Source organism: Salvelinus fontinalis, chromosome 17, assembly GCF_029448725.1.
Source record: "Salvelinus fontinalis isolate EN_2023a chromosome 17, ASM2944872v1, whole genome shotgun sequence".
Taxonomy (NCBI): Eukaryota; Metazoa; Chordata; class Actinopteri; order Salmoniformes; family Salmonidae; genus Salvelinus; species Salvelinus fontinalis.
In genome coordinates, this window is record NC_074681.1 from 32774947 (window position 1) to 32919125 (window position 144179).

General features: G+C 42.6%; 3 protein-coding genes across 6 annotated transcripts; 2 read left to right on the forward strand and 1 right to left on the reverse strand.

Moving 5' to 3' along the window:
• The first annotated feature begins 4482 nt into the window (after positions 1-4482).
• LOC129814178 (integrin beta-1-like) lies at positions 4483-35014 on the forward strand. Of its 2 annotated transcripts, none has more exons than XM_055867073.1 (15): positions 4483-4810; positions 18896-18962; positions 19427-19512; positions 20503-20725; positions 21069-21239; positions 21551-21789; positions 24981-25136; positions 25368-25553; positions 25748-25888; positions 26140-26342; positions 26568-26806; positions 27099-27321; positions 28965-29200; positions 29549-29715; positions 33290-35014. In XM_055867073.1, the coding sequence occupies exons 2-15, from the start codon at positions 18896-18898 to the stop codon at positions 33353-33355; spliced, it is 2403 nt and encodes an 800-aa protein (XP_055723048.1). In that variant the 5' UTR covers positions 4483-4810; the 3' UTR covers positions 33356-35014. The 2 variants fall into 2 exon arrangements, with proteins under 2 accessions (XP_055723048.1, XP_055723049.1); XM_055867074.1 differs by lacking the exon at positions 4483-4810 and adding an exon at positions 10724-10812.
• A 313-nt stretch (positions 35015-35327) lies between these two features.
• Positions 35328-77716, forward strand: LOC129814177 (enhancer of polycomb homolog 1-like). 3 transcript variants are annotated; one of them, XM_055867072.1, is made up of 15 exons: positions 35328-35643; positions 39326-39418; positions 58977-59133; positions 62080-62225; positions 64094-64300; positions 64587-64735; positions 65102-65258; positions 67103-67267; positions 68556-68645; positions 68880-69028; positions 69285-69652; positions 74780-74904; positions 75148-75289; positions 75704-76049; positions 76280-77716. In XM_055867072.1, the coding sequence occupies exons 3-15, from the start codon at positions 58998-59000 to the stop codon at positions 76350-76352; spliced, it is 2253 nt and encodes a 750-aa protein (XP_055723047.1). In that variant the 5' UTR covers positions 35328-35643; positions 39326-39418; positions 58977-58997; the 3' UTR covers positions 76353-77716. The 3 variants fall into 3 exon arrangements, with proteins under 3 accessions (XP_055723047.1, XP_055723046.1, XP_055723045.1); XM_055867071.1 differs by lacking the exon at positions 39326-39418; XM_055867070.1 differs by lacking the exons at positions 35328-35643; positions 39326-39418 and adding an exon at positions 41019-41488.
• A 6824-nt stretch (positions 77717-84540) lies between these two features.
• Positions 84541-114468, reverse strand: LOC129814179 (fatty acid CoA ligase Acsl3-like). Its single transcript, XM_055867075.1, has 15 exons — positions 114254-114468; positions 104583-105134; positions 99824-100001; positions 99554-99663; positions 98910-99048; positions 98468-98618; positions 95418-95541; positions 95124-95195; positions 94851-94990; positions 93202-93374; positions 92813-92887; positions 92450-92641; positions 91934-92048; positions 90276-90433; positions 84541-90100 (listed from the first exon to the last, which is right to left on the reverse strand). Exons 2-15 carry the CDS (start codon positions 104943-104945, stop codon positions 89943-89945), a joined length of 2148 nt encoding a protein of 715 aa, XP_055723050.1. The 5' UTR covers positions 104946-105134; positions 114254-114468; the 3' UTR covers positions 84541-89942.
• Positions 114469-144179: the final 29711 nt, after the last annotated feature.

The window sequence follows — 144179 nt, forward strand, 5'->3', positions numbered from 1 at the left end:
TCACCATAGAGCTATAGTTAATATCACCATAGAGCTATAGTTAATATCACCATAGAGCTATAGTTAATATCACCATAGAGCTATAGTTAATATCACCATAGAGCTATACTTAATAAAGGTTTTATTCTTACAGCATTACACAGCAAAGACAGCACAGAATGCTGAATGTACAACAATGTAAGGCTGACCTCAAAACCCAAAACAGGGAACAGGTTGTTCCGGCATTTTCCTGAGAATGTCCTTTTGAACCACACTTCCCACTGCCCACTTGATAGGGCAGGCCTACCAAAATATGTCATAATTGTGCTTCTCTCTGTTAGTGGGTTTGCTGCACTCTGTGTGACCTGACATTCCACCCTGGTTTAGACAACATATGTTTTTAACATAATGAATAACATAACTTGTGCACTGGAACTGAGGACCTAAACACAAAGTACAGATATCCTGATTGTGCATTTTTAAATGACAAAAGACAAACAAATATGACAAGCAACGTTTTTTGGTTGTGACTAATTATTTGGCTGCACAATAACATTATCCTAACATCATCAAATACATTGATTAGAATACAAAGGACTATCATTCTGTGTTAATGTAATGTCTTTCATTTACAGCTAGATTAATGTATCATTACTTATCCATTGATAATTTACTAAGTTAATTGAATTATAATGTATGACTCATACATTAGCACTGATTAAGTTAAACATGTATTAATTATGGGATGGTAATTAGGAGGTACTAGATAAGTGGCTGATGATTTGGGGGAGAGATCCCTGTTGCTACATGTGAGTGTTATTTAGCGACAGGGGGGCTCAAGTATGCTCCACAGCAGCTGTGCAGTCATAGGTTGATGACACAATGTCTAAATGTGTGCAGATCTAGGCTAGTGGCGAGGCCCCCAACATTTTTAGATACCCCTACCTGAGGTAAAACAAAACACAACCATGTTTTACCATATCTCTAAGGTCTCCCATAAATGAAATGAATGGTTGTGTAAAAATATTTGACTGCAAACGTGGTTACATTTATACTGTAGATATTGTGACACACTCACTTAACTCTAACAGTGCAGAATAATGAGCTGTGGGGGGATCAGTTTTAATTTCTACAATTGAGTATAGGCAGTCAACAGATGCATCTTGCATACCAATGAGACCAATTGACTAACTGGAATGCTATCCCACCCAATGGAGGGATAGTTGGTTGTCTGTTTCTGAATGAAAGTCTGTGAAAGGGCTGTCACAGACAGACTTGACTTTAGATCTGTCCAATGCCTAATTGGCCTGTGGGTTTAGTTTATTATGTTGAATGTGGCCAAAAGTCCTTCAGGTCATATTCCATAATTTGGTCGATATTAACTGTGGGTGGTTGGCATTGATTACGGACTGGGGCACGCCCAGCTGGAGAGTGACATAACCTGTGAGGGTTACTTAGAAGTTAGATAGAGTGTAGCTAGGTCATAGACTATGACTAAGAAGCATTGGTTATGAGGGACAGTACAGCCCCACACACATATACATTTGATGAGGATCCCTGGGCTTTGATGGACAGTAAAAGGGTTGCAGAGGAGGTGGAGCAGATCAAGCATGATGCACAAATACCACTATCTCACAGGCAATCCTCATCCACCATAGATGATTACATACAGCAAGTTTTACCATTCTAAGGCGCCTCTTGTTTGCCATAAATGGGACATATGTCCTTGTTGGGATTACTGCAGTTTCCAAGCCCAATGCATGAGTCACCTCAACATGAAAGCTCATACTTCACATGCGAGACCAGTTCAGGTGTCACATGGGCTAGCCAGCCATGGTTGGTAGCGAAATAGGTTGCAAATGAGGTAATGCACGCCAGCAATTTCCAGACGGCATTTTGGCTGTTGAATGGCAGTCCAGTTCCATAGTGTCTCTGTCTCTAGTAATTGCCCGAGGGGAGGACTGACGGTGGAGTGGGCCTATCAAGGACAGTTCTGGATGTCATTGACATTGGAGAAGTGCAATTCCCATGAAATGTGACGGCCCATTTCTTTTATTTTATCAATGCGTCAGGTTGTGTTGGTTCATTATAGTGAACACCTACCTTATGCACTTGTCATGTATGATTGCATCCTCCCCATGCACCATAACTGTCACCAAGTCAACATATACGGCAACTCCAGGGCAGACAGCCAGGATGGTCTGGAAGAAGCAATGTGCCAGCTGAGCCCAACCAGGATAAAAGCGCACTGGAACATCCCAATGTGCATCAAAAATGCAGTGAGCCAGCAGATGGTCATGTTGGATTAAGGCAGATGTATTGGACTAGCAATGAATCAAAACTAACTTCTAAATGATAAGGAGGTGACTTAAGAGCCCAATCCTGGAGAGGCAAGTTGTAAAGCTAGGGAGAGGGTGTCAGAGTTCAGGGTAGGATTCTCGTTCCTTTGGTTTGATCTTTAAAGAGGCTCGTGACTTGGAATACTTGGCGTTGCCATGCCAAGCAGTCTGATGCCTTTTTTATATATCCAGACAAAGGTGTTTGAGTGTATATGGTGGGCATATTGTATTCCTAACATAGCTGAAGTACACACAAATAGTATTGAGTACAGGTCATAAGTACAGTGCACAAATCTTAAAAATGTCTCTCATTCAGCGTATACATATACAGGGGATTAACCCACCATTCTATGTTAAGGTTTCAGCTATATTGGATTTTGGACGCCATATTGTATTTGGGGTCAAATCTAGGGGGGTGGCTAACATAATTGCAAGAGTAGGGGATAAACATTCTGTATAAAATCCACCTTAGACTGGAGAAAATGACAGTATCTGAGCCCACTTGCCTTAGAGCTGATTACAATAGTCACAAGATCAAACAACTGTATGCATTTTTTGTCAGGCAGGACCATACGGGGAGTTTTTCCTAGCCACCGCGCTTCTACATCTGCATTGCTTGCTGTTTGGGGTTTTAGGCTGGGTTTCTGATTAGCACTTTGTGACATCGGTTGATGTGAAAAGGGCTTCATAAATACATTTCATTGATTGATTTGATTGATACAGCAGTGAATTATAGCAGTTTGTCTATTTAACAGCAACCAAAAAGTGAAGTTTACATTCGTCATAAATATTCAGTGTTTATATTTCTGACTATTGTATCTGTGTGCTTACAGGTCTATATATTAAAATATCCTAATGTTGTTTGTTTGTGTATGTAGAGCAGACAACTGACTACTTGCAATTTTGAGATACAATATCTATCAATTGAACCACTTTTGCAGTAAAACAATGTTATATAACCGTCCATTTCATATATGGGATAACTTAGAGATACGGAAACATGGTTGTGCTTTGTTATACGTTGGGTAGGGGTTGTCAAAAACGGAAGCCCTTTTTGAGGATATGTCACTAGGCTTATTGTCACTGTTCTCATTTGACTATGCACACACACTCATTCCAGGAACACATCATATATTTTATAATAATGTTTAAAAGAGGTATAAATAAATTAAACCTATATTACGCAGAGCCCTACTCAGTGTCAGTGATATGTCTTGTCTTGTTTTTCAGTTTACACCACCTAGAAAATACATTGTAACTCTTTTATAATATATTATAATATATTTCACTTAGCAGACCCATTTATTCAAAGCGAGTGACTTACAGTCATGCGTGCATACATTTTTTACGAAAAAAGGGAGCAAACTTCTTTAGCAGACTCAAAGTAAGACAGCATAAATTATGTTGTCTTACAAACAAACAATGCTCTGCCAAGTAAACAAGAGGGTCACTAAAGCTTCCTGTTTGGTCACTGATCACATAAACAACCCAATAGTGGTTTCACTAAACTACAGTGTCTCTCAGGAGGAGTTTACTGTTGTTTTTCACTGAGCAAAATTAAATTTTTGTAGTTTAATTAAAGACAAGCATCTCCCAAAAAAATGTGTTTGAGAGTATAGTCTCACGTTTGATCTCCAGAATGTCTGCTCTCTTTCTGCGGTAAGAGCGTTGAATCATCACTTAGTAACAGCAGTTATCAGTAGGTAGGACCGGAAGCCTTCCAGACAAGTTATAACGTGTGTGTCATATATTAAACCATCCTTATCTGAGTAAATACAACTTTGTATCTAAACAATTTACAGTGTGTGTGTGTGGACATGTTTAACTTTACTTGTGAGGACCTGAACTCCCCACAAGAATAGTCAATTATAATTTTTTTTACCAACTGGGGACATTTTGCCGGAAAAAGGCTAGTCCTAGGGTGTTTACTTTTAGGGTTAAGGATAGGTTTTGGGGTTAGGGCTAGGTTAATGGTTAGGTTTAGGTTTAGGGTTGGGTTAGGGTAAGTAGGAATTTGAATGGCAATCAATTGTGTGTCCCTACAAGGTTAGTAAAACCAGACTGCGTGTGTGTATGAAGTGATCAGGGTCAGTAATGTTATTTAGGAATAGAAGGGTTCACAGGTCTGCTCCATTGCCCTCCAAGTAGAGTCGGTATTTCCTGTGTGGGCGGTCCTAGATAAGAAGAAATGACTGTAAATCGTCGTCCACTTTGTTGAAGGAAAAAATATTTCGCCCTAGACTGAGGATCTATTGTAACGTGTTCGGGCTAGCTGCCCCTAGTAAAATAATTTACATCCTGCTTTTCCTCGACTTTTTTGTATTTTGAACGGGGCAAGCATAATTTTAAACGGATAAGGCACATCACTGACACTTTGCGGTATTTCCTTCCGTGAATAACAGTTTTTTTCTCTCGAAAAAGCGCACGGGATACTTTTTTTCTCAGTAAATGCTGCTCTGAAATTATAAACAAAGACAAAAACACGAGTCAAGGTAAGATTCTATACTTTATTTTCTCAAATGATTGTCCAGCATATCTGGTTAGGCTATGCCAAGATTGTATAGGCTACTGAAATGTTCAAGGGATTCGACAAAGCGTATGATGAGGAATGAGTTGGGGAACTTTGGGTGGGGATAGCGGCGGCCGGATGGGGCGACGAAAAACCGAATGGCTATGTGAATTCACTCGTGTCAAATTGGCTTACATCGGCATTTTTTTGTGTTTATCTGTAGCCTGCCAAGGTAAATTACTACATTGTACAGTTTTAGGCCTTTGTCATTACATTTTGACGCATTTTGGTTGATAGGCATTGTATTTGTTTGTCCCCCATTGTCCTCCACTGTCTGGAGGGAATGTAGAAGACAAGATATCAGAGCAGGCCTTCCTTCCTACCATAGTTGAAATTTGAAGCTGACATTTTACGTTAGTCTACTATAAAATGTAGCGCCCTATGCCATGATGTAACTCAACGTTTTTTGAAGTGGATATATATCGTGTCAAGAGTTGTTACAGACAACATTGTAACATTTTTGCCTCCATTGTCCAAAGGGGATTGGTTGGAAGGCCTGGGCTCTTGGCCATCGAGTGTCTCTCCCTGGGGTAACGTTAGTCTAAAATGGACCATGTCAATCAATATGTGGTAGCCTGTGTACTGTATAATTCTAATGTCATTGCACATATCCTTAAACGGTAGTTTGTATCAAATAACTATACTTTTATTTGGGAGTGTCTCACAGCAGCCTTTGATATAGAGAATCTTCAAATGGTAACTCGGTCAGTTTCAACAAAAAATACCTGTGTGTGTGTAAACTGTGGTTCACCATTTAGCATTGATTCAATCCAGAGGTGTGTTGTTGTGAGTGGTTAGCTAGTATTTTGTCATGTTTCAAATGTCATTCTATTCCCTATTCAGTGCATTACTTTTGGCCAAGGCCTATGGGGTAGTAGAGGACTACATAAGGAATAGGGTGCCATTTAGGTCATGTGTACTACACTCATAATGTAGTTAAGTTGACTGTGTGCATTGAGACTGGCAAGATAGGTCCTGCCTTTTATAATCACTTCCTGTAAGAACAGTGTAGCCAGAGGCTGCGTTCTTCAGCAAAGAAGGCGAAAGTGCAGAATGATTTGTTAAACTGTGTAAAGTCTTCCGCATGCTTCGGTTCGGCTGGCGCCTTAGGTGAACCAAACGAGTGTGCTCGCATACTCCCTTAGAAGACCTTAGCTTGACAAATTAGAAAAAGGTGTCAATGGTACCGTTTGTCCATCTTGAGACACTGTAGCAAGTACACACTTCTTCAAAATAGTCAGAATTAATATAAGATATTTAATTACATATTTCTTAAGTTGACGTTTTTAGTCTACGATCTTAGTCACGCAATTTTATATATAACTATTTCTCAAGTGAAAACATTTGCATCAAAATTATTAATCTCTTGAATGACAACAAACACTTGATTGAAGAATTCCTGCTGTTGACCAATTACCAACAAAGGGGCGTAGACTTCGGGAACAGACTTTCGGCTTGCCTCGAGAGAAAAAAATGCGTGTTCACGAACAGCCGAAAAACCCCGTGCCGAAGACCAAAACGGACAAAAATGCTACAAAATGTCATCAGAATATTTGCACTAATTGTTCCGAACCGTTTCGGATAGGAAGCATGCAGACGCCTTAAGCATTGACACCAATCCAAATTGCAATTTGCTGTCTGACTGAGCCATTCTTGTCAACTTCTTATTTTAAGGATTAAAGTGTTTTCTTTTAATGGCCTTAGTCAGAATAATTTGGGTGAAATTAGTCTTTGATTAGGAGATCCTGTCTGATATCATAGACCTAGAACGTTTAATGACAGCATTACTGTCTCAAGGGCAGGAATCAAGGAGTGAACCCCCCTCTTGCGTTTTATCTTGCGCCTGCACACACACACACACACAGTGGTAATTACAGGCTCAGAGTCACTTCAGATGCTTCATAATAGCACACAGACCACAGGGTAGAAGTGGTGTTGGGCTGACCCAATGAGTCACTTCCCTTCCCTATATAATACAATATATGCCATTTAGCAGAAGCTTTATCCAAAGTGACTTAGTCATATGTTCATACATTGCCTTCTGTTAGTTACATTGTTAGGACTTAAAGGGATAGTTCAGGATTTTTGCAATAACGCCCTTTATCTTACTTAAATCAGATGAACTCATTGTTAGCTAATTTTCCCCCAGCATCGGACACCCCCAACATCGGACACTCTCTAGAGGTTGGAGGATTAAATCACCTCGAGCTCAACATTTAAATGGCCTGGAAAGTAATGGTACTTTTTGCGACTAAAGACACCCTTCAAGCTAGCTGACCACAGTTTATGTAAGTTAAGTTAGGTTTTGAGAGTTAAAAAAAAAAGTTATATATACACATTTTTGTGGGACATGCTGTATATTGTAAAATTAGGCTGTGCGACAGACCATGCATAATTTAATATCCAGCCTTTTACCTAAATTATTAATACTCATTTATGTTAGTATTAAACTGGTATCTACTTTCTCAAAACATAAGATTAATCTGTAAAACAAATAATGAGACATTTATTTGGTTACAACACTGATGTTGGCGAAGAACCATTTTTAAGAGGCTACAGGAGGGCGCACCGGGCTACGCAATGAAAAGTTGACAGGCAAGCAAATTTTTTTTATCGGAAGGCTAGTCAACTATCTTGTAAACACTTTGGAGATGAGGTTGGTCTCTTTTTTTGAACAATACGAAACGGATATATCTTGTAATTTAACAAAATAGTAAGGGACCGCATGCCGATATACGGGACATATTTTTTTGCTAAACTGCTTATCAAAAAGTTAACAGTAGTAGTATTTACACTGAAATGTCAAACATGCTATTTGCTAACTCGTTAGCTAACTATTTTACAACACAAATCACAAAACATTGATGACTTGATCACAAGATAACACTGTTGAAGGTAATGTATTTCTTAAACGCTGTTGAATATACCCATAATACGGGGTGCTACGCTACCATTTTTCTGCCTAACTTTGTTCATACTGGATGTAGAGGTAGTTTTGTAAACCAATGCTAACTAGGTATTAGCGCATTGGCTGGAAGTCTACAAGAACAGCTGGCATTCTAGCTGTTCCCATAGACTTCCAGACTTCCAAGTGTTAATCTGATTCTGGGAAAGAAAAATTCATCCTTCATTGCCAAATTCCCAAACGATCCCTTCAACAGCAACAATAGCATCGGGCTAGGTTTGTGTCCCAACTGGCATCCTATTCCCTCAATAGTACACTACTTAAAAAGTAGTGCAATTTGGTCTCTGGTCAAAAGTAGTGCACTATAAGGGAGTAGGGTACCATTTGGGACGCTCGACTAGGTGTGTCTGAATAAAATCATACTGTAGTAGGCTATATGACTGATCTGTCATGGGGTCAAACGTCTTAGAGTAGGAGTGCTAGGATCAGCTCCCCCTGTCCATTGTTATTCATTGTGATTTTAAAATTCTAGACTGATCTTAAGTCAGCACACCTATTGTGAGATTCTTGATACATACGACCCCCTGAGTTGTCCGACTGATTCAACGGCATGTTGTTCAGGCTTGCTAGTCAGATATGAGTCACATTGCAGGCTCAAATGAGTAGACCGCTCAAGCCTGGCAGTGTCAACTAAAATGAATAGGCCTAGCCCTAGACCCCTCATGGGGGAAGTTTGCATTAGTCATTTTATGTGTTTTTAACTTATGTGTTCTGGAACATGACTAAGTTGGAATGTGTTCTCTGGGTACGATCTGAGATCACGATGAAGACCAACCCCCACCTCCTTTTCTGAGAGGAGTTACACATGTTTGTTGTAGGTAATATATTTATGTGGCAGGTAGCCTAGCGGTTTGAGCGTTGGGCCACTAACTGAAAGATTGCTAAATCAAATCCCCGAGTGGACAAGGTATAAATCTGTCGTTCTGCCCCTGAACAAGGCAGTTAACCCACTGTTCCTAGGCTGTCATTGTATATAAGAATTTGTTCTTAACTGACTTGCCTAGTTAAACAAAGGTTAAATAAAATATATTATAATTGTTGAGACACTATCGAGTGTCTCAGAGTAAGAGTGATGATCTAGGATCAGTTTTGTCTTTTAGATCACAATGAATAGCTTTCATGGACGGGGGGCTGGTCCCTGATCAGCACTCCTACTCTGAGACGCTAGATACATTATGGCTCAGATCATGTCAAGAAGGCAGCTCTTGTTCACACCATTGAGTAGGCTACTGGCTTGTCGACGCCCCCAGTGAAAACACAACATCAAAAAATTCATTGGATTAAGCCGGAATTCCTCTGTTTAGGTTGCGTTTCCTCAGTATTCCCCTGTACAACCCAATGCTCTTCCTGATCCATCCACACAGTGCTGTTAAGGGAGAGCAGCATACACAGCAGTTGAATTAAAGGTGCAATATGCAGAAATAACTCAGCCTTTTCCTGGTTGCAAAAATTCTAATAGTTTGCTTAAATTCAGTTTGTGACAAAACAAGCAATGCAAAGTGTAGAGAATCATTATACCATCTAAACAGCTGTGAAATATATTTTCAATGACCCAAAATGTTGTCATTTCAGCTGTTTGAAGCTGGTGTATTAAAATCGGAACTGAAGAACGGAAAGCATAGAAATAGCGCACATAGAACACATCTGCCGCTTCTTATACTTGCTTTTGATGACATTGACAGATCTATAACTCAGATTTCTATGTGCATTTGGTCAGGTCACCCAAAAAGTTACATACTGCAGCTTCAAGGAAATGTATTAATTTGCTGCTATGAGAGCTAATGCACAGAGGGTGAGAAAGAGAGAAGGGGTGGGGGGTGGGGGGGGGGGTGAGAGAACTGTGACTTACGCCAGCAGGTGGGAGTTGACAAGGAGAGTGGGGATTGAGTGTCTGTTCACCTTATTGAGGGACAACCATACCGCTAACCTAGAACAAACAACGCAAACATATTTTGTGGGGTTATCATTCATACCCCACCATTCACTCATTGAATGTGTTGATAATATTTTGATTCAAATGCACGCGCAAATGTATTTTACACGTTAATCGACATGAGTACCATGGAAATGTGCTTATTTTGTACCCGTCCCTAATTGTGTGCAGCCAAAAGTGGTCTGTCGACAATTGTGGTTTCATGTGGTTAACCAGCGAGGTGAGTGAGGCTGAGAGATGCATGCGCCGTACTGGTGTGGTCTGTCTCTTTCTATATCACCGGATGCAGCTCAAACAGTTCATAGCTAGTTTAGCGACAAGATGAAACCTTCCATAAACACAACCAACTGACTCAGTGGATAGGTGTTAGGTCTTGTACTGTCTCCCCCTCTCTAAACAGGATTGTGTTAATCATTACAAATGACTGCAATATGTTCCATTTTTTAGCGGCCCCTTGAGCAAACATTAGGCCTAGGTTTGATGTTTGCTCAAAATCTTGCATATATTGGTGAGGTAATGACATACATCTTAACCTATGCATCTTCTTTACTTTAGCATCCATAATGCAATTAACTTTTTCTAAACAATTACATGTCTCTATACAATTTTGGAGTGCAGGCAGTTTGTGGAATTTTGTACAGCAGACTAGCAGAGATGTTGACACATTCTGCATTGAGACAAGTACACACGTGGCGACCTGCGTGTGTGTGCCTGAAGCTTCCATGATGCGGCCATTATGCTGGAAACCTACAGACTGTTTTTAGATTCAAAACCAGGCCATTCTTACACATAACTCAGCAGACTCTGAAAGTGACCCAGTCAAGTAAGCAGTGGGAAAGAGTTTTATGGAGATATTCTCACTCATTTTCTACTGTCTGTTTTGCATAGGAATGTCAAGAATGTCACTCCCAAGGCTGGTGAGTGGGTGGAGCCTTTAGGCTTACATGCATAAGGGACAGATTCTCTTCACAGGGCAACTAGATGTGTCTGCAATGGAACGTTTGATGAATTTACACCACAGAGCGAGGTAATATTTCTGCCCCCGAGGCATGCTTGTTTCATTCAGCCTGTAGATTAAACCACCCTGTCTTCAATATGGCCTGTCTGCATCCAATGACCGGCAGCAGACTGTAACAACGGTTTAGGGGATTGGGTTACCTCTAGTGTTCTCCCAAGGTACCGTTTAAGACCTATAGAAAACAATTTGTTTGGTCAGTGGTAGACTGTGGTAATATAATGTAGTTATTTCTTGAGTTCGGTTTGCATTGCAGTGACTGAGATGTGGTTGTCTTCCCTACCTCAGTTCAGTCTAAGTCGCTCTGGATAAGAGTGTCTGCTAAATGGCCTTAGGTCTTCATCACCTTATATTTTTCACTGACAGTCAGTAGCCTAAAGCAGAGTTTACCAAACTAAGTCCTGGTGCCCCCCCCTGTGTGCACGTTTTGGTATTTGCCCTAGTACTACACAGCTGATTCAAATAATCAAAGCTTGAAGAGTTGGTTATTTGAATCAGCTGTGTAGTACCAGGACAAAACAAAAATGTGCGTGGGGTGGGGGCTGAAGGATAGTTCTGCCGACTGCAACAGTTAGACTGCTCTCTCTCTGTTGAACCTGACCATACAAAGCCATGATTCGCCAGAGTTTATTCATACCAATATAAATATTATCCTCTTAAACATGCCATGACAGACAGACTCTGTTCAGTTGCAACGCAACAGATTCCGAAACGTCACCATAAAAACCCTGAAATTCCTTGAGGTTTATACTGGTTTTTTCATTATATCTGTAGTTTGAGCAAAGAGTCTCATCACATTTCCCCCTGTTGTCATCTCTTAAAGTAGACCTGTGTTATTTCATCCCTACACAGATCACTGATTGTATCCCATGACTGATATACTGCTTTTAGAAAATGGATATTCCCTTTCCCATGATCTAGTCCTCAGCCAAGATGAGTCATGGTTTCCCATGCTAAGAGAATGGATTTTCCTGACCGTTGACTGGGGCTGCATGCACTACTTTCGAACCGGAGCCCTATAGGTCCTGTTCAAAAGTTGTGCACTATATATGGAATAGGGTGACCTTTGGGATGCACCCTGGGAAAGGCTTACCACCACAGCAGACCAGCTGCACACCCTTAGAAAGTAGGCTCTGGATGCAGTTTTACAAATCAGATTGGATACTGTTCGATTGTGTGTATTTTGATGTAGCCAAAGACATCTGGTGACTCTTGGGCCTAGATTAAATTCCCTCTCAAACTTAACTGACATCCAGGTGGTTTAGACGCACTCACACACAAAATTCCAGAAAATGATGCTCAATTGGAAGAATTGTCTCTTTTAGCTGTGTTAGTCAGGATTCACAGTACCAGTTCTTCCATGTTAGGCAATCCGGTGTCGATTTTAAGGCGTCCGCATGCTTCCATGCCAAAACAGTTCAGAAGAGTTTGTGCATATATTATGACATTTTGTGACGTGTTCTTTTTGCACATTGGTTTGGGTGTTTCGGCTGTCCGGGCACACATGGAGGCAAGCTGAAGTCGGTAGCCGAAGTCTACGCTCCTTTGTCGATAATTGGTCAACAGTAGGGATTCTTCAACAGTCTGTCATTCAACCAGAGACGACTCATTTTCAAGCACATTTTTTATAAATAGTTCAAACATGTTAGTTAGATGTAAAATTGCACGACTAAGATCTCTGCAAAAACGTCAAAACGAATGACAGATTTCTTGAGTTATCTTATATTAATTCTGACAATTTTGAGGAAGTTTATAGTGGCTACGGCGTCTCACAATGGACAAACCGTACTATTGCCGCTTTCTTGTTTTTTCAAGTGAAGGTCTTTTTAAGGGAGTATGCAAGCACGCTTGTTCGGTTCACCCTAGCAGAGTTCGGCTATGTGCCAGCCAAACTGACCAATGCTGATGCCTTTAGCCTAGGCTACCAGTGTTTTTTCTGGATAAAAAGGGGGCTTAGCTGCTGGGTGTGGCAGGGGGCATTGCGAAGGGCGTAGTCAGCCCATGTGATGGCTGGATTTTAGTGGCCCCATCTTGGTGGCGTAGGTACCAATTTTTTTATTTTTTAAATTTAAGACAATTTCCTGCAATTATACTAATTTCTCCAAGGAACTGAGAGAAAAAGTAACAGTTTTGAAACATTGGCCCTGGCCAAAAGTAGTGCACTATATAGGGAATAGGGTGCCGTTTGGGATGTCGCTTAGATCAGTCAACCCCCTACAATTTGGTGCTCTGTAGAGGACGATACCCTGAGCTGTAAACAAAGATCCGGTCCAGGAATGTTGGGGTGGATGGTTAGATTGCTGCTATTTGTGTTGTATCATGTTCAACTGGATCGTACTCGTAACTAATGCACAACAAACGAAAATGTGAGTTTCTTATTGGACAAGTTCAGGTAGTCCTTCCATGTTTCAGTCCATTTTCTTCCGTTTAGTGTCTACTAGTGAATATGACCCTGGTGTCTCTCTGTAGATGTAGGCTCTTGTACCTTTTTATACCTTTTCACATCTTGGTGTGACTGCTAAAATCATTTGACAAGATTTCCAGGCAGCCTATGTAGAGATTACATAAAAAATCTGCCATTTCCAGCTACAATAGTCATTTACATCATTAACAATGTCTACACTGTATTTCTGATCAATTTGATGTTATTTTAATGGACCAAAAAATTGCTTTTCTTTCAAAAACAAGGACATTTCTATTTGACCCCAAACTTTTGAACAGTAGTGTATGTAAATAGATACGTTTTTGAAATATATATTTTTTTTATATAAATTAGCAACATTTTCTAAAAATGGCTTTTGCCTTGTCATTATAGGGTATTTTGTGTAGATTGAGGGGGGGGGAAACGATTGAATCAATTTTAGAATAAGGCTGTAATGTAACAATGTGGAAAAAGTCGAGGGGTCTGAATATTTTCTGAAGGCACTGTAGGCTAGGCTGTGTTCACGTACGCAAATGCCTGAGGTAGTTTGTGCATTCTTGTCTACAACTACATGTGGAATCTGTTCCAGAGACACAACTCACTCAGATACTGCCCAAGCTGATGATTTTGTCAAAAAAAGAAATACAGTACTGGGTGTACTTTTGAGATATTTCAGTGATATTTGTGAAGTGGGTAATGCTACAGTATAAGATACCCAATAAGGCTATTTCTGCTCTCTGACTCTTTAACCAAGTATTGTTGGCAAGGCGGACTCTCTCCGTCATTCTTTGTGTCTTTTACCGGGCTGAGAGAGGGAGAGAACATGAGAGAGAGAGAGAGAGAGAGAAGGGGCTGACTTCATAAGTGAGAAGAGAACTGGGCAGGATCCAGGCCGTCAGAGGAAATGTGTCACTGGGAGAGCAAGCGAGGAGGAGGGGGACTTTGGGGAGGCATGTAGCTGCCGGACCATATATGGGAGTAGAAGACTCACACCTCTCCATTCTCTGCTCTGTGTTAGGAAGCAGTGGTCTTGTCAAGAAATGTGTTCCAAATGCCACCCTATTCGCTATATAGTGCAATACTTTTGACTATAGTCCTATGGGGCCTTGTCAAAAGTAGGGCACTATATAGGGTGCCATTTGGGATCCTGGGGCCTCATTTTATAAATGTGTGTACACGCGTGATTTCATGCAAAGTTGTCATTTATAAAAACTGAACTTGACATGAAAATGTGCTCACCTTCCTACGAACTTGAGACCATGCGTACGCACAGTTTCTAGTGGATGAAGTATTGCATTTAGGGATGCACAATATCGGAATCGGCCGATATTAGCTAAAAATGCCAACATCGGTATCAGCTGATGTCTAGTTTAACGCAGACCCTAAAAACCGATGTCAAAGCTACCGTTCGTTCCTGTATTAAGGAACTTAATATAATATGTCAATAAAATAATTTTAGCCTCAAATATGTAATGAAACATGTTAAATTTGGTTTAAATAATGCAAATCAAAGTGTTGGAGAAGAAAGTAAAAGTACAATATGTGCCATGTAAAAAAAGCTTACGTTTAAGTTCCTTGCTCAGAACATGAGAACATATGAAAGCTGGTGGTTCCTTTTAACATGAGTCTTCAATATTCCCAGGTAAGAAATTTTAGGTTGTAGTTATTATAGGAATTATAGGACTAATTCTCTCTATACGATTTGTTTTTCATATACCTTTGACTATTGGGTGTTCTTATAGGCACTTTAGTATTGCCAGTGTAACAGTATAGCTTCCGTCCCTCTCCTCGCCCCTACCTAGGCTCGAACCAGGAACACATCGACAACAGCCATTGCTCCACAAAAGCCTTACAGAGCAAGGGGAACAACTACTTCAAGGTCTCAGAGCGAGTGACGTCACCGATTGAAACGCTATCAGCACGCACCCCGCTAACTAGCTAGCAATTTCACATCGGTTACACCAGCCTAATCTCGGGAGTTGATAGGCTTGAAGTCATAAACAGCTCAATGCTTGAAGCACAGAGAAGAGCTGCTGTCAAACGCACAAAAGTGCCTGCTGCTGCCTACCTCTGCTCAATCTATCAAATCATAATCTATCAAATCATGCTCTATCAAATCATAGACTTAATTATAACATAATAACACACAGAAATACGAGCCTTAGGTCATTAATATGGTCAAATCCGGAAACTATCATTTTGAAAATAAAACTTTTATTCTTTCAGTGAAATACGGAACCGTTCCGTATTTTATGTAATAGGTGGCATCCATAAGTCTAAATATTCCTGTTACATTGCACAACCTTCAATGTTATGTCATAATTATGTAAAATTCTGTCAAATTAGTTTGCAATGAGCCAGGCGGCCCAAACTGCTGCATATACCCTGACTCTGCATGCGATGAACGCAAGAGAAGTGACACAATTTCCCTAGTTTAATATTGCCTGCTAACCTGGATTTCTTTTAACTAAATATGCAGGTTTAAAAAAAAATATACTTCTGTGTATTGATTTTAAGAAAGGCATTGATGTTTATGGTTAGGTACATTCGTGCAACAATTATGCTTTTTTCTCAAATGCGCGTTGTCATTCCCCGTTTGGCGCCGTTGGTCTTCACACAGTTTGCAACGAGCCAGGCGGCCCAAACTGCTGCATATAGCGTGACTCTGTTGCACAGAACGCAAGAGAAGTGACACAATTTCCCCAGTCAAAAGAAATTCATGTTAGCAGGCAATATTAACTAAATATGCAGGTTTAATAAATATATACTTGTGTATCGATTTTAAGAAAGGCGTTGATGTTTATGGTTAGGTACACATTGGTGCAACGACAGTGCTTTTTTCGCGAATACGCTTGTTAACTAACCGTTTGGCGAAGTAGACTATGATTCAATGATAAATTAACAGGCACCGCATCGATTATATGCAACGCAGGACAAGCTAGATAACTACACATGGTTGTTGATATTACTAGTTTAACGAGTGATTGTTAAGATTGATTGTTTTTTATAAGATACGTTAAATGCTAGCTAGCACCTTCCCTTGGCTCCTGGCTGCACTCGCCTATCAGGTAGTCAGCCTGCCACGCAGTCTCCTCGTGGAGTGCAATGTAATCGGCCATGATTGGTGTCCAATAATGCCGATTACCGATTGTTATGAAAACTTGAAATCGGCCCTAATTAATCGGCCATGCCGATTGTAATTGGGCGACCTCTAGTGTGTATGTGAGACCTTTATTTAACTAGGCAGGTTAGTTAAGAACAAATTCTTATTTACAATGACGGTCCAGATGGCGCTGGGCAAATTGTGCGCTGCCCTATGGGACTCCCAATCACGTCCGGATGTGATACAGCCTGGATTCGAACCTGGGACTGTAGTGACTCCTCTTGCACTGAGATGCAGTGCCTTAGACCGCTGTGTGTGTGTGTGTGTTAACTATTTAACTGTACTAGAATGCTTGAAAGGCCACAAGAATTTTACATATCGGTATTGGGTTTTTTGGCAAGGAATATATCGGGTATTATGACAAAAATGGCATATCGGTGCATCTGTAATTGCATTGCAAGTAGATATGATGGACATGCTTATTCATAACAATAAACAGGTTCATAACGAGATGTAATCATTTGCATTTAGTGGGAATAGAGAATCAATTTAATGGCATGTTAAAATAATTAGAAATAGGCCTCTATTTCCAAAGCTATTTAATTTCCATGATCAATTCCTCGCCTTTTTATGTGATAGTTTCATTCTCATGAGTTAGCATATGCCTACAACAAGAATACCGTTCTTCCCATCTCTTGTATAATTGGATCCACTTTACAGTGGTAAATAGGTAAGCTAGTTCATGTATTTCGCTCTATGCCATCCGATCCGCGGCGCAGTTTATTAACGTGGAACAGACGGTTGTAGGTTACTTCTGTAGCTTAAGTCTGAATATTGTAATTTCTAATTTATCGAGTAGACTATTGCATTTTTACACACAATATTTTCATAACCATTGCAGAATGACTTCTTCGCCTTTTCTGACCACGATGGGTTCATATTCCCAAAGTAATCATAGTCTACAACAAATCACCATGCGCATCTCTCATTTATTGGGCCCTATTAGATACACTATTTTAAGTATTTAGCTCTATGCATCAGAAAAGAAGTGCGGTTAATATAGCATACAGGTGAACAGACAGTTGATATTTTATATTGAAGTGTGCATGGCTACCACTGTGAGTAGACATTGTTTTAGAATTCGCAGCACAGCATAGGTTGGAGAAAAAGTAAATGATAAACATTAGGCCCTATTAAATTCAAACGGTCTTTTTACAGGTCCACAGCTATTTGCAGTTGTTGTCTTTCATAAACGTTTTGTCAAGCCTAGCAAATGCCTACAGCAAATGTTTAACATTCTGCCATCACCTCCAAAGACATTTGATCAAGTTCGTTATTGCTATTACCTTTGGCAAACTGCCTCTGCCTAATTCGAATACTTCCAAAGTGTACAGCAAATAAGGGCGTTACTGACACCACAAAATAGTTTTTTAATGCTCGTTATAACACTCGCACAGTTTCAGGGCGGGTCTGATTTACAACAGGAAACACGCGCATGTATGGCGTGCACCAAGTTTAGAAATCTCTATTTTTGTTTGTGTGCAGTTTTTTTTTTTTTGAAATGGCGCACGCAGATATTTGCTGTGAAATTTAGGCAATGCTTATGAATAAGGCCCCAGATCTTCTCTGTATAGGGGTTAGCCCAATATGAATGTTGGCCACCATGTCTCCAAGGTGTTGTCACAAAAATGATAAAGAATTCAGCTGATGATTTTTTTTTTCTTTTTTTCTCCATAATAATTTTTTGTTGGGTTTTCTGTTCGGTGACAATGGTTGTAGTTGTTGGTAGTGTTCTGAGTCCTGCATTAGTTTCCTATTTATGTTAAACGTGATTAAGCTGCAGCAGCTCGAACAATGTCTTCCTTCAAGTGCTGATGAACACACTTAAAGCAAGGACTTTGACTCCTGTCCTCTGTGTTTCTCTGGGGTGTGTAGGTCCTTATCTGAAGATAACCGGACTAGGTATTCCCGTCCCTGACTACCTTCGGCGTGCTTTAACAGCAGCCATCTATCCCTACATGAAAGGAACTAGCTTTGTTCGTGTTGTGCTGAATGCATTGCACACTTCTCAAAACACCCTCATGATATAGGCTTAACCAAAAGTTAGATTTGGTCACATACAGGAAACGTATCTAGATGTTCTCACCGTGCAACACGTGCTCACATTTAAAACCCTCCATTTAAATGCTTTACCGCAGCTTCATAACCACTGACATGCATATTCTACACTGCAACTTATAAAGAGGTCCTTTTGTAGGGCTGGGAAGATGCCAGTATCGCGATACTTGTTTAGTATCTTGGCAAGGAAACAAAACACAAAGCATATTTAACTTCTTTAGGAAAACAAACATTATGTCATCCAGAGACGCATATATTTATTTTCCAAGCTATAGCACACAGTTTTAAATACAGCAGGTTTTTAAAACCAAGGAGTCTTTTTATACCTATATTGCGATATGTTTTCCGTTACAGCCCTTTGTGGCTTCTTGCTTTTAGAATATGATATGTGCTTCACTCAATCCATGTCCAGTAGATTGAATTAATCCACTGTCTGTTTTGTCTCCTTTCAGATGGATCTGAAGCTACTTTCTATAGCAACATTATTAGGAATCCTATGTTTCTGCAGTGCACAGCAAGGTAAGGTCATTTGAGTCACACACAAGACACACAATGTTCTACATCTTGCTGTTTTGTCTGCTCTTTTGACTTTGTTGCTCTTTAATGCATGTTCTTCAGATCACGATAGTGTGGCAGTTAATTTTAGGATTGCATTATGGTTTGAGGAGACCGCTTGTCCTAATGGGAGGATGTTGTGTATTCAAAAAATAGTCTACAGCTGCCTGGCTTCAGCAGCATGGGTTTCAATGGAATAAATTGGAAGAAATGAAATAGCATGTTGAGCCAGCTAGAGGGGCAGCTTTAAAGTACAACATTTCTGCATCCCAAATGAACCCTATTTACAATGTAGTGCACTACTTTTTTGACCATAGTAGTGCACTAGATGGTAAATCGGGTGCCGTTTATGACGCAAACTTTCTGAGTGCTGCCTCTTGGCAAATAGTTGTGGCTGTTTCTTACAAAGTGTTACTTCTTCCTTTCAGAGGGCAGTGATTGCATCAAGGCGAATGCACAATCATGTGGGGAATGCATCCAGGTCGCAGAGAAATGTGGATGGTGTACAGATGCTGTAAGTGTGTCTTTTGTTGAAGTTGTTTGAGTGCACACGCTCACAGGGGCAGAATGTTTTGACTTATCGAACTAGAAGAAGTTACCGCAACAGTGTTTGTATTTAGAGGTTAACAATGGCAGGGGGGGGGGGGGGTGCAGGCAACTCAGAGTATTGTAATGCAGAGCCGTAGTGAGTCACGTTGCAGAACATAACTCACCCCGACGCTTCCTGTCAGATCTCGTCTGTGGTTGTGTCCCAAATGGCACCCTATTAGTGCACTACTTTTGACCTGAGCCTTATGGGGCCTTGTCAAATGTAGTGCACTATATAGGGAATAGGGTGCCATGTGGGATGCATGCCTGTTCTTTATCAAAGGTCAACAATGCAGGCTGCTGAAGACCTGTTTACCAATCTCAATGAGCAACACCAAATGTCAGGTACCTTGTTCAACACTGATGAAACAGAAGCAAAAACTGACATATATTCAGCAATAATGCCCATTATAAAATTATGTGTAATGGTTTGATTCAGAAAAATACCCATTTTAAGGATGACGCCAGACATTCAGTACTATTTTTATTCAGACTTGGCACATTGTCTATGGCAAACCACTGCAGTGCCTTGTGAGAAATCATGTGCATCCAATCTAAACCTTGTCTGTTCCTGACGGAGAATGGCCTATTTTGTGTCCCAAATTCGCCCTATTCCCTACATAGTGCACTACTTTAGACCAGAGTCCTATGGGCCATGGTCAAAAGTAGTGTACTATATAGGGTGCCATTAGGGATGCAGAGAAGGTGTTCGTTCAGATAGCTTGCACATGCAGGGTAACGTTAAATAGCTAGAGGACAGAACTCATTCAAATCCAAACCTCCAGGGCACTTCTTGACAGGCATACCGTGTACTTCTGTATCTATGATAACTATTGTGAAAAGTCAATAAATAAATAAAGTTTGGGTTATTTGTCATCTCTAATGACGACGTGTTTTGTTTTCTTTCTTTGTGCAGGACTTCCTGAAGCAGGGGGAGTCTAAGTCAGCCCGCTGTGATGAGCTGAAGTCCCTGATCACGAAGGGCTGCAGTAAGGCCAAGATCGAGAACCCCCGGGGCAGTATCTCCATTGACAAGGACAAGCCCGTCACCAACCGCAAGAAGGACGTGGCTGAGAAGCTGAAGCCTGACCAGATCACTCAGATCCAGCCCCAGAAACTCAGCCTCAACCTCCGATCCGGTAAAGACTTAAATCTGATCCTATATCAGCACAGGTCTGGAGTTATCTTGTAGGTCATAATGAATAAGATTAGATGGACATGATCCTAGATCAGCACTCCTACTCTAATAAGAGGTTTTGTGAGTACCGGCCCTGCCTCCTGACCTGGCCGGCCATGTAGCTATATGATACCATCTAGCAGGACATGCTAGAATATTAAATATTTCTTGAACTTTCCATTAACATGCAGTCATTGATGGCTATATCTAAATTGTCAGTCAGAATCCTGTTGCTGTTTGTATTGTCCGGAATAATGAAGTCATCATGTTCTCTGAATCTGTTCCATTCTATTTCCACCATGCAGGTGAGGCCCAGACGTTTAAGCTGAAGTTCAAGCGGGCAGAGGACTACCCCATCGACCTCTACTACTTAATGGACCTCTCCTTCTCCATGAAAGACGATTTGGAGAATGTCAAGAACCTCGGGACTGACCTGATGCGTGAGATGCAGGAGATCACGTCAGACTTCAGGATTGGTAAGACCCATTCAACTTTAAAACGTTAAAATTAAAACAACTCTTCGACCGTCTATAAAAGGTCTTCTTTATACAGATAGGTAGTTACTTGCTGGGCATCTCTGCCTGTCTGTAGGCCAGCTACAGGGTTATCAGCCGGGGAACACCACTCCTCAATGTTTCTCTCCTGCCTCCTCCTGCCGCTAGCCTGTCTTTGGATGTTAGATCTTGATTTCCCGACTCCTGTCCTTCCTCCTTAGCTACAGCCAGATGCTACCCATTTCTGCCTGCTCTGCCAGCTCTTTCTAAACCTTGACTGTTTTCCTAACCAGGTTTCGGCTCATTTGTGGAGAAGACTGTGATGCCCTACATCAGCACCACCCCAGCCAGGCTGTTGAACCCCTGCACGGGCAATGAGAACTGTACCAGCCCCTTCAGCTATAAGAACGTGCTCAAGTTGACCGAGAATGGGCAGCAGTTCAACAGCCTGGTCAGCAAGCAGCAGATCTCTGGAAACCTGGACTCCCCTGAGGGAGGCTTCGATGCCATCATGCAGGTGGCCGTCTGTGGGGTGAGTGACCTGGCCTGGGCTAAGTGTGCTAGTCTCCGTTAAGGGCCTGTATTCATAAAGTGCAGAGTAGTACTACTGATCTAGGATCAATCAGTAGTACTACCGATCAAGTTAAATAAGATTACGTGGACAGGGGGGACCTGATCCTGGATCAGCACTTCTAATAGAAGACTCTTTATACCAGCTCAAAAGTACAGAAATGTTCCAAATCGGCTAGAATGGTTAATGATTGAAATAATACCAGCCAGTGGAAAGTAGGGCTGTACCCAAAAAACTAAAAAGTTGTCTGTTCAATCGGTTGATTGAAAATTTGAACATATATTTCTCCATATATAGACACATCCTATGCGTTTTAATCAAATCAACTATAGGCACTGAGCTTGACTGATGCTTTAAGCGAACTGTTTGATCAAGTAATTAAGACACACAAATGACTAGCGGGAGTCCGACCGCAATTGATTTGATTGTGCTGGGCCTGGCTCAGACTTGCTGCGCTGTGTTAAAACAAAACTGTGAGTGACTGTGACTAGCACCCATTATTTCTCTCTCCTCCCTGCTGTAGCGACCACCACAGAACACCAACAGTGTGTATCACACTGCCCGTGTTGCTGAAGCTGCAACATAATTGCAGCCATTTTTGACTGAAAAGTTGTTACTCAAATCCCTCATTTTGTTTAGAAAAAACATTCCCTATTCCCTCAACTCTTGCTCTCTTCACGTGACACATGTATGCATCACATGCATGTGACCAATAGGGCCTGACCTATAGGATATCATAATCACATCAATAAATTGGTTATTACAAACTCAAAACACCATAACCCGTGACAGCAAAATGGATGCAGAGGACGTGACAAATAAACTTGAAACTGGGGAATGTTTACTGGTTGCTCAGGAGGTAAAGGGGAAGTCAGATGTGTGGAACGAATTTGACTAGTTGTGGAAAATACTGGAGATCAAGAAAAAGGTGAGGAGCAAGCGCTGCGTGCATTTTATGTGTGCCAAACAGGTGTTAGATTACAATATACGTTTTCTGACTGTAAACAACATGAAATAAATAAGCGCACCAGAGAGTCTGTAACATTTTTTTTGTATAGCCTTTATTACAGCAAAGACAAAACGGTTGCATTCATTTGTGAATTCAATTTCCGAAATGGAACGGTTTAGGCCTATTTATTGTTTACGCTAATTATTCAAATCGTGAATGACTCCTATGCTGTGATAACATGAACTAATACATTATTGATGATACAGTAGTCTATGTACGTATTGAAATATAGGCCTAAGTAAGACTAAACAGGATGTGCTCTTAGGCCTACAGCTCAATGGTGGTTATACAAGGAAACTATACTAAGCCTACTAATGATAACGGCATTACTTATTATAATGATTATTATTATTATAATGATTATTATTATAATAGTAATAATAGAAAGAAGATCAAGGAAAATGAGGGTCATTATTAGAAATACAAATTCTGACAATTTAGAACAGTGTAAACAACACTAAACAAATTATAAATAATACCAGAGAGGCTGGTCTAATGGAAAACAAGTGTAAAGCCTTTATTACAGCATAACAACGATTAAAAACAGCTGTATTTGTGTACTTTTTTTTTTATCTGACATGTTGTGGTTGCCTGGGGCTTGGTGCGCACGGAATCAGTTGGCTATTAATCACACAGGCAACAGAATCAGTCTTATTTCTGTAGATATGATTTATAAAGCCAGGCACATTAAACAGAGGCTATTGATTTATAGACCTAATTAAGTTGGTTCCCCCTCCTCAATTTTCTTAGACAATTAAGGCAAGGGCTGTTTTCGTCTCCTAACTCCGCTGCTGCCTCCCCCGCATTGTTCTCCACACCAATATGCTGGTTAACTTTGCTATTATTCTCATTGCAACATGGTCTAGGAAAAGGCGTCAATTTAACAGTGCACTGTGTTTCAGTACCGCGGACAGCGACCACTATCCAACGCGGGAGAAAGCGCATTTGTTATAAAATATTATTTTGCACCATCGTTTGTACATAATATAACCATATACAATTTCAGTAGCAAATGTCTTACACCGATGGACTGTGCCATCCCCATGGCCACCACACTCCAAAAAGCAAGTTCTGCAGGCTCTAGTTTAGTCTAATCTTGATTATTGTCCAGTCGTGTGGTCCAGTGCTGCAAGGAAAGACCTAGTTAAGCTGCAGCTGGCCCAGACCAGAGCAGCATGTTTTGCTTTTATTTGTAAACAGAGGGCTTATAAATACTATGCATGCCAGTCTCTCTTGGCTAAGAGTTGAGGAGACTGCATCACTTCTTATTTTTATAAGAAACGTTAATGTGTTGAAAATCCCATATTTTTTGCATAGTCAGCTTACACACTTATCCCACCAGACATGCCACCAGGGGTCTTTTCATAGTCCCCAAATCCAGAACAAATTCAAGAAAACGTACAGTATTACATAGAGCCCTTATTGCATGGAACTTCCTTCCATCTCATATTGCTCAGATAAACAGCAAACCTGGTTTCAAAAATCAGATAAAGCAACAACTCGCAGCACAACGCCTCCCCCCTATTGGACCTAGATAGTTTGTGTGGATTGGACCTAGATAGTTTGTGTGGATTGGACCTAGATAGTTTGTGTGGATTGGACCTAGATAGTTTGTGTGGATTGGACCTAGATAGTTTGTGTGGATTGGACCTAGATAGTTTGTGTGGATTGGACCTAGACAGTTTGTGTGGATTGGACCTAGATAGTTTGTGTGGATTGGACCTAGATAGTTTGTGTATGCATTGATATGTAGGCTACGTGTGCCTTTTTAAAAATGTATGTAGTTCTGTCCCTGTCTAATGATGTTCTGTATTATGTGTCATGTTTTGTGTGGACCCCAGGAAGAGTAGCTGCTGCTTTTGCAACAGCTAATGGGGATCCTAATAAAATGCCAAATACCAATGGATCAGTCCATCAGACAGGTGTCTTATACACCATGATTTGTTTATATATTTTTTTGCTACTGTCCGACTAAAAAAAATCTTGGTCGACCAACAGCCCATCGACTAAACAATCGACCAGTCGACTAAATTGGTTTAGCCCTAGTGCAAAGCATTGCAACAAAGAATTTTGATTTATTTTGGAGAATGTATTTTTCGAGAGCTCTAATTGGTTGTATTTGTTTCTGTTCCTCCCCCTGCAGGATGCCATTGGCTGGAGGAACGTCACTCGTCTGCTGGTGTTCTCCACTGACGCTGGGTTCCACTTTGCTGGAGACGGCAAACTGGGCGGCATCGTTCTGCCCAACGATGGAAAGTGTCATCTGGAAAACAACATGTACACCATGAGCCATTACTACGTATGTGTTTCTCTGTATACTCTATACCTTCCAGACATTTTGTATTGCATTTGTTGCATTATAGTGTGCTTATTCTGTGTGCTGACCTCACTAAATGAATTTCCATGTGAACTGACAATAAGCTTATCATATATGGTATAATATGCTGTATGACTGGCTCATGTCTCCGTGGTATGGATCGTTGGATGTTTGTTTTGACATTTTCATCTTGTATTTCTTTTCAATTAACAGGACTATCCCTCCATTGCCCATTTGGTCCAGAAACTGAGCGACAACAACATTCAGACAATTTTTGCAGTTACTGAGGAATTCCAGCCTGTTTACAAAGAACTGAAGAACCTCATCCCCAAGTCTGCAGTAGGAACCCTGTCCTCCAACTCCAGCAACGTCATCAAGCTCATTATCGATTCTTACAATGTGAGTTTAACCCCCACGCTTTGACACCAGCTTTGACTTGGAATGGCTTTGATGTGAAGCTAATAGTTACTGTGCAGAAAATCAATACCTGGGATCTGTCCCAAAAGGCACCCTATTCCCAAATAGTGTACTACTTTTTACCAGTTTTTTTAAAAATATATTGACACATTTGGTTAACATTCTGTGTTTGGTAGTCTCTTTCATCTGAAGTCATTCTGGAGAACAACAAGGTGCCTGAAGGTGTGTCCATAAAATACAAGTCCATCTGCAAGAATGGTGTGGTTGGTACGGGAGAGAACGGAAGAAAATGCTCTAACATCTCCATTGGAGACGAGGTAAGTGAGAGCGAGCGCTGTCTTTCCTTGTTGGTCTGGTCTCTATTGAAATAGGGGTGGAGAATTTACATTTGTCAATGTAATACATCTATAAAAAAAAAATTGTAAACCATCCAAGACATTTTAGGAGTTTACTTTTGGAAAAACGAGAGGGAATATATTTGACCTTTACTCAACGTTTCAGCTCAGAGGTCTTTCTCAAGACCAGTCTCCAGGAGTTTACTAATACCTTCTATCATCCTATCTCCTAGGTGTCCTTTGACATTACCATCGAGTCCCAGAAGTGTCCATCTCAAGGCAAGTCAGAGACCATTAGGATCAAGCCGCTGGGTTTCAATGAGGATGTGGAGATCGTCCTCAACTTCATCTGCGAATGTGAATGTTCCAAAGGCGGAGAACCTCTCAGCAAGATCTGCCACAATGGCAACGGGACCTTTGAGTGTGGAGCCTGCAGGTAGGCACAACATAAAACCCTGGTTTGGGTTCTGATTTTCAGGTGTGAATTACCATAATGTTCTTCTGAAACTATACGGGTCATATTCACTAGGATCCAAATGGAAGAAAAAGGACCAAAAGGGACTACGTTAACTCATCCAATAAGAAATGCTTTTTTTTGTTTTCCGCAGTGACATTTTTTGCTTCCATGTGCACTAATGAATACGATCTTGCTTTGGCTCAGGTGCAACGAAGGACGTATCGGCAGACTGTGTGAGTGCAGTACAGACGAGGTGAGGACAGACGACCTGGACGGTAACTGTCGGAAGGACAACGGTACAGACATCTGCAGCAACAACGGAGACTGTGTGTGTGGAACTTGTGAGTGTAAGAAGAGGGAGAACCCCGAGGAACGGTACAGCGGGAAATTCTGCGAGTGTGACAACTTCAACTGTGACCGCTCCAACAACAAACTATGTGGAGGTAGGACCTGTGGCTGGCCCTCTTGGTTTGACTAGATGTATGCAAGTTTTCGTAGACATATTGTATTCATTCAACACTGCTGCATACTGTAACATCTATAGAATAAACTACTGAAAGAACGTGTTTTTAAAATGTACAGCATATCATGGATCCTCCATTTTCTCCACCTATTTCCTCAGCCATGGCCTACTGAAAGAAAATGTTTTAGATTGGATGATTCTTCAAAATGGATGGCTGCGTTGTGTAGGCCCAGCATAGATTCAATCTCTTATTCTCTCCTCCCCTCTACTAGGACATGGGCGTTGTGAGTGCAGGGTGTGTATCTGCGATGCCAACTACACGGGCAGCGCCTGCGACTGTTCCCTGGACACCTCCACCTGCCTGGCAGCCAATAAGCAGATATGTAATGGCCGGGGCACCTGCGAGTGTGGCGTCTGCAAATGCACCAACCCCAAGTTCCAGGGCCCCACCTGTGAGATCTGCCCCACCTGCCCCGGAGTCTGCGCTGAGCACAAGTGAGTCCCCGTTCAGGGTGTTAACCATAGATAACATTGTCTCTTTATCTCACCCACAATGCTGACAGGGAGTTGTGGATTTGTACAGTGTCTTTGAAAAGTATTCATTTGACTTTTTCCACAATTTGTTACATTACAGCCTTATTCTAAAATTGAATAAATAAAAATAATTCCTCATCAATCTACACACAATACACCATAATGACAAAGCAAAAACAGGTTTTTAGAAATAGCTTATTTACATAAGTATTCAGTCCCTTTGCTAGGATACTTGAAATTGAGCTCCGGTGCATCCTGTTTCTACAACTTGATTGGAGTCCACCTGTGGTCAATTCAATTAATTGGACATGATTTGGAAAGGCACAGACCTGTCTATATAATGTCCCACTGTTGACAGTGAATGTCGGAGCAAAAACCAAGCCTTGAAGTCGAAGGAATTGTCCGTAGAGCTCCGATACAGGATTGTGTCAATGCACAGATCTGGGGAAGGGTACCAAAACATTTCTGCAGCATTGAAGGTCCCCAAGAACACAGTGGCCTCCATCATTCTTAATTGGAAGACGTTTGGAACCACCAAGGCTCTCGGGGCAGAAGGGCCTTGGTCAGGGAGGTGACCAAGAACCCGAGTTCCTCTGTGGAGATGGGAAAACGTTACAGAAGGACAACCATCTCTGCAGCACTCCACCAATCAGGCCTTTATGGTAGAGTGGCCAGACAGAAGTCACTTCTCAGTAAAAGGCACATGACAGTCCACTTCGAGTTTGCCAAAAGGCACCTAGACTCTGACCATGAGAAACAAGATTCTCTGGTCTGATGAAACCAAGATTGAACTCTTTGGCCTGAATGCCAAATGTCACGTCTGGAGGAAACCTGGCACCATCCCTACGGTGAAGGATGGTAATGGTAGCATCATGCTATGGGGATGTTTTTCAGCAGCAGGGACTAGGAGACTGGTCAGGATCGAGGCAAAGATGTACAGAGGTCCTTAATGAAAACCTGTTCCAGAGTGCTGAAGACCTCAGACTGGGGCGAAGGTTCACCTTCAAACAGGTCAACGACCCTAAGCACACAGCCAAAACAAAGCAGGAGTGGCTTCGGGACAAGTCTCTAAATGTCCTTGAGTGGCCCAGCCAGAACCCAGACTTGAACCCGATTGACTGAGAGACCTGAAAATATCTGTGCAGCGACGCTCCACTTCCAACCTGACAGAACTTGAGAGGATCTGCAGGGCAGAATGGGACAAACTCCCCAAATACAGATGTGCCAAGCTGTAGCGTCATACCCAAGAAGTAATCACTGCCAAAGGTGATTTAGTAAAGAGTCTGAGTACTTATATATATATATTTTTTTAATCATATTACACAAATCAGCAGAAATAAAAATAAAAATATTTGTCAGTATTGGGTATTGTGTGTGTTTGTAGATTTATGGCCATACATTTTAGAGTAAGGCTGTAACCTAACAATGTGGAAAAAGACAAGGGATCTGAATACTTTCCGAATGTGCCTTTTGTATAACCTGGGGAAAAAACTTGTTTAAGAGGATTTTGTAAAAACAACAACAATGATAAATCTGTTTTTTCTCGTCTTACTACCCATCTGTGTGGCCATAGCCTGACCATGTTGTTGTCCTCGCTCTAAAAGGGAGTGTGTTCAGTGCCGGGCCTTTGAGACTGGAGAGAAGAAGGACACGTGTCAGAGGGACTGCAGCTATTTCAACCTGATCAGAGTGAAGGATCGGGACAAGCTGCCCCAGCCAGCCGACCAGTCCTACCCCCTATCCCACTGTAAGGAGAGGGACGCCAACGACTGCTGGTTCTACTACACCTACGCCGTTAGGAACGACACAATGAGAGAGGTCTACGTGGTCGAGACTCTGGGTGAGTGGATGGCTGGTGCTGCACCACTGAGGAGCAAATATCTATGATCATCCATTTTAGGAATAGCCTGCCCTAATGACTTCATGTCTGTATGGCATTTTACAGCCCGTGTCCCTAATGACACCTTTTAACCAGGGCCCCTATAATCTCTTGTCAAAAGTAGTGCACTACAAAATGACAGTGCACTACGAAGGCAATAGGGTGCCATTTGGGATAGAGCGAAAGTGTAGGCCTATAATTATACATTTTATTTGGCGGACGCCTTTCAAAACACAAGTACATAGTCCATTGTATATGATTAACTGTAAATGCATAATGTTGCCATGTGTGTTCCCTGGTGTGCTACAGAGTGCCCAGCGGGCCCTGACATCATCCCCATCGTGGCTGGCGTGGTGGCGGGCATTGTTCTCATCGGCCTGGCCCTACTGCTCATCTGGAAGCTGCTCATGATCATCCACGACCGCAGAGAGTTCGCCAAGTTCGAGAAGGAGAAGATGAACGCCAAATGGGACACGGTAAGGCATCCTGTTGGATCACACCAGCACAGCCGGCTTTCAAATAAGAATATTAACTTTTATATTAGCGGTGATTTGCTTTCTTTTCACTGTTCAGATATCTGGGGTTGCATTCATAAAGTGTCTCTGAGTAGGTGTGCTGATTTAGGATCAGTTTTGCCTTTAGATCACAATGAATAAGATTGCATGGACAGGGGGGCCTGACTCTAGATCAGCACTCCTATTCAGAGACACTAGATGCATACGGCCCCTGGTCTACTCTTGAAATGTGAGAGGACTTTCTGTCCTAAAATTAACGTGTGTGTATATGTGTGTGTATATACACTGCTCAAAAAAATAAAGGGAACACTTAAACAACACAATGTAACTCCAAGTCAATCACACTTCTGTGAAATCAAACTGTCCACTTAGGAAGCAACACTGATTGACAATACATTTTACATGCTGTTGTGCAAATGGAATCGACAAAAGGTGGAAATTATAGGCAATTAGCAAGACACCCCCCAAAACAGGAGTGATTCTGCAGGTGGTGACCACAGACCACTTCTCAGTTCCTATGCTTCCTGGCTGATGTTTTGGTCACTTTTGAATGCTGGTGGTGCTCTCACTCTAGTGGTAGCATGAGACGGAGTCTACAACCCACACAAGTGGCTCAGGTAGTGCAGTTCATCCAGGATGGCACATCAATGGGAACTGTGGCAAAAAGGTTTGCTGTGTCTGTCAACGTAGTGTCCAGAGCATGCAGACGCTACCAGGAGACAGGCCAGTACATCAGGAGACATGGAGGAGGCCGTAGGAGGGCAACAACCCAGCAGCAGGACCGCTACCTCCGCCTTTGTGCAAGGAGGTGCACTGCCAGCGCCCTGCAAAATGACCTCCAGCAGGCCACAAATGTGCATGTGTCTGCTCAAACGGTCAGAAACAGACTCCATGAGGGTGGTATGAGGGCCCGACGTCCACAGGTGGGGGTTGTGCTTACAGCCCAACACCGTGCAGGACGTTTGGCATTTGCCAGAGAACACCAAGATTGGCAAATTCGCCACTGGCGCCCTGTGCTCTTCACAGATGAAAGCAGGTTCACACTGAGCACATGAGCACATGTGACAGACGTGAAAGAGTCTGGAGACGCCGTGGAGAACGTTCTGCTGCCTGCAACATCCTCCAGCATGACCGGTTTGGCGATGGGTCAGTCATGGTGTGGGGTGGCATTTCTTTGTGGGGCCGCACAGCCCTCCATGTGCTCGCCAGAGGTAGCCTGACTGCCATTAGGTACCGAGATGAGATCATCAGACCCCTTGTGAGACCATATGCTGACACATGCACATTTGTGGCCTGCTGAGGTCATTTTGCAGGGCTCTGGCAGTGCACCTCCTTGCACAAAGGCGGAGGTAGCGGTCCTGCTGCTGGGTTGTTGCCCTCCCACGGCCTCCTCCACGTCTCCTGATGTACTGGCCTGTCTCCTGGTAGCGCCTGCATGCTCTGGACACTACGCTGACAGACACAGCAAACCTTTTTGCCACAGTTCACATTGATGTGCCATCCTGGATGAGCTGCACTACCTGAGCCACTTGTGTGGGTTGTAGACTCCGTCTCATGCTACCACTAGAGTGAGAGCACCGCCAGCATTCAAAAGTGACCAAAACATCATCCAGGAAGCATAGGAACTGAGAAGTGGTCTGTGGTCACCACCTGCAGAATCACTCCTGTTTTGGGGGGTGTTTTGCTAATTGCCTATAATTTCCACCTTTTGTCTATTCCATTTGCACAACAGCATGTGAAATTTATTGTCAATCAGTGTTGCTTCCTAAGTGGACAGTTTGATTTCACAGAAGTGTGATTGACTTGGAGTTACATTGTGTTGTTTAAGTGTTCCCTTTATTTTTTTGAGCAGTGTATATAAATATAGCTTACTGCTTGTGATTTCAGAGCTCATTCATCCAGCATTCCTTTTACGCCTATCTCAAGAGATGCACTTCATTGTCTTGGTTATCTGTGTGAAAACCAACCGTTATATTTGTGCCTTGGTTATCTCTTTGGCTACATCTTCTGTTTTGTGCCAACAATGGCAGCACAGAAACCTGGCTCTGTCACGCTGCTCACCCTTAGACAGACTTCATTCACTGAGGGAGTGGCCTTTCCTCCATGGGCATTTTGCTGGCTAGGTTAGGAGTGCTGCCACTGTCTGTCCACTCATCAGTACTTCATGCCCATAATAGGCAATGAAGCTGAGGGAGAGGGTGCGCTTGGTCACCAACAGAAGAAAGCTCAATCCAACTGCTCAGTGTGCTCAAAGTCATAGCAGCAGTATTTCATGTTTATAGTAGAATGACAGAGCACTTGTGTGCTGAGAGAGTGCACAGCTGAGAGAGAATATAGCCTCTGGTCAAGTCCCAAATGGCTCCATATTACCTAAATAGTGCACTACCTTTGACGAGAGCCCCCGTGGGCCCTGGTCAAAAATAGTGGTACTGGTCAAAAGTAGTGGTAGTGCACTATAAATGGAATAGGGTGCTATTTGGGACTTACCCTCATTCTCAAGAGCATGGCTAATGCTAAACCATTGGGGTTGGATATGTTTGTATTCTGAATGATGGTTAGACCCCTAGTTGGTAAACCTTTTCTGCTTTCTTTGTCCCTCAACCATTACTCCCTCCATCCTGTCATCTTTTACTGCTTACTTTCTTTTCATGCTGTTTCTTGTTCTTCTTTTCTTTGACCCCTGTCTGTCTCATTGTCGACCATAGCAAGAGAATCCTATATACAAGAGCCCTATAAATAAGTTCCAGAATCCAAGCTATGGGCGTAAAGGCGTGGTCCTATAAGTCTACGTTTGTATTGCCTATCTCTCTTTTCCCTTTTCCTGCATGTACTTTACTTTCCCCTTGAAGTGTTTTGTGATTAAGTTTTGCATCTTTTCTTCAGCCTTTTTCACTGATATATTTTCATTCTTAAGAAAAAAACAGATTTAACTTCTTAAAAGCAAAAGCTGTAAAATAACCTTTTTCTCATTTCAGTAGCGAGTTTAAAGTTTCTGGTACTGTCTGAGGCAACCTGAAGAACACATTTGTCTAAGAAATGAATCACTTAATAAAACGGGATATATTTTTTTTAAACTACGGTGTTCTATAGCTCACCAACATCTATCCAATTCACGCTGCCTTATTTTAAATGGGTTAAGGTTTAACATGTATTTAACTGCATGTTGTTGTGTGTGCCATTAACATGCTAGATTATAGGACAGGTGACTGCTTTGTTCTCAAGTCCCTATTGAAATGTTAAAAATCGTATTGTCCAAATGGAGTTCGTGCTGCTCTGGAATTAATTTGAACCAAACAATGTGATATGTGAAATGGTTCTAACCGAATGATTCTCTTTTTGGACTACATTCCAAATGGCACCTATGGGCCCTGGTCAAAAGTAGTGCTATATATATACACATGTGTATATATATGTGTGTGTGTAGTTAAATAAAAGGTTAACGTAAAAAAATTGGGAATAGGCTGCCATTTGGGACAAAGACAATGTATCCATGATTACTCTTTTTTCTCACTCTCTTTTTACTTGTCTTTTGCAGGGTGAGAATCCCATCTACAAGAGTGCTGTAACAACTGTTGTCAATCCAAAATACGAGGGCAAATGATGGAGCATCCTCTCTGTCTTTACAACACTGTATGCAAAATAATATTTGGGGGGGTTTATGTTCACGGTTTGTTTCTGTAGTCACCAAATAATAGCAGTGCATTTTGCCACTATTTCAGTATGTTTTACTAACTTTTTTTCTATGCATCGTTTGAATTGAAAAATTGTACAGTATGTATAAACTTGGGTTTTTACTTTTTTGTGGAACTTGGCGGAATGTTTTTAAACTGATTTTATTTTTGCCACAGGACTGGCAAGGTCATTGAAGGTGTGGTTGTGCCTTTCATAGAACCGTGGAGCCATTCTTTCTGTTTTTGAGGGTGAAATTGGATGTCGATATGGGACAAGATACGTAGCGATAGCTGGCCATTAGGACAGCAGTAAATTGTAATGTGTACAGTTTGTAGGAAATTCTGTGTAAAGCCATATTTTAGTCACAGAAAAGGGCTGGAAGCAAAGGCTGGAAGCAAATGTTAATCAATTTATTCTTCAACCTGAACAATCAATTTAAATGTTTATTTTTTAAAGATATTTGTAAATCTTTATAAATAAAATGACATTAATGTACATTAGTAGTATTATGGGCTCCAGGTTTAAATTGTTTAGTTTTAAAGAACTCAGGTCCCTATTGAACTCTTAATTAATAGTGATGCCAAATATTACAGAACTCACTGGCTTGTTTGCAAACAATATGCCTTATTTTAAGTGTCTTGCTTCAGTTACAGAAATTGAGTTCTGAATGGGGTTCTGAATGGTTTATTACTTGACCTGTATCCTCAGTGTTTTCTTTTTCTTTTTTTACTGTCAAATAATTATCTTCTAATTTAGATGGTTTAATCGAACTCTTCCATTGAATAATGGTGACTACATTTCAGTTATAAAGATCAGTGTTAAGGGAGGGATGTCATTCAGATCTCTGTAGAATTTCAAACATCCCACTTAGTTGTAAGAACACAATCTCCACACTGTTTTTAAAGTGCCTTTTTATTTCATCACATTCACATTTTGCATTACTTTATTTCTGAAATTATTTATTAAAGTTCCCAAACAAATTACCCCAAAATTGTTACATGCTGCATGTGTGTGTTAATTATTGTCATTTGTCCTTGCTTTCTTTTTGTTAGAAAGATCCCACGGAATGTTTGGCTCATTGTGGCCTAGGCCTCTGATCCAGCTTTCAACTCACTGCTCATCTTATGCTACCCACATGTTTTCTACAGTTTAACAGATGTATTTCACCTCTTGTTTTGGCCAATTCATGCATTTTCCAACTCCGGATAAATCTCAGGATAGTGTCTCCTGATCTGAACAACAGAAATACAGCTGCCACTGTTTTCAGATGCTGCACTGCCTAATGAGCATTCGTAGATACTTGAGTCATATGGCATCAACACTGCCACTGTAGCTAGGAGGGGGAAACAAGGCCCTTCCACAGGACACAGTTGGTGCATACAGTGGGTTTGAACATTGGTATCAGGAGTTGGAAGCTCGGCTCCAATATAGGTTGGGAGAATGCCCAATGGTTGAAGTTAGTTTTCTGTTGTGTTAAACGGTCTCCCTTGCAAAAGAGGTCTGACGTTAGTGGGTCTTTCTGGTTAATTTTTTGTTTGTTTTGTGAATAGTTCCATCACAGAATAAAATTCTAATCCCGTAAATGATACATTGTATAATTTGTTTCACTGATTTTAAATCAAGATGTAAGTAGTGTACAGATATTACATCACTCCCAACCTGCAATCAGGCACCAGCAGGCAGCATTATAATAATCATTTCCGTACTGCAATTGAAAGACTGCGTTTCTGCGTCGTTTCAATCTTGTATGTTAGGTGGTCCATTCCCAAGGTAATAGAGGGCTTAGAATACCATGTACAACAGAGAACTTTCTCGTTTTTGAGCGTGAGCTCATCAACCCAGTGTTCTCTACCTCATTGCTCTCTACAGATGATTGGTGCCAGCCACCGACCAATCAGGATGCGTCTTCTATTGCAAAGTTGTTAACCCCCAACAAGAACACTTCTCTTCTAGTTTTGCTAGCTAATCTTCTTGGAAATAACAAGTATAATTATCTGATCTCAATAACGTATTAGTTCGACTGAGAGGCTTTCCGATACGATCAAGAGAAATACGATGCTTTCTTAAAAAGCTGAATGACGTCTTATCAGGAGTATTTTACTGCATGGCGTTTGCAAAACGATAACGTTACACTTAAGCCAGCGTCTGTCCTCGGCTTTTGGGGAATCACCCATGATCATCAGAAATGTTATCACCCTTCCTGGAGTCAATTTTACGGTAAGTTTTTCAGATATCTTTGTAAAACTGTCGTGTGAAAATCGTCTTGTTTGTAGGATAGCTAGCTATCACAATTAAATGCATGGCTGTTAAGTTGGCCAACCACCGATGTCAAGTCAATCAGCATGCTAGGCTACTAGTAACTAGCTACGTTAACGTTACAATCGCGAGCGAGCTCCATTTTTAGCTAGTAGGTTAGCTTTCGTTTTTGGTTTAGGTGTTATAAATTGTCGCTTGCTTTCAAATGTTCTGACTTGCTAAATGTATTATTTATAGTCCAAAGAGTCAGGAAGAAAGCCAGTTAACGTTAAGTTACGTACCAAATTCATGACCGCAACGTGTCATACATAAATCGGGTGTTAACTGTACAATTATTTTGTAAATTAGTTTATAACCACTAACTAATTGTCATGTTCTAGCTAGGCAAGGAAGGCAATATTTGTTAGCCAACACTGCCAACCAACTACCAGTGGTCTACAAAGGAACTGCACATTCATATTTGAAGTGTTGACTAATGCCAAGTTGTTTGGCATGTAGGTAAATAACAGAAATCAGTGGAGTGGCTTGTTCAGACTTAAAGTGACTAGCCCTGGCCTTGATGTCAGTGACAAAACACTAGGCTTGTCCTCAGTGGTGGAAAAAGTACCTGATTCTACTTGAGTGAAAGTAAAGATACCTTTATAGAAAATGACTGAAATAAAAGTGAGTCACCCAGTAAAATATGACTTGAGTAAAAGTCTAAAAGTATTGTTTTAAATATACTTAAGTATCAAAAGTAAATAATTGCTATTAAACAAACCAGATGGCACCATTTTCTTTAATTTATGGATCACCAGGCACACACTCCAACACTCAGACATCATTTACAAACGAAGCGTGTGTGTTTAGTGAGTCCACCAGATCAGAGGCAGTAGGGATGACCAAGGACGTTCTCTTGATTAGTGTGTGAATTGGACCATTTCCCTGTCCTTTTAAGCATTCAAAATGGAACGAGTACTTTTGGGTGTCAGGGAAAAGAGTAAAAAGTACATTTTCTTTTTTACATTCTCAGGAATGTAGTTAAGTAAAAGTTGTCAAATAATAATGCTAAAGTACAGAACCAAAAAACCTACATAAGTAGTACTTTAAAGTATTTTTACTTAAGTACTTGTCCTAGCTTTCAAAAACCGTTCTCCGTATGCAGGGTTTTCAGCGGTTACATTCGCTGTGCGAACTACATTTCCAATGCCGTGTTAACGTTTAGAAACGTCAATTATTGCTTTCACTAGTTTTTGAAATATGCTGATATGCCCCTTATCTTTTATACAGTTGCAGTTTTACACATCCATAAGCTGTGTGCCTCCAGTTGATGAATTACACTTCCTCCCCATTTACGTTTACACATAGGTGTTCAGAGCTAATTAGCACAGGTGGCCGCTATGTCTTCCGTAAACAAACAATGTAACATGGAGATATGACCATGTGGAAACACTAACCCAATAAAGGTGTGTGTAGTAACTTCATTTCTCGCTGATATGAAAGATACATTATTCATGTTTCCAAACCCGTACCGCAAACGATACGTTCAGAACTTAACTCCCCCGACCAGAAGATACTATCGTCAATGGGCACTAAAGCAGTTAGCCTCTGAATGGGGTAGACTTGTCCTGGGCTCCTAATCATGAAGCGTCTCGGACAATGCTGATTTTTAGGATCAGTTTTGCCTTTTAGGTCTTGAGTTAGATTACATGGACAGGGGAGAGAGCAGGGGTGTATTCATTAGTTGGATTCTGTTACAAAACGTTTGGGCCTTTTGCAATGGAAACGGTTTACTTTAGGAACCAGTGGGAGTGTGACCTACCTGCATTTGTCCAATAGAAAGTAGTTTTTGTTGACAATCGCGTAGGGACCTACCTGCATTTAGTTTAAAACGTTTTTTATTGGACAAATGCAGGTACAGTGCATTTGGAAAGTATTCAGACCCCTCAACTTTTTCCACATTTTGTTAGGTTACAGGCTAATTCTAAAGTGGATTTTTTTTTTTATTCCCTCATCTACATACAATACCCCAAAATGACAAAGCAAACCGGGTTTAGAAAATGTTGCACATTTTTTGTTAAAAATTACATTTACACAAGTATTCAGACCCTTTACTCACAACTTTGTTGAAGCACGTTTGGCAGCGATTACAGCATTAAGTCTTCTTGGGTATGATGCTACAAGCTTGGCACACATGTATTTGGGGAGTTTGGCCCATTCTGCTCTGCAGATCCTCAAGCTCTGTCGGGTTGGATGGGGACCGTCGCTGCACAGCTATTTTCAGGTCTCTCCAGAGCTGTTTGATCGGGTTCAAGTCCAGGCTCTGGCTGGGCCACTCCTGTGTGGTCTTGGCTGTTTGCTTAGGGTCATTGTCCTGTTTGAAGGTCAACCTTCGCCCAAGTCTGAGGTCCTGAGCACTCTGGAGCAGGTTTTCATCAAGGATCTCTGTACTTTCCTCTTTCCCTCAATCCTGACTAGTCTCCCAGTCCCTGGTGCTGGAAAACATCCCCACAGCATGATGCTGCCACAACCATGCTTCGCCGTAGGGATGGTATTGGCCAGGTGATGAGCGGTGCCTGGTTTCCTCCAGGCTTGGCATTCAGGCCAAAGAGTTCAATCTTGGTTTCATCAGAACAGAGAATATTGTTTCTCATTATCAGAGTCCTTTAGATGCCTTTTGGCAAACTCAAAGCGGGCTGTCATGTGCCTTTTACTGAGGAGTGGCTTCTGTCTGGCCACTCTACCGTAAAGGCCTGATTGGTGAAGAGCTGCAGAGATGGTGGTTCTTCTGGAAAGTTCTCCCATCTCCACAGAGGAACTCTAGTGCTCGGTCAGAGTGACCATTGGGTTCTTGGTCACCTCCTTGACCAAAGCCCTTTTCCCCCGATTGCTCAGTTTGGCTGGGCAGCTAGCTCTAGGAATAGTCTTGGTGGTTCCAAACTTCTTTCATTTAAGAATGATGGAGGCCACTGTGTTCTTGGGGACATTGAATGCTGCAGAAATGTTTTGGTAACCTTCCCCAGATCTGTGCCTCGACACATTCCTTTCACCTCATGGCTTTATTTTTGCTCTGACACGCACTGTCAACTGAAGGACCTTATATAGACAGGTGTGTCTTTCCAAATCATGTCCAATCAATTGAATTTCCCACAGTTGGAAAATGGAAACAGGATGCACTTGAGCTCAATTTCGAGTCTCTTAGCAAAGGGTCTGAATACTTATGTAAATAAGGTATCTGTTTTATTTAATACATTTACAAAAATGTCTACCTGTTTTCGGTTTGTCATTATGGGGTATTGTGTGTAGATTGAGGAATTTTAACTTATTCCATTTTAGAATAAGGCTGTAATGTTAAAAAAAAAAAAAAAAAAAAAAATGGAGGGGGGGGGGGGGGTATGGGGTGAAGGGGTCTGAACTTTCCAAATGCACTGTAGGTCCCTCCCCGTTTGTTTCATTATGTTTGCCCTTTTTGGTTCCTAGCGTAAACAATGTTTTGCCTCTCTAATCTGAGCAATGAATACACACAAGCACGCCTACTCGGAGGCACTTGATGATTTCAGTTACTCTTTGCAATTGGAACCGCTGTCCCAGTCCTATCAACGCGATGACCCCTTTAATTAAACACTCAAAGGAATGATGAGCTGTTTTTTTTATTCCCACTCAGATCCCAATGATGCTGTCTTTTGTAATGGTTGACGCCAAGTGGAACCTACAACTCTTGGAGCCTGGCTAGACCCGATGTCTGCCATTACTATAGGTAAGCCCAGAGAATGACCTTATAATATGGGCTTTAGTAAAGCACCAGATGCATCTCTGATTGTTATTCATGAGGTATTGGGGTAAGGCACAGAGAGACTAGCATCCTGTCCAGGGGGTGTACTTGTACATTAAGCTGCCTCACACTACAGAAACAGGAGATGGACTCATGTCCTATGGTAGCAAGGCTGATGTAACTCACATGGTACACAGCTAAGGAGAGGTGTGACACTTGTCTGGACAGGAACCTGTTGATGGTGCAATATTCACAATGAAATTGGCTTGAGCTTTGATTGGTTCTCTCAAATGTTTATTATTTTGGGGGGGTTGAGACCTCTATTTGAAAATCCAACAGTTGTATTAGAAGGGGGTAGGGCTTGGGTGCTGTGTGCTCTGTGGGTGTTTGGCACAGGATAACCAATCAGTAAAGCACAGCCCCCATCATTAGAAACACATTGTGCCTACAATATCAAGGAGCCTTTAGACTCTGAAGGTGGGAAGACTTCGAGTTGATGTCAAGCAGAGTAGCCTTATTGACCATTCTGGCTTGGACAAGTATTGCTAACTTAAAGCACCAGAACCCTTTGTTTTGAGGTTCTTATTATTTCCAAATATTTGAAATACACGAGGTTGGTGGCACTTTAATTGGCGAGGACAGGCTTGTGGTAATGGCTGGAGCGGAATGGTATCAAACATGTTTTCCAGCCACCACTGTTGAATTACGATAGGACTTACACACTGGTCAATGGAGGACCACACAGTTCAGGTTGCAGCGGGCAACAGTTCTAGGGTTAATCACACCACAAGAGGGCAACATTTTCAAACTTTTAAAATATTTTCAGAAGCTGTTCAGTTCCCCATACTGGTAGTGACTAGTAAGTCTAGTCAATTAGTATATTTTACTTTTGGTTATTTTCAAATAACACTAGTAGTGTATGACTCAAGGGTTTTATATTTTTGTTTCAACTTTTAAGAGCAGCAAAACAACTTCAAATATTTGGTATCATGCCAGAAGAGCATTGTGATGCAAATGCATCATCATGTATGGTTTGTTAGTTATCATCCATGTCTTCCCATCCCAATATTTAATCAAATTGACTAAATCCCAATATATTTAATCAAATTTACTAACAGCCCCCCCTCAATGTTCAAATCACATGTAAAGGCCTGATGTAAAGGCCAGTGAAGAATAAAAGGTGCATGATAATATACTGTCTAATGTTAGAGACAATAATAATAATAATTCAACTATGGCCTACCAAAAGCCTCCTGCGGGGATGGGGGCCTGGGGGAAAAAAATACCCCATAAATATAGTACAAAACACACAACACTACATAAAGAGAGACCTAATGATAAGGCAATGTAGGCTATTTAGAGTGTAACCAATTAGGGACATTTAGCGAAATATGTTGTAGTGTCAATGCCCCTTCTGTAATTGCATTCCAAATTTAACCTGAAACATATATAATGGTTAGCTACTTACCCAAATTATATAATGGTTAGCTACTTACCCAAATTATGTAAATGTTTTATTTGACTTCTTTAGTTTTGGGGGGCACGTCCCCCACCGTTGCGAACGCGCACGCGCTCGGGACCGTGTGGGAATGGCTGTTCGATGATGGGTGGGTTGGGCTGCTTTGAGCGAACGGAGCGTTAAAGAGTTTTTAATGTCCGCCATGTTGGCCATGGCGTACTGAACCACCGATAGACAGGGAAGCCTCTGAAAAAAAGACCGAAATAGAGCGATCAAGATCCGGGCCTTCCCGGCTCCGTTCGCGACGCCCTAACTTTAGCTTTAATCAGTCGAACCGTAGATGTCAGAATAACCGCACAGAATCATCCATGAAAGCTCAACTCGAAACCGATGTGAATTTAAGGAGATCGGATAGATTTATGTTGCATCTCGAATTTTAAAAAATGAGTAAATTGTCGTTTCGGGCACGGGCGCTGGACGCTTCCAAGCCACTACCCGTCTTCCGATGTGAGGATTTACCCGACCTGCACGAATATGCATCTATTAACCGGGCAGTGCCGCAAATGCCGACGGGGATGGAGAAAGAAGAGGAATCGGTATGTTTTATAGTTCGAAAATTTGCAAATAAACATTTATCCTTATTTTTATATTTTGAGGCGCTCCTCTTTTTTTTCTGCGCATGTTTACACAAAATGGCCGCCAATTTTATTTTAAAAAAAACACGACGAAAATGTGGTGTAGATGCAGTGTTAACAATAAGTGGATACATTTTCCAGTTCACAAATGATTGATTATTTATATATATTATTCAATATTCTGGTTTTAGTTGGTTATTTTCGCTGGAGGAGATTTTCTAAGTACAAAGGAATCACGTGACTCCCATGAATCCGACATTTTGTTGTGTGTCTTTGGGATGTGCCTTATCTGTTGGCGTAATGGCAAAGGACCGGTGCAAGGGGGAGCTAATGATCAGAAATTCTTTATGTGCCTGTGTGAAGACGATACTGGCGGAAAAATTTAAACATTGCATGCCTTGAGTAGGAAAGGTCCGTGTTTTTAGATAAAACAAAGCTAGCTAAGTGTGCACTCAAATTATGTATTGCAATGAAACAGCAGGGAGCAGGTCTCGAACCCGTTATAAACCCAGAGGGTCGTTACAGTATTGTTTATTGACTCGCATACTCTGGTCATGTTGAAGTATTAGCCAACGAATGAGCAATCACTCATTGGTGCACTGTTTTTCTTTACTTTCAATTAACTTATGATTGGGTGATTACAATGTGTATTTGTCTTGCCGCCTAGGCTAATATTTGGCTTTCGCCCCAAGGTTTCATGTGTCTAGAGTGTTGTCTACGCACGTGGCCTTGTTATGGTGTGGACGTTTGTACCTGTCAACATTACATGTCAGTCTCTGTGTTTTGGTAATCAAATCAAAGTTTAGTGGTCGTGTACACAGTTTAACAGATATTATAGCGGGTGCAGAGAAATGTTTGTTAATAGCTCCTAACAGTGCAGCAAAGATGTCAAATAATTATCAAAAACAAGAAATCATGCCTCTTGGGCCATGTCTGTGTTTACAATTCAGTGAAACTTGTATAGCCTGCTTTTTAAAAACATGTTATATTGTATTTATATACATGCCGTGCTTCAGTTGAAACATGGCCCCTTATTTAATGACCGTTGGAATTGTCTGTCAATCCATTTCAATGGTTTAACCTTCTGTTAGCTGAAGAACACGCAGTTCCGTCCTTATATCGAGGCTTGAGTTGAGTTTTGATAACTGGTCAATTTGCTTGCAACGACATTGAGTCACCACCATCAGTCGATTCTTGTACAAATGTTGATTCTTGTAAAAATGTATTCTGTGTCTGTTCTGTACAACTGCAGTCATTCTGCGTGTGCTTAAAATTCATACGTTAAATAAAAACTTTATCGAATACAACCACGGACTTTTTTCTTAATTTGTGTTGCTCAACTCAATTGAATCGGCTAGTGCAATCCGGGAACTCTGGGACACCCACATCCCCTACTCTAATCATTTAAAATGTAAACTTCAATGGTGGTCGTCCCAAGGATTCCAGATAGCACATACCCAATTAAATCTCGCTAAAAGTTGTTGTAATTAAAAGTATTAATTTCACCACCCCGCAGAGTTGTACAGGAGGTTCAGGTAAGCGTTTTCAGAATTGACATTTTAATAAGAATCGGCTGATGGTAACTCAATGTTGCTAGCAAATCCCGCGACCAGTTGTCAAAACTCAACTCCGCCTCAATATAAGAGAACGGAGTTGAGTGTTCCTCAGCTAGCCTTCTGTGTGTGTGAAGCTATAATTAAGGTGCGATGCTCCCCCTCTCCCTGCAGACCTGTTTTCATTAATTGCACATTTTGACTTGAATGTGTTAATTTATTTATGGGAGGCCGGGACATATCTTCTTGACATTTCTCTGTGATACAATGTATCTTATTGCTTTCTGAGGCTTGGTGTCAGCCAGAGGTTCTGTGTGTTAGGCAGCCACCACAGCTGTAGTAAACTAGTGGCATGCAGAGCACAGTAGGAGTCCCAGCAAGGGGGCCCCTTAACAATTAGAGCCCCACAGTGGAGGTGTCATAATACCCATACAACCTAGTGGTCCAACAGTGAAATGGTTCCAATGGCTGCTAGGTTTTACGGGTATTATGACTCATACCGTGTTACTCTTTAAGTCTCCACTCCAGTCAACTGAAATGTACTGTGTTGTCACCATAACAGAATTTGGTTTTTGATACCAGGTTTAGTATCACAATACTTGATACCATCAAGATACCGCAGGAAAAAAAAGGCATGTTATCCATTCACAGAATGGTATTTGATGCATACATAAACTATGCTACTGCTCTGCTCTATTGCTTCTGACAGCCATGTATGCATTAATGAATCACATACAATCAATTTGACTTTGTTTGTCAATCTAACTACATGATGGTAGTAATTTTCTGAATGATAAATCTTTATTGATAAACTGGGTAATTCAAGATGTAGCATAGGCCTAGCCACAATATAGGTGAATGCGTATTCAATATGAGTGTGGGCATGCATTGAGTAATTGAGCTTGTTTTTGCTGATGTTGTCTGTAGAAAAATCGATTTCCATTATTTTTTGGACTTATTTCATTGAAATGATCAACATTTGCATAGGGGGAAAAATGTGCGCTGTCTCTAACCAGTAATGACGTCAAGGCAAGAGGGGTGGGCCCGTCGGATTCAGTAGAGCTAACTAGCTTGTAGTCCTATAACCCGGAAATGTGTTAGATTTAGTTCGTTCAGCCATCATAATGGGGAAAGAATAGGGTTTTGGAATGAATGCCGAAAATAAGGTCTAAAGTTAATACAGGCTTAGGCGATGTTGTACGTTTTGTTCTGAGATAATACCAGTCAGTTAAAAACCTCAAAAGGTTTTAAGGATCCGACCCTTTTTTCAAATTTTCGCCTAAAAATGACACCCATATTTAACTGCCTATAGCTCAGGACCTGAAGCAAGGATATGCAAATTCTTGATACCATTTGAAAGGTAACACTTTGAAGTTTCTGGAAATGTGAAATTAATGTTTGAGAATATAACACATTTGATCTCGTAAAAGATAATACCATCTTCGAAATGCAAGAGAAAGACCATAATATATTATTCCAGCCCAAGCACAATTTAGATTTTGGCCACTAGATGGCAGCAGTGTGTGCAAAGTTTTAGACTAATCCAATGAACCATTGCATCTCTGTTCAACATTTTGTATCAAGACTGCCCAAATGTGCCTAATTGGTTTATTAATACATTTTCAAGTTCATAATTGTGCACTCTCCTCAAACAATAGCATGGTATTCTTTCACTTTAATAGCTACTGTAAATTAGACAGTGCAGTTAAATTATTTTTAATCTAAGCTTTCTGTCCATATCAGATATGTCTATGTCCTGGGATTTTTTGTTGTTGCTTACAACCTCATGCTAATCACATTAGCCTACGTTAGCTCAACCGTCCTGTGGATGGGACACCGATCCCGCAGAGGTTATTAACATGACCTTTTTATGAATTATGACACCTTTGTTTTATAAAAATATATATATATATATATAACACAAATTCTTCAATTCACAAAGTAACATTAGCTGATGAACATTCTCTAATATAAAAACCTACATCTCCTAAGCCCATGTTTGTCACTTATTTTCGGCGGTTATTCAAGAAGGCCATACATTTTCCGCCAAGTCTTTGTCCAACGAACCATGGCGGAGTTGGTGCCTACGAAAAGTCGCCATTACTATTTCTCTCCATAGGTCAGCTTTGCAATCAGCTTCATTTTGTGTTATGGTTTGCATACAGTGCATTCGGAAAGGACTCAGGCACCTTGAAGTTACTGCCTTATTCTGAAATTGATTAAAACGTTTGACTCCCTCATCTACACACACTACCACATAATGACAAAGCAAAAACAGGTTTTTAGACCTTTTTGCAAATTTCTTTAAAAAAAACGGACACATTTACATAAGTATTCAGACCCTTTACTCAGTACTTGAAGCTCGCATCCGCTACAATACCATGGTGCTTGCCTACGGAGCTGTGAGGGGAACGGCACCTCAGTACCTTCAGGCTCTGATCAGGCCCTACACCCAAACAAGGGCACTGCGTTCATCCACCTCTGGCCTGCTCGCCTCCCTACCACTGAGGAAGTACAGTTCCCGCTCAGCCCAGTCAAAACTGTTCGCTGCTCTGGCACCCCAATGGTGGAACAAACTCCCTCACGACGCCAGGACAGCGGAGTCAATCACCACCTTCCGGAGACACCTGAAACCCCACCTTTTCAAGGAATACCTAGGATAGGATAAAGCAATCCTTCTGCCCCCCCCCCCCCCTAAAAGATTTAGATGCACTATTGTAAAGTGGCTGTTCCACTGGATGTCATAAGGTGAATGCACCAATTTGTAAGTCGCTCTGGATAAGAGCGTCTGCTAAATGACTTAAATGTAAATGTAAATGTACTTTGAAGCACCTTTGGCAGCGATTTAAAGCCTAGAGACTTATTGGGTATGACGCTACAAGCTTGGAACACCTGTATTTGTGGAGTTTCTCCCATTCCTCTCTGCAGACCCTCTCAAGCTCTGTCAGGTTGGATGGGGAGCGTTGTTGCACAGCTATTTTCAGGTCGCTCCAGAGATGTTTGTCCGGGCTCTGGGTCATTGTCCTGCTGGAAGGTGAACCTTCACCCCAGTCTGAGGTCCTGAGCGCTCTGGAGCAGGTTTTCATCAAGGTGCTTGGCTGTGCTTGGCTCCGCTCATCTTTCCCTCAATCCTGACTAGTCTCCCAGTCCATGCCGCTGAAAAATATCCCCACAGCATGATGCTGCCATCACCATGCTTCACCGTAGGGATGGTGCCAGGTTTCCTCCAGACATGTTGCTTGGCATTCAGGCCAAAGAGTTCAATCTTGGTTTCACCAGAGCAGAAATGATTGTTTCTCATGGTCAGTCCTTTAGGTGCATTTTAGGCAAAATCCAAGTGGGCTGTCGTGCCTTTTTCTAAGGAATGGCTTCTGTCTGGCTGCTCTGCCAGATTTGGTGGACTGCTGCAGAGATAGTTGTCCTTCTGGAACGTTCTCCCATCTCCACAGAGGAACTCTGTAGCTCTGTCAGTGACCATCGGGTTCTTGTTCCCTCCCTGACCAAGGCCCTTCTCCCCCGATTGCGCAGTTTGGCCAGGCAGTTAACTCTAGGAAGAGTCTTGGTGGTTCCAAACTTCTTCCGTTTTAAGAATGATTGGGGTCACTGTGTTCTTGGGGACCTTCAATACTGCAGAAATGTTTTGGTACCCTTCCCCAGATCTGTGCCTCGACACAATCCTGTCTCGCTCTACGGACAATTCCTTTAACTTCATGGCTTGGTTTTTGCTCTGACATGCACTGTCAACTGTGAGACCTTACAGACGTATGTGCCTTTCCAAATCATGTCCAATCAATTGAATTTCTCACAGGTGGACTTCAATCAATGGACATTGTTTTGCAAACAGTAATTAAGTTTAAACATTTCTACATGCTTTGTTGCTTTATTCAAGTGTATTAATTTACCTGCAGCATGAGTTGGGAGCTAACATGATGCAGCCAAGACTTCCAGTGCAGGCAAGCAATGAGTAAGTGGAGCAGTCATGGTGCATGCTATTATAAGGGGTTGGCTGCACTGATATATATGCTTGATCAGTGAGACATATTTGACAGAAGTCCCGAAAGTAACGTTCTTGTACCTGACAGTTTTTCACATTCTAGTATCTAAGAAGTACTGAAGTTTTTGTTATGCTGTGCAGCACTAGTATTGCGTAAGAGGCACGCAAGATAGGAGTGATTTGTTTATGTAGAATATTGCGCACATTGTCAGAGGAGCTGTCAGGCAAGTGACAGCTTCTCAGTAACTGGCATGGGAAACGAGATGAGCGTGGTATCCACCTTATGTCACTAAGTTATTTTCATGGAGGGTGTTTTGGTTGGGGTGGGGAATGGATGTTCTAGCTTTAATACTATGTCTATGCCTTCTACTTGATTGCACATTAGACTTTTTCAACCTAGCTTCTGAACTTTTGGTAACACTTCTATGCACAGCAGTTGGACAGACCTCTACCATACATGGTTACCTTTTATTTTGGGATGTCTTTGGTTTACCACAGTGGAATTCTCCTGAGTGATGATTAGTGGGTGTAGAACAGCTGGAGGGCAGGGACTCCCTAGTTCTTCCTTCTACAGGTGTGAACTGTGTGTCAGCCCAGACAGCCAGTGTTTGTTGCGTGAACTCACCATCACCGGGTCATTGTCTGAGACAGGGTGCAGAGGGAATTGGTGGGATCTGTTGATTTGTCTGAGTGCCAGTTTTCCTTGGAACACACAGATGTTGGCAGACCACCAGTTTCTTACTGCTTTGACCTCCTTCACCTGGAATGTGTTGTGCAATCGGCTACATGTCCACAATCTCTGCGGTAGTGCTACCGATAACAGGTGTAAAATGGTTTCACCACCACGCATGCATGACTGCTTATGAACTGTTATCCTTTAACCCTTAGCCTACAATTCTGTGGCCCTGTGGAATTCTAATTAACATAATCAACAAAAAAAACATCAATCTGCCTAAGCAAGACTTTTTTGTTGTTGCATGGGCTGCGTCTCAATCCACTGCATTTGCAGATATCGCCCTTCCGCATCTGTGTTGAAGCTAGAGGGGTGTTTGTCAGACCATTAGACATCCCGAAAATTGGTCTTCTCACAAAACATCTGTAGCGTCCGAATGGTTTTGCCTACAAAGTTCTCTGTTTTGCTCTAGGACGCCCTCAAGACTGGTCCTCGGTACCAGTTTAAAAAAAATGTATGGAAGTATATATGGAGATAGTTCAGTGCCTAAAATAAGGGGATAAATACGTAGTTATTAGTTTCCTGATCTGTCTTATATCTCAGAAATAGGACAGACACTTCAGAACAAACTTCCTTTTAGATTTTTTGGGGTCGACTATCTGTTCCATGTAGTGAATCTGTTATTCAATGCATATCTATTGGCTAATAGCATCATAAAACAATTCCAATCCCCCCCCCCCCCCCCCCACTCACACGGCTTAGACTCTAGAGGGTTAAGACAGTCATATACCAATTCTGCCTTCCAAAAGGCAAAGTAAGGATTTTTATTAGTTGATGGAAATGGATTTAAAAGTCATGCTTATGTCTAGATTTAATTTGCATAATTTTGTGGAATTCAATTGGCCTGTGTATTTTCGCTAGTCATCATGTATCTTTATCCAACACAACTATTACATAAATCATACAGAGCCTATTTTCAGCTGGTTGTTTCTGGAGTATAATGTGTTTTTGTAAGCCTATTCATTGCGCAACAATTCTAAGTGCAATCGCGTGAACAGTTTTGGTGCACAATTTAAAAATAGCTCTCTATTTCTTATCTGGTAATTGAAGCGTGCTGCCCATTCATGCGCAGGCAACAAACATGCTATCAGCGCATCACCCACCACTTTATAATGTGAGCTGGAGGCAGTATGCATTTTGAAAACATTCTTAGTTTGTAACTTTAATGTTTTTTTTTCGTATTATGAGGCATGTCTTACCTTGCTTCAAAGTAGCTTATAGGCAAAATCCCACCGTGGAGGCAATTCTTTTATTAACACGTCATAGGTGGCGTGTAAGTTTCACGTTTGGGAGGCTTACAATTTATCCTACCATTCTGCGTGCCAGTTAGGATTTTTATATGCGCATGTTTGTCAATCATTGTCATGTGGTTAATCATGATCTCAATTAAAATTATCATCTGAAAGTTAAGTAAACTAATGCGAGATCACCAGCCTCTGCCATATGGACACACTGTGATCCATTGGCGGCTAAAGAAATGAGAGCATTGAATTCATAGCCTATAGGCCAATGCAGCAGTAGGACAATAACTTCCATTGCTTTTGCACACTGAGGATTTGTGATTATCGAGGGAAGATTTTTCTAATCGCTTACTTTGAGGCACTCTAGTTTTAATATATTATAATTCGCAATAAAAAAAAAGAGATGGGTTAAAAACACTTTTCCACGCAGCAGGCCAGGTACTAACATGCATGCTCCCTCAACATTATCAGGACAGAGAAACCAGCCACATGCTCATTGCTCAAATGGAGCATTCCAAACAAAAGACAAAGAAAAAATTGACATCTTGTAAATTATGGTTATGATGAAATAAACCAAAACTTGTTTCTCACAAGTGTAGCAGGTTGTGAACTCTGTAAACAACGTTTCCACTCCAAGAATGATCACTGAAAATAACTAATACATGCATTAACAGAAATGAATGCGACTAAATTACAAGTATTAACTAGGGATGCACGATATATCGGTGAACATATCGGAATCGGACGATATTAGCTAAAAATGTCAACGTCGGTATTGGCTGATGTCTAGTTTAACGCTGATGTCAAACTGACCTGCATACCTATATAACGTTGGAACATGACTAATGACGCCATGTAAAATTTGGCGCTACACGTGCAACACAGCATTCCTAACCTAGCCCACAACGTCTGCTGTGTTGATCGAGCAGTCAACAAGTCGAGCAGTCATTTGAAAGAGTAAGAACATTTCAGAGAGACAACTCAAAGGCGAAATCCATTAAAGCCAAGATAATGGAATTCATTGCCCTTGACAATCAACCGTTCTGTCGTGGGTGATGTTGGCTTTTGTGACTGGTCGAGCACCGGTACACATTACCAAGTGCGCAATTTTTCAAATGTTGCCCTACCGGAGTTGCACAGTAATAGCGTCACTGCTATTAGCTTCACGACATACATATTATGGAACGCCGTTTGGGTCTTTCTTTCAAAAAAGATACAGTAGCACTGTCAAAGCTGTACGAAGAGTCTGCAAACACTGGCCACAAGCGATGTGTTTACAATACTGCATTGGTAATAAAGCATAATTTGTTCGACCGCAACTTCTGGGGTTGCTAGCTAGCTTTAGCTTGATACCAAGCTAGCACCAATACAACCAGCCTGAAACAATGGCCAGTAGAAACTGCAGTCATTTTCATTATTCTTTCATTATTGATTTAGGAATCCTTGTGAGTAAGTATTAGCTAGGTTGCCACTTGTTGTTCGCCTATTAAAATTGAACATCAGTTCATGAAATTAAATAGCTAGCCAGCTACTTAACCCTGTTGCCCAAAGCTAACGTTATAAGCAGCCAGCTAGCTTCATCTGGCTAGTGAGGCTCGACCGGAACCGGGTTATGTGTTGTGAAGCTAGCCACAATAAGGATTAGGCAAAATAGTGGAATTTGCGGTTTTCCTTCTAAGTAAAAGTATGTCAATGACAGTGTCGCAAATTAATACAAATAGTAGAATTATGCCATACTTTTATTTTGAAGGCTAACCGCAAAGACCATTGTGGCTAATCCCTATTGTGGCTAGCTTCACACAGATGCATCCATCCACCATTAATCAAATAAGAACTGTCTTACAAATTAGGGTTATTTTAGATGATGACACCAGCTATATAGTAAGATAGCTAACTATAGCTACTGAAACAGATGTTGTTTTGTTATGTTTTTGGGGGAGAATGTTGTTTGCATCCATGAGCTAGCTAGATTTTTAACTTTACCAGCATCATAGCAGCGTCATAGCAAGACAACTTTAACAGCGTCTTAGCATACTTATAGATGAATCGTTGTGACATATGAAATACGAGTGATAGTGTAATCAATGTGCGATAACTACGTACATTTTTTTGGAACGCGTTAAATTATGTGACGTGCAGTCATATTCAGGTCCAGATTGGTCAACAAGCTTATTTGACAAGTCAAATTGTGTTATTTGATGTGCATCTTTTTGGACACGCAATGACCCAAAGGGCGTTACATAGAAATCCTGGTTTAGAATGAAACGACTGAACAAATTAACAACGAAACAGCACAGGAAGTAAGTGAAAGAAATAGGTTTTGATTATGTTATGGATATGGGGACGTACGTAAATGCCATCAAAATAATTTTCCGGTAAAATTGGTGTGTGTAGCCTTTATTTAACTAGGAAAGTCGGTTAAGAACAAATTCTTATTTACAATGACGGCCAAACCCGGACGACGTTGGGTCAATTGTGCGCAGCCCTATGGGACTCCGAATCACGGCCGGATGTGATACAGCCTGGATTCAAACCAGGGACTGTAGTGATGCCTCTTGCACTGTGATGCAGTGCCTTAGACCGTGTGTGTTAACCTGTTAGGGGGGCAGCCCGACACCGGTACACTTATGACAACATCCAGCTCAAAGTGCAGGGCGCGAAATTCAAAATATATATTTTTTTAATATTTAACTTTCACACATTAACAAGTCCAAGACACCAGATGAAAGGTGCACATCTTGTGAATCAAGCCAACATGTCCGATTTAAAAAAAATGTTTTACAGGGAAGACAAAATATGTAAATCTATTAGCTAACCACGTTAGCAAAAGACACAACTTTTCTAACTCCATCAGTTTCTTACTCCATCAGGTGCTATCACAAATTCGACCAAATAAAGATATAAATAGCCACTAACCAAGAAACAAATTCATCAGATGACAGTCTGATAACATATTTATTGTATAGCATATGTTTTGTTCGAAAAATTTGCATATTTCATGTATAAACCATAGTTTACATTTTCAGCTACAATCCGAAATTGCACCGAAAGCAGCCATAATATTTACAGACACCAACGTCAAATAGCTAATTACTCATCATAAAACATTTCTGAAAAATACATAGTCTGCAGCAATTGAAAGACAGGCATCTTGTGATTCCAAACAATATTTCCGATTTATTAAATGTTTTACAGCGAAAACAAAATGTATCGCTGTATTAGCGTAGCTACAATAGACAGAAATAATTGGGCGCCCACGGCCAGTTCACATGCACGACAGATATATGAAATAACATCATAAAATGGGTCTTACTTTTGCTGATCTTTCATCAGAATGTTGAAGAAGGTGTCCTCTGTCCAGATGAGTCGTCGTTTGGATTCAGAATGGCAAATTTCCCTCTTCAATTAGCATTGGCACTAGCCGAGTGGCACAAATTTCTCCAACGTAAACACAGTCAGAGGACGGAACACGACAAAACTCCCGAAAAAAGTTTCAATAATCTGATTAAACTATATTGAAAAAACATACATTACGATGATATGGTCACATGTATGAAAAAAAATTAGAGAAAATTAGAGAGATGTTAGCCGTTCGTTACGGCAGCAAAACAGAAGTCAATCCCACTTCCTTCAGAGTACCGGAAGTGGATGGTCACGTCAAAGAAATAGGTTTTTTTCCACCACAGACCAAGAGGAGCACAAAAATTTCTTCTCTCACATCCTCTTTACACCAATAGGAAGGTGTATAGAGTGTAAGTAGACTCCTAAGTGTCAAGACCATGTATAGGCATCAAGTTGAAAAGAGCATCGATTTCTGACATTTCACTTCCTGGTCAGGAAAAGTGCTGCAGAAGGACTTCTGTTTCACTCAGAGAAATAATTCCAACTGTTTTAGAAACTAGAAAGTGTTTTCTATCCAAAAAGAATAATAATATCCATATTGTACGAGCAAGATTTGAGTAGGAGGCCGTTTGAAATGGGCACGATTTCACTGGCTACTCAACACTTTGCCTTGCAGCCATAAGAAGAATACTTAAACGGCCGCAAATATCAGTTATCGGTATCAGGGTTTTTTTTGTAAAGAAAATATTGGATATTGGTATGGGCTAAAAATGTCATATCGGTGCATCACTAGTATTAATGGTACATTTACTACTGCTGACATACAGTATGTCATGGGAATTGATTAGTTTGTTTTTTAATCTAAAGGCTAACACGTCACACAATGAATGCGCAAGAATTGTCAGGAGACAGCTTAGCCATTCTGGAGAGACTTGTCTTTTATATATTCGCCACACACCCCTCCCCTTTTCTCAATATTTTTTATACTGAACAAATATATAAGTGCAACATGTGAAGTGTTGGTTTCATAAACTGAAGTTTTTTAATCTCAAATTATGTTACACAAATTTGTTCATCCCTGTGACTGAACATTTCTCCTTTGCCAAGATAATCCAACTGACAGGTGTGGCATATCAAGAAGCTGATTAAATAGTATGATCATTACATAGGTGCACTTTGCTGGGGACAATAATAGGACACTAAAATGTGCAGTTTTGTCATAACACAATGCCTCAGATGTCTCAAGATTTGAGGGGGTGTGCTATTGGCATGCTGACTGCAGGAATGTCCAACAGAGCTGTTGCCACAGAATTGTTCTCTACCATAAGCTTCCTCCGTCGTTTTAGAGAATTTGGAAGTACTTCCAAACAGCCTCTCAACCGCACACCATGTATAACCACGCCAGCCCAGGACCTCCATATCCGGTTTCTTCACCTGCGGGATCGCCTGAGACCAGCCACCCAGACAGCTGATGGAAAAAAGCCCTTTTGTGGGGATAAACTCATTCTGATTGGCTGGGCCTGGCTCCCAAGTGGGTGGGCCTATCCCCACCCATGGCTGCGCCCCTCCCTAGTCATGTGAAATCCATAGATTAGGGCCTAATTTATTTCACTTGACAGATTTCCTTATGATCTGTAAGACCGTACAAATCGTTGAAATTGCTGAGTTTCATTTTAAGAAAAATTTTCTAAATTCTTCAAGCTCTGTCATTGTTTGTTGATCATTGCTAGACAACCATTTTCAGGTCTTGCCATTAGGCTTGGGCAGTATACCGGGGTATTTGGAAATAGCCATGGGATGGTTTTTCAATACCGTTAACTATTTTAAGTTTTTCAATAGATTTTATATTTGTAGATACTTTTTAAGTAAATGCCTGTAGTCAACTTGTGCAATACGTTAGGAGATAAAGTAGATTGCGTTCTACATTTCACCTGTCACATAATGAAGCTTACCGTAGTTCCCCAGAACAGTTGAGCCCATCACATGTTTGTTTGTAAATGGCACAACTGTAGATAGCGGGTGTAGGTGAGCCCAGCTGTATATTGACAGGTCGTGTTTTATAATGGAAAATGGTAATTTATTTAATTCTTATTCTTTTTTTGCTTCAATAGTGATCAGGGATGTGCAACTATAGTTTTCCTAAACAGAAAATACATAAGTGCAACACATTTGCCAGAAAATAGCTTAATTTTCGTCAGATGACAACAGAAGTGGAACGCTTCAAGTAAATGAGCTTGCAATGAAAAAGCGAGGTCGATGCATGGCCATCATATTTCTGTTTATCATAGAAAGAATGTAGGGGGCTCTGCATGTCACTACAGACACCCTGCTTTGAATCCAGGCTGTATCAAAACCGGCTGTGATTGGGAGTCCCATAGTCCCACAATTGGCCCAGTGTCCGCCGGGTTTGGCCGGTGTAGGCCGTCATTGTAAATAAGAATTTGTTCTTAACTGACTTGCCTAGTTAAATAAATAAATGTAGCCAGCTACATTGCCAAATGTTTTGCTCAAAGATAATATTTAATTTTACGTAAGAAAAGCTGTCGGTCAGTGCGCGGTCTGCTGATGGTGAATTCTCATCTGAGTGCAACTGATGCAGAAATTACAATAAGAAACATTTTACATCTGCATTTACAAAACGCAGGAAGATATTTCTAATGTATTGTAATTTTTGTGACGGGGTCGTCATTGTTTTAGCTTTCTGCCGTGTTTGAGAAGTCAAAGCCCTTTGGATGTGTAATTTGTACAGCTGCCATCATCTTGATTTCCTTACGTTTTTTTTTTCTTCTTTCAGTTCTCAGCCTGTATTCTATGAGCAGAGCAGGCTGGCCTTTTGCCTTAGCAACTCCAGACTCCCACACACAGCATGTTGCCCACACATGCTGGCCCAGAGCCGCCAGTACTGTTCTTCTTTCAAACAAGCATGCGTCGAAACACTTCATTTGCACAATGTCTCTCGTTCCTATTCGCTTGTAAATGTCCAAACTCACCAAAAATGACATTTGGTAGCGCCTATCTATAAAAATGTATAACTTTATGAGCTGAATTTCCTGTCTTTGCAGTTTATTTTATTTGGCTCTCATTGGCATATCTAGCTAGCAGCCTCCATGGAAATTCGCTATTACTTGTGTTCATTTTGTTAGCATTTAATCAATTTTAAATTCAGGCTATTACACAACAATGTGGGAAAAAGTCAAGCGGTTTGAATACTTTCTCAAGGCACTGTAGTTGTTGCATCTTTAGATTCCTCTTTTCTCTAAGTTTCTAACAGATCTGTCACATATGAAACCACTATCAGGTGCGCTGTTTGGAATGGTGTTTGGCCGCGAATTGCATTTTGGCAAATGTTTGAAAAAAATGTACATTACCTTGGAAATAATGGACGAGGCAACGTCCGTTAAGCGAATTCATATTTTATAATCTTTTGGTTAGTTCGATATTGACAGACGCGACCCAGTCGTTTTGTTCTTTATGTTACGGTGGCATGCTCAGTGGCAACGTTCATATCCCTTGCGTGCTGCTAGCTATCCAACTAGCAGTTGCGACCTCTGCAGCCAGAAAAATAAAGTAGCTGTTTTCTATTGACATTAATTTGGATACATCCGTAACAATGAGTTAATAATGCCAGATTTTTGCCTGGCATAGTTAGAAAAGTTTGTGTTCTCGTCAGGACACTCGTCAACATTGACTGTTAATTACGAAGAGATTGCACATCAAACACGAAGCTAGGTAAAAAAATAAAATGCTAGTAAACCTGCCAATATGACAACCGAATTCAAAAATATCAGTTGCAAAAACAGCTGGTCAAACTAGAAGTATGTGGGAGGATTTGACAGCTTTAGCGGTGGAGGGGACCGGAGAAATTAATGTTCATCACTCACCACGTTAGGGCATCAGATACTCCCAAAAAATTATTCTGCAAAAACAAATTAATGCTAGCTAGCTGTTTTATATAAAAACTTTTGGGACATGTGTTTACAATGTGACCCACTTTCAGTTTGTGTAGTTGTTGGTTTCTTTCTGTGTCTTTGTGGCAAGTGTAGTCGCATATTGCATCATGATTGCAAGGTGTCCTGATATATATTTTCCAACTGTCCCGATATCTGTTTTTTATGTCCATTCTAAAATGGCTGGAAGGGCAAACAGAAATGAGTATTCAACAATGCTGTGGTAGAAGTCAAATTAATTCAACATTTCTTTCTCCATAATATTCCAAAAGCCTGTACTGCAAGAATCAATGTTTTATTTTGTTTTTGACCGTTCATGTCCGCTTGGTCTTCTCTTTTGCTCCTTCTTGGCTGTGTGCATTTTCCCATTTACACCAGAGATCTGTATATAATGAGATGCCCATGTCCCCGCACTTAACAATGGGAGTTGTTGTCCCAAAGGCGAGAAGGCAGGCGACAAGGTTAGATCCAAAATAAGCCCAAAGAAACACATTGGGGATTATTTTGGACACATTTTGATGAGTGAAACTTCTTGCTTCACTACTTCCTCTGTTTATACATACACACACACACACACACACACACACACACACACACACACACACACACACACACACACACACACACACACACACACACACACACACACACACACCAAGCCCCTGCCACTCACATAACAAAGATGAGAGATCACTTCTTCCTCTCTGACAAGCGGTTTCAACTCGCTATTTGCATTTTGAGGTTTGGTCCAACAGAATCGGTCGTATGGACAAACACATTGGGACATTATTTTACTGTAATAGAGAAGGTAACTTTTCTAATACCCTCTTATGTTCTCAACTGCTCAAATTGCACACAGAGCAGACACTACTAAAATGAAAGTATCAATAAACAATGATTCTGGAAAATGAGCGGTCAGTTTGTCGTGCGTGGTGTTGGTGTACTGCTAGCAGCGTCTTAGCTAAAGACTGTTATACTAGTTGTCTAGTCTGTGTTTTACAAATGTGCAATAAGCATAACAACATTTTTATAAGGAATTGGTAACTCCTTCTCATTCTGAGAAATAAGGTAGGCCACTTGATTTCAACATCTGAACAAAGTGGACAGGCTGTTAAACAGTTGGAGACGGACAGATGGGTGTGTTCATAACAATGCAACTGTTCTGCCTTGTTAACTAGCAAATAGATCCAAGTTGGCTAAACTTGAAATATAAAGAGATCATAGATCTCTGGTCAAATGTAGTGCACTATATAGGGCTCCATTTGGGAGACATCCAGTCTCGCAGTGGTAAAGTTACACAATGAGTTCTTCTCCCCGGACATGTGCTGCTATTCCGTGGCCCCGTCAGTCACCGTCCCATGTGGCTGTCCATGTTAAGGGTGTAACGATTCACCAAGCCCACGGTTCGGAATGTATTTTGCAAAGTTAGTAATGTGGCTCGAGCACTTTCAAGAGGCGCTGAAACTCCCAATTTTTCTCAACCACCGAGAATGGGTGCATATCCGCGGCTATAATCACTATATAGTGCACTTTTAATCAGGCCAAAGTCTTCTCTTGACATGGTCAAAAGTAGTGCACTAAATAGGGAATGGGGTTCCATTTGACACAGCTGGTGAGAAGGCAGAAGAAACATCTCTAGTTTGCCTAGGGCCCCCAGAGCAGTGAAACCATAAACACACACACTCCGGAGAGATGATGTACAAGTCTGGGCCTACGCTGTGCTGTGTTGACAGGCTGCCAAGGGCAAGGTGCCCATCTGTCTAAGAGCCAGAGGGCCCTTTCATTTTAGTACTGTTGGCCAGCCCGCTCAGACGAGCACCGCTCCAGGCCCTGTTCAGAGCCAGAGGACACTGTTCAAACTTGATACACTGTTGTTTTATCCACTGGTGTTTTGTAGTTAATTCAAAAGACTGTCATTATTTGGTTGTTGTAAAGTGCATCTGCAAGGTGCCTGGTCCAAACTAGTCCCCAGACTTTGGAACAGGAGCAGGTATGCGAGTAAGCCTACAAATTGCCTTGGCTATAAGTGGAGGAGTGTACGTGGGTTCTGCACCTGGAGGAAAAACCTAATAACTCAGTGTGTGACTGCAAACCATTCCAGGACTTTTACTCCTGCCTTGCCAAGTCCTGCTGTGTACTTTTGATTTTCCAGTCCTTTTGTTTTTTTTCTAGTACTTTCAAACAATGAATAGTGTTGTCACCTGAAATCTCCTTGAAAAGGCTGCCGTTTCTGTCAGTACTGATTTGACGCTTGATTTGTTCCTGGCCTCATAGATCAGATGGCAGCAGTTGGTGTGACCGTGATTGAGGTTCACTCTGACTTAAGTACTCCTCTCTCTAGGCATCCGTTACCTCAGACTTCCAGCTGACCCTGTCAATTTAGCTATTCAAGTGCTTGGACTTTGTTTAATATATAGGGCCTGTTGGGCAGAGGTATGTTGTTCAATCATTGGCCCTCTTCTCTGAACTTCTCCCTGTGGTCCTGTGTGGCTCAGTTGGTAGAACATGGCGATTGCAACTGAGGGTTGGTTTCCTGCTGGTGCCACACCCCAAAATGTACGCATGATTTAGAAATCACTTTAGATAAGAGTGCTAAATGGCATATATTATATTACTAAACTATTTCTCTGTCTCTCTAGGAACACCATCTCCAGAGAGCCATGTCGGCCCAGTCAGTGTATGGAGAGAAACACAACATGGTCATCCCCGTCCCGGAGGCAGACGGCAACATCGCCTACTACGAGTCCCTCTACCCCGGGGAGTTCAAGATGCCAAAGCAGCTTATTCACATACAGCGTGAGTAGTGGACCTGGCTGCTATTGATATGGGGGGGGGGGGTGCAGTATTAGTTTAGATGATATTATATCGATACTTTGACTCCCAAGTATATAGATTTGTATAACTAAAAAGAATAGGATTAGCTAACTCTAGTCGTCTCGTCCTAGGGCTCAGGGGTACTCAAACACTATTTAAGAAGGTCCGGTCACACACATTTCCTAGGTGGTAAAGATCCAGATGATTATTGCCATTTGTCTGCGTAGGAACAACCCCCCCCCGCCACCCCCCCACCTCGCAGCCCATGCGATCCCGAACTGTTCAAACTGTTCTCACCCCTCTTGTTGGCAGAGAGGGAAAATAGACGTTTTAAAGCTTGTTTCCTGTAATTCTACACATTTTTCATGTCTTTTGTGTGTTCGTACGATACCAGGAGTCGAATCCTGATCTAATAAAAATAAGCTTCTGCGTCCGGATCCGGCCCGTGGTCCGCCTATAAGTACGGGTGCTATAGCTTGACCTCCATCTTCTTTATAAATAGTGTGCCAACGTGTTTGTCACTTTTTATTTCCATGACTGATCAAAACTCGTTTTCTCACGGCTCTCAACCAAATCGACCCTAAAACCCTGTGTCACTTGTGGACATCTGACAGGATCTGAATGGTATAAGCAATGATGAAACTTCCACCCAGCCTATCAGAAGACACAGTGAAGCTGTTTCCATATTGATTGCAGCAGTCAGATCCTCTTAGATCTGCGCATTGGGTCAAGGTGTCCATTTTGGAGGTGTTGATCAACCATCTACATTTGCGGGTGTAGGTTCGTAGGCAATGGCAAGACGTTTTATCCATTTTGTGGCATTTGAGATAGTAGGGGGAGGGGGATCTGTCCTTAGTAGTAATTTAGTAGACCTTATCGTATCGTCCATGAATCACATTATTTGTTGTGATTGATTCAGATAAGAGCTAGGCTAAATGTAATTTCCTGGTCATGTCTTTTTGTCTTTGTTTTAAAGTAGAAGTCCCTGCTGCCGTGTGTCCGATGTGAGACATATTTTCTATGATAAGCATGGAGTTCATTCATGTCACCTTGTTTGACGTTTTTGCTGCAAGTCGAGCAGTAGAAGCCGCCAGAGCTCAAATCAAACTTCTAATGACATTGTAATTTATTTAAATGAAGGCGTTTGTGTTTAGGATTCTTGCCCGTCTTGGGCTTTGAAAGTGTCATTGGCCAAATTTAAATGCAGTTGCCTAAAATGACTGCCATGAATTTGTATGTGCCTTTAGCTTGATTCTGCTCAGATTTGTTTAACCGACCAAATGAATAGTAATCACTTTTCCCTAATCAATATAGCTGTAGCTTTGGTCAGAATAGTAAAGGTGCATAAAGATGGTGGCCTCCATGCGCTTACCACAAATTCCTTGTTTACCAAAATTCACTGTATTGTATATTGATTGCCCTGTTACTAGTGATGCAGCGATAAGACATTTTTGTCCGATTCCGATATTTTCCTTGCCAAACCCCCCCTACCCCCCGATATATATATTTTTTTGCTGACCTTTTAAGCATTCTAGTACAGTTAAATAATTAACACACACACACGGACACAGCGGTCTAAGGCACTGCATCTCTATGCAAGAGGCGTCACTACAGCCCCTGGTTCGAATCCAGGCTGTATCATATCCAGCAACATCTCAAGACATCAGTCAGGAATTTAAAGCTTGGTTGCAAATGAGTCTTCCAAATGGACAATGACCCCAAGCATACTTCCAAAGTTGTGGCAAATGGCTTAAGGACAACAAAGTCAAGGCATTGGAGTGGCCATCACAAAGCCCTGACCTCAATCCTATAGAAAATTTGTGTGCAGAAGTGAAAAAGCTTTTATTTTGAATGCAAACCACAAATTCCACTATTGTGCCAAATCCTTATTGTGGCTAGCTTCACAACACAACGCGGTCCGGTCAAGCTTCGCTAGCCAGATTAAGCTAGCTGGCTGCTTATAACGTTAGCTTTTGGCAACATGGTTAAATAGCTGACTAGCTATTTATTTTCATGAACTGAAGTTGTATTTCAATAGGTGAACAAGTGGCAACCTAGCTAATACTTACTCACAAGGATTCCTAAATCATTGCTAAGAATAATGAAAATGACTGCAGTTTGGCCATTGTTTTCAGGCTGGTTGTATTGGTGCTAGCTAGGTACCAAGCTAAAGCTATCTAGCTACCCCATAATATATTGTGCATCCCTATCTGTTATTTAGATTTTTTTGGTATCGGCATTAGCACAGTATACATGATCCCAATTTAAGCTCCAAGACGCATGCAATTTGAAAAACCCCAAAAGTAGATGGTGCTGATTTTATTGGCGCATTGGACCATGTCACGTGCCATAGTTTTAAAAACTCCATGGATAGTGGTAAAACCATGACGTCATATCTGAATTCCCAAATCTTTATGCACCTTCGACATTGAAGCGCTAGTAGCTCAGAACATAAAGTCCGCATTATTTCAGACAGAAGATCTAGGGATAAAAGGCCTCCCCATATCCTATAATGGGAGAGATGAGCAGACAGCTCTTAATCTGAACTCTTGAAATGGAATTTCACATTAGCATGTGTGCTCAGTGGTAACAGGGGAGTTACACTGGGTACGTGCGTCATGGACACGTAGCTTTTGCCAGCACGAGCCACTTTATCAAGTGGTTTTTAATTCTTGAAAACCGAACCAGAACTTACATTTACGCTGAGCAGCATGAATCTCTTGCGGGTTTGACATCACGATGGGGATTTGAAATGGCTCCCAGGATCTCTGATAGTCCGCTTCATTCCCATCCTCATGTCTAAAGATCTCTCATCCAGCTTTCACCAGTCTAAAAAAATAAACTTTCCTTTTCTCCCTTCTCTGTAGCTTTAAACCTGGACACTGACATCCTCATGTCTAAACTCTCTCTCTCTGTCTCTCTGTGTAGCTTTCAGCCTGGACACGGAGCAGCCGGACTATGACCTGGACACGGAGGATGAGGCCTTTGTGAACAAGCTGAAGAAGAAGATGGAGATCACCTTCCTGCAGTTTGAGGAGATGATCGACCGACTGGAGAAAGGCAGTGGGCAGCAGGTAAGCCTTGGATGTTGCATCCCAAATGGCACCCTATTTCTTATATAGTGCACTGCTAATCTGGGCGTCCCCCACCCTCATATCCCCAATCACATGCACTTGGCTTAGATGGGATAAGAGAGAGTAGCCTACAATAGGTACTCGTAGCATCAGCCTAGCATCCTGTCCAGGCGGTGAACATGATACTCTTATTAGTTACTCATGGTGGTGTCTGTTAAATTCATGTTTTAAGTGTCTCTATTTCTGTTATTACGGTGCTATGTTATTAGTACGCCTGCGTGGTAGTCTCGGTGTTGATGGACCTGACCTGAGTGCAATGGCAACCATGTACTGTGGAAATACGGTGAAGTAAACATGGTTAAAATGACGACTAGGTTCCAGTTTAAGTTAACCTTTCTAGGACACACGGTCTGCTGAAAAGGCAGCGCGGGAAATTCAAAAATATATTTTTTAAATATGTAACTTTCACACATTAACAAGTCCAATACAGCGAATGAAAGATAAACATCTTGTTCATCTACCCATCGTGTCCGATTTAAAATAAAATAAAAAATACTTTACAGCGATAACAGAACATATGATTATGTTAGATCACCGCCAAGTCCAAAAAACACACAGCCATTTTCCCAGCCAAAGATAGGAGTCACAAAAAGCAGAAATAGAGATAAAATGAATCACTAACCTTTGATCTTCATCAGATGACACTCATAGGACATCATGTTACACAATACATGTATGTTTTGTTCGATAATGTGCATAGTTATATCCAAAAATCTCAGTTTACATTGGCGCCATGTTCAGAAATGCTTCCAAAATATCCAGAGAAATTGCAGAGAGCCACATCAAATAACATAAATCCTCATCATAAACTTTGATGAAAGATACATGTTTTACATAGAATTAAAGATACACTTGTTCTTAATGCAACCGCTGTGTCAGATTTCAAAAAAACTTTACGGAAAAAGCAAACCATGCAATAATCTGAGACGGCGCTCAGATAGAAACAACATTTCTCCGCCATGTTGGAGTCAACAGAAATATGAAATTACATCATAAATATTCCCTTTGATGATCTTCATCAGAATGCACTCCCAGGAATCCTAGTTCCACAATAAATTGTTGTTTTGTTCGATAATGTCCATTATTTATGTCCAAGTAGCTACTTTTGTTAGCACGTTTAGTACACATATCCAAACGCTCGCTCAGGTCCAAGGGAACTTCGGACGAAAACTACAAAAAGTTATATTACTGGTCGAATAAATTTGTCAAACTAAGTATAGAATCAATCTTTAGGATGTTATCATAAATATTCAATAACGTTCCAACCGGAGAATTCCTTTGTGTCTATAGAAGTAATGGAACGCAAGTCGATATCATGTGGAATGCGCTTGACAAGGACCTGGCACTCTGCCAGACCACTGACTCAAACAGCTCCCATCCGGCTCAACATCACAGTATAAGCTTCATTCAACGTTCTACAGACTGTTGACATCTAGTGGAAGGCGTAGGAAGTGCAAACAGATCCATATCCCACTGGGATTTCAATAGGCGATGAGTTGAAAATCGACCAGCCTCAGAATTCCCACTTCCTGTTTGGATTTCTTCTCAGGTTTTTGCCTGCCATATGAGTTCTGTTATACTCACAGATATCATTCAAACAGTTTTAGAAACTCCAGAGTTTTCTATTCAATAGTATTAATAATGTGCATATATTAGCATCTGGGACAGAGTAGGAGGCAGTTCACTCTGGGCATGCTATTCATCCAAAGTGAAAATGCTGCCCCCTATCCCTAAAAAGTTAATAGCGTCCTGGGAATCTTTGGGTCAAGTTATGACAGTGACCCTCCCTCCCCTCTTCCCTCTGTCAGGCGGTGAGCCTGCAGGAGGCCAAGCTGCTGCTGAAGGAGGATGACGAGCTGATCAAGGAGGTGTTTGACTACTGGACCAGGAAGAGGAAAAACAACCAGCACGACACTCTGCACCCCACTGTGAAGCAGGAGAAGAGGGACGGATCCAGCACCTCAGACCCATACGTGGCCTTCCGCAGGAGGACGGAGAAGATGCAGACCAGAAAGGTAGGATCCCACCTCTAGACCAGGGCATATAGGGGCTAGTTGACCCAACCCAGGTAAACACTAAGGGCCTGTTTCCCAGACATGGATAAAGCCTAGTCTCTGTCAATGGAAATTCCCATTGAGCATGCTTTTTAGTTCAGGACTAGGCTTTATCTGTGTTCAGGAAACTGTCCCTAAGTGTATGTACCAATACCCCTAAACATTTCCATTTCAACTAAATAGAGGCCTACGCTAGATTATTGACAGCGGATGACTGTCAATTTAATGGTGAAATTGCCCACCTCAGAACCGTAAGAACGAGGAGGCTGGTTATGAGAAGATGCTGAAGCTGCGGAGGGACCTGAGCCGAGCCGTCACCATCCTGGAGATGATCAAGAGGAGGGAGAAGAGCAAGAGAGAGCTGCTGCACCTCACCCTGGAGATTGTAGAGAAGAGGTGGGTACTACTCAGAGAGACACAGGTTGTTTTTAAAGTCATGTTGCTAGGATGCCAGCCATCTTGGTCAGGAAAGCTTTCAATTCTAGAAACTGATCAAATTATGGTAGAATATTGTATAAAACAATGCGTTTGTAGATGTGTTTTGTTAGCTAGCTAGCCAACCATCAATTTGGCCTATAGGATCTCTGGTACTACTGTATATAGGAATGGTTCTGATCCATTTAAGAGAGTTAGCCTTCGATCATTTAGTTCCTAAACAATGTTTTAAATCGGGTTTTGATAGAGTGGCTGACGGTTTGATTGAGATCCAGTTGTTTTTCAAATGCTTGATTTCTATCTTGACTTTGACCATTGCCCCTCCAGGAACGGCATGTCCGACTTTGGTGGTGAGATCATGGCTGAAGTGCTGGCCCAGCGTGCACTGGACAAGCCTGCCCATATTATCCCTCTGGTGCCGCTGACCAACAGCAACCAGTACAGACATCAGGACCACATGGATCTCAAGGAGTACAAGTCCAAGGTGAGAGAGGGAGATGGCAACAGAGCAAGAGGGTGACCTCAATTGCCCGTATTCATATACAGTTGAAGTCAGAAGTTTACTTACACTGAGGTTGGAGTCATTAAAACTCGTTTTTCAACCACTCCACAAATGTCTTGTTAACAAACTATAGTTTTGGTAAGTCGGTTAGGACATCTACTAATTTTTCCAACAATTGTTTAGACAGATTATTTCACTTATAATTCATGGTATCACAATTCCAGTGCGTCAGAAGTTTACATACACTAAGTTGACTGTGCCTTTTTAAACGGCTTTGAAAATTCCAGAAAATGATGTCATGGCTTTAGAAGCTTCTGATAGCCTAATTGACATAATCTGAGTCAATTGGAGGTGTACCTGTGGGTGTATTTCACGGCCTACCTTCAAACTCTGTGCCTCTTTGCTTGACATCATGGGAAAATCAAAAGAAATCAGCCAAGACTTCATAAAAAATATTGTAGACGTCCACAAGTCTGGTTCATCTTTAGGATCAATTTCCAAACACCTCACTTGTACAAATAATAGTACGCAAGTATAAACACCATGGGACCACGTAGACGTCATACCGTTCAGGAAGGAGACGCGTTCTGTCTCATAGAGATGAATGTATTTTGGTGCGAAAAGTGCAAATCAATCCCAAAACAACAGCAAAGGACCTTGTGAAGATGCTGGAGGAAACAGGTACAAAAGTATCTATATCCACAGTAAAACGAGTCCTATATCAACATAACCTGAAAGGCTGCTCAGCAAGGAGGAAGCCACTGCTCCAAAACCGCCATAAAAAAGCCAGACTACGGTTTGCAACTGCACATGGAGACAAAGATCGTATCTTTTGGAGAAGTGTCCTCTGGTCTGATGAAACAAAAATTGAACTTTATGGCCATAATGACCATCGTTATGTTTGGAGGAAAAAGCGGCTGGCTTGCAAGCCGAAGAACACCATCCCAACCGTGAAGCACAAGGGTGGCAGCATCATGTTGTGGGGGTGCTTTGCTGCAGGGGTGACTGGTGCACTTCACAAAATAGATGGCATCATTTGGTAGGGAAAGTATGTAGATATATTGAAGCAACATCTCAAGACATCAGTCAGGAAGTTAAAGCTTGGTCGCAAATGAGTCTTCCAAATGGGCAATGACCCCAAGCATACTTCCAAAGTTGTGGCAAAATGGCTTAAAAACAAAGTCAAGGTATTGGAGTGGCCATCACAAAGCCCTGACCTCAAATCTATAGAAAATGTGTGGGCAGAACTGAAAAAGCAAGGAGGCCTACAAACCTGACTCGGTTACACCAGCTCTGTCAGGAGGAATGGGCCAAAATTCACCCAACTTATTGTGGGAAGCTTGTGGAAGGCTACCTGAAACGTTTGACCCAAGTTAAACAATTTAAAGGCAATGCTACCAAATACTAATTGAGTGTATGTAAACTTCTGAAACACTGGGAATGTGATGAAAGAAATCAAATCTAAAGAAATCTTTCTCTCTATTATTATTCTGACATTTCACGTTCTTAAAATAAAGTGGTGATCCTAACTGACCTAAGACAGGGAATTTCTACTAGGATTAAATGTCAGGAATTGTGAAAAACTGCATTTGGCTAAGGTATATGTAAACTTCCGACTTCAACTGTAGACTGCTAGAGCTATGATCAGTTTGGCCTTTTAGAGCCCAATGAATAAGATTATATGGAGAAAGGAGACCTGATCCTAGATCATCAGCTCTACTCTGGTATACTTTGTGAATACGGGCCAATGTCTTGAAGGTTTACTTCTGAAATATTAGACCGCAATTGAGTGACAAAATGTGTCTGGGTCCTTCCCTCCCTTCTAGCCGGAGAAGACCGAGGTCGTCAGGCAGAAGAGGAAGTATGAGAAGAAGCCTAAAGTCTTACCCCTGTCAGCTGCTGCCCTCCACCACTCTGGTCCCTCTGTGTTCAATGCTAAGGACGTCCACCAGTATGACTTCCCCAGCTCAGACGACGAGCTGCACTCCCAGGTAGGCAGAGCGGTTTGACCTGGGCTGTCTCCCAAATGGACCCCGAGGCACTTAGAGATCTGAGAGGATTTGATTGGTATAAGCAACACTACACAGCTGATTCAAATGATCAAAGCTTGAGGATTAGTTGATTATTTGAACAAAATGTCCACCCCTTGGGGTCCCGAGGACAGAGTTTGGGAAACCCTGACTTAGCCCATCAGAGAGGAAGGTGGAGCTATGATTATTTTCACTTTACAAATCTTCTCAGATCTCCACAAGGGCTTAGGGGTCACTTTAGGATTGGACATCTGTGGTGGAAATCTGTTAAAGATATACTTCTCCTTAATGCAACCGCTGTGTCAGATTTCAAAAAAGCTTTAGGGAAAAAGCACACCATGCAATCTGAGTACAGCGCTCGGGCACCAAAACAAGCCATACAGATACCCGCCATTTTGTGGAGTCAACAGAAGTCAGAAATAGCATTATAAATATTCACGTATCTTTGTTGATCTTCATCGGAATGCACTCCCAGGAATCCCAGTTCCACAATAAATGTTTGTTTTGTTCGATAAAGTCCATTTATGTCCAATTACCTCCTTTTTGTTCCCGTTTAGTTCACAAATCCAAATTCACGAGGCGCAGGCACTTAGTCCAGACGAAAGTCAAAAAGTTCCATTACATTTCGTAGAAACATGTCAAACGATATATAGAATCATTCTTTAAGATGTTTTTAATAAAAATCTTCAATAATATTCCAACCAGACAATTCCTTTTATCTTTAGAAACGAAAAGGAACGCAGCTCACTCTCACGGCCGCGCGCATGACTTAGCTCATGGCATTCTGCCAGACCTCTTAGTCAAACAGCTCTTATAAGCTCCCCCTTCACAGTAGAAGCCTGAAACAAGGTTCTAAAGACTGTTGACATCTAGTGGAAGCCTTGGGAAGTGCAATCGGGCCAAATTTACACTATCTTGGATAGGCAAAGACTTGAAAACCTACAAACCTCAGATTTCCCACTTCCTGGTTGGATTTTTTTCTCCGTTTTTTTGTCTGCCGTATGAGTTCTGTTATACTCACAGACATCATTCAAACCGTTTTAGAAACTTCAGAGTGTTTTCTATCCAAATGTACTAATAATATGCATATCTTAGCTTCTGGGCCTGAGTAGCAGGCAGTTTACTCTGGGCACCTTATTCATCCAAGCTACTCAATAATGCCCCCCATAAGCCATAAGAAGTTAATCATAAAAATGGCCCTGTTGGTGACCTGTGACTGACTGGTCTCTCTCCCTTTACTACTCTCCAGATGCACTCAGGTTCCTCAGAAGCTGAGGAGGAGAACAACCCAGACGGTTCTTTTGCCTTCCGGAGGAAAGCAGGCTGTCAATATTATGCTGTGAGTATAGACGACTCCATACAGTAACTTTATTGAACATTTACACAAAAAAACACAATTTTGTGGTCGGCATACGAAATGCACAATCAATCAATTACAATACAACGTACTTCAATACAGAAACACAGCCGAAGTATGCACACACATATTCCCATATAATCCCAGTGGCATCCTGTCTGGCCATGTTTCATAACTCCTGTCATGTCTAATGGCTCCTCCTGTGTCTGTCCCCAGTCTCGGTTGGACCACGGGGGCAGCTGGCCGTGGGTCAGTCCGTCAGAGGGCGGCCTGGGAGAGACTCGTTACCGCTACTGCCTCACCACCCTCACCGTGCCACCACGCTGCCTGGGCATGGCGCGACGACGCCTGGGACGAGGGGGCAGGTAGGTTACTGCAGAGTTCAAGGTGCAATCTGGGATTCAAAACATCCAAGCAGTCCACCCCCGCCAATATTATTAGTAAAAAGCTGAGTGATGGGGCAGGAGCAATGTAACCAGTCTCCAATTCATAGACCGAGCTATGGATGCTAGTACTACCCACCCATGAGAATAAAATTCTAGTTTTCTGGGACCAATAGCATGAATGAATTGCGTGGCTAACAGAAGGACTAAACACTGTTCCCTGTTCTATTTCCCTCAGGCTTTTGCTGGACAGGGCGCACACAGACTTTGACAATGTATTTCATGGGCTGGACTCGGAAATGCTTGACCTGCCGCCCCACTCTCCAGTCACAGACAAGTTTGCTAGTACCTCACAAACAAATACCTCGGACAGAACCTCTTCTTCTTATTCATCCTCTTCTGCGGACCTCAGTCAGATACTGTTGAACATTAAGTCGAGCCGATGGCGGCACTTTAGGCCTCGGACACTACCACTACACGACGAGGACAACGTGGTCACAGACCCCTTATTCAGGAGGCTGGGCAGGGGCCTGAGTCGCATCACCTCTACCCTGGCTGGCAACACTGGCCCCCTGAGAGGGGCTGGTCCCCCGGCCCCCACAGCTGGTGAGTAGAGCCCGGGGTTATTCTCACTCTCAATCACCGTACCATAGACACACACACATACAGTCCACGTCCCAAATCAAAGGCACTGAATCATGGTTTGTCTAGCTAGCAGGAGCTGTATAAAAAAGGAGCAAACCTTACTTTGGTAGGTGTTTAAGAAAGTTAATTGGAAAATCATGAAATTATTAAAGACATTGTGTTAGATCGATTCTCTATCCCTGCCACCCCTGCTTTTGTGCTGCTGTCCGTGTGTGTGGGTTGAATTTAAGGGTACTTCCCAAATGGCACCCTATTCTCTATATAAAGCACTAGGACCCATAGGGTCTAGTCAAACGTAGGGCACTATATAGGGAAAAGGGGGACATTTGGGACCACGACTCAGTTGCCCACCAGGGAAATAAAAAAAGATTCTTGTTCCTTTTGAGGTGGGGACAATGTGATCAATTCCTTTCTTCATGAGTGTGACATTTTGAATGGCTGTAATGTTTGGAATTCATGTGGCGTTGCCTTTCCCCCGGCCAGCAACGGTCAATTAAAAATGTATGGGATAAATATATTCTGTGGGTGGACAGATGTGGAGGGGACGCTGCTCTGAATATAAAGTATCGTCTGCGTACCAAATGGCACCCTATTCCCGATATAGGCCTTGGTCACTATAAAGTGATTAAGGTTTCGCTTGGGACGCTGCCATTGTCCTTTCTAGTATTGTCTGGGGCATCAGTGTGAATGAGTATCCTAATTTTCAAACTGTTTTCATAGAGTAATACCATTTCACAAGCATACAAATGTAACCCTTTGTTGGCTCGATGTCACCGCTCAGTGATCTCACTCCGAGGAGTTTTTCAGGCCACCTATGTCCGAACCCCCCAGAAAGTGCAAAGTTAAACGACAAAAAAAGTAGATTTTTTTTATAAGATCATCTTTGAGAACTAACAATCACCAAAATTAAAGCTAAACAGTCAGGGAGAATCTAAAATTCCCCAAATAATGCATTCAGGCTTATTTTTGTCATGGCATGGGTTTTGTTATGCTAGAGTCACTCGGAATAGCATAAGCCATGGTAAAATGTGTAGAATTGCAGGAAATTAGCTTTGAAACTTTAAAATTGTATTTTCGCCATGTGGCAAAATGTGTGGAATTGCAGAAAATGTGCTCCTGTGGCCAACAGGAGGGCCTCTAAAATATTCTGTCAGCTTAAGCCCCATTTTAATCCAAAAAACCCTCTGAAATGTCAGCCTATTGATTTCTTCCAGAATTTTCATTACATGTCAGTTGAGTGATTGGGAAGAGATTTGTTGATATTGGATGGCTTTGGTTTTAAAGATGGACTGATTTTTATGGTACTGTGTGGGTGAATGATCAAATACTTTATTGTCCTATAGGGAAATGTGGTGTTTGTGGGGCTTGGTTGGCCTCCTGATCTTAACCCCTCGGCAGAAAGGGTCAGTGCTGAGAGGGCAGAACACACACACAGCTGTGGTCAGCAGCAAGTCTATCTCAGCTCGGGGGCTCAGTGAGCGTTAAAGCCACGGGATGGACCTTCAGCCAGTCTTCTGCCCTTCCCCCTAGTCCCTTAACACTCCTGGCTATTACGTCCCCCACAGGCTACATCCCAAATGACACCCTATTCCTTATAATGCAGGGCATTAACCTTTAGCCACTTGGGGCAAGTAGATTTTTTTTTTTTTTTTTTTTTTTTACTTGTCCAAAAGCTCATTGTATGATACAAGGATGCCACTTTACAAAATAAAATGCATTATCTTTTTTACCATATTTTTTACAAGAAATGTAGAATACACTCTTCTTTGCTTTTTCAAGCCTGTCTCAAAATACAATACACCTTTTTAAAGCTTCTCCTAGACTAGAAGATAGTTAGCCACCCTTGGGAGCCTATGAAATATTGCAATATTACAATTACTATCAAATACTTTTTATGCCCCCTCCGGGGCTCGAATGTAAGGGTCGTCCCGTCGTCCCTGGGCCGATAAATATTTCTACGGTTCAACAGACTGGGACGACAGATCCAAAATTCATACAACCACTGCACATACATTTATCTTTTTGCAAAAGCATTGAGGCTGATGGAACAGATCAGAGAGTTTAGCTTAAAATGTTGATAGTTTCATTTCTTCATATTATAAGCTCATCAATGCACACATGGCTATAGGATACGTATGAATTGTCCAAAATGTTATAGCGGGAAAACGGCGTTCTCAAAAGCGCACAGCACGCGTGAGCATGATCATGTGACCGATGAAATCATCTGTTGAGATCTAAAGATCAACCAGCATGAGTTACTAATATGACTAGGAACATGAGACATTTTGGTTTAAATAGCATTAAGTATTTATAAAATTCCCTCAACAGTTCTGTAGTCGTATTTAGGCTAGGCTACTTTGAAACAAGCTAAGACATGCTTCATAAAATGATATAAAACATTGCGGTTTTAAACAATTAAGTTTATGGTTAAATCGTTTCAGAATGCTTGACTGCCTGCACTCAGATTCAGGGTGGGTAATGTGCGGTGCGCAATAGGCATTGTCCTTCACTCTCCGGTCTTGTGACCATTTGGTCTGAACGCACCCGTGCCTCATATGTCAACAGAATCAAGCCTTTTGACCAGGGGTGGGCAACTCTTGTCCTCGAGGGCCTGATTTGGTGTCACACTTTTTCTCCATCCCTAGCAAACACAGCTGATTAATCAAATTGCAGTTTAAACTGAAGATCATGATCAGGTGATTATTGGAGTCAGGTGTGTTAGCTGGGGCAAAACTGTGACCCCAATCAGGCCCTCGAGGACTGGAATTGCCCACCCCTGCTTTCAACGTTAATGTTAATTATATATGCCAAACATGACTGGCGTTAGCCTATGTTTATGTAATTAAGTCTCGTTAAAGTTTGGCTACATTTCCTGGCGCCTCCCTCCTGTCAGCATCAGTTTGGACATGAGGCTGTAGCCAATATGCATGTAGGCTTTTTAAATTATGTACATGTGAAACATTTATTAGAATAAATATATTAATTTTTTTACTTGTCCATTCAAATGGACAACTTAAATCTAATATTGTTTTTGTCCGGCAAGAGGACGAGCGTAAAATGTTGAGCCCTGTAGTGCATAGATGGGCCTTGGTAAAAAAAAAAGTGCTCTAAATGCCTTAGGAAAGTATTCAGACCCCTTGACTTTCTACACATTTTGTTTCGTTACAGCCTTATTCTAAAATAGATTAAATAAAATGTCCTCATCAATCTACACACAATACCCCATAATGACAAAGCGAAAACAGGTTTTTAGTCATTTTTGCAAATGTATTCAATTTAAAACATAACTTATTTACATACGTATTCATACCCTTTGCTATGAGACTCAAAATTGAGCTTTCATTTGATCATGCTTGAGATGTTTTTACAACCTGTCTATATACAGTCCCACAGTTGACAGTGCATGTCAGAACAAAAATCAAGCCATGAGGTCAAAGGAATGTGTCGAGGCACAGATCTGGGGAAGGTTACCAAAACATTTCTGCAGCATCCAAGGTCGCCAAGAACACAGTGGCCTACATTTTTAAATATTTTTTTTTACCCCTTTCTCCCCAATTTCAATCTTGTCTCATTGCTGCAATCCAACGGGCTCGGGAGGCAAAGGTCGAGTCACGCGAGCTCCGAAACATGACCCGCCTAACCGCACTTATTAATACCCGCCCGCTTAACCCAGAAGCCAGCCGCACCAATGTGTCAGAGGAAACACCCTTTACCTGACACCCGAGGTTAGCCTGCAGGCGCCTGGCCCGTCACAAGGAGTCGTTAGAGCGCGATGAGCCAAGTAAACCCCCCCCCAACCCCCCCCAACCCGGACGACGCTGGGCCAATTGTGCACCGCCCTATGGGACTCCCAATCACAGGCTGGTTGTGATACACCCCAGGATCGAAACCGGGTCTATAGTGACACCTCTAGCACTGCGATGCAGTGCCTTAGACCTTTGCGCCACTTGGGAGGCTGGCCTCCATTCTTAAATGGAAGAAGTTTAGAACCACCAAGACTCTTCCTGGAGCTCTCCCAATTGGGAGAGAAGGGCCTTGGTCAGGGAAGTGACCAAGAATCCAATGGTCACTGACGGAGCTCGAGATCCTCTCCAGAAGGACAACCATCATTGCAGAACTCCACCAATCAGGCCTTTATTGTAGAGACCGGGCGGGAGCCACTCCTCCGTAAAAGGCACATGACAGCCTGCTTGGAGTTTCCCAAAAGGCACCTAAAGACTCTCAGACCATGAGAAACAAGATTTTCTGGTCTGATGAAACCAAGATTGAACTCTTTGGCCTGAATGCCAAATGTCACATCTAGAGGAAACCTGGCACCATCCCTATGTTGAAGCATGGTGGTGGCAGCATCATGCTGTGGAGATGTTTTTCAGTGGCAAGGACTGGGAGACTAGTCAGGATGGAGGAAAAGATAAACAGAGCAAAGTACAGAGTTCCTCGATGAAAACCTGCTCCAGAGCGCTCAGGACCTCAGACTGGGGCAAAGGTTCACCGTCCAGCAAGACAACAACTCTAAGCACACAGCCAAGACAACGCAGGAGTGGCTTTGGGACAAAAGTCTCTGAATGTCCATGAGTTGCCCATCCAGAGCCCGGACTTGAACCTGATTTGAACATCTCTGGAGAGACCTGAAAATAGCTGTGCAGCGACGCTCCCCATCCAACCTGACAGAGCTTGAGACGATCTGCAGAGTAGAATGGGAGAAACTCCCCAAATACAGATGTGCCAAGCTTGTAGCGTCATACCCAAGAAGACTTGAGGCTGTAATCACTGCCACAGGTGCTTCAACAAAGTACTGAGTGAAGGGTCTGAATAGTTATGTAAATGTGATATTTCATTTTTTTTTAAACATTTTTTTAATACATTTGCTAAAATAAAATATACTGTTTTTGCTTTGTCATTCTGGGGTATTGTGTGTAGATTGATGAGTGGGGGGGACGGGACAATTTAATCAATTTTAGAATAAGGCTGTGCCGTAACAAAATAGGGAAAAACTCAAAGCTTCTGAATACTTTCCTCATAGGATGCATCCCAAATTGATGTGACCGGTCCGTGTGTGACCTGTTCTCCTCTCTGTGTCTCCTGCAGCTTTTACCGCCCAACAATACCAGCAGCATCAGGAGCAGCTGGCCTTGATGCAGAAACAGCAGCTGGAGCAGATCCAACAGCAACTGCAAGCCAACAGCACCACCACTACTACCAATAGCACGCAGGTTAGTTAGCCCGCTCTCTGACCTGGGCTGGTATTCTCAGTGGCTCAGAATACGAGCGCTGAACCAGGATCCGTTTTGCCTTTTTAGATCATAATGAATAAGATTCAATGGAAAGGAGGGACCTGGTCCTAGATCAGCACTCCTACTCTGAGATGTTTGATACAGCCCCATGACCTCTCTCTCTCTGTCCATCTGTTTGTCTTTTCAGCATTGTGTTAATACGTTGTTCTCCTCCTCTACCAGGTTTTGGTGTCCAAGATGTTAGATTGTGCCAGTGCCCAGTTTGCTGCCTCTGCCCTGGTGACCACAGACCAGCTTCTGGCCTTGAAGACCAAGGATGAGGGTGGACCGGGCAGCGGGGTCAACGGGGTCCTTCCACCCTCAGGTTAACACTGCACCCAAGCATTTGTTGTGGTCAGGTGGTTATTGTAAAAGGGTAATGCCTTAACAGGTTAAATAAATACAGTTTTTTAAAGCAGAGCATCAAAGAGAAGAGAAAATTGCACATAAGACTTTGAACGCTTTGACAAAGGCCACGAGGCACGGTATATAAGCTAAATAAACACAAGTGAATCCGGTAAGCACAGTGTGCAAGTTTTCCTTTTCAAGATATCATCAAATTATTCCCACGCACCTGCAACAAGTAACCTCAGACGTGCAAGTGCGTTTCAAATTAAATGCAGGGCTTTCACAGAAGCAAACGTAAAAGGTTGGAACTGATCAAAGAGGAAACGGCTTGTATAGCTTCTGCTAGCACCATGCACATGAAGTGATTTAGTTCTGTCTTCCCTTACTACAGGTGTCTACAAGGGCTTTCACCTCACTAGCACAGCATCCCCGTTGCCTGCAGCCCCCACCTCCACCCCTAGCCCTCTGACCACCACTACCCCCTCCTTCCCCTTCCTGTTGCCCAGCAACAACGGCACCACCCACGCCAACTCCACCACCACTCAGGTCCTGATGGGGAACAACAACAACCTCCGTCTGAGCATGTCCTCCCCCGGGGGACTCCTCACCAAGCGCCACATACCCCGGACGCTAAGCCACGCTCCCGTGTCGTCATCTGCCTTAAAGCTGGCTGCCACCGCTAACTGTCAAATGCCTAAGGTCTCCACAATCACCCCGTCAATGGACCTGGTGTCAAGGTGAGAGAGAGAGAGACTTCTTGTCTGAAGTAGTACGCTACATAGGGAATAGGGTCCATTTGGGACACAGATTAAGTGTATAGAAATGGACCATTACACAGTGTTCAGACAACCGTAGCTTAAACTGCTGATTCAGGAACATTACCTGAGTCTGTCTGAGTCAATATTAATGTAGATATTATTGAACAGTGTCTGATTGATTTGTACATATTCTCTCCACTTGCCTCCAGGGAAAATCAGGATCAAGAAAAGCCAGCACTAAACAGCATTTCGGACAACACAGTGGCTATGGAGGTCACGTGACCTCGGAACACGGACAGGACTGTGGGCTCACCCGGGAACTCATTTAGGTGCTATGCATCGTAGAGTTGTGAATGCAAGGAAGGGGTAGTGGAATGCGCACACAGCATACAACGCTGTCTCCATAGTGACGGTTGGGACTTAATTGCAATGGTCGTCTCGTACTTTTTTCATTTCCTATTTGTTACTGTTACTGTTGATAAGAAATATCAACATCTGTAATTATGAATATGGCAATTATATGTACAATACCAGATATTTGTAATCCCCCCCTTGTATATAATGTTACTTGAATACGGAAATTGTTCATTTGATGTTTTGCACTTGGGATTAAAAAAAAAAAATGAAAAGACAAACTGCAACTGGTTCGGGTGTGAGTTGTACAACAGTGTCATCATCACGTCAGTGCATGGTGTGAAACCTGCTGTTTTATCTATTTATTGTGCCGTGTTTACAGTTCTTTTTCTTCTACGTTTTGTTAGTTTTTTTAATGTTTTTTTTTGTCCACTGTACCCTCATTGGTTCCCGTGCTGTAGTCTGGGTTTAGGTAGCTATGAACTTCTCTGTATTTTATATATCTATATTGTGAACATAACCAGGGGGTCCTCACTTTAAGATTCCTGGCTGTTGGTTCATTGTATCATGTAGAAACAAATGGTGACATGCATTCATACAGAGTCGGTGGCTGTGGATTTAAGGCATCGGTTTGTCAGTCAGAGGGTAATCACTTAAGATCTTCCATTTTTAAATTGTTCATGAGACAAAGTAACACAAAGTCCTAGAAGTCACTGCTGCTTCTGACTTTTATCTAAGCACTATTTTTGTTTTCGATGAATGCTGCTTTTATATGATTTAGGTCTCTGGTTTGTTTTCACATCAGTACCTTTTTTTTAAGACCCCTTCCCCAATTATTTTGTGAAAAATGTAATTTTTTGTATCCCCTTTCCATTTTTGATGATGATGATTGTATGTTCCTCATTGAAAGACTTTATTATTTTGTTACTTGTTGATGAAATGCGATCGGGTAGAGGAATGTAGTAACATCTTGATTACATGTATCATTCCAGTTTATACATAACAGAAGAAAACATGTATAAAAAGGCAGATTTCTTTGCTTTTAGAATAATAATTCTCCAGAACGCTGCGAGGCCAAGATGAACCACAAGTATCGGGTGCCTTCCTTTGGAAATAGGAGCTCTCTTCTGTGAAGAGTACGGTACTAAACAAGGCTACTAGTTAGTTGTTGTTGTACCACCAATATGAATGCCCATTCCAATGGCATAATTTATCAATTTTGTTTTTTCTATCCACAAAATGAAAAATTATCTTCTCACAAAAAATAAAACCCAGGGCATTATGTGTTTGGACCAGCATGTATCTTGTTTAGTTTTTTTTGTCTCGTCCCATTGTTCCATGTTGTGTTCATAGTAGAATGGAAAAGAGTAGGGTGAAGTTAACCCTAGATGCTTATCTGGTCCTCTAGCTGTCGGTAGAGCATGGCGATTCCTGGGGCCACCCATACGTAAAAATGTATGCACTCTTGACTAAGTCGCTTTGTGTAAAAGGGTCTGCTAAATGGCATATTTCCCATAGTAATGCAGCAGTTTTCTCCATATCAAATCATTTCTGGGTATCAATTAAAGACATGCTCTGGAACTTTGGTGACCTAGGTATTTTTTTTAACCTCCCACTTTGCGCTGGATGTGTCTTTGTTGCTTATAACCCATCCATAACCGCCTGGCTCTATGTGAAAATCTGAGGCTCACACCCAACCCTAACCCGATAATATAGTAAATGCTTTGTAGGCTTCAGTCAAAGACAGCATAGTGTTTTTCTTTTTTTATGGGATGTAGGATATTTTTTTACCCTGGTTTAGATGTTTCTGCTTATGATTTCCAACATTTTGGTAGGCTATGTGTTTAGTCAACTTGTCTATAATTGTATACATGCAGCTTCTCCTCTGTCGTTGCTCACCAGATTGAAGCATTCATTCTATTGATTTATGACTAACTAGTTGACCGGTAAAGTTATCTTTCGCGGCGCAATAACAAAAACTGGAAACGTTTTCTGTGCAAAAAGTCCAAATAACATCCTTTTGACTGGGTGTAAGGCCAAAGAAAGCTGTGAAAACTACCCAAAATGTTTCTGATAAGATTTCAGTTTGGCTTGGATGCATAGTTTGTGGCTGAAATAGGATCAGCTTTTATGATGCTGATAGAGGGCAGCTCTACAGGTGGTAACTAACAGCATTCGCATTCTCTCAGGATGCTGAAAGAGAGATTATTTCTCCATTCCTGTTCAAGTGAAAAGTTTGACTACATTTTGTGTATAATTTTACTACAAGGTATGCTTAACTCTGCAGGAGTTAAAATATAGGCTACAGTCTGTGTCCAGATGTAATTTTCCATTTTACTCATCTGAACAGTGGGCTACAGTTGTCTTGAACTTCCCTATTTGAAGTAACTTTTTTTTTTTTATAGCGCCTCACAATCACACACAACACTATCATCCTGTTTTACCACTTCACCAAATCTTTCCCAAACATTACTGTTCTGGCCCTCCCTTCTCTTTATTTTCAGCTCTCCATTTTGCAGCTTTTCTCTTACTGAATTAAACTGTCTTTACCTCCATGGAGTGCTAACTTTATCCTGCCTGTTTCCAAAGCATTTGGCGATCGGTGTGTAGACTATTTGGTGCGTGTACAGTTAGACCCTTAGTACGTAAGCTTAGGCTTACATACTAATGCCAGATAGCCTAAAAATAAATAAAAACCTCCATGTAGCCTATAGATATAAATTGCACAAGAATGATACATTTATGGATTTAAGGTATTTTCTCTTTATTCAACATACCCGCCCTTCATCCACACTTCAATGACCCTAAACCAATCCGTCCCGGTGGATGTAACTGCAGGTTATGAGTTAACCTGTGCATCAGTCTGTGTAGTTCATAAATGCAAAATCTATGAGCAGATTTACTGTTACATCAATTAGCCACCAAATCCTTAGTTTGAAAGTAACTGTTTTTCTGGAAGCTGTGCTGTGCCATTTTCCCCCACGTGGGCCAGCCCCCTAGCAATTTTGGTTTGACCTATGAGCTTCAGCCCCTTGCCATATAAGTAAGTGTTAGCAAGAGGCAAATCATGTACATAAAGCAGAGTGAGAGGGAGCAATGACACTGGAATTTGCGGGGACCACTTTTGACTACTTTCAGAACCACTGGCTAAAAAATATACAAAGTACTGGAGAATCCATTTAAGTACCTTTGTTTTTCAATTAATATGGTCAAAAATAAACAAATTGCTAAGAGCAATTTCTCACGCAATAATTTTGGTCTGAGTGGGGAGGGGAAAACTAGCTGTTTTTGTCAGAGAGGGTTGGAACCCCTATATTAGTCTGTTACCTAATTTACTGTCTAGTGATGTCACCAGGCAGGCCAAAACTCCAACCCGCCAAAACAGTCTGAAATTCCAGGCGGTCCTTTCAACCAGCTCTTACACTAAAAGGGCATTATCATAATGGCAAAGTGAAAACAGGTTTTAGAAATGATTTACATAAGAATTCAAACACTTTGCCATGAGACTCAAAATTGAGCTCAGGTGCATCATATTTCCATTGATCATCCTTGAGATGTTTCTACGACTTGATTGGAGTCTACTTGTGGTAAATTCAAATGATTGGACATGATTTGGAAAGGCACACAACTGTCTATAAGACCCTCGAGGACTGGAATTGCCCACGCCGGTATAAGGTCCCTAAGTTGACATGTCAGAGCAAAAACCAAGCCATGAGATTGAAGGAATTGTCTGTAGAGCTTCGAGACAGTAAAGTCCCCAAGAACAGTGGCCTCCATCATTATTAAATGGAAGAAGTTTAGACCACCAATTATCTTCCTAGAGCTGGCTGCCCAGACTGATAGTCACTCTAACAGAGTGCCAGAGTTCCTTTGTGGAGATGGGAGAACCTTCCAGAAGAACCACCATCTCTGCAGCACTCCACCAATCAGGCCTTTATGGTAGAGTGGCCAGATGGAAGCCACTCCTCAGTTAAAGGCACATGACAGGCCTTATGACAGGAATTTTTTCAGCTGCAGGGACTGGGAGACTAGTCAGGATTGAGGGAAAGATGAATGGAGCAAAGTATAGAGAGATCCTTGATGAAAACCTGCTCAGGACCTCAGACTGTGGAGAATGTTCACCTTCCAACAGGACAAGGACCCTAAGCACACAGCCAAAGCAACGCAGGAGTGGCTTTGGGACAAGTCTCTGAATGTCCTTGAGTGGCCCGGAAACCGATCTCTGGAGAGACCTGAAAATAGCTGTGCAGCGATGCTCCTCATCCAACCTGTCAGAGCTTGAAGAGGATCTGCAGAGAAGAATGGGAGAAACTCCCCAAATACAGGTGTGCCAAGCTTGTTGTGTCATACTCAAGAAGACTCAAGGCTGTAATTGCTGCCAAATCTGCTTCAACAAAGTACTGACTAAAGGGTCTGAATACTTATGTAAATGTAACATTTCTAAAAACATGTTTTTGCTTTGTCATTGTGGGGTATTGTGAGTAGATTGATGAGGTGAAAAAAAATTAATTTCATAAGGCTGCTACATAACAAAGCATGGACAAATTGAAGGTGTCTAAATACTTTCCGAATGCACTGTATACAGTCAGTGGCCAGTTTAGTGAAAACGGTTTTCTCCTACAGACAGTGAGTCACGTTTGTCGTGGCTTGCTATATAAAGCAGGCCGACCTGCATTGAGCGTGGTATGATCGTCGGCCGGCCTTCAGGGCTTTTCACTCACGACAGTGTCTAGGGTTTTACCGAGAACGATGCGACCAACAACAAAAACATCCAGTCAGCGGCAGTGTTGTGGGCGAAAGCAGCTCGTTAATGAGAGGTCAAACGAGATTGTTAAGAATCGTGCAAGCTAACAGGTGGGCCACAAACAGGCAACGGCGCAGTAGAACGGCATCTCGGAACGCACAACTTGTCGGTCCTTGTCACGGATGGGCTATTGCAGCAGACGACCACACCACACTGTAGTGCACTATATCGGGAATAGGGTGGCATATGGGTCGCATCCCACGAATGAGCAGCATCCTTATACAGAGACACGCTGTTCATGGATAAGCGTGTTTCCCTCCTTCAATCAGTGAAAATATATTTATACTCCAACAGACGATACTGGTAAGTACAGTTGAAGTCAGAACTTTACATACACTTAGGTTGGAGTCATTAAAACTCGTTTTTCAACCTCCACACATTTCTTGTTAACAAACTATAGTTTTGGCAAGTGGGTTAGGACATCTACTTTGTGCATGACACCAGTAATTTTTCCAACAGTTGTTTACAGACATATTGTTTCACTTATAATTCACTGTATCACAATTTCAGTGGGTCAGAAGTTTACATACACAAAGTTGATTGTGCCTTAAAACAGCTAGAAGAATTCCAGAAAATTATGTCATGGCTTTAGAAGCTTCTGTTAGGCTAATTGACATCATTTGAGTCAATTGGAGGTGTACCTGTGGATGTATTTAAAGGCCTACCTTCAAACTCAGTGTCTCTTTGCTTGACATCATGGGAAAATCAAAAGAAATCAGCCAAGACCCCAGGAAAAAAAATTGGAGACCTCCACAAGTCTGGTTCATCCTTGGGAGCAATTTCCAAACGCCTGAAGGTTCATCTGTACAAACAATAGTACGCAAGTATAAACACCATGGGACCACGCAGCCGCCATACCGCTCAGGAAGGAGACGCGTTCTGTCTCCTAGAGATGAACATACTTGTGTGAAAAGTGCAAATCAATCCCAGAACAACAGCAAAGGACCTTGTGAAGATGCTGGAGGAAACAGGAACTAAAGTATCTATATCCACAGTAAAACGAGTCCTATATCGACATAACCTGAAAGAGCGCGCAGCAAGGAAGAAGCCACTGCTCCAAAACATCCACAATAAAGCCAGACTACGGTTTGCAAATGCACATGGGAACAAAGATCATACTTTTTGGAGAAATGTCCTCTGGTCTGATGAAACAACAATAGAACTGTCTATTCAAGACTTGTTTTTACTGTGGATATAGATACTTTTGTACACGTTTCCTCCAGCATCTTCATAAGGTCCTTTGCTGTTGTTCTTGGATTGATTCACACTTTTCACACCAAAGTACATTCATCTCTAGGAGACAGAACGCGTCTCCTTCCTGAACGGTATGGCGGCTGCGTGGTCCCATGGTTTTTATACTTGCGTACTATTGTTTGTACAGATGAACGTGGTACCTTCAGGTGTTTGGAAATTGCTCCCAAGGATGAACCAGACTTGTTGAGGTCTACAATTTTCTTTTTTGAGGTCTTGGCTGATTTCTTTTGATTTTCCCATGATGTCAAGCAAAGAGGCACTGAGTTTGAAGGTAGGCCTTGAAATACATCCACAGGTACACCTCCAATTGACTCAAATGATGTCAATTAGCCTAACAGAAGCTCCTAAAGCCATGACATAATTTTCTGGAATTCTTCTAGCTGTTTAAAGGCACAGTCAACTTAGTGTATGTAAACTTCTGACCCACTGGAAATGTGATACAGTGAATTATAAGTGAAATAATCTGTAAACAATTGTTGGAAAAATGACTTGTGTCATGCACAAAGTAGATGTCTTAACCAACTTGCCAAAACTATAGTTTGTTAACAAGAAATCTGTGGAGTGGTTGAAAAACGAGTTTTAATGACTCCAACCTAAGTGTATGTAAACTTCTGAATTCAACTGTAGTACCACACTCACAGGAGACATTCTTCCATTCATGGGTACATGACTGACATCCTGTGGTTGGTTGACAGTATTGCACCTTGGCCACTATTATTGTTGCTCACAATTCTTTCCTGTGACTGTTTCATGCTGTTGGAATGAATGGAGTGTAAGAGAAGTAACTGCAGGTGTCTCAAGAGGAGTTGGGATATGCAAGAAACGCATTTTCATTACACACTTGCGTCTAACAGAACAAATATAAGTACCCCCCCTAATAATAACAGTGGCACGCACCTCAGAGAGATCACAAATCTTGCAATCACAGCAGCAAGATTTGTGACCTGTTGCCACAAGAAAGTGAAGCACAAACTCCACTGTAAATAAAGGATATTTATCTGTATTTATTTTCCCTTTCATACTTCAACTATTTGCACATTGTTACAACACTGTACATAGTCATAACATTTGAAATGTCTATTCTTTTTGAAACTTGTGAGTAATGTTTACTGTTAATTTCTGATTGTTTATTTCACTTTTGTTTATTATCTATTTCATTTACTTTGGCAATGTACACGTTTCCCATGCCAATAAAGCCCTTTGAATTGGTAGAGAGGGAACTCTGAGTGTCTTTTTTCATCTCAGAGGAAGAGGGCCTCTGTCTCAGCTCCTTAATGCTCCTGTTACAGACTCCTTTCCCCCAGTCAGTCCTTCTCAAGCCAGCTGGTATCCCAAATGGCCCCCTATTCCATACGCACTACTTTAGACTAAAGTCCTATGTGCCCTGGTCAAAAGTAGTGCAGTATATAGGGAATAGGGCAACATTCTGAATACTGCCTGAGTGGGTGGGCTTCAGAAGGTCACGATGTGGTGGGTGTTGTAGTGTGCAGCCAGGAGAGGGGGGGGGGGGGTCCTGAAAGCCAGTGAAGGAGACAGTGATTCTGTTATGTGATGAAACAGGATACATCCCCTGCTCTTAGTTTGTTCTGATTCGGTGGAGAGAGACTTGGGACTCTATTCAATCCGTATCATGGAAATTCAGTGTTACAGCGCGATTTAAATTTCAAGGCAATGTTCCCGCGTTAGCGGAGACTGCATTCAAGGTAAGCACTGCAGAAGTCGGCTCAACAGGAAATGACGCTCCAGCGATACGGATTGAATAAAGCCCTAACTTCTGCTAGTCTGTAGATGTGGACTAGCTCACATCTGAACGGTTTGTTATGTCCACGTCAATTCATTACCTATCCCACAGTCATCTCCACACACAAACACACACACCTCGGCTTCGTTGCCATATAACACGCTTCGGGACACGATTTGAATGAAGCCGTTGTGTTAGCCACTCTGTCTGGAATGTTATACATACACGCACAGACACATCAAAATCATTCTCATTCAAAAAAGGCATATCCACGTTAACAAGAATCAATATAATCCATGATTGAAACAGAATGAACATATTTTTAGACCAATCACAACTTTTAATTTCATGACAATTTTCCAAGGCCAAATGACAAATAAATAAGGAGACATTTGCAAATAGCCCATGATGTCACAAGGCCAGTAACCCACGCTAAACGAGAAGGAAAAAGACCCACCCCAAAAAACTGGTCAATAACAAAGACCAAATAGGTTTAAATGAGGTTTTACACCTGCACAACTGATATATCTTTAGGAAATTTGATCATATTAACCCCTCCCCTTCCAACATATTTACTATGAGAAACAATACGAGCGGTCAAATTAATCTGTACACCAAACTTTGTTCCTTGTCTTAGGTACATCAGTAGTTAAAGTGGATGACTTCACTACTAAGACATGTAATGTATGTATATATGTATGTATGTACGTACGTACACTACTGTTCAAAAGTTTGGGGTCACTTAGAAATGTCCTTGTTTTTGAAAGAAAAGCATTTTTTTTGTCCATTAAAAAACATCAAATTGATTAGAAATACAGTGTAGAAATTGTTAATGTTGTAAATGACTATTGTAGCTGGAAACAGAGGCCTATTATCAGCAACCATCACTTCTGTGTTCCAATGGCACGCTGTGTTAGCTAATCCAAGTTTATCATTTTAAAAGGCTAATTGATCATTACAAAACCCTTTTGCAATTATTTTAGCACAGATGAAAACTGTTGTCCTGATTAAATAAGCAATAAAAAAACTGGCCTTTTTAGACTAGTTGAGTATCTGGGGCATCAGCATTTGTGGGTTTGATTACAGGCTCAAAATGGCCAGAAACAAAGACCTTTCTTCTGAAACTCATCAGTCTATTCTTGTTCTGAGAAATGAAGGTTATTCCATGCGAGAAATTGCCAAGAAACTGAAGATCTCGTACAACGCTGTGTACTACTCCCTTCACAGAACAGCGCAAACTGGCTCTAACCAGAATAATAGGAGGAATGGGAGGCCCCGGTGCCCAACTGAGCAAGAGGACAAGTACATTAGAGTGTCTAGTTTGAGAAACAGACGCCTGACAAGTCCTCAACTGGCAGCTTCATTAAATAGTATCTGCAAAACACCAATCTCAACATCAACAGTGAAGAGGCGACTCCGGGATGCTGGCCTTCTAGGGTTTTCTAATGATCAATTAGCCTTTTAAAATGATAAACTTGGATTAGCTAACAACGTGTCATTGGAACACAGGAGTGATGGTTGCTGATAATGGGCCTCTGTACACCTATGTAGATATTCCATAAAAAATCTGCCGTTTCCAGCTACAATAGTCATTTACAACATTAACAATGTCTACACTGTATTTTTGATCAATTTGATGTTATTTTAATGAACAAAATGTTTTGCTTTTCTTTCAAAAACAAGGACATTTCTAAGTGACCCCAAACTTTTGGACGGTAGTGTATGTATGTATGTATGTATGTATGTATGTATGTATGTATGTATGTATGTATGCATGCATGTATGTATGTATGTATGTATGATGTATGTATGTAACCTCAGAGAAACACTCAAGATAGCACTTAGTATATTCCTATGAACAAATCTTCTTAACCAATTGTAGCCTGGTATGGGATAGCAAAGCAACAGACTGGACAGACATTGGTTGGGAGTTGAATACAAAGAACCAATAAAATATCAGGAACTGTAAGAAGAACGGGAACCAGCCTGCACCTGGGTTCCTCATTCGTAACATTATCAGTGTTTTGGACTACTTCCCAAAACCGAGGGTCCTTTTCAAATGCTGAAATATCCCTTGTGCTAAATATAGAATATCCAAGCTGTTCCTCTTCTACGCTATATACTGTACATTGCTCATACACAGTAATTCATTTGCAGACAATACATATATGGCAGCCTATAATGTACGTGGAATTCCAAACGAAATTGGCCCAGAGATATTTATGATGCTTTTAATCTTCCTGAAATGAAATCAATAAAAAACGTAATTTTGTCTGGCACACCATTGACATCTGTATCCAAAATAATTATTGAGGAATACTCATTAAAAGTTGGGAAATGTGTGAAACGTTGGCCTTACCCGGGCCTTACCGTAAATGTCTCAAAAGTACCCTTTTTAATTTCGTTCAGTATTGGATATTATTTAAAAACAATATACTCTACAAGTACATAACATTTCCAGAGTGGTCGCTCTGCTACTTTTGAAAAGCCAATATTTTTTGGGAGCACCAAAAACACAGATAATGTGGGAACGGATTCAGAACTCCCTCTGCTGGTGATTCGCACAGTTGGTTAATGGCCTATAATGTCAACTCATGTATAAAATGGGTCATATATTCAAAAGGCCTGGGCAAAGACAAAATGTCATGAACTTTCCAACTTTAAAATCAACGATTTCAACTTTAAAAAGGTATGCCAAACCTCCTTACCCCAAAGTACCTTTCCAAGGATTACATATCTTTGGGCAAATCTCGTATGGAATTGCCCACATGACTTTATGCATGACTTCTCATCTTGGATTTGATATCTGAATACATTGTACGTCACAAATGTATATAGTGCATTCACAAGGAATCATGCAACCCAAACAACTTCCTGGAGACCTAACTCTGTTCACCTGTAGTGCCTTATTCTTCACCACTGTACTTTACTTTCACAAGGCCAAAATATTAGTCTTCATTACTATAATTGGTACAGTACTTTCACAATACAGAAAAATAAGTATGGAGTCATATTACTGCCAACAAATTTGAATGAACTCAAGATGATTGAATTCAGATGACATTTCTGTTGGCACTAATACCACACCATAGAGGCTATATGTTACTACTTCTACAACAATGTTTTCTGTCCTCTAGGTTTTCTTTCTACATTTAATTGGAAAGAGACAGGCCCGCACCCACACATTCATACACTGTGAAGGGGCTCTCTCTCTCTCTGTGCATTTTTCCTTTACATACTTTAGTTTTAGAAGTTGTATTTCCTATAAATATTGCACATTTAATCTGCATTTCATATTTCATCAATAAGAGTAACAGTAACTATAGGTATGACAAAGAAATGGGACAATCCATTACTGTAATACGAACAGGGGACATCAGAGTAGATAGGACTACCGTTGGATGACACAAACACACAGTCTGCCAAACAGCAACTAAAAAGGCAAACAGCTACAGATCTGGACTGGGATTCATTGGTTCTCCTAGAGACATCCATGCGGTACATAGGTCATCATTTTATGGAGTAAAATGGCAGGTTTAGGCCAATTTCAATAAAGACAATCCACGTGGTTTATGGAAGCAGATAGTCCAGGTGATAGCATGGTTTATGGAAGCAGATAGTCTAGGTGATAACATGGTTTATGGAAGCAGATAGTCCAGGTGATAACATGGTTTATGGAAGCAGATAGTCCAGGTGATAGCATGGTTTATGGAAGCAGATAGTCCAGGTGATATCATGGTTTATGGAAGCAGATAGTCCAGGTGATAACATGGTTTATGGAAGCAGATAGTCCAGGTGATAGCATGGTTTATGGAAGCAGATAGTCCAGGTGATAGCATGGTTTATGGAAGCAGATAGTACAGGTGATAGCATGGTTTATGGAAGCAGATAGTCCAGGTGATAGCATGGTTTATGGAAGCAGATAGTCCAGGTGATAGCATGGTTTATGGAAGCAGATAGTCCAGGTGATAGCATGGTTTATGGAAGCAGATAGTCCAGGTGATAGCATGGTTTATGGAGCCACAGACCTGGTTTAGCAGGATACTGTGTATGTAACATCGTTTTGCTGGAGGAAACATTGAAAGGTCACAGACTTCTACAGGTCAGGTGGGGTGGGCATGCAGCGGGCTTCACAGCGACATAGGGGACTTGGAACAAGCTCAGGGTCAGAGAACGCACACACACACCCAAACATCAGCACACGCACAAACCACACATGCACACATACACACCCCTGTAAATTTGGACATTATTATACAGATTATGTTTCAAAGATAAACCAGTGGCAGAGACTGCCTCCTACTGGTTAAGTGACAGAATAGAAATGAATAAGGGTCTCAGTAGGATTGGTGTCACATGCTGAGAACTTGCCCTTTAGGCACAGATCAAGGAACCAGCTTGTCCTCTCCCCATCCTAGCCTCAACCACAGGGAAGAGGAACTAAACTTCGATCAGCTTTATGGGGAAACTGCATCCCAATTCCCCGTAGCCCCCCTGGACACCTCACCATCATTACTAACCTGGTCCCAGATCATTTCTTGCCTTGGTCAACTCATGACGTCCCACAAATAGTCAAAGGAGGTGGCTAAAGTACAAACCGATCCAGGATCAGGCTACATTATAAGAAACAGGTTCCACCAGCCAACCCAGGCACATCACATCAGCCCATAGCCACACACAGGGGCACAGAGCAGGGAGGAGATTCCATCACTGGCACACTGTAACATAGGACTTCATCTAGTCAAGTCAGTAAACACATACTCTTCCATAGAATAGAAGCAACCTTCAGGACATAGAGGCAGATGAGGGAGAAGAATTTAGGAAATTCACATGGGGGGAAAAAGAAAGAAGAGGAAAACATGTTGTTTTAATGTCAGTTTGGTAACAGATAAATGAGAAACAAACCATTCAGAAAAATATAAGAATATAAGAAATAAGGAGAGCAAATAAAAAATGCGAGTTGTGTTCCAAAAATCTCATGGTTTCGCAAAACACTGATTTCTCTCAGACACAAGATGTTCATCGAATAGGTTTCGGAAACGAACCAAGACAAACCGATTACGTTAAAAAAAGAAAAATAACAAAACATGAACAAAACATCACCACATCCTAAAACATTTATACAATAAAAGAGATCCCTGCATAGATTCAAACCTGGATGTGGAACGTTTAAACCGAAGGGCCTCATTTTTCAGAGTCGTATTCATTAGTGCACAACATAGCAAAACATTTCTTGTTGGACAAGTTCAGGTAGTCCCTCCCTGTTTCAGTCAGTTTTCTTCCGTTTGATGCCTAATGAACACGATCCAGGCCACATTCACACAAAAACCATCCTTTCTACTATCAGGTGTCTGGACTACACACAGAGGCCGAAGACCATGCTAGACAGAGGTTAGGAGAGAGAAGGGAAGGAGAAAAAAAAGGAGAGGAGTGCAGGAGTGGGACAAGACTAACGTGTCATTTTCCGTGTCTCAGCCGAGTCACGCCATGATGACAGCGTCGTCATAGCAACACACAGACCCCTAAAAACTTTTGGCGAAGACAAGCAACCGATGTTGCTCCAACTGGCTTGGCCCCTCTGTCTTTTGTCTTGGGAAGAAGGGGGGGGGGGGGGGGGGGCTGTGTCTGTTTGTGTGTAACTTGCCGTCGTACATTCTCTCCAGTTTTCTTGTCATCTAGATAGCGTTTGTTAGATTCCTTGCGTATGTCTGTGTGTGTGTTACTTGCCACCGTACATTCTCTCGATGTCTTCCTGATAGTGTGATTTGAGCTCCTTGCGTTTGAGTTTGAATGCGTCGGTCACCAGGCCAGTCTCCGGTGTCCAGGGCTCTGCACTCAGACGGATCTTCCTAGGGATCTCAAAGCGCTCCAGTTTGGCTGTGGGGGGGAAACAACACCGGACTTTAGAGACGAATGCATGGGCTGGGGTTGAGAAATACAAGTCAACGCTAGGGCCAAAAAGATGGAGAAACAGTACTCATATGTTACAACCAGAATCCTCTATTCCTCCCTCCATCCGTCTCTCATCGTCCTCTCCATCCCTCCATCCTACCTGACAGAGCGGCCTCTGTGATGACGTGGAGAACGTCTCTCTCCATGTCAGGGTTGTTACAGATCTCCTCCCAGCTGCCCCGTAACCCTCTCTGCTCCGCCAGCGCCATCAAATGCTTCTGATTGGGCACCACAAAGCCAATCACGTACGACTGGTCACTGGGACGGAGAGAGTTAAGGAAATGGAGAGATAATATAGTGTTATTGTTAAATTTAGACAACACAGTTGATTTGTATAATTCCTTTTTATATTATTATCATCATCATTCTAGTTATTATTATAATGAAAGGCAAAGATGGAGAGAGAAAGACGGGCCAGAATAGGATGAAGGATAGAGAGAGCAATGAGTCGAAAAGACAAAGAGAGAGACAGGAGAGAAGTAGAAAGTGGGTGACAGACAGCAGATGGAGACATTGTGACTAGAGACAGAACAAGTTGACAAGGAGAAACAGACAATCAATGTTTTGTACTGAGTGTACAAAACATTAAGAACACCTGCACTTTCCATGACAGACTGGCCAGGTGAAAGCTATGATCCCTTATTGATGTCACCTGTTAAATACACTTCATCGTGTAGTTGAGGCAAAGGAGACAGGTTAAGAAGGATTTTTAAGCCTTGAGACAATTGAGACATGGATTGTGTCTGTGCGTCATTCAGAGGGTGAATATTTAAGTCCCTTTAACGGGGTATGGTAGTAGGTGCCAAAGGGCACCATTTTGTGTCGTGAAGAGGGCACGACAAAACAGTCCCCTCAGGAGACTGAAAAGATTTGGCATGGGTCCTCAGATCCTCAAAATGCTCTACAGCTGCACCATGGAGAGCACCCTGACTGGTTGCATCACTGCCTGGTATGGCAACTGCTCGGCCTCCGACCGCAAGGCACTACAGAGGGTAGTGCGAACGGCCCAGTGGGGCCAAGCTTACTGCCATTCAGGACCTCTATACCAGGCGGTGTCAGAGGAATGCCCTAAACATTGTCAAAGACTCCAGCCACCCTAGTCAGAGACTGTTCTCTCTGCTACCACACGGCAAGCGGTACCGGAGCGCTAAGTCGAGGTCCAAGAGGCTTCTAACCAGCTTCTACCCCCAAGTCATAAGACTCCTGAACATCTCATCAAATGGCTACCCAGACTATTTGCATTGCCCCCTCTTTTACACCGCTGCTATTCTCTGTTATTATCTATGCAGTCATTTTAATAACTCTACCTGCATGTACATATTACCTCAATTACCTTGACTAACTAGTGCCCCTTGTATATAGTCTCGCTATTGTTATTTTACTGCTGCTTGTTACTTTTATTTCTTATTCTTATTTTTTAAACTGCATTGTTGTTGAGGGGCTTGTAAGTAAGCATTTCACTGTAAGTATTCACCTGTTGTATTCGGCGCATGTGACTAATACAACTTGATTTGAGAACTGCAATGCTGATGGGTTTTTCACACTCAACAGTTTCCCGTGTGTATCAAGAATGGTCCACCATCCAAAGGACATCCAGCCAACTTGACACAACTGTGGGAAGCATTGGAGTCAACATGGGCCAGCATTCCTGTGTGACGCTTTCGTTCTTAATGTTAGCACGGTGTTCTTAATGTTTTGTACACTCAGTGTTATAGAGACTCCAGTCACCCGAGCGGTATATAATATGGGCATTGTTACCTGTTTGCGTAGGCACAGATGTTGTCTACGAAAGGGCAGTTCTTCAGCATGGCCTCCACCTTCCCCAGAGACACATACTCCCCAGCCTGGAGCTTCACCAGATCCTTCTTACGGTCTACACAGAAGGAACACAATGATTGCTAAGGTAGATTAATATACAGCTGCCTTTGGGAGGAATTTATCTGTCGTTTATATATGCAAATCCTTTCATATTTGATTGTTTTTGACAGAGACGAGTATGAAGTGAAGTGGATACAGAGAGAAGGGGAGGAGTATGACTGGTAGATTCGTATCCACGCAGACAAGGGAATCATCCTCTATGTGCCCGAGGGCGGTGGCTTTAACCACAAGGTCACCCTCAGTTAACTGTACGGGTCTGAATTGTTAGTTCACCTGCAGAAAATTTGGAGGATCTGGCGCTTTCATCCTGACTCGTATGCATTTAAATCCACAGATAGACAGACAAAATATCATAGGGCTCTCTCTGAAAACAGGTCTTTTTTCTGGGCTGCTCACCGATAATCTTGAGGCACCCGTCTGGGTGAAACTCCCCGATGTCTCCTGTACAGAACCAGCGCTGGCCGTTGCTGTCCACGAAGAAGTCCTCGCGGTTCTTCACCTCGTTCTTGTAGTAACCCATAGTCACGTTGGGCCCGCCGATTACAATCTCCCCTCTCGGGTGTGGCTTGTCTGTGCTGTAGTAACCGCCTGGAGAAGATCAGGAGAAGAGGTCTATGCCCAAAGCATCTTCAGCCCCACGTCCATCCCTACCAATATAACTATCATCCACCCTAGCCCCCAACCCCACTCACCTCCACCCTCCCAGCCCTCCCCCTAATATCCCTGATTCTGCAGTCCCAGTGCTATGGAGGGACTCACCCTCCTCCCAGTCCTTGAGGGTGATCTCGGAGCAGATCAGAGGAGCGCCAACCCGACCTGTGCGATAGTCCCACACTGACAAATAGAGAGAGGAAAAAATACACGTGAGAACGACAAAGCATATCACATTACTGTGTACAATCACCTGGCTTTCTCTATTGTGCCCCCATTCCTCTCTTCCATCAGGCAGCAGAAGTCTACACATTTCCTTCTCTTTTACCCTCCCTCCCTTCTTCTTGGACCTACCGCCTCCACCCACCCTCCCTCACCAGCTCCGCAGGTCTCGGTGAGGCCGTAGCCCCGGCTGACTTCCTCCTTCCCGTCCCCTTCACTCCGTTCCATCCCCCTTACTCATCCCTCCCTTCCCTCTCTCCTTCCCGCTCTCTTACTCTCGCTGATGGTGCCAGCTCCGCAGGTCTCGGTGAGGCCGTAGCCCTGGCCCACGGGACAGCAGAGGCAGATGTTCATGAAGCGCTGGGTGGCGGCGGAGAGGGGCGCTCCGCCTGACAACAGTACCCTCATGTGACCCCCCAACAACGAGCGCACTTTCCTAAACACCAGACTGGAGAGAGAGGGAGAAAAAGAGGATGACAGTGAGTCAGAGGATGAGAATAACACCAAGATAAACAACAAGTCATTCATAATAACCTCTGTGTGAACCTTAGGTTTCTGTTTAACGCAGGAACCGGCCACAGCAATATTCGAGAATGTCGGTGTGTGAGTCTCCATTAAGGCTGTTGTGTTGCATTTTTGCATATGCATAGGCCTATATATGAGCCCAAGCCTGAAAAAAACCCAGAATTAAAATAATGATTATGACATTCGTTATACAATACATAGCCTACCGCATATTACGCACCGCAGAAAAACATCAAAAAATGATTTAAGACTTCTTTAATTGGTCTAGCCTACATTCCAAAATTAAACAAATTCTAGTAATCGCCTTTGATTGTAGACTGTATTAATATGCATACTGGATGGACTGGTTACCTTATGCTATGATCCAACATTTCTATCCATGAGTCTGGGAGAGAACGTAGAGGCCTAGGCAATGTTGTTGGTTCATTGATTGTGCAGGGCGGCTTACAGTTCACCTACAATAGTGAATTTGTATTTGATTTTGAATAGCCTAGTAATAGAGAATGTTTTATATTTCATCATTAATTGGGTGATACATTACCTTTAGCTACAGAATATCTCACCACCGTGCGTTTCCATCTCCTCCCCTCTCTCCTTCATTCCTTTCTCAAGCGCGCAGAGAGAGGGGCCGTCGACAGTTTAATTAAATACTCTATATTTCATTGTGACAACATGTTATTTTCGATGTTCTCGAACAGATTTCACTAGGTTTCCTAAATGAAGTACTTTAGTCGTATCATGAGGCCCATTACATGTTTTGATTTATAAGACATTCTAAGGTTTGTATCTCTCACAAGTAAAGTTGCCAAATAACTCAATCTAGCGTATAGGACCTGTTTCAAATTATCACTTTTACGCTCTACATTGCCTTCATATGCGTACTCGCTCCGGAATGGGAAAAATATCCCTTCTATTTTATTCAGCCAAGTTCAATGATATTCTTCTAACCATTAAATATTATAATATAAAATAATGGCACGGGACTTAAAGGCATAAGTCAGCTAAACCAACAAGCCTACAGCCAACAGGAAAACATACAGTTAGACCAACTCATATTCTGTCCTTCTCATATACATTTTCTTCATTATGTTTCTTTAGAGCTGCCTAAATGAAATACTGGATATATTGTGATGGTGAATATTAAATAGATTTATTAGACTTTTTAAATGTAGATGTTCCAAAGGCACATCAGCGGCTCGTATGAGCAGGGGCCTGGAGATGCTAAATGTGTTTATGTTAATTAGGGTCAATTACCGTGAGACCGGCGGTCTTTTGCATGACAATAACCGGCTGACAAAATGTCATGACCGCCACAGTGATAGTTCAACCTCCTGGAGACTCTCCATCAATCATTACCCATTGACTGTGTGTGTGTGTGTGTTACAGGTGTGTGTATGACCTGTCACAGAGCGGGGTCTTGTAGCCCTTGGTGATCTGTTCCATCTTATAGTTGTAGGCCAACACAAACAGGGTTCTCTGCACACTGCTCATCTCCTCCACCTTGGTCATCACATTCTTATAGATCCGATCCATGATCTCCTACAGGAGGGAGAACGAGGGACAGGGAAGGAAAGAGAACAAAACACAACTTCAATTTAAAAAATAATAATAATAAATTCTGTGCATGTCTTACTCGGGTATATATATATACTACAGCAGCTTTAGTGCTTACCGGTACAGCAGCCATGAGTGTAGGTTTTAGAACACTGGTGTCTCCTTTACTGCCCTTCTTAATCTTAGTCGACTGGGGAGGAAGAGAGGAGAGAGAGATGGATCAGACTAGGAGTAGAGCACAGCTAGGCCTGTTCTCTAATAGAGGGTTTCTACATACCGCGTTGTGTTGTTGTGCCTTGGCTTTCTGTCTGTCTGTCTGTCTGTCTGTCTGTCTGTCTGTCTGTGTGTCTGTGTGTCTGTGTGTCTGTGTGTCTGTGTGTCTGTGTGTCTGTGTGTCTGTGTGTGTGTTCACCTGGTCTGCTAGCGTCTGTGGGGAGGAGTATCCGATGCAGCAGCCGTGAGAGATACACACCATCTCTGCACTCAGCTCTAGAACATGGGCCAGCGGCAGGTACCCAATATAGGTGTCTGTCTCACTTCACGAACGGAAACAAAAAACATTTTATTCAACTGCCAAACATACAGAAACTATATAAATATGGAATCATGTAGTAACCAAAAAAAAATGTTAAACAAATCAAAATATAGTACATATTTGAGATTCCTCAAAGTAGCCAGCCTTTTCCTTGACAGCTTTGCACACACTTGGCGTTCTCTCAACCAGCTTTAGTCACCTAGAATGCATTTCAATTAACAGGTGTGCCTTTCTTTCCTTCTTAATGCCTTTGAGTAAATCAGTTGTGTTGTGACAAGGTAGGGATGGAATACATAAGATGGTCTTTTACTAAATAGGGCTAAGTCCATATTATGGCAAGAACAGCTCAAAAAAGCAAAGAGAAATGACAGTCCATCATTACTTTAAGACAATACGGAAAATGTCAAGAACTTTGAAAGTTTCTTCAAGTGCTGTCGCAAACACCATCAAGCGCTATGATGAAACTGGCTCTTATAAGGACCGCCACAGGAATGGAAGACCCAGTTACCTCTGCTGCAGAGGATAAGTTCATTAGAGTTACCGGCCTCAGATTGCAGACCAAATAAATGCTTCACAGAGTTCAAGTAACAGACATATCTCAACACCAACTGTTCAGAGGAGACTTTGTGAATCAGGCCTTCATGGTCGAATTGCTGCAAAGAAACCACTACTAAAGGACACCAATAAGAAGAAGAGACTTGCTTGGGCCAAGAAACACGAGCAATGGACATTAGACTGGTGGAAATCTGTCCCTTGGTCTGATGAGTCCAAATTTGAGATTTTTGGTTCCAACCGCCGTGTCTTTGTGAGATGCAGAGTAGGTGAACGGATGATCTCCTCATGTGTGGTTCCCACCCTGAAGCATGGAGGAGGTGGTGCTTTGGTGGTGGTGCTTTGCTGGTGACGCTGTCGTGCTTTATTTAGAATTCAAGGCACACTGAAGGAAAAGCAGCCAACAAGTGCTCAGCTTATGTGGGAACTCCTACTCAACCACCAACTTACTTTCTATGGCCTTGTCTCAGGATGGTAAATTGGTGGTTGAATATATCCCTCTAGTAGTGTGGGGGCTGTGCTTTGGCAAAGTGGGTGGGGTTATATCCTTCCTGTTTGGCCCTGTCCGGGGGTATCATCGGATGGGGCCACAGTGTCTCCTGACCCCTCCTGTCTCAGCCTCCAGTATTTATGCTGCAGTAATTTATGTGTTGTTAGTCTCTCTCTCTCTCTCTCTCTCTCTCTCTCTCTCTCTCTCTCTCTCTCTCTCTCTCTCTCTCTCTCTCTCTCTCTCTCTCTCTCTCTCTCTCTCTCTCTCTCTCTCTCTCTCTCTCTCTCTCTCTCTCTCTCTCTCTCTCTCTCTCTCTCCTCTCTCTCTCTCTCTCTCTCTCTCTCTCTCTCTCTCTCTCTCTCTCTCTCTCTCTCTCTCTCTCTCTCTCTCTCTCTCTCTCTCTCTCTCTCTCTCTCTCCTCTCTCTCTCTCTCTCTCTCTCTCTCTCTCAGGACCTGAGCCCTAGGACCTGAGCCCTAGGACTGAGCCCTAGGACTGAGCCCTAGACCTGAGCCCTAGGACCTGAGCCCTAGGACCTGAGCCCTAGGACCTGAGCCCTAGGACCTGAGCCCTAGGACCTGAGCCCTAGGACCTGAGCCCTAGGACCTGAGCCCTAGGACCTGAGCCCTAGGACCTGAGCCCTAGGACCTGAGCCCTAGGACCTGAGCCCTAGGACCTGAGCCCTAGGACCTGAGCCCTAGGACCTGAGCCCTAGGACCATGCCTCAGGACTACCTGGCATGATGACTCCTTGTTGTCCCCAGTCCACCTGGCCGTGCTGCTGCTCCAGTTTCAACTGTTCTGCCTGCGACTATGGAACCCTGACCTGTTCACCGGACATGCTACCTGCTGTTTTTAACTCTCTAGAAACCGCAGGAGAGGTAGAGATACTCTTAATGATCGGCTATGAAAAGCCAACTGACATTTACTCCTGAGGTGCTGACTTGCTGCACCCTTGATAACTACTGTGATTATTATTATTTGACCATGCTGGTCATTTATGAACATTTGAACATCTTGGCCATGTTCTGTTATAATCTCCACCCGGCACAGCCAGAAGAGGACTGGCCACCCCACATAGCCTGGTTCCTCTCTAGGTTTCTTCCTAGGTTTTGGCCTTTTTCCTAGCCACCGTGCTTCAACACCTGCATTGCTTGCTGTTTGGGGTTTTAGGCTGGGTTTCTGTACAGCACTTTGATATATCAGCTGATGTAAGAAGGGCTATATAAATAAATGTGATTTGATTTGAAGACTGTTGGAAAAACATTCCTCAAGAAGCGGGTTGAGAAAAAGCCCAAGAGCGTGCAAAGCTGTCATCAAGGCAAAGGGTGGCTACTTAAAAGAATCTCAAATAAAAAATATATTTTGATTTGTTTAACACTTTTTTGCTTACTACATGATTCCATATGTGTTATTTCATAGTTTTTATGCCTTCACTATTATTTTACAATGTAGAAAATAACCCTTGAATGAGGAGGTGTCCAAACTTTTGACTGGTACTAATATAGAGAAGAGAAGAAAGGACATGAAGAGCAGGACACTCAGAGATATTCATGAGATGAGAGAGAAGGAGAAAGAAAGAGATACGTTTACATTCTGTAGGGGAAATGGTGGCAGATAGAAAGAGGGAGAGAAAGAGATATTAAGAGATAGAAAGAGAGAGAGAGAGAGGGAGAAAGAGAGAGATAGCAAATGAATGAGGAAAAGAGATATTAAGAGAGAGAGATAGAAAGAGAGAGAGAGATAGCGAATGAATGAGGAAAAGAGAAAAGGAGAAAAACAGTGATCAGGGCACACAGGGGGGGAAGAGAGTGGCAGTGAGAGAGAGTGAATAGTCAAAAACAATTAGCAGTCATTCTAGAAGACACCATAGTTCTCTGTACGTACTCCAGGTCTGGGATGCGCTCTGCCATGCCTGTGACGCCCGCGATGATGTTGCTATGGGAGATCATGACGCCCTTGGGGATGCCCGTGGAGCCGCTGGTGTACATGATGACAGCGATGTCAGAGGGCAGGGGCCGCCGGCGCGCCACCGCCACTACGCAGAGAGAGAGACAGAGAGAAGGGGAGGCAGCAGGGAAGTTAAAAAGGTCACAGAAAGACTTTTGGGTCAGAACATTGCACAATGCGGGAGCATCAGAGAACGGCTATTGATCTGTCTTTCAAGAGAGGGCATGCACATAGCACAGGGCTAATACAATCTGATAGGATATGACAGAGAGGGCTATTCAGGTACAAAAAACTATGATTACCGAGTCAGACAACACGTAGACCCAAACACACACACACACACCCCTCACACACACACACCCACGCTCTCCCTCCTTACTGTTGTCGGGTCTGGAGCCCAGCTCTTGCACGGCGTCCATGTTGTGGACCATGATGCCACGGGGGAAGCCGGGCCAACTGGTTGGCTTACTGTCCACCACGATGATGTGCTGCAGCCGAGGCACCTCCAACAGAATGTCCTGGGAGGAGATGGCAGGAGGAGAGGGAGGAGAGAGGGGGAGAGAATGTAGCTATTGACTGGAGATTGCAGTTGGACTGCTTAGAATCAATGTAGTCTATGATCTACAAATCATCTCACATTCCAAATAACGGCTCATTATGCCATTAAGACTAGCAATTCTACGCATTGCCTTGTACAAACGGATCCCCTCTAACACACTGAATGTCAACACTTAATTAGACTGTCTGCTCAAGGACTGTAATGCAAGTGGGCAAGTGTTCCAATGCATATTTATGGGTGAAAACTATTCAAAATGTAGTCATGCTTTTAAATAAATAAATAATATGTATATATAAATAAACATATATATAAATAAACATATATAAACATATATATAAATATATATGCAAGACTATTTAAAATGTGGGAAAATTGTATTACCTGGCTTGTATTACCTGGCTGGAGTGTGTACTGTCTCATATGGCATTGCAGGAAGTGATCAGGACAAGGCGAGCAGAGCCTACCTTGAGACGGCTGTGTAGCAGGTCTTTGCTGGTGATGATGTGGGTGATCTCAGTCTCGTTCAGACCGTGGGCAATGGCCGCTCCGCCCAGAGTGGAGTACAACGTCACCACTGGCAGAATGACACAGACTGGAGTTAGAGATTCATTGTGTGTGTGCGGCGTGTTGCTATAGTGTTTGTTGCTATAGTGTGTGTGTTGCTATAGTGTGTGTGCTGCTATAGTGTGTGTATTGCTATAGTGTGTGTGCTACTGTCTAACATAAACACTCACATGGGAAGTTGTATATGAAGCAGGCCTGTGCTGCTATCATCCACTCAGCCCTGGTCTCACAGAAGATGGCGATGTTACACTGAGGCCTCTGGCCCAGCGCGGCCAGCCCACTGCCAAAACACACTGCTGCCTGGTAGGTCTCCTCATACGACATCCACTGATACTCCCCCAGGATCACCTAGAGATAACACAACCATATACACTTAACTAAACACTAATATACTGCTGCTTGGTAGGCCTCCTCGTACGACATCCATTTATACCCCCCCAGGATCACCTTCAAACCCACACACACTCACTGGTAATATATTGGGACAGATTGGTAGGCTGTGGACATCTGAGGGGTGGAATTAAGATTAGAAGGATTGGTTGATTTGATCTTGGAGTCTAGTACAAATAGGAAGAGGCTATATGTAGACAGCGCAGGGCTGTCCCCGACTACCTGTCTATTGGTCTACATTTTAAATACATGGATCTTTCCATAGACACCACCTATGTGTTTGAATAAGCTTGTCTGATGCTTTAGTCACACTGTTTGATTAAATAATTAAGACACACTAATGACTCAAGAGGAAAACCGATGGCCACGCGGTGTTACATTTTATTTTGAATGACAGCGAGTGCCTGTGTGACTGAGTAATGTTGTCGCTCTCTCTCCTCCCTGCAGCAGTGAACAAGCACCACAGCAAGTGTTTATCGAGCTGTCCGTGCTGAAGCTGCACCATCATTACAGCCATTTGGTTCCTTACTTGATTCTCTGACTGAAAAGTTATGTTGCCAAAATCCCTCATTCCCTATTCCCTCAACTCTTGCCGTCTTCACGTGACACATGGTTATAATGTTTCCCTAAGTCTAAAAATTGCTGTTACATTGTACAACCTTCAATGTTATGTCATCATTATGTACAATTCTGGCAAATTAATTACGGTCTTTGTTAGGAATAAATGGACTTCACACAGTTCGCAATGAGCCAGGCGGCCCAAACTGCTGCATATACCCTGACTGCTTGCACGGAACGCAAGAAGTGACAATTTCCCTAGTTATAAGAAATTCATGTTAGCAGGCAATATTAACTAAATATGCAGGTTTAAAAATATATACTTGTGTATTGATTTTAAAGAAAGGCGTTGATGTTTATGGTTAGGTACATTGGTGCAATGTGCTTTTTTCGACAGTGCTTTTTTCGCAAATGCGCTTGTTAAATCATCACCCGTTTGGCGAAGTAGGCTGTGATTCAATGAGAAATGAACAGGCACAGCATCGATTATATGCAACGCAGGACACGCTAGATAAACGAGTAATATCATCAACCATGTGTAGTTAACTAGTGATTATGTTAAGATTGATTGTTTTTTATAAGTTTAATGCTTGCTAGCAACTTACCTTGGCTTCTTGCTGCCCTCGCGTAACAGGTAGTCAGCCTGCCATGCAGGCACCTCGTGGACGTCAATGGAAGGCAGGTGGTTAGAGCGTTGGACTAGTAACCGGAAGGTTGCAAAAACGAATCGACCATTCCGATTAATCGGTCGACCTCTACACTCTTCTGGGAAGGCTTTTCACTAGATGTTGGAAGATGGCTTGGGGGGGGGACTTGCTTCCATTTAGCCACAAGAGCATTAGTGAGGTTGAGCACTGATGTTGGGCGATTAGGCCTGGCTCGCAGTCTGCGTTCGAATTCATCCCAAAGGTGTTCGATGGGGTTGAGGTCAGGGATCGGTGAAGCTAGTCAAATCAAATCAAATGTATTTATATAGCCCTTCTTACATCAACTGATATCTCAAAGTGCTGTACAGAAACCCAGCCGAAAACTCCAAACAGCAAGCAATGCAAGTTCTTCCACACCAATCTTGACAAACCATTTCTGTATGGACCTTGCTTTGTGCACAGGGGCATTGCTGAAATCGTCTAGAACGTCATTGTACGCTGTAGTGTTAGGATTTCCCTTCACTGGAACTAAGGGGCCTAGCCAGAACAATTCAAAACCGCCCCAGGCCATTATTCCTCCTCCACCAAACTTTACAGTTGGCACTGTGCATTGGGGCAGGTAGCGTTCTCCTGGCATCCGCCAAACCCAGATTTGTCTTCGAACTGCCAGATGGTGATGCGTGATTCATCACTCCAGAGTCCAATGGCGGCAAGCTTCCAGCCGACGGTTGGCATTGTGAATGATGATCTTAGGCTTGTGTGCCGCTGCTCGGCCATGGAAACCCATTTCATGAAGCTCCCGACGAACAGTTATTGTGCTGACGTTGTTTCCAGAGGCAGTTTGGAACTCGGTAGTTAGTGTTGCAACCGAGAACAGATTTTTATTCGCTACGCGCTTCAGCACTCGCCGGTACCGCTCTGTGAGCTTGTATGGCCTACCACTTTACGGCTGAGCCGTTGTTGATCCTAGACGTTTCCACTTCACAATAACAGCACTTACAGTTAACAGGGGCAGCACAAGCAGGGCAAAAATATGACAAACTGACTTGTTGGAAAGGTGGCATCCTATGACGATGTCACGTTGAAAGTCACTGAGCTCTTCAGTAAGGCCATTCTACTGCCAATGTTTGTCTATGGAGATTGCATGACTGTGTGCTCGATTTTATACACATGTCAGCAATGAGTGTGGCTGAAATAGCCGAATCCACTATTTGAAGGGCTGTCCACATACTTTAGTATATATATGATGTATATACGGATGATTTATAAAGCCAGGCACATTAAACCGTTAGGCTATTGATTATATACCTAATTAGATTGGGGTTTCCTCTCTCCTTAATTTTCTTAGACAATTAAGGCAAGGGTTGTTTTCTCGTCTCCTCACACCGCTGCTGCCTCCGTCGCATTGTTCTCAACACCAATATGCTGGATAACTTTGCTATTGTGCACAAAGCAACATATAGGGAAAGGCGCCAATTCAACGGGGCACTGAAGAATATGTTTCAGAGCCGCGGACAGCAACCGCTATTCAATGTGGGAGAGGCGCATTTGTTATCAAATAATATTATATTTATTAGTGTTGCATCATTATTCATACATAATATAACCATACACAATTTCAGTAGCATCTTAAGAGTGATGGATTGTGCCATCCCCATGGCCTCCGCAATGGATTAGTCCACTGAGGCAGGTGAGAAACAGGCGGGTGTCTTGTGCACCATAAAAAAACTGAAAAGAAATCTCGGTCGGCCAACAGCCTATTGACTGAATAATCGACTAACTGAGGTCAGCCGTATTTGTGAAGACCAGTGACAAAAATATAGTAGTCAGGCTGTAACACAACAAAATGTGGATGAAGTCAAGTGGTGTGAATACTTTCTGAAGGCACAGCATATTTTAAATTGTAATGTTTTTCCACCAGGTCCTCCAACCAGGGTAGGCGATGGTAGAGGCAAAAAAAAGGGGATCAGAAATTATGCAATTAGTGATATTTTATAGACTCATCTGTCTGCTAGTTTCATAGCTGACCCCAAAAACTAAAAATAACATTGTTAATACTAGAAGTATGCACCACTAAACTGTCACACACACCGATGTCTGGTAGGTCTCCTTGTACGACAGTATTACCCCAGAATTACCTATAAAAACAAGCTGCCTTCAAACAGGGTTAGACAGTGCCATCTAATGTCCTCCTACTGCAACCATAGCAAAGAGGCCTTTCTCATACACAACGTAAACAAATTATACAGTGCCTTTGGAAAGTATTCAGACCACTTGACTTTTTCCACATTTTGTTACGTTACAGCCTTATTCTAAAATGGATTAAATTGTTTTGACTAGTCTCCCAGTCCCTGCAGCTGAAAAACATCCCCACAGCCTGATGCTGCCACTACCATACTTCACCGTAGGGATGGTGCCAGGTTCCCTCCAGACGTGACATTTGGCATTCAGGCCAAAATAGTTCAATCTTGGTTTCATCAGACCAGAGAATCTTGTTTCTCGTGGTCTGAGAGACTTTAGGTGCCTTTTGGCAAACTCCAAGCGGGCTGTCATGTGGCTTTTACTGAGGAGTGGCTTCCATCTGGCCACTCTACCGTAAAGCCCTGATTGGTGGAGTGCTGCAGAGATGGTTGTCCTTCTGGAAGGTTCTCCCATCTCCAGAGAGGAACTTTAGAGCTCTGTCAGAGTGACCATCGGGTTCTTGGTCAACTCCCTGACCAATGCCGTTCTCCCCTGATTGCTCAGTTTGGCTGGGCGGCCAGCTCTAGGAAGAGTCTTGGTGGTTCCAAACGTCTTTCATTTAAGAATGATGGAGGTAACTGTGTTCTTGGGACCTTCAATGCTGCAGACATTTTTAGGTAACCTTCCCCAGATCTATGCTTCGACACAATGCTGTCTTTGAGCTCTACGGACAATTCCTTCGACCTAATGGCTTGGTTTTTGCTCTGACATGCACTGTTAACTGTGGGACCTTACATAGAGACAGGTGTGTGACTTTCCAAATCATGTCAAATCAATTGAATTGACCACAGGTGGACTCCAATCAAGTGGTAGAAACATCTCAACGATGATCAATGGAACAGGATGCACCTGAGCTCAATTTCAAGTCTCATAGCAAAGGGTCTAAATACTTATATAAATAAGGTATTTCTGTTTTTTATTTTTAAGAAATGGGTTATTGTGTGTAGATTGCTGAGGATTTTTATTTATTTCATCCCTTTTAAAATAAGGCTGTAACGTAACAAAATGTGGAAAAGGTCAAGGGGTCTGAATACTTTCCAAAGGCACTGTATGAAGAAAGATAATTAAATCCACTTTTCTCCCTCTTCCTCACCTTCTTGAAGACCTTCCCGTTGGGTTGGAGCTCGTCCTCCTCGCTCAGCACCTCTCTCGTGCCCAGGCAGTTCCTCTCTGGGAACCTGGCTGCTCCATGCTCCATCACCTTGTCCAGGGTGTCCACTCCTGGGTGCAAGGAAGACACCAGCTTCTGCTGGCTACCATCCTCATGGTTGGTCGCCCGGTAAGGGCCCGCCGGGCGACCGCTCACTGACCGTGCCTTGACCCGCCGCGCCCGGTCTAGGTTGGCTCCAGCGCCCGAGAGCAGGTACCAGGGCAGGAAGGTGATGACAGAGTAGACCCAGACAACCGAGCGGAAGACCTGCAGCAGCAGTGGGTTCATGTCCTCTTTTAGTTTCATCTTGGATGTCAGGGGTCAAGGGTCACTGGGTGGAGTCTGAGTTGAGGTGGGTGGGTGGAGCAGGAAGTGTGAGGGATACACCCCAACACTTCTTTTGAAAACTGATTGTGTTCCTTCTCATGCACAGGTGGTTCCTCTGATAGATCCGCTTGATGGATGGACTGACAGACAGCTTGGTTTCAGAGTCAGCTCACCTGTATTGAGAGAACAGAAAACACTTTAGAGATGAAGACAGGCATAGCAGAGAGGGAGGGAGGGATAGACAGCGCAAATGCATTTTAAAAAATGAAACACATTAGTAATGTACCACTTTGTTAGACCACCCAACAACGAATTTAGGCTACATGGCTCTAATCTCCTTGGAATAATAGTCAAAATAGGCAAGCAGTGTAATCTCCATCAGACCAGGATTCTCTCGAAAGAACGTAAGAGGGCCGCTGCGCCCCCTTGTGGATTGGGCTGCACCACTATGTCATTTTTTAAATAATAATTAAAACACACCAGGGGTCGCGTTAGCATTCAAAAGTCTGCATTTTCAAAACACAGACCCGCCAAAAAGCTGCATTTTAATAGATTCACCTGCCCTCTAATTAAACAAGTGGACAATAAATACATGGGTCCACTCAGTGTTCTAGAGTGCAGGAAAATCCGGGTCAGTTCAAGAGGGTGCTATGTGAAAACATAGTGTTATTATAATCACATTCAATAATCATTCATCTGAACGATAATATAGCCTCAATATGCAAGTACTCAACTTTGTTGAAAAACAAATGCTATAAGTGCGTAGGAAAAATGACAAGCTCGCGACACTCATCTGAATAAATCATTATAAATAAGATTTTTTATTTTATTTCATTCTTCGATGTAACCACAATGTAACAAAAAAATCGAACACTGCTTCGAACATTAGCAAACAAACTAGTGTGAAAACGGCCACATAAAATTGTCAACGTAAAATGTGCTCTTAATCTCTTACTTCCTCATCTCCCACACCATCCCCCACAGACAGGCAGAGAGCGAGTGGTCTGGAGGATGGATGAGACGTTTTGGAACGAGTCTATTTAAATCTAAAAAGTTGGAACTTGAAATGTAATCTCTCTTGGTCAATACACCTGCGTTCTCAGAAGGCAACAAGTTTTTCTGGGGGGGGGTTCTGCTTGAAAAACGCTAAATTCTGCGTTAACGCAATCCCTGCAATATAGTACAGTAGAGTAAAGAAAAGCAGAGTATGGTTCAGTACAGTAGAGTATATTACATTATACTGTACTCTATACGTGTGCTCTACTTTTCTTTACTATACTATTCTGTGTTCTACTGTAATGTACTCTACTGTACTGCGCTACACTGCAACTGTGGGTTGGGACTACTATGATTTCCCATTGTAGCCAATTCAATTGAAGTCATTCTGTCACAGATTTTTCGGTCACCGATTTGGTAACAGTGATGCATTTTAATCACTTAGTAATTCATAAACAAAACTGTAATCAGTAAAGACATGTTTTATTTATTTTTTAAATTTAACCCATCCACCACCCCCACCTCCTTGGAGTACAAATATCTTTGTTTGTCGGCCGACATCAGCCTTTCACAGAAATATCTGTATCGGTCTTTTTTACGCAGATAAAGTACTGATATTACATACATAGAATAAACAAATACATCTGCTGATTTGCTGTCATTATTAGAAATGTTCAACGGTTGCCAGAAGAGGGCGCTCTACATGCTGCTCATTGAACATCATTCAGCCCTAGGTAACAATATGAGAGAGAGAGAGTAGGCATGGTGGTCTGAAGGTGAGTAGCTTGCCCTGTCCTCATCACATTCTCACTTAGCTAACGGTAACTGGCTAGCTAGCCAGCAAGGTAGTTAGCGATCTAGCCAGCAAGGTAGTTAGCTTAGCTATCTAGCTAGCAAGCAATTTGTGCTACGTACACTTAAAGTCGGAAGTTTACATACACCATGGCCAAATACATTTAAACTCAAGTTTTTCACAATTCCTGACATTTAATCCTAGTAGAAATTCCATGTCTTAGGTCAGTTAGGATCACCACTTTATTTTAAGAATGTGAAATGTCAGAATAATAGTAGAGAGAATGATTTAATTCAGCTTTTATTTATTTCATCACATTCCCAGTGGGTCAGAAGTTCACTCAATTAGTATTTGGTAGCATTGCCTTTAAATTGTTTAACTTGGGTCAAACGTTTTGGGGAGCCTTCCAAAAGCTTCCCACAATAAGTTGGGTGAATTTTGGCCCATTCCTCCTGACAGAGCTGATGTAACTGAGTCAGGTTTGTAGGCCTCCTTGCTCACACACGCTTTTTCAGTTCTGCCCACAAATTGTCTTTAGGATTGAGGTCAGGGCTTCGTGATGGCCACTCCAATACCTTGACTTTGTTGTCCTTAAGCCATTTTGCCACAACTTTGGAAGTATGCATGGGGTCATTGTCCATTTGAAAGACCCATTAGCGACCAAGCTTTAACCTACTGACTGATTTCTTGAGATGTTGCTTCAATATATCCACATCATTTTACATCCTCATGATTCCATCTATTTTGTGAAGTGCACCAGTCCCTCCTGCAGCAAAGCACCCCACAACATGATGCTGCCACCCCTGTGCTTCACGGTTGAGATGGTGTCCTTCGGCTTGCAATCATCCCCCTTTTTCCTCCGAACATAACGATGGTTATTATGGCCAAACAGTTCCATTTTTGTTTCATCAGACCAGAGGACATTTCTCCAAAAGTACGAGCTTTGTCCCCATGTGCAGTTGCAAACCGTAGTCTGGCTTTATTATGGCGGTTTTGGAGCAGTGGCTTCTTCCTTGCTGAGCGGCCTTTCAGGTTATGTCGATATAGGACTTGTTTTACTGTGGATATAGATACTTTTGTACCTGTTTCCTCCAGCATCTTCACGAGGTCCTTTGCTGTTGTTCTGGGATTGATTTGCACTTTTCGCACCAAAGTACGTTCATCTCTAGGAGACAGAACACGTCTCCTTCCTGAGCAGTATGACGGCTGCGCCGTCCCATGGTGCTTATACTTGCGTACTATTGTTTGTACAGATGAACGTGGTACATTCAGGCGTAATTGCTGCCAAAGGAGCTTCAACAAAGTACTGAGCAAAGGGTCTGAATACTTATGTAAATTAGATATTTCAGTTAACCTGTTAAAAACCTGTTTTTGTTTTGTCATTATTGGGTATTGTGTGTAGATTGATGAGGGGGGAAAAATGACTCAACCCATTTTAGAATAAGGCTGTAACGTAACAAAATGTGGAAAAGTGAAGGGGTCTGAATAATTTCCGAAGGCACTGTATATAGGCTGCATGGTGCGACTATAGACTATTGATGATTTGAAAAAGTAGCAAAAAATGCTTGTGCTCCTTCGTTTTCACCCATCAGACTATTCTCAATTTAATCTTGTCTTTACTAATATGTCAAATGTGTTTTGATAGAGAATGGGCCATTATCGAATGGGCTGGAAACGAGGCAGGGGAAAAAATACATGTCATCTGTACGTAATCCAATAGCGAATGGAGGCCGCACGCTTTCACGCCGGTCTGTTTTCCAATGATGCTACTTGGGTTTTATAGCGGAGCATGTGCTTAATATGAGCAGCTGAGAAATAAATAACACTTACTTCACTCCTCACATCAACCCCTGTTTGAAGAGCATGGTCTCACTGCCCGACAGGTGATATTCCTGTTTGAAGAGCATGCTCTCACTGCCCGACAGGTGATATTCCTGTTTGAAGAGCATGCTCTCACTGCCCCGACAAGTGATATTCCTGTTTGAAGAGCATGCTCTCACTGCCCGACAGGTGATATTCCTGTTTGAAGAGCATGCTCTCACTGCCCGACAGGTGATATTCCTGTTTGAAGAGCATGCTCTCACTGCCCCGACAAGTGATATTCCTGTTTGAAGAGCATGCTCTCACTGCCCCGACAAGTGATATTCCTGTTTGAAGAGCATGCTCTCACTGCCCGACAGGTGATATTCCTATTTGAAGAGCATGCTCTCACTGCCCGACAGGTGATATTCCTGTTTGAAGAGCATGCTCTCACTGCCCGACAGGTGATATTCCTATTTGAAGAACATGCTCTCACTGCCCCGACAGGTGATATTCCTGTTTGAAGAGCATGCTCTCACTGCCCCGACAGGTGATATTCCTGTTTGAAGAGCATGCTCTCACTGCCCGACAGGTGATATTCCTGTTTGAAGAGCATGCTCTCACTGCCCCGACAGGTGATATTCCTGTTTGAAGAGCATGCTCTCACTGCCCCGACAGGTGATATTCCTGTTTGAAGAGCATGCTTTCACTGCCCCGACAGGTGATATTCCTGTTTGAAGAGCATGCTCTCACTGCCCCGACAGGTGATATTCCTGTTTGAAGAGCATGCTCTCACTGCCCCGACAGGTGATATTCCTGTTTGAAGAGCATGCTCTCACTGCCCCGACAGGTGATATTCCTGTTTGAAGAGCATGCTCTCACTGCCCCGACAGGTGATATTCCTGTTTGAAGAGCATGCTCTCGCTGCCCCGACAGGTGATATTCCTGTTTGAAGAGCATGCTCTCACTGCCCCGACAGGTGATATTCCGGTTTGAAGAGCATGCTCTCACTGCCCCGACAGGTGATATTCCTGTTTGAAGAGCATGCTCTCGCTACACCGACAGGTGATATTCCTGTTTGAAGAGCATGCTCTCACTGCCCGACAGGTGATATTCCTGTTTGAAGAGCATGCTCTCACTGCCCCGACAAGTGATATTCCTGTTTGAAGAGCATGCTCTCACTGCCCCGACAGGTGATATTCCTGTTTGAAGAGCATGCTCTCGAGCCCCGAGAACCAGGCCATTAGGACCTGATGGAGGAACAATAGAGCCCTGAGTACCAGGCCATTAGGACCTGATGGAGGAACAATAGAGCCCTGAGAACCAGGCCATTAGGACCTGATGGAGGAACAATAGAGCCCTGAGAACCAGGCCATTAGGACCTGATGGAGGAACAATAGAGCCCTGACTACCAGGCCATTAGGACCTGATGGAGGAACAATAGAGCCCTGAGTACCAGGCCATTAGGACCTGATGGAGGGACAATAGAGCCCTGAAAACCAGTCCATTAGGACCTGATGGAGGGACAATAGAGACCTGAGTACCAGGCCATTAGGATCTGATGGAGGGACAATAGAGACCTGAGTACCAGGCGATTAGGACCTGATGGAGGAACAATAGATCCCTGAATACCAGACCATTAGGACCTGATGGTAGTTAGCAAGTTGGGTACTAGCAAAGCATGTCCAGAGTGCATAAAAGGGTATTACCGTGACTCAGTCACATGGCATTTTACTGCGGTCATGACCCATGACTGCCGGTGTGGCGGTAATATGTTCCCGCAACAGCCCTATTCACAACTAGGATTGGGTTATAGATAACAAATTGAGACTGAGCTTTGTTACTATCCTGATAATAACTGCAGGCAAGACTTGATCTAGATTTCCTCCCAATAGATTTTGCTCCAAAGAAATGAATTGATCTCAAGGGAGACTATAGGCCTAGTTGAGCATAGGGAAGTAGAATCGCCCAGTCTCACACACACTTCTCTGAAAACATTTTTCTAGGTTGTGTGGGAAGCTAGACATCATGACCTTTTAAAGGAGAACTCATACTGTACTCTGATCAATGGTCATGCATTCTTGACTTCAAAACTTGCAGCCTATGACTTTGACACCGACCAACTGACACAGGTTTGTTCCATGTCATTTCAGCAAACCATGACACCCACCATCTCAGATTGTTCTGAAATCGTTTTTTTAGTTAGAAACAGATAAGATCAGCATTACGGCAACATTATTTTGTTAAAATATAATTTTATCTCTTGAGAAATTAAGCTAATTGATTGCACCCAAATTGTCCATGCCAAACCCACCCCAACAACCAGTATACAGTATCAGTTCTCTATGTCTAACAAGTAGTATGGAGCTGCGGCTCGGATAATGTTTCTTCATCCTATGTAATGTATTCTCAGTGAAGTTTTTTCCTCCTGTTCATAGACAATAGTTATTGAAGTTGCTTGCATCCTTTACCATAAAGTAGTGTGAAAGTCCCAGGTTTTGACCACTAGATGCAGCTGTTTCTGCCATACAGCCACACTCTTTTATCCATTTAGCTGGTGTCGTGTTTATTAAACAGATCACACCATTTCCATTGTAACTTTGGGTAGAAAACCAATAGATTTGGCCCGTGACAAAAATAAATTGTGTGGCCATCCTCACAATTCAAGCCAGTCCTCTGTGAAAGCAAATCAGTTTGTCCTTCTTTTATGCTAAATCTGTGTCCAGGAAACAGCCCCTTTGTGTGTGGTTTATTTCCTTCAAAAAACATCTGGATTAGTTACTGTTAGACCATTCTTGGTGAACAGGCAAACCACTAGGCTAAAGCTGTTCTAATGGTTTCAATGTTATGGTCTCAAATGGTCTTCAATGGTAATAGTTCCAAACACACACTGTATAGTGTTTTGTAATGTTATTTTTAAATGTATTTTTAAGTTAGCCTTTATTTAACTAGGCAAGTCAGTTAAGAACAAACTCTTATTTACAATTACAGCCTAACCCTACCAAACCCTAACCCGGACGATGCTGGACCAATTGTGCGCCGCCATATGGGACCCCCAATCATGGCCGGTTGTGATACAGTCTGGAATTAAACCAGTGTCTGTAGTGACGCATCTTTCACTGAGATGCGCCACTCTGGAAAGTAGTGTGAATTAAACCCAACCCAACACCATGGGTGACTGACACAGATACATAGAGTTGTTTCCTAATAACTTTATTGACAAACATAAGACTGCCATGCAATGAATTATTTTATTAGGGTTGTCACAACAATGAAGTCCCAAACGCATTTCACCATCAAAGTCTTGGGCTTCCAGGAAAAGTCTTTGTATGAAAATTGCATAGGGATAGCCATTAGAGAACAGACACTTGTTGGACTACTCAAGGAGAGTTGTTTTGATGCATTAGGTTGCTATTAGGACAAACTGAATTGCTGGCTTGAATTGTGAGTATGACCACAACATTAATTTTCATAATGAGACAAATCCATTGGTTTTCTACCCAAAGTCCCAAAGGAAATGTTGTGATCAATTAAATAAACACAAGAGACTAGCACAATCGATAAAATAGTGTTGCGGTATAGCAGGAACAGCTGCATCTAGTGGTCAAAACCTTGTACTTTCACACTACTTTATGGCAAATAATGCAAGCGACTTGAATTACTAATTTCTCTGAAAAGGGGGAAAAAACATCACCAGATTCACAGAGAATACATTAAACAGTATAGAGAAGCAATACTCCAAGCCACAGTTTCATACTACTTGTCAAACATAGAGAACTGGGAACTGGTTGTTGGGTGGGACTTGCATGCGGTGTGCAGGAACCGTGAGTGGCTTTAGATTTTTGTATATTCATTGGTAGGAAGAACTTGTGTAAATCGGATGTTGGGTATTATATTTCATATATGAATATTATCTGAAACCTATAAATTCAAATTGCCAATTTGGGTGCAATCAATTATCTTAATTTCTCAGAGATCAAATTATATTTCAAGAAAATGTTGTTTCTGGAATGCTAATCGTATCTGTTACTAACTACAAAAACAATTTCAGAAATCTGAGATGGTGAGTGTCAAAATCCTCTTTTGAGGAGGAATGACCCACAGAGGTCACCAAGTCAGACTAGTCTAAACTAGTACAGCCACTAATGCAAAGTCTCACAGCTCTTCATCAAAGGCTTTGACAAACAAGACCAGAAATACAGGTCCAGCCTCTATGGTAGAGAGGACAGGCTAATAAATGCTTAAGGACACACCTCAAAAGATCTCCCAGTCAAGTTTTAGGCTACTCTGAGTCTCCACTTAAATAAGTCATGGCGCAAAGTAATAACGGCTCGAAGACCACATGGCTGAACGGGAACTATGAAACTAAAATGTAGGCCTAACAGCACAGTAAACATATAGCTAGTTCTACTCCTGTAATTGTAAACAAATGAGTCGTTGTTGTTCCGTTATTGTTAGGGATAGTCTAGGTCAAGTCTGGTTCTGGAAAACAGAACTCTCAATCACCCAGAAGACATGCTCTGCTGTGTAAACTCTACTTCCACTTGACCCCAAAGTAAAGAAAAGACAACATTCCTAGAGTCCTTGAAACAGACACACGCAGAGAGAGATAGAGAGAATGTGTGTTGTTAAATCATCTGGAGGAATCCACCACTCTGTCCACCAGTGTCATAACAAACACAGTTTGCACAACAGTTAAGATATTTGTAACTAACAAGACGTGAATGATGCCTAATGTGGTGCCATAGCAGTATTGGCATACTGACATAAGTTAATCAAATCAAAACACCTGACCACCCTACATCCTGAACTGGTTCAGTCAGCCCATACCCACGAGACTCTAAATCTGTCATCATCTCCTATCTGAAAGGTTTCACTCCATCTATGGCCTTCTCACCATCATTATATTCTAGTTGTCATTGGTATCTGCACAGCACACACCATCTCCCAGAAAGGAAACACCACAGGCTCCTCTCCAGACATGTGTCAGGTGACATTTGTGATTGTCTGTTGCCATGACGCAGTTGTTTGAACAACGTTACCAGTATGGTGAGGACAGTTAGCCCTACTTAGCAGGGTCTATAATGCTAGATAGTTTGACAGGCCAAAAGACAATAACGTTACCACATTGTTGGATGAACAATTGTTCCATATCCATGCAAAAAATAGGCTATGCTAACTAAATATGCTACAGGTACATAGTTAACGTTCACTAACTAACTAAAAATATAACAAACAAACCAAATAGTTAGGTAACTAACAGTTACCCAGATTCTGATAACGTGTAATAAAACGTGATATAAATGGGGGAGATCAACACTCTCAAAATGCCATGATGAAACCCTTTAGTCAACACCACAGTAAGCTAACGTTAACTACCGTAGTGAACTAGCTTACTAACGTAGCCAGAAAGGAAAGCGCCTATGAAATATATCTAACGTTAGCATCAACAGCCCGGCATTACAGATGTGGATGACACACAGCTAACTAATAAAAAATAAAATTTAAAAACGTTTCGACAAAAGCAAGCCGACACTAGCAAGTGACCTATTGAGTCTCATTTCAATTACACCAAATAAAATTGGATTATCCGTCGAGAGAGCTACTGGTAGCAAGCAACTAAATAGAATTGCTAGCCAGCTAACGTTAGCTAACATCGCAGCACATCTGCAAGAATCGAGAGCCCAGACAATGCAACCTCACCTCTTCATCATCCGCTATTCCCGCGTCTCTTGGAAGAATTTCGTCAATACACCAACCTCATTTGTAGGCTTTGTGACCATATCACTCCCAAAACATCACAGCTATGGCGCCAATGTATTTATTAAACTAAGATATTTTAATGAAAATCTGAGGGCATCAACGGCCCTTGTTATCAGCCCGGAAGTGATGGGGAAACAAAACGTTGTCAAGGCAGTCCGCTTGCCTGCGATTGGACCGCTGAAGGTGGCGCGTGCTTGAGGTAGCTGTGACGTCAACAGGGTTACTGGCGGTCAGAGGAAGAGCTCCTGCCTAGTTTGGAAGGCTTGAGAATCTTGTTGTAATAAATATTTAAGACAACTTCTCCATTCACAAAACCAACTTACACCAAGAGGAAACATTTTCTGGAACATGCTTATTGCTGACATTGTCTAGAAAAATGCATGGTTAAGGCCTTACAAATATTTTATACCAAACAAATTTAAGGAAGTGCACTTTAAAATTTTACATAAGATATATCCATGTAATTCTATGTTGTCCAAATTTGTGGCTATTGATGATATCTGTGTTTTCTGTGAAAAAGAAGGTGAGAATCTGTCTCACTTGTTCTTTGAATGTAAGTTTGTGTCAGAATTTTGGGAAAACCTTGCAGAATACTTATTTACCATTATGAACACTACCCATGTTTTTGACATGAAGGATATAATATGTTACTATTGCAATGATAACAAGACCATTGAAATGATTGTGATTTTTAAAATTCTTGTTGCCAAAGACTTTATACACAAACAAAATGTCCAAAATTCTATACCAAATTTGCACATATTTTTGATTGAATTTAACTATCTTATTCAAACATTATCCCTAGTGAATAACAACAAGAATAACATTTTCCTGAATCATTATAATGATATTTTTTCAGAGTGATTACAATTGCACTAGAATTGTTTATTCTTTTATTATTTCATTGATATGTTTTGTATGTTTTAGTATTTTCTTGTTAATACCTGCGTTCTGTTTTGTATGATGTAGCACTGTAAGTTGTTGATCTGTATTATAAATACAAAAAAAAAGGAATGAGAAATATATATATTTTTTTAATTACGAACTAAAATTATTATTTTTTAAAGAGCCCCTGCCGAATGTGCCGATGATGATGTCCAACTTATATATATTTGTTGTACCTTTATTTAACTAGGCAAGTCAGTTAAGAACAAATTCTTATTTAGAATGACGTCCTACCAGAAGGCAAAAGGCCTCCCTCGGGGATAGGGGCTGGGGTTAAAAATACAATTAAAATATAGGACAAAACACACATCACGACAAGACAGACACCACAACATTACATAAAGAGAGACCTAAGACAACAACATAGCATGGCAGCAACAAATGAAAACACAGCATGGAAGCAACACAACATGAGAACAACATGGTAGCAACACAATATGGCAGCAGTACAACATGGTAGCAGCACAAAACATGGTACAAACATTATTGGGCACAGACAACAGCACAAAGGGCATGAAGGTAGAGACAACAATACATCACGCGATCAGCCACAACTATCAGTAAGAGTGTCCATGATTGAGTCTTTGAATGAAGAGATGGAGTTAAAACAGTCCAGTTTGAGTGTTTTTGCAGTTTGTTCCAGTCATTAGCTGCAGCGAACTGAAAAGACGAGCGACCCAGGGATGTGTGTGATTTGAGGCCCTTTAACAGAAGGTGACTGGCAGAACGGGTGTTATATGTGGACGATGAGGGCTGCAGTAGGTATCTTAGATAGAGGGGAATGAGGCCTAAGAAGGTTTTATAAATAAGCATCAACCAGTGGGTCTTGCGACGGGTATACAGAGATGACCAGTTTACAGAGGAGTATAGAATGCAGTGATGTGTCCTATAAGGAGCATTGGTGGCAAATCTGATGGCCGAAGAGTCAACTTCACGGGGGTCAGCCCACCAGAGCAAGGCCAGCACAATGATCTATAAATCAACCCAACATCCTAACAGCTGGACAATCATTTAATTTTTAAATGTTTAATTTCACCTTTATTTAACCAGGTAGGACAGTTGAGAACAAGTTCTCATTTACAACTGCGACCTGGCCAAAATAAAGGAAAGCAGTGCGACAAAAACAACAACACAGAGTTACACGGTCAATAACACAATAGAAAAAAAATAGAAAAATCTATGTACAGTGTGTGCAAATGTAGAAGAGTAAGGAGGTAGGCAATAAATAGGCCATAGAGGCAAAATAATTACAATTCAGCATTAACACTGGACTGATAGATGTGCAGATGATGATGTGCAAGTAGAGATTTAAAAATATATATATATAAGTTCACCTTTATTTAACCAGGTAGGCAAGTTGAGAACAAGTTCTCATTTACAATTGCGACCTGGCCAAGATAAAGCAAAGCAGTTCGACACATACAACAACACAGAGTTACACATGGAGTAAAACAAACATACAGTCAATAATACAGTAGAAAAATAAGTCTATATACAATGTGAGCAAATGAGGTGAGATAAGGGAAGTAAAGGCAAAAAAAGGCCATGGTGGCGAAGTACATACAATATAGCAAGTAAAACACTGGAATGGTAGATTTACAGTGGAAGAATGTGCAAAGTAGAAATAGAAATAATGGGGTGCAAAGGAGCAAAATAAATAAATAAGGGGTAGAGGTAGTTGTTTGGGCTAAATTATAGATGGGCTATGTACAGGTGCAATAATCTGTGAGCTGCTCTGACAGCTGGTGCTTAAAGCTAGTGAGGGAGATAAGTGTTTCCAGTTTCAGAGATTTTTGTAGTTCGTTCCAGTCATTGGCAGCAGAGAACCGGAAGGAGAGGCGGCCAAAGGAGGAATTGGCTTTGGGGGTGACCAGAGAGATATACCTGCTGGAGCACGTGCTACAGGTGGGTGCTGCTATGGTGACCAGCGAGCTGAGATAAGGGGGGACTTTACCTAGCAGGGTCTTGTAGATGACCTGGAGCCAGTGGGTTTGGCGACGAGTATGAAGCGAGGGCCAGCCAACGAGAGCGTACAGGTCGCAGTGGTGGGTAGTATATGGCACTGTGATAGACTGCATCCAATTTATTGAGTAGGGTGTTGGAGGCTATTTTGTAAATGATATCGCCGAAGTCGAGGATTGGTAGGATGGTCAGTTTTACGAGGGTATGTTTGGCAGCATGAGTGAAGGATGCTTTGTTGCAAAATAGGAAGCTAATTCTAGATTTAAATTTGGATTGGAGATGTTTGATGTGAGTCTGGAAGGAGAGTTTACAGTCTAACCAGACACCTAGGTATTTGTAGTTGTCCACATATTCTAAGTCAGAACCGTCCAGAATAGTGATGCTAGTCGGGCGGGAGGGTGCGGGCAGCAATCGGTTGAAGAGCATGCATTAGCTTCACTAGCATTTAAAAGCAGTTGGAGGCCACGGAAGGGGTGTTGTATGGCGTTGAAGCTCGTCTGGAGATTTGTTAGCACAGTGTCCAAAGAAGGGCCAGATGTATACATAATGGTGTTGTTTGCGTAGAGGTGGATCAGAGAATCACCCGCAGCAAGAGCGACATCATTGATATATACAGAGAAATGAGTCTGCCCGAGAATTGAACCCTGTGGCACCCCCATAGAGACTGCCTGAGGTCCAGACAACAGGCCCTCCGATTTGACACACTGAACTCTATCTGAGAAGTAGTTGGTGAACCAGGCGAGTCATTTGAGAAGCCAAGGCTATTGTGTTTGCCGATAAGAATGCGGTGACTGACAGAGTCGAAAGCCTTGGCCAGGTCAATGAAGACGGCTGCACAGTACTGTCTTTTATCGATGGCGGTTATGATATCGTTTAGGACCTTGAGCGTGGCTGAGTGTGGTATGACCAGCTCGGAAACCAGATTGCATAGTGGAGAAGGTACGGTGGGATTTGAAATGGTCGGTGATCTGTTTGTTAACTTGGCTTTCGAAGATCTTAGAAAGCAGGGCAGGATGGATATAGGTCTATAACAATTTGGGTCTAGAGTCTCCCACTTCGAAGAGGGGGATGACCGTGGCAACTTTCCAATCTTTGGTGATCTCAGACGATACGAAAGAGAGGTTAACAAGGCTAGTAATAGGGGTTGCAACAATTTCGGCAGATCATTTTAGAAAGAGAGGGTCCAGATTGTCTAGCCTAGCTGATTTGTAGCGATCCAGATTTTGCAGTTCTTTCAGAACATCAGTTGTCTGGATTTGGGTGAAGGAGAAGCAGGGGGGGTGGGGGGGGGCTTGGGCAAGTTGCTGCAGGGGGTGCTGAGATGTTGGCCGGGGTAGGGGTAGGGGTAGCCATGTGGAAATCATGGCCAGCCGTAGAAAAATGCTTATTGAAATGATCGATTATCGTAGATTTATCAATGGTGACAGTGTTTCCTATTCTCAGTGCAGTGGGCAGCTGGGAGAGGGTGCTCTTATTCTCCATGTACTTTACAGTGTCCCAAAACTTTTTGTAATTAGTGCTACAGGAAGCAAATCTTTGTTTGAAAAAGCTAGCCTTAGATTTCCTAACTGACTGAATGTATTGGTTCCTGACTTCCCTGAAAAGTTGCATATCGCGGGGGCTATTCGATGCTAATGCAGAATGCCACAGGATGTTTTTGTGCTGGTCAAGGGCAGCCACGTCTGGGGTGAACCAAGGGCTATATCTGTTCTTAGTTCTACATTTTTTGAATGGGGCATGCTTATTTAAGATAGAGAGGAAAGCACTTTTGAAGAGCAACCAGGCATCCTCTGCTGTCGGGATGAGGTCAATATCGTTCCAGGATACCCGGGCCAGGTTGATTAGAAAGGCCTGCTCGCTGAAGTGTTTTACGGAGTGTTTGACAGTGATGAGGAGTGGTCGTTTGACCGCGGACGCATTACATACGCAGGCAGTGAGGCAGTGATTGCTGAGGTCCTGGTTGAAGACAGCAGACGTATATTTAGAGGGCAAGTTGGTCAAGGATGATATCTATGAGGGTGCCCATGGTTACGGATTTAGGGTTGTATCTGGTGGTTCCTTGATCATTTGTGTGAGATTGAGGGCATCTAGCTTAGATTGAGGGCATCTAGTTTATATATATATATATATATAATATTGTAACGGGTTTCGTCCTCTTCGTCTGACAAGGAGTAGTAGGAAGGATCGGAGGACCAATTCGCAGTGTGGTAAGTATCCATTTTAATAAGAATACTTGAACAATGAACAAAAACAATAAACTGACAAACGACCGAGACAGTTCCGTATGGTGAAACACAGACACAGAAAATAACCACCCACAAAACACAAAGGAAAACAGGCTACCTAAATATGGCTCCCAATCAGAGACAACGATTGACACCTGCCTCTGATTGGGAACCATACTAGGCCAAACACAGAAATAGACAACCTGGACATACAACATAGAATGCCCACCCACATCACACCCTGACCAAACAAAACATAGAAACATACAAAGCAATCTATGGTCAGGGCGTGACAGTACCCCCCCCCCCCAAAGGTGCGGACTCCGGCCGCAAAACCTGAACCTATAGGGGAGGGTCTGGGTGGGCATCTGTCCGCCGAGGCAGCTCTGGCACGGGACGTGGACCCCACTCCACCATAGTCTTAGCCCGCTTAAGTGGTGTCTTTGGCGCTGCGACCCTCGCCGCCGACCTAGGACTGGGGACCCTAATAAAGGGCACCACTGGACTGAGGAGCGCTTCTGGACTGAGGGGCAGCTCCGGACTGAGGGGCAGCTCCGGACTGAAAGGCGGCTCCGGACTGAGGGGCGGCTCCGGCCTGAAGGGCGGCTCCTGACTGACGGGCGGCTCCTGACTGACGGGTGGCTCCTGACTGACGGGCGGCTCAGGCGGCTCCTGACTGACGGGCGGCTCAGGCGGCTCCTGACTGACGGGCGGCTCAGGCGACTCCTGACTGACGGGCGGCTCAGGCGGCTCCTGACTGACGGCGGCTCAGGCGACTCCTGACTGACGGGCGGCTCAGGCGGCTCCTGACTGACGGGCGGCTCAGGCGGCTCCTGACTGACGGGCGGCTCAGGCGGCTCCTGACTGACGGGCGGCTCAGGCGGCTCCTGACAGACGGGCGGCTCAGACGGCTCCTGACAGACGGGCGGCTCAGGCGGCTCAGGACAGAGGACAGACGGGCTGCTCAGGCGGCTCAGGACCGGAGGGCGGCTCAGGCGGCTCAGGACCAGAAGGCGGCTCAGGACAGGAGGGCGGCTCAGGCGGCGCTGGACAGACGGGCGGCTCAGGACAGACGGGCGGCTCTGGAGTATCCGAACTGGAGGGAGGCTCTGGAGCATCCGGACTGGAGGGACACACAGGAAACTTGGTTCTTAGAACAGGCACAATACTCACCAGGCTGGAGAGATCTACTGGAGGCCTGGTCCTTGCAGGAGGCACAGGATAGACCGGTCCGTGGAGGTCTATCCTCCTACCTGTCTTAGCCAAACTCCCCGTGTGCGCCCACCCAAGAAATATTTGGGGCTGCCTCTCAGGCTTCCTTGCCAGCCGTGTTCCCTTGTAACGCCGGTTCCCTTTTCCTGCTGCCTCCGCTCTCCTGGGTGCCTCCACCTGTTCCCATGGGAGGCGATCCCTACCAGCCAGGATCTCCTCCCATGTGTACGATCCCTTGCCGTCTAGAATGTCTTCCCATGTCCATGAGTCCGGAGATCGCTGCTGCCCGATACCACGCTGCTTGGGCCTTGGTTGGTGGGTGGTTCTGTAACGGGTTTCGTCCTCTTTGTCTGACGAGGAGTAGTAGGAAGGATCGGAGGACCAATGCGCAGCGTGGTAAGTATCCATTTTAATAAGAATACTTGAACAATGAACAAAAACAATAAACTGACAAACGACCGAGACAGTTCCGTATGGTGAAACACAGACACAGAAAATAACCACCCACAAAACACAAAGGAAAACAGGTTACGTAAATATGGCTCCTAATCAGAGACAACGACTGACACCTGCCTCTGATTGGGAACCATACTAGGCCAAACACAGAAATAGACAACCTAGACATGCAACATAGAATGCCCACCCACATCACACCCTGACCAAACAAAACATAGAAACATACAAAGCAATCTATGGTCAGGGCGTGACAAATATAATATATATATATACACATTTCACAAGAATGAAACATTTAGTCCTATGGATTTTGTTAGTCCTAAGTATTGTTTTTTCTTTATTCAAGGCTTTAACACCCATTGTCCCTTCATGCACAGAATATTTCATTATCCTAAACCCGCCTGCGGGTTATGATTCAAGGCGCGCATCACTAGTGTATCTTATCTGCTCATAGATCTCTGGTTTCTTCACCCGCAGGCCGTTTGCCAGTGCGCCAGGGGTCTCAATATTCAGGAGGGTGAGCTTCTTCCCGAGGCTTCTTCTTCTTCCTCCTCTTCTTCCTCTTCTTCTTCTCCAGAGCGGCCCCCACAATTCTGAACACCATCTCGTTTATGCTATCAGCAGGGCTTTCTTGGGGCTGGGCAGTCTTATTATCAATGGCCTTCTCATTAAAGGTTGATGCAATCTTCTCATCATTGGCCATTTTGGCCTTCTACAGCACTGAATCAAACCAGTTGATGCAAGTGTCCATGCCTGATCGATTTATGATGACATCGGGGCGGGGCCCACAGTTTTAAAGGTTTTGGAGAGTGAGTCGTAATGGTATGCATTACCTCATACCAATAGGTTAAGACATTTCAAACACGTTATCTTTTGCTGGTGTCTTCAATTTTCTTTAATTTCATTTTTTACAATCTGTTGTGCGGGATGTTTAAGTGCATGGAATATAACTTGTCTATGGGGCTAGGCGGCTAGGGCTATTTACAGGGCTGAAAGAAACAAATGGATAACTAGATTAAATGTAAAAAGTAAAAAAATCTAATTTCTCTGACTGTAGGCTGTTAATCAGTGGTGGAAAAAGTACCCAATTGTCATACTTGAGTAAAAGTAAAGATATCTTAATAGAAAATGACTCAAGTCACCCAGTAAAATACTATTTGAGTAAAAGTCTAAAAGTATTTGGTTTAAAATATACTTAAGTATCAAAAGTAAAAGTTCAAATCAAGCCAGACGGCACCATGTTCTTGTTTTATTAATTTACGGATAGCCAGGGGCACACTCCAACACTCAGACATCATTTACATATGTTTAGAATCCGGCAGATCAGAGTCAATGGGGATGACTGGGTATGTTCTCTTGATAAGAGCATGAATTTGACAATTTTCCTGTCCTGCTAAGCATTCAAAATGTAATGAAAGACAAGGCATAGAGTAAAAGTTGTATTTAAACTAGCAAAAAAAGCCCAAAATACCTATACTCCCAAGCCTCCTGCAGTTCTGCTTCCTGTTTCAGTTTTGTGGTCTGAAACTAAAGGCTCTAGTGCCAGAAATGTTTCCTTTTAAAGATAATGCTTTCATCAAACTTTTGTTTGAGTATCTTTATCCAATCCATTAAGAGTAGATAAGAATTTATGAGATGATAGTTGGAAATGTAATTCTATTTCCATTTCTATTGCTTAAGTGCTTGAAATGTAGCAATGAATCTCTCAAACCTCTAGGTGGCATGCTCCCTCCTTGTTACAGCTGTATAGCTGATGGTCATACAATGGGGAGACGCTGTTGAGTGGCCAACAGAAAGCGAAAGAGGGAGACAGACACCAGGGGTGTCGGGCAGAGGAGGCTGGTGGGACGAACTGTAGGATGAAGGGCTCATTGTAAAGTCTGGAATGGAATTTTGGAACGGAGTCAAACATGTGGTTTCCATGTGGTTTTCGATGGTCAGAGGCTCCTCACCTGCTCCTCTCCCTTCCATCCTCTCCCTATTCTCCCCTCTCCTCCCCTCATTTCCCCTAGGAAAGCTGGGCTTTCACTCCTGCAGTGTGGCTCCTCCAAAAAAGGAGAGCTTCATAAAAAATAATTATGCTGGGAGAGAGGAAACGGAAAGGGGAAGGAGGGAACAGAAGATGGCGGAAGAGGGATGCAAGAAGGAAGGGTGAGAGAGAGCGAGAGAGAGGGTTGGGGGGTGGGGTGGGGGGGGAGCATGTACTCACCTTAAAAATGACATGAAAGTGAAATGGCCAGGTTAGCCCCTCTTGACCCCATGACCCTGGACTAGTGATATCCACTCAACACAACCAAACATCTCCAGGGTATTGGCATATTAGTTGAAGAAGTGACAATCATCCTCTCACTTCATATGTATTGACCATGTGCCCAGTGGTGTTAGGTTCCTCATCATACACATGTAAACAATGGACACACACACTCACACTCGCACACGCACACGCACGCGCACGCGCACGTGCGCACACACACACACACACACACACACACACACACACACACACACACACACACACACACACACACACACACACACACACACACACACACACACACACACACACACACAGCATCTGTGTGTACAAGGAGAGGAAATAATAGCTGTCCCCAGGCTCTTCCTTTCTCATCTAGACATCTGAGGTCATCAAGATGAGACAGCAACCATCAGAGGGCAGATGTTATAAACCGAGGAAGCACTTTCATCTCCTTTGTAAATATGTGTGTCCCATCTGATAATGACACCGACACACACTTGAGCTGCTTGCCCTCGTGCCTGGGTCCTCACTTAGTGGTGACCCTAAAGGCAGACAGAGGAAGAGAGGGAAATGCATAGTATCCTGAGACCTAACCATAGGTGACGACCTCTTCTCCCTGACAGGCTTAGACTAGCTGACGGACTCTCCCTTGGGAGTCACCCTGAGCAACACCAATATTGACCCATGTCATGTGATCGCTTCATGATGATGGCAATGGATAATGTGTTTTGTCATTTCTCTAATTCCCTTCAAAGTATATGATGAATGGTGAAGTGTCAATGGGGAATTGTATGAATAAACAGAATTAGATGACATTACAAGATATTGGGGCAGATGTTTCTCATAGTGGTTGCTATGGCAGTGTTAAATAGATGATCGTATGGTTTCCATAGCAAGAGTGCAAAGACCAAGCTCCTATTAACTTAAATGCTGGTTAAATTCTATCAGACTGCCAGCTCCAGATGAGAGCAGTTCAAAATTATGAAGATAAACAACTGAAGTCCCAAATACAACTTTTGTCTGTTCACCTTACATTTTTTCATGTATTTTTTTACCTTATAAAAAAGAACACTCGGATTATCCCATTGTTCTGAGTGATGTAGTAGGATGAAGAATGTAACCATTGAGTCCCTGCCTGAGCATGCGGCCCCTTTGACGTCCAGTTGGGCTTAACATTTGGCAAAGGGAGGGGTGTAAGGAGGGGGGAGAGGGGCGAAGAGGATTAGTGAAACAAAAGGATCCTTCTCTGTCATCAAAGAGGATCTTCTCCTGGCTCATCCCCTGCTCTCTGGCGGCAGGTTTTATTTTCCAAGGGAGGGAGTGGTGGCTGGTGGAGAGAGGAATGGAGGGAGGGAATGAGGGAGGACAGAGAGGAGGGGGAGTACCGATTTCAAAGTAATCTTTGACTTTAAGCCCTGCAGTCTCTCCCAAACGAAGCCCCCTGTCCCAGACACCATGATGTCTATGGCTCCCCAATGGCAGCCCAGTGGCCTGCCAGCCGCCCTCTCTTTCTTCTCACGCTTTTGTCACGGTGGCATTTAAGTGGCATTTTTCACCGGCTATATGACCAAATGAAGGAGGTCCTTTGAGGGACCTGAATGAGACAGGCTTTAACTTTCCAGCCCGGTGTCTCCTCTTAAAACAACACCAAACGGGAAACAAAAACCCACTTTGTTGCCAGAATTCTTTTAGGCACGTCCTATAGCAGACTCAGTGAGAGAGAAAAGAGGAATAAAATGAGTTTGGGCTTCAGTTATTCCTTGAAGTCAATGGAGATCTATGATACCGAAATAGATGGAGATGTATTGCTTTATATTTGTTATGAATCATGATTGTTTGACAGATTATGAAGATGTGAGGGGCAGATATACTTTCTCTTCAACAAATTGTGTTTACACTTCAGCAAGTTGAAAATCGCCACCATTTACCTCCTAAACATGGACAAGAAACTTTGCTATCAAGTCACAGTCATACCAACACTTTTTATGTGATATTTGTACACACACACACACACACACACACACACACACACACACACACACACACACACACACACACACACACACACACACACACACACACACACACACACACACACACACACACACACACACACACACACAGGGAGAGAGATAGAGAGCGAGAAAGAGAGAGAGAGAGCGAGAAAGAGAGAGAGACCGAGAGAGATCCCTTTCCACGGTCTCATTAATATTGCACTAGTTGTAACTGCAGCAGAGACATGACGCCAAAGTGATATGTGCTGTAGAGTTAGGAAAATGTTTCGGTCTTTTTTCATTCAAACATCGGACTTTCCCCTCACACAAAACATAGTCCAGTAATTTGGGAAGAGAATGGATCCATGCAAATTCATGAGAAAACACCCACATTACACTGAAACAACGTTGTTCCAGATGACAAAATATCCATCAGAAGAATCCTGTAGAGGAGCAGTGTATCTCTGAAGATCTGACACAATTCCATCAGATGAACTTTTGAGCAGTGAGGAGGTCCTAGCCCACTCCTCCTATATTGTCTAAGATCTTTATTACACTCTTTGTTCTGACCTCCTACTCCTCAGTTTTAAGACTGACTTTATTTGCTCACACACCCTTAGGGTCATCCACCTATATCTCCACTATGGTCTCCACAGGCCCAGGCAACCCCATGGTGAACTGAGGTAGAGTTAATCCCAAAATGAGATGGGGTTGGGACTACTGTAGGAGGGGCCAGATCTCGCTGTTATTAGCCTGGCTACATTGGGGGTGGTGGTGCTAGTTGAGTTGAAAGATGTTATACTTATACTCTTTAATCCCAGCCTCAGGCTATAAACTACACACATTTACATGCAGTATAATGGCGCCAGAGGAGATGGCTGCCGTTTTACGGTCTCTTAACCAATTGTGCTAATGTGTGTGTTTTTTCATGTTATTTGTAACTTATTTTCTACATAATATTTCTGCCACCGTCTCTTTTGACCGTAAAGAGCTTCTAGATATCAGGACAGAGATTACTTACCTCGTACTGGACAAAGATTTGTTCTTTAACGAGTCAGGCGCAAAGGATTTACCTCAGACACCCGACAAGGCCTAAATCCTAGTGATTCGCATGAGAAAGAGACGGAGATATTGGGGACGTAGGTTGGGGTGCCTTGTAAGGATCCGACGACGAGTGGGTAATCTGCATCTACCATCAGTCCTATTAGCCAACGTACAATCATTGGATAACAAAATAGACTAGCTACAATCACGAATATCCTACATTAAAAACTGTAATATCTTATGTTTCACCGAGTCATGGCTGAACGACGACATGGATAGCATAGAGCTGGCTGGGTTTTCTGTGCATCGGCAAGATAGAACAGCTGTCTCCAGTAAGACAAGGGGTGGCGGTCTGTGTCTATTTGTAAATAACAGCTGGTGCACGAAATCTTATAGTAAGGAAGTCTCAAGGTTTTGCTCGCCTGAGGTAGAGAATCTCATGATAAGCTTTAGACCACAATATTTACCAAGAGAGTTCTCATCTATATTCTTCGTAGCTGTCTATTTACCACCCTAAACCTATGCTGCCACTAAGACTGCACTCAATGAGTATATGGCCATAAGCAAACAGGAAAACACTCATCGAGAGGCGGTGCTCCTAGTCGCCGGGGACTTTAATGCAAGGAAACTTATATCCGTTTTACCTAATTTCTACCAGCATGTTAAATGTCCAACCAGAGGAAAAAAACTCTAGACCACATTTACTCCACACACAAAGACGTGTACAAAGCTCTCCCTCGCCTTCCATTTGGCAAATCTGACCATAATTCTATCCTCCTGATTCCTGCTTACAAGCAAAAACTAAAGCAGGAAGCACCAGTGACTCGGTCAATAAAGAAGTGGTCAGATGACGCAGATACTAAGCTACAGGACTGTTTTGCTAGCACAGACTGGAATATGTTCCGGGATTGTTCTGATGGCATTGAGGTTTACACCACATCAGTCACTGGCTTCATCAATAAGTGCATCGATGACGTTGTCCCACAGTGATTGTACATACATACCACAACCAGAAGCCATGGATTACAGACAACATCCGCACTGAGCTAAAGGGTAGAGCTACTGCTTTCAAGGAGAGGGACTCTAACCTGGAAGCGTATAAGAAATCCTGCTATGCCCTCCGATGAACCATCAAACAGCGTCAATGCAGGACTAAGATTGAATCGTACTACACCGGCTCCGAAACTTGTCGGATGTGGCAGGGCTTGCAAACTATTGCAGACTACAAAGGGAAGCACAGCCGCGAGCTGCCCAGTGACACGAGACTACTAGGCGAACTAAATTACTTCTATGCTTGCTTAGAGGCAAGCAACACTGAAGCATGCATGAGAGCATCAGCTGTTCCGGACGTCTGTTAGATCACGCTCTCCGTAGCGGATAAGAGTACGACCTTTGAACATGGGAGAATTCACAAGGCCGCAGGGCCAGATAAATTACTAGGATGTGTTCTCTGAGCATGGGCTGACCAACTGGCAAGTGTCTTCACTGACATTTTCAATCTCTCCCTGACTGAGTCTGTAATACCAACATGTTTCAAGCAGACCACCATAGTCCCTGTGCCCAAGAACACTAAGGTAACCTGCCTAAATAACTACCGACCCGTAGCACTCATGTCTGTAGCCATGAAGTGCTTTGAAAGGCTGATCATTGCTCACATCAACACCATTATCCCAGAAAGCCTAGACCCACTCCAATTTGCATACCGCCCCAACAGATCCACAGATGATGCAATCTCTATTGCACTCCACACTGCCCTTTCCCACCTGGACAAAAGGAACACCTATGTGAGAAAGCTATTCATTGACTACAGCTCAGCGTTCACCACCATAGTGCCCTCAAAGCTCATCACTAAGCTAAGAACTCTGGGACTAAACACCTCCCTCTGCAACTTGATCCTGGACTTCCTGATGGGCCGCCCCCAGGTGGTAAGGGTAGGTAACAACATATCTGCCACGCTGATCCTCAACATGGGGGCCCTATAGGGGTATGTGCTCAGTTCCCTCCTGAACTCCCTGTTAACTCATGAGGCACGACTCCAACATCCTCATTAAGTTTGCCGACAACACAGCAGTGGTAGGCCTGATCACCGACAACGATGAGAGAGCCTATAGGGATGAGGTCAAAGACCTGGTTGTGTGGAGCCAGGATAACATCCTCTCCCTCAACGTGATCACGACAGAGGAGATGATTGTGGACTACAGGAAAATGAGGACCGAGCACGCCCCTATTCTCATCTACGGGCTGTAGTGTCCATATCACCAACAAATGATCATGGTCCAAACACACCAAGATAGTCGTGAAGAGGACACGTCAAAGCTTATTCCCCCTCAGGAGACTGAAAAGATTTGGCATGGGTCCTCAGATACTCAAAAAAGTTATACAGCTGCACCATCGAGAGCATCCTGACTGGTTGCATCACTGCCTGGTATGGCAACTGCTCAGCCTCCGACCGCATGGCACTACAGAGGGTAGTGCATACGGCCCAGCACATCACTGGGGCCACGCTTCCTGCCATCCAGAACCTCTATACCAGGCGGTGTCAGAGGAAGGCCCTAAAAATTGTCAAAGACTTCAGCCACCCTAGTCATAGACTGTTCTCTCTGCTACCGCACGGCAAGCAGTAACGGAGCGCCAAGTCTAGGTCCAAAAGGTTTCTTAACAGCTTCTACCCCCAAGCCATAAGATTCCTGAACAGCTAATCAAATGGCTACCCAGACGATTTGCATTGCCCCCCCTTTACGATCTGGCTACTCTCTGTTTATTATCTATGCATAGTCACTTTAACTCTACCTATATGCACATATTACCTCAATTACCTCAACTAACCTGTGCCCCCTCAAATTGACTCTGTACCGGTACCCCCTGTATATAGCCGCGCTACTGTTATTTAACTGCTGCTCTTTAATTATTTTAACTTATCTATTTTAAACTTAACCAACAATGCAGTTTTAAGAAAAATAAGTGTTAAGGGCTTTTAAGGAAGCATTTCACTGTAAGGTCTACCTACACCTGTTGTATTCGGGGCTTGTGACAAATAACATTGGGTTTGATACATGAACATGTATGCATGCACACACATCACACACACGTCAGCTTTCTTTACAACATCCCACAGAGTATGCCACACACACACATCCTTCAGAGGCTCTGTCAGAGTCTTAACACTTAACCTGTACTTTGAGCCAACACTCCAAGCTGACAAGGAGACTGACTGATATCATAATAATGATCTGTACCTGAGGGTTCACCTTTCAAAGAGATGGCTATTCAGCACTGTGATATTGTCAAAATACAATAACAAGAACATCAATGAAAGCATACAATTATGTCTTAAAGTCATTATTCAAAGTATGGTGTTCATTTACCTCCAATTTGTCAGATACAACCTAACATAAGATATCCATTTGAAATTCACCAGATGATCAATCAGTTGTGTGGTTTCATTCCCATTGATAAGGATTTTTATTTATGTATTTATTTATTTCACCTTTATTTAACCAGGTAGGCAAGTTGAGAACAAGTTCTCATTTACAATTGCGACCTGGCCAAGATAAAGCAAAGCAGTTTGACACATACAACAACACAGAGTTACACATGGAGTAAAACAAACATACAGTCAATAATACAGTAGAAAAATAAGTCTATATACAATGTGAGCAAATAAGGTGAGATAAGGGAGGTAATCACAAAAAAAGGCCATGGTGGCGAAGTAAATACAATACAGCAAGTTAAACACTGGAATGGTAGATTTGCAGTGGAAGAATGTGCAAAGTAGAGATAGAAATAATGGGGTGCAAAGGAGCAAAATAAATAAATAAATAAATAAATACAGTAGGGAAAGAGGTAGTTGTTTGGGCTAAATTATAGATGGGCTATGTACAGGTGCAGTAATCTGTGAACTGCTCTGACAGCTGGTGCTTAAAGCTAGTGAGGGAGATAAGTGTTTCCATTTACAGAGATTTTTGTAGTTCATTCCAGTCATTGGCAGCAGAGAACTGGAAGGAGAGGCGGCCAAAGGAAGAATTGGCTTTGGGGGTGACCAGAGAAATATACCTGCTGGAGCGCGTGCTACAGGTAGGTGTTGCTATGGTGACCAGCGAGCTGAGATAAGGGGGGACTTTACCTAGCAGGGTCTTGTAGATGACCTGAAGCCAGTGGGTTTGGCGACGAGTATGAAGCGAGGGCCAGCCAACAAGAGCGTACAGGTGACAGTGGTGGGTAGTATATGGGGCTTTGGTGACAAAACGGATGGCACTGTGATAGACTGCATCCAATTTATTGAATATGGTATTGGAGGATAGTTTGTAAATGATCGCCGAAGTCGAGGATCGGTAAGATGGTCAGTTTTACGAGGGTATGTTTGGCAGCATGAGTGAAGGATGCTTTGTTGCGAAATAGGAAGCCAATTCTAGATTTAACTTTGGATTGGAGATGTTTGATGTGATTCTGGAAGGAGAGTTTACAGTCTAACCAGACACTTAGGTATTTGTAGTTGTCCACATATTCTAAGTCAGAACCGTCCAGAGTAGTGATGCTAGTCGGGCGGGCAGGTGCAGGCAGCAATTGGTTGAAGAGCATGCATTTAGTTTTACTTGTATTTAAGAGCAGTTGGAGGCCATGGAAGGAGAGTTGTATGGCATTGAAGCTCGTCTGGAGAGTTGTTAAGGTGATCCTCTTGGCGCACGGATCCCTTTAACCTGTTAAAGCTGGGGGCTCTGTTGTCACTATTTATGGTAATCGTGTAATTTTTGAAACGGCTTCCTACAAAATTCTTGATCGTACAATATGCATATTATTATTATTATTGGATAGAAAACAGTCTATAGTTTCTATAGGAGTTGAAATTTTGTCTCTAAGTGGAACAGAGCCCATTCTACAGCAATTTCCCTGACATGGAGTCAGATTTCAGAAATTTTGGCCACTGTTCTGGAGTCAGTTTTAAAGCCAATGTTATTCCTATGAGTATACGGACACTGCTTACGTCTTCCCCTGGATGCCTTTACGTGATGATGATTTGAATGGGGTCGATTGCGCAATCACAGGCACTATAAATTAAAAAACCCTGTAGCTAGTAACTCTTTTGCAGCTGCGTCATGCGCGTGAAGGACACCGACCCGCACCTGTTCCAAGCATTAGTGTTGGGAGTAATCTTTCTCCGGTCATGTTAAGACTCGTTATAGGAGTTAAAAACATCATAAGGTAGTTAATTTAAAGCGTTTTATAGCAATTTATATCCGTTTAGTGCGATTTTGGGACATTTATTTCTGAGACGCTGTGAATCTCTGGGCACGCTTCCAGTTCATCCCGAACGCAGTTGGCATTTCCACATGGCAAGAGGACAGCTTTCCACCAAAAGACGATTAGACCCAAGAAAGGATCCTTTGCCCAAGATACTGATGGAAGAACAGCTCAAAGTAGGACATTTTTATTATGATAAATCGTGTTTCTGTCGAAAAATGTTAGTGGCTTAGGACGCCATGTTTTTTGACGTAGCTTCGCTTGGCGCAAACTGTATTGAAAAGTAAGGATAATTAAAAAAATGTAATTCCGCGATTGTATTAAGAATTAAATTGTCTATCAATCGCTGTCCACCCTATATTTTTTAGTCACGTTTATGAGTATTTATGTATACGAGTAGATCACTGTCTAATATGGCGCACGGACATTTTCTCACCAGCTGGGCTACATCTCTCATTGTCTAACCATGATTTTGGTGGCTAAATATGCACATTTTCGAACAAACTGTATATGTATGTTGTAATGTGATGTTACAGGGGTGTCATCTGAAGAATTCTGAGAAGGTTAGTGAAAAAAATAATATATTTTGGCGATGTTTACGTTATCGCTCTCTTTGGCTAGAATCAATGCTGGGGTAATGTTTGCACATGTGCTATGCTAATATAACAATTTATTGTGTTTTCGCTGTAAGACACTTAGAAAATCTGAAATATTGTCTGTATTCACAGGATCTGTGTCTTTCGATTAGTGTATGCTGTGTATTTTTACGAAATGTTTGATGATTAGTAGTTAGGTAAACACGTTGCTCATTGTAATTATTCTAGTCCATTTGTGACGGTGGGTGCAATTGTAAACTATGCCAGCTACCTGAAATATGCACATTTTTCTAACAAAACCTATCCCATACCATAAATATGTTATCAGACTGTCATCTGATGAGTTTTTTTCTTGGTTAGGGGCTATAAATATCTTAGTTTAGCCGAATTGGTGATAGCTACTGGTGCTGGTGGACAAATAAAAGATGGTGGATTATGCTAATGTGTTTTTAGGTAATAGATTTACATCTTTACATATTGTGTCTTCCCTGTAAAACATTTTAAAAATCGGACATGTTGGCTGGATTCACAAGATCTGGGTCTTTCATTAGCTGTATTGGACTTTAATGTGTGAAAGTTAAATATTTAAAAAAAATATTTTTTTTGAATTTCGCGCTCTGCCTTTTCAGTGGAATGTGGGGGGGGTGTGCCGCTAGCGGCACCCTCATCCTAGACAGGTTAACGGGATCATTTTCGTAAACAACCGCTAAATTGCAGAGCGCCAAATTCAAAAATAATTACTAAAAATATTTATTTTCATGAAATCACAAGTGAAATATACCAAAACACAGCTTAGCTTGTTGTTAATCCACCTATCCTGTCAGATTTCGAAAATATGCTTAACAGCGAAAGCAATCCAAGTGTTTGTGTGAGTTTATCGATCACTAGACAAAACATTAAGAACACCTAGCAGCAATGTAGATTGGTCACGAAAGCTAGAAAAGCAATAAAATTAATCGCTTACCTTTGATGATCTTCAGATGTTTGCACTCACGAGACTCCCAGTTACACAATAAGTGTTCCTTTTGTTCGATAAAGATTATTTTTAAATCAAAAAACCTCCATTTGTTTGGCGCGTTATGTTCAGTATTCCACAGCCTTAGGCAGGTCATCAAGGCTTGACGAAAATTCCAAATAGTATCCGTAAAGTTCGTAGAAACATGTCAAACGTTTTTAATAATCAATCCTCAGGTTGTTTTTAACATAAGTAACCGATAATATTTCAACCGGACAGTAAACTATTCAATACTGGAGAGAAAGAAAATGTCTAGCTATCAGCGTATGAACTAATGTAAATACATCCGTCTATCCACTGACGCGTTTTGATAAATCTCGCAAATTTTTCAGAATAAAAGCTTGAAACTATGTCTAAAGACTGTTCACACCCTGAGGAAGCCATTGGGAAAGGAATCTGGTTGATATCCCTTTAAATGGACAAAAGGCAGGCAATGGAACAGTGATTTTTCTAAATAAGAGTCACTTCCGGGTTGGATTTCCTCAGTTTCGTTTCCTCGTTTTCGCCTGCAAAATCAGTTCTGTTATACTCACAGACAATATTTTGACAGTTTTGGAAACTTTAGAGTGTTTTCTATCCTACTCTGTCAATTATATGCATATTCTAGCATCTGCGTTTACATTGGGAACGTTATTTTTCCAAACATAAACATTCTGCCCCCTAGCTTCAAGAGGATGTCCAAAGAAGGGCCAGAAGTATACAGAATGGTGTCGTCTGCGTAGAGGTGGATCAGAGACTCACCAGCAGCAAGAGAGCCATCATTGATGTATACAGAGAAGAGAGTCGGCCCAAGAATTGGATGGCCGATGGAGTGTGTCTCTTTGTGTGGGTTGAGTGTGCGCGTGCATGTGTGCACATTTATACATACAGTTGGGGTCGGAAGTTAGAAAATCTTTGGAGGGAGCTGAAAGTCGGTATTGCCCAGTGACAGCCCAGAAACCTGAAGGATCTGGAGAAGGTCTGTATGGAGGAGTGGGCCAAAATCCCTGCTGCAGTGTGTGCAAACCTGGTCAAGAACTACAGGAAACGTATGATCTCTGTAATTGCAAACAAAGGTTTCTGTACAAAATATTAACTTATGCTTTTCTGATGTATCAAATACTTATGTCATGCAATAAAATGCAAATTAATTACTTAAAAATCATACAATGTGATTTTCTGGATTTTTGTTTTAGATTCCGTCTCTCACAGTTGAAGTGTACCTATGATAAAAATAGGAAAAGCTGCAAAATCGGCAGTGTATCAAATACTTGTTCTCCCCACTGTAGGTTGGAGTCATTAAAACTCGTTTTTCAACCACTCCACACATTTCTTGTTAACAAACTATAGTTTGGCAAGTCGGTTAGGACATCTACTTTGTGGATGACACAAGTAATTTTTCCAACAATTGTTTACAAACAGATTATTTCACTTATAATTCACTGTATCACAATTGCAGTGGGTCAGAAGTTTACATACACTAAGTTGACTGTGCCTTTAAACATCTTGGAAAATTCAAGGAAATTATGTCTTGGCTTTAGAAGCTTCTGATAGGCTAATTGACATCATTTGAGTCAATTGGAGGTGTACCTCTGGATGCATTTCAAGGCCTACCCTCAAATGCAGTTCCTCTTTGCTTGACATCATGGGAAAATCAAAAGAAATCAGCCAAGACCCCAGAAATAAAATTGTAGACCTCCACAAGTTCATCCTTGGGAGCAATTTCCAAATGCCTGAAGGTACCACGTTCATCTGTACAAACAATAGAACATGGTACCATGGGACCAAACGGCTGTCATACAGCTCAGGAAGGAGACGTGTTCTGTCTCCTAGAGATGAACGTACTTTGGTGCGAAAAGTGCAAATCAATCCCAGAACAACAGCAAAGGACCTTGTGAAGATGCGGAAGGAAACAGGTACAAAAGTATCTATATCCACAGTAAAACGAGTCTTATATCGACATAACCTGAAAGGCCGCTCAGCAAGGAAGAAGCCACTGCTCCAAAACCGCCATAAAAAAGCCAGACTACGGTTTGCAACTGCACATGGGGACAAGGATCGTACTTTTTGGAGAAATGTCCTCTGGTCTGATGAAACAAAAAATAGAACTGTTTGGCCATAATGACCATAGTTATGTTTGAGGAAAAAGGGGGACGCTTGCAAGCCGAAGAACACCATCCCAACCATGAAGCACGTGGGTGGCAGCATCATGTTGTGGGGGTGCTTTGTTGCAGGAGGGACTGGTACACTTCACAAAATAGATGGCATCATCAGGGAGGAAAATGAAAATTATGTGGAAATACTGAAGCAACATCTCAAGACATCACTCAGGAAGTTAAAGCTTGGTCACAAATGGGTCTGTCAAATGGACAATGACCCCAAGCATACTTCCAAAGTTGTGGCAAAATGGCTTAAGGACAACAAAGTCAAGGTATTGGAGTGGCCATCACAAAGCCCTGAACTCAATCCTATAGAAAATGTGTGGGCAGATTTGAAAAACCGTGTGCGAGCAAGGATGCCTACAAACCTGAATCGGTTACACCAGCTCTGTCAGGAGGAATGGGCCGAAATTCACCCAACTTATTGTGGGAAGCTTTTGGAAGGCTACCCAAAACGTTTGACCCAAGTTAAATAATTGAAAGGCAATGCTACCAAATACTAATTAATACTAACCCACTAAGAATTAATACTAACCCACTGGGAATGTGATGAAAGAAATAAAAGCTGAAATAAATCATTCTTTCTACCATAATTCTGACATTTCACATTCTTAAAATAAAGTGGTCATCATAACCGACCTAAGACAGAGAATTTTTACTAGGAATTAATGTCAGGAATTGTGAAAAACTGAGTTTATGTCACCATCGTCGTAATAACATTCAGACCAAAGCGCAGCGTGATATGGGTTCCACATCTTTTAATTCGTGAAACGCACAAAAAAACAATAAAGAGCAAACAACACGTGAAGCTATGGAGTGCTCACAGGCAACTACACATAAACAAGATCCCACAAAAAAACAGTGGGGAAAGGGCTGCCTAAATATGATCCCCAATCAGAGACAACGCTAAACAGCTGCCTCTGATTGGGAATGACCATACCAGACCAAGATAGAAATAAAACAACCTAGATTACCCACCCTAGTCACACCCCGACCTAACCAAAATAGAGAATAAAAAGGCTCTCTATGGTCAGGGCGTGACAGTACCCCCCCCCCCCCCCAAAGGTGCGGACTCTGGCCGCCAAACCTGACTCTATAGGGGAGGGTCCGGGTGGGCATCTAGCGTCGGTGGCGGCTCCGGTGCGGGGCGAAGTACCCACTCCGCTCGCGGATCCGCCAGCATCGGTGGCGGCTCTGGTGCGGGACGAAGAACCCGCTCATCCCGCGGATCCAGCATCGGTGGCGACTCTGGTGCAGGACTTTGCCCCCGCCCAGACCACGGGTCCGGCCATTGAGCCGGGTAGAATGCCGTGCCTGGACTGGGCACCGGCGCAGAGGAAGGCTCCGGCCTTGGATCGGGACTGGACACCGTGCTGGACGGTGTCTAGGCGAAAATCTAGCTCTGCCCAGTTGCATAGGTTCTGGTGTATCTGACTCACCCGTCGCCAATGATTCTCGAGGGACCTCGGGTGGCTTCAGGTCTTCTCGGAAATACAGCCTTCGGGGACTTCCGGATTTCTTTGGAGATGAACGAGGAGCAGCGGATGAACGAGTGTGCCCAAGACCAGACCTCCTCTCACTCCTGCATTCCCGTAGATGCCCATCAATCCTAAGAGTAAGGATGATAAGGGAATCGAGGCCTAGTGGTAACTCCCGAGCTGCTAGCTCGTCTTTTATTTCCTCTGAAAGTCCGTGAAGGAAGGTATGGAATAGGGACTCCGGATTCCAGGCACTCTCGGCGGACAACGTGTGAAAATCTACTGTGTAGTCTGCCACACTACGGGAGTCTTGACGTAACTCAAGTAGTTTTCGGGCCGCCTCTCTCCCGGATACCAAAGAATCGAACACCTTCCTAACCTCTGCCATGAAATCTTCCAGATGGCGACAAATGGAGGATTGTTGCTCCCAAACTGCCATAGCCCAGGGGAGCACCCTTCCCGACATTAGCGTAATAATAATATATGCTATCTTCGACCGGTCAGAAGAGAATGAAGATGGCTGCACCTCAAAAATAAGGGCGCATTGAGAAAGAAAACTCTGGCAGGTTCCAGGATCCCCAGAATATCGCTCAGGAAGCGGGATTCTCGGGGAGCCGGGGTAGGCTGTACAAACCCACCACTGATAGTAGACAGGTTACTGAATGGTTGGGAGGTCTAAGAGGTGGAAGGCTGCCTATGAGCTAACTCACTGATAGCTCTATGATAGCCTTGAGCCCTTGGTCATGGCGTTCCGTCAGGGAACGAAGCCCTTCCAAAAGGTCAAGCAGTTGCTCCTCATGCCTCCCAATGGTGGCTCCCTGCAGGGAGACAGTGTGGCGGAGCTAGTCCAAGTCTGCCCGGTCTGTCATGGCCAGTTCGTACTATAAGGTCCGTACTATAAGACCCAGATGCAGACACGGGAGGCAGATGGTTGAGTCTTTGATATTTATTAATAATCCAAAAGGGGTAGGCAAGAGAATGGTCGTGGACAGGCAAAAGGTCAAAACCAGTTCAGAGTCCAGGAGGTACAGTGTGGCAGGCAGGCGGAACGGTCAGGCAGGCAGGTACAGAGTCGAAAAAACAGGCAAGGGTCAAAACCGGGAGGACGAACAAAAGAGAATAGAAAAGGTCTAAACCTTCAAGCTGCATACTGGATCCTATTCCAACTAAACTACTTAAAGAGCTGCTTCATGTGCTTGGCCCTCCTATGTTGAACATAATAAACGGCTCTCTATCCACCGGATGTGTACCAAACTCACTAAAAGTGGCAGTAATAAAGCCTCTCTTGAAAAAGCCAAACTTTGACCCAGAAAATATAAAAAACTATCGGCCTATATCGAATCTTCCATTCCTCTCAAAAATGTTACAAAAAGCTGTTGCGCAGCAACTCACTGCCTTCCTGAAGACAAACAATGTATACGAAATGCTTCAGTCTGGTTTTAGACCCCATCATAGCAATGAGACTGCACTTGTGAAGGTGGTAAATTACCTTTTAATGGCGTCAGACCGAGGCTCTGCATCTGTCCGCGTGCTACTAGACCTTAGTGCTGCCTTTGATACCATCGATCACCACATTCTTTTGGAGAGATTGGAAACCCAAATTGGTCTACAAGGACAAGTTCTGGCCTGGTTTAGATCTTATCTTTCGGAAAGATATCAGTTTGTCTCTGTGAATGTTTTGTCCTCTGACAAATCAACTGTACATTTCGGTGTTCCTCAAGGTTCCGTTTTAGGACCACTATTGTTTTCACTATATATTTTACCTCTTGGGGATGTCATTCGAAAACATAATGTTAACTTTCACTGCTATGCGGATGACACACAGCTGTACATTTCAATGAAACATGGTGAAGCCCCAAAATTTCCCTCGCTAGAAGCCTGTGTTTCAGACATAAGGAAGTGGATGGCTGAAAACGTTCTACTTTTAAACTCGGACAAAACAGAGATGCTTGTTCTAGGTCCCAAGAAACAAAGAGATCTTCTGTTGAATCTGACAATTAATCTTGATGGTTGTAAAGTCGTCTCAAATAAAACTGTGAAGGACCTCGGCGTTACTCTGGACCCTGATCTCTCTTTTGACGAACATATCAAGACTGTTTCAAGGACAGCTTTTTTCCATCTACGTAACATTGCAAAAATCAGACATTTTCTGTCCGAAAATTATGCAGAAAAATTAATCCATGCTTTTGTTCTAGGTTAGACTTCTAGGTTAGACTACTGCAATGCTCTACTTTCCGGCTACCCGGATAAAGCAGTAAATAAACATCAGTTAGTGCTAAATACGGCTGCTAGAATCCTGATTAGAACCAAAAAAAAAGATCATATTACTCCAGTGCTAGCCTCCCTACACTGGCTTCCTGTTAAGGCAAGGGCTGATTTCAAGGTTTTACTGTTAACCTACAAAGAGTTACATGGGCTTGCTCCTACCTATCTTTCCGAGTTGGTCCTGCCGTACATACCTACACGTACGCTACGGTCACAAGACGCAGGCCTCCTAATTGTCCCTAGAATTTCTAAGCAAACAGCTGGAGGCTCCTTTAGATCTCCATTTTTATGGAATGGTCTGCCTACCCATGTGAGAGACGCAGACTCGGTCTCAACCTTTAAGTCTTTACTGAAGACTTATCTCTTCAGTGGGTCATATGATTGAGTGTAGTCTGGCCCAGGAGTGTGAAGGTGAACGGAAAGGCTCTGGAGCAACGAACCGCCCTTGCTGTCTCTGCCTGGCCGGTTCCCCTCTATCCACTGGGATTCTCTGCCTCTAACCCTATTACAGGGGCTGAGTCACTGGCTTACTGGTGCTCTTTCATGCCGTCCCTAGGAGGGGTGCGTCACTTGAGTGGGTTGAGTCACTGACGTGATCTTCCTGTCTGGGTTGCCCCCCCCCCCCCCCCCCCAAAGTGGGTGGGGTTATATCCTTCCTTTTTGGCCCTGTCCGGGGGTTATCATCGGATGGGGCCACAGTGTCTCCTGACCCCTCCTGTCTCAGCCTCCAGTATAGTTTATGTGTTGGGGGGCTAGGGTCAGTTTGTTATATCTGGAGTACTTCTCCTGTCTTATCCGGTGTCCTGTGTGAATTTAAGTATGCTCTCTCTAATTCTCTCTTTCTTTCTCTCTCTCTCGGAGGACCTGAGCCCTAGGACTATGCCTCAGGACGACCTGGCATGATGACCCCTTGCTGTCCCCAGTCCACCTGGCCGAGCTGCTGCTCCAGTTTCAACTATTCTGCCTGCGGCTATGGAACCCTGACCTGTTCACCGGACATGCTACCTGTCCCAGACCTACTGTTTTCAACTCTCTAGAGATACTCTTAATGATCGGCTATGAAAAGCCAACTGACATTTACTCCTGAGGTACTGACTTGCTGCTCCCTCAACAACTACTGTGATTATTATTATTTGACCATGCTAGTCATTTATGAACATTTGAACATCTTGGCCATGTTCTGTTATAATCTCCACCCGGCACAGCCAGAAGAGGACTGGCCACCCCTCATAGCCTTTCTAGGGAGTTTTTCCTAGCCACCGTGCTTCTACACCTTCATTGCTTGCTGTTTGGGGTTTTAGGCTGGGTTTCTGTACAGCACTTTGAGATATCAGCTGATGTACGAAGGGCTATATAAATACATTTGATTTGATTTGATTTGAATGGCAGGTCATTAGTAAAGATTTTAAAAAGTAAGGGGCCTAGACAGCTTCCCTGGGGAATGCCTGACTCTACCTGGATTATGTTTGGAGAGGCTTCCATTAAAGAACACAGTCTATGTTCTGTCGATCCACAATATAGCAGTGGATGTAAAGCCATTACACACACGTTTTTCCAGCAGCAGATTATGATCAATAATGTCAAAAGCTGCACAGAAGTCTAACAAAACAGCTCCCACAATCTTTGCCTTATCAATTTCTCTCAGTCAATCATCAGTAATTTGTGTCAATGTTGAATGCCCTTCCCTATAAACGTGCTGAAAATCTGTTAATTGTGAAATAGCATTGTATCTTGTCAAACATCATTTTTTTCCCCAAAAGTTTACTAAGGTTTGGTAACAGGTTAATTGGTAGGCTGTTTAAGCCAGTAAAGGATGCTATTCTTCGGTAGCAGAATGACTTTTGCATCCCTTCAGGCATGAGGGCACACACTTTCCTGTAGGCTTATATGGAAGAGATGGCAATATCATCCGCTATCATCCTCTGCAATTTTCCATCCAAGTTGTCAGACCCAGGGGGCTTGTCATTGTTGATAGACAACAATCATTTTTTCACCTCTTCCACACTCACTTTACAGAATTCAAAATGACAATGTTTGTCTTTCATAATTTGATCAGTTATGCAGGGATTTGTATGTTCAGAACTTGTTGTTGGCATGTCATGCCTAAGTTTGCTAATTTTGCCAATGAAAAAACTATTCATGTATTTGGCAATATTAATGGGTTTTGAGATGAATGAGCCATCTGATTCAAAGAAAATTTTCATTTAAGGTGCTCCAAGGCTTTTCACTATCATTCTTTATATTATTTATCTTTGTTTCTTCTTGTTTTGGTTCAGTTTAGTCAAATTATTTCTCAATTTACTGTATGTTTACCAATTGGGCTTGCAGCCAGACTTATTTGCCATTCCTTTTGCCTCATCCCTCTCAATCATCAAATTTTTCAATTAATCATCAATCCACGCAGATTTAACAGTTTTTACAGTAAATTTCTTAATGGGTGCATTATTAGTAAATGGAATAAGCAATTTCATAAAGGTGTCAAGTCAGCATCTGGTTGCTCCTCATTACACATCACAGGTGTTATCGCATGGTGGTGATTAGAAGCACTGGTGCTTTCCACCCAACATGGTGCTGAAATATGTAAAACAGTGGTGCGCAGCCTGATCACAATAAAGAAATGGAGACTCTTGATTGTTTCTAAAACGAAGAACAGGACCATTGTTTTTTGTTTGTGCAAATAGGCTAGGCTATGCAAATAGGCACTTGGCAGGAGGATAGATTAGGTGTTATGCAAGGGTTAATTCGTTTAAGCATGCAACAAATCTAAACGGGTTTATTAAACCTGCATAATCTGATATAGCCTAATCTGGCACTATTTCCAGGTTGTGCCAGTGCTCCAGTTGAGCCCCAGATCCAAACAGCTCTACCAGGGTAACGACTCTAGTCTAGATTCTGGTTCATGCCAAATTGAAGCAGAGGGTGAACCGTGAATGAATGCTGTTCTGTCTTATCCGCTGTGAGAGAGAGCGCTCCAGGTGCCGCTTCCTCTTTACCGCGACGGAATTAACACATCAAATTACCCTCACGTCGTAGACCTATTATCGTATTCTAGCACTATTCTGGTATTTGATGCTGTCAAAACAACGCAGAATGGCGGGAATGGAGCTCCCTGCGTCTGTGTAAACCCGGGGGAGAGGCGTTGGAAATCATCTGATCACATCATTAATTATTTTGAGCAGCCTAGGCCTTAAAGCATGTAGGCTAAACATGCCCTCTTTGTCGCCACAACCTCCTCAAAAACATTACAGTCACCGACGCTTATCCGTTATACATCCAAAATGACAGTCTCCCGCAAGACAGCCTGCCACCGTATCCTCCTCCTCTGCACCCAGCGCTCACCGCCGCGTACCACCGGGAGGAGAAGAATGCACGAACCATACGGGATAGCCGGTATGTAACTGTGGCTAGAGGTAATGCCGCTTCCACGGACTCGTATGACAGTGCGGGATACGAGAGCTGTCCGAACTGCAGGCGCATCACACTGACCACAGGCTGTGTGAGCTCCATTTCCGCCTTCGTCTCGATGCTTGTGCTGCTGTTTCTGGGACTCATATTCGTACATAACTTCAGCAACCCCCCCGTCTCCAGTCGGCGGAGCACCATGACCATGTTCTCTGTTGTTATCACGTGGTTGGTGTGCTGGCTGAGATACAGACCTGACCCAGAACCCGGACCTTTCAAATGTATTCACTTCAATGTATTAATGTATTGACGGGTCAGTTTAAGTGTAGGCTAAAGCCTATTATATATGCTTAGGTTTGTTATACACAAAGTAAGCCATAATACACTCCTTTGGGTAGCCTGATTAACAGGCAAGCGATTCCACTTCATAATTGGACCAATTAAATAATGTTGTATGTCTGCTCTATTTAGTATTGCATAACATTAGCTACGTTTACACAGGCAGCCCAATTCTGATGTTTTGCCCAATTATTGGCTTTTTCACCAATCATATCAGATATTTTGCCAATAATTGGGCAAAAGATCAGAACTGGGCTGCCTGTGTAAATGTAGGTATTGTGTTCCTCCTCTGCCTCTGGTGGGCCTGTCATATCACTATGAATGTAGGCTAGGTCATCATGACTCATATTCAGATTGTGTGTTCTGGCTGTGTTCACACAGGCAGCCCAATTCTGATGTTTTCCGCTAATTGGTCTTTTGATCAATCACATCAGATTTTTCACATCAGCTCTTTTTCAGAGCTGTTCTGATTGGTCAAATGACCAATTAGTGAAACAAATATCAGAATTGGGTTGCCTGTCTAAATGCAAATGCGACACCCATATTCACATTAACCAAAGAATAAAGTGTCCTCTGTCCTGACTATTATGTACTACTTGATGACAGAAAGGTTCTAGAGCAGTTTCTCAGTCAGCCGGACCCTGGGATGTAGCCCTTCAATCAATAAATCAATCATGTATTTTATAATGCCCTTTTTTACATCAGCAGTAGTCACAAAGTACTTTACAGAAATCCATCCTAAAACCCCAAAGAGCAAGCAATGCAGATGCACAGTGGCTAGGAAAAACTCCCTAGATGGTAGGAACCTAGGAAGTAATCTAGATAGGAACCAGGCTCCTCGCTGTACCGGCTGGAGATTTAAAAGTACATTTAGCCATTCAGATGACACTGATTCAGTCAGTGCTTAAGTGTTATCATTTTAATAAAAGTGATCCTTGAGTCATGGCTTGCAAATCCTTTCTCTCCTTTCTGATCTGGCATTATTGAATAAGGGAATGTGTATTTGTAGTTCATATTGATTGGTATGTCTACATTGCCACCCTCAATCTCAGGCTCACATAAGAATTAGGCTAACCACTGGCACCCTCCGGTGGCTCATACGTTTACAACATTCGAAAATGAAACTACTGAATTCTGTCCAGCTCAGTGATGCTGCATGATGTGCTTATCACAGTCTTGGGTCATAGGGAACACTACTACTATAGGCTATACCCAGAATCCTTCACACTGACAGAATGCATTGTTTTATGTTCTTAAATAAAATTAAAAATTACATTTATCCCATTTTTTCCCTC

What these genes read in the sequence shown, in the direction of transcription:
- LOC129814178 (XM_055867073.1), top strand. Translation starts at nt 18,896, where the DNA reads ATGGATCTGAAGCTACTTTCTATAGCAACATTATTAGGAATCCTATGT. An exon ending in TGCAGGTGGCCGTCTGTGGG is followed by an intron (nt 21,790 to 24,980) that starts GTGAGTGACCTG and finishes CTCCCCCTGCAG; the next exon opens with GATGCCATTGGCTGGAGGAA. An exon ending in CTACGTGGTCGAGACTCTGG is followed by an intron (nt 29,201 to 29,548) that starts GTGAGTGGATGG and finishes GGTGTGCTACAG; the next exon opens with AGTGCCCAGCGGGCCCTGAC.
- LOC129814179 (XM_055867075.1), bottom strand. Translation starts at nt 104,945, where the DNA reads ATGAAACTAAAAGAGGACATGAACCCACTGCTGCTGCAGGTCTTCCGC. An exon ending in GGGCTCCAGACCCGACAACA is followed by an intron (nt 98,619 to 98,909) that starts GTAAGGAGGGAG and finishes CTCTCTGCGTAG; the next exon opens with TGGCGGTGGCGCGCCGGCGG. An exon ending in GAGCGCATCCCAGACCTGGA is followed by an intron (nt 95,542 to 98,467) that starts GTACGTACAGAG and finishes CCGTTCGTGAAG; the next exon opens with TGAGACAGACACCTATATTG.
- LOC129814177 (XM_055867070.1), top strand. Translation starts at nt 41,336, where the DNA reads ATGAGTAAATTGTCGTTTCGGGCACGGGCGCTGGACGCTTCCAAGCCA. An exon ending in CGCCTGGGACGAGGGGGCAG is followed by an intron (nt 69,029 to 69,284) that starts GTAGGTTACTGC and finishes TATTTCCCTCAG; the next exon opens with GCTTTTGCTGGACAGGGCGC. An exon ending in CTACTACCAATAGCACGCAG is followed by an intron (nt 74,905 to 75,147) that starts GTTAGTTAGCCC and finishes CTCCTCTACCAG; the next exon opens with GTTTTGGTGTCCAAGATGTT.